Source organism: Nicotiana tabacum, chromosome 19 (genome assembly GCF_000715075.1).
Source record: "Nicotiana tabacum cultivar K326 chromosome 19, ASM71507v2, whole genome shotgun sequence".
Lineage (NCBI taxonomy): Eukaryota > Viridiplantae > Streptophyta > Magnoliopsida > Solanales > Solanaceae > Nicotiana > Nicotiana tabacum.
In genome coordinates, this window is record NC_134098.1 from 27,753,004 (window position 1) to 27,897,182 (window position 144,179).

Genomic DNA, 144,179 nt, shown 5'->3' on the forward strand with positions numbered 1-144,179 from the left:
TGCACGACAATCAATATTAGCATAACAAGTTGCCAACCAATCCATACCCATAATGACATCGAAGTCTAGCATAACCAATTCAACTAAATCAACAGAGGTTGGACGGTCATTAATTAACACTGTACAATCTCGATAGACATGATTAGCTACAATAGAGTCGCCAACTGGCGTAGACACCTCAACTGGCTGTGGCAACAACTCAGATCTCATGTCAAGCTTACCAGCAATAAATGGAGTAATATATGAAAATGTAGAGCCGGGATCCATCAATGCATAAATGGCATGAGAATGTATTGTCAATATACCTGTGACAACATCTGGGGATGCCTCTAAATCCTGTCGGCCTGTGAGTGCATAAAAGCGGTTCTGGCTACCACTAGAACCTGAGGTGTCTCCTCCACCTCTCCCCCTACCACGGCCCTGAGTAGACTATGGACCTGGTCGGGGAGCACGGACTGAGGGCGAAGAGGCTGTTGTGAATCCTGAAGGCTGAGCTGGTGTACCTCTGCCTAACCCCGGGCACCGGCTAATGTAATGTCCTGTCTGCCCACAATGAAAACATGCACTCGAACCCTGTCTACATTGCCCGGTGTGCAGCATACCACACTGAGTACATGGAGGAGTAAGCTGTCTCATCTGTGCAGAACGCTCCTGTCGATGACCCTCAGGCTGGCCTGAGCTCTGCCCCTGTCCTGACTGAATATAACGATCAAACCGCTAGCCCTGCATCTGTGGTGGGAAACCACCTACTGACCGAGGTGGATATCGATGGAGTGGGGGCCTAAAATCAACTCGTGGCTCCCTATAAGACCCCATAGTACGAGCCCTCTTACTCTGCTCCCTATCCTTGCGACTATCACGAATCCGACGGGAAAGGTCCTCTGTAGTCTGAGTGAAATCCTGTATGCAGGAAATATCTACATCATCCGATAGGGATGCAACCCTACAGTCTCTAATTAGATGATCCCCCAAACCATCCACATAATGATGAACTCTAGCCCTCTTGGTACGTACTATATCTGGTGCATACCTTGCCAAAGAATTAAACTTATGGCTATAATCCCTCACACTCATATCCCCCTGCTTTAGGCTAAGAAATTGGTCAAGACGGGCCTCCCGAACCTCCCGTGGCAAATAATGGGCTAAAAAAGCCTCAGAGAAGTCCTCCCACTCTGCTGGCGGAGCATCAGGTCCTCTAGATCTCTCTCATGCCTCATACCATAGGACGGCTACATCACGTAGTCGAAAAGAAGCCAACTCCACAGCCTCGGTGACGGAGGCATGCATCACCCTCAATACTCTATACATATGGTCTATAAAGTCCTGGGGATCCTCAGTGGAACTGGATCCTGTAAATAATGGAGGGGCCAAGTGAAGAAACTCTCGTACCGTCGAGCTTCCTATCCGATCTCTCCGGGCATCTGCTCCTGACTCTAGCTGTCGCTCATGAATAGAAACCATCCTAGTCAGCAACTGAACAGCCTCCCTCATCCCCTGCTCCCCAGTCTCTGATGGGGGAACAATAGGTGCTGGAGGTCCTGTGTCTCTAGCTGCCTCAGGTACCAATGGAACTGGTGAGGCTGGGGGTACTGCATCTCCCTGGGCTCCAACAAGTGCTGGGGAAGCTGAAACTAGGGGTACTGGAGACTCACTGTGAGCCTCTAAGGGAAATCTATCCCTCTGACCCGGTGGGGAACGACTGGTACCTTCTCCCGGATCCATACCTATCTCTCGTTGTGCCATCTCCTGAGCGTAGGTAGCCTGTTAGATAGGAAACACAAAGCACGATTTAGATTTCATATGTTCTTATAACTTCGCTCTATAGCACGATCTATTAATTGAAAGAAATGTAACCATTCCTAAATGCCTCATAGCCTCCTGATTATAAGTGTGGTGCACAACACACCCATAAGCAAGACTCTACTAGACACGGCTTGTGGACTCCTTGGGATACGACCTGCTCTGATACCAAGTTTGTCACGCCCCAAACTAGGGGAGGCACGACTGGCACTCGATACTGTATTCGATCGAGTTAGCCACTAAACATACTAGCTAACTAGACTGGGGGCCCAACAGATCGGGCAGCACAACATCTGAAATACTAAGCCTGGACCGTAAGGTTATGACATGAATAACAATAAGCCATATAAACATAGGTAGACAAGCCAAAATAATAAAATACTAGTTGGCTGACGAGGCCGCGACTGAAGACATACATGCCTACACACCTATATATACATGCCAAGCCTATGGGCTGGAGACTGAAAGCAGCGAAAAGAAACCCAGAATATTGTGTCCACAATAGCCTCTAAGAGTGTCATAAGCACTGTCGGGATAAGGCCCCAACTATACCCAAACTGTACAACAAAAGTAACCATCCTATGAAAGCTCCAGGAAGAGGTGGAGCTTACCAACTCACAGCTGAACCCCGAAATCCTAGCGGAGGGGTCGATCAGAGTCCCTACCTGGACCTGCACGCATGAAACAAAAATGCAGTGTCCCCAGGCAACGGGACATTAATACGAATAAAAATGTACTGGTATGTAAGGCAGAAAGTTGAATCATACATAGCTGATGTAAAAAGGTAATAAAGATACCACCTGACACTGAAACTCTGATAGCCTCCATGGCCGACATCCGACCTCATAGTAATAAAATATGCATGGTATGCTCGTGTAATCGTATGTCGTGAATACATATATATTGATGTAAATGCATTACATACCCAACCAAATGCTAGCAATGGCGGTCTCTCCCGGTAGCTAACCGGTATCATATTGCCAACCTGTGGCCATCTGTATAATATATATAGTCTTTCGGGCAAATAGGCCCCTTACCTCCGATTATAGCTCGAAGTCCATGCATAATATGTCATGTATGATATGAACTTTGAATGCACATAATAGGCCATAACAAGAACTTAGCCAACCTTGGCTCATTGGTACTCTTATTCTCATAATCTCATAATCACCTTCGTATCGCATACAAATGTCTCGTGGAACCTCATATCTTTTTTAATAAGTTTGAAAACTTAACTCGACTTTTAGAAAGATAACTTAACTCTGAATATGTTCATAAAAAGCTTAAGGTGCTTCACTTAGTCTTTATACCTGATTTCTTGATAATTAGTAAAAGAAAGTATTTCAAAAAAATAAAACGTTTTAGTAGTTTAAAAATAAAAATTATATTTGAGAATTTTGAAATCGACGTGTCACTTTAGAAATTTTAAAATACACTTTAACAAGGAAGAAGGACTGATCGCAAATACTAAATGCCTTTATTTTTAAGTCACACAACCCAAAGACGAATAAGAATTCATATATATGGATATATATTTAAGAAAGCCGACAAAATAACATATATAGATGTCGAATACCCTTTTTAACCGAACGAGTGGAATATCAACCTAAAAGCATCATGAAAATACTTCAGCTACGATACCAATGCCTTTCACAGAAGGTCTTTCTAGCAACAGAATAGTAAAATATCACATTTGGCGTCTTAGGAATTTCCCAAAATTCATGCTAAAAGGAAAGACGAAGCTTAGCCTTAACATACCTCTCCAACGAACGTTTGAATGCCTGTAGTTCCTTCACGAAAGTTGTTCCTTACGTCCTAAGCTTCGAAACCACTATATATATGCAGCTTATACGCACCTATAAATAGTTCATAAATGAGTTTAAATCGGTAGATTTGCCATATGACCCTAACTTGACGAAACGCCCGTAGAACTTTGTAAAAACGATCATAAAAGAGTCCCAAGATGATTACCTTGGCAAACCAAGTATAAATCCTGAAGAACCAGTAAGAATAACAATTTTCTATCTTCCAAAAATAGCTCCAAACACAGCTAATAGAAGGGGAAAACGATTGCAAAGCGTAGAGATTGCGCTTCTAGGCACGGAGGCAAACTTTAACCATAGAAATCGTTAAAAACGTACCTTAATCACTCAAGAACACCATGAAACCCTCTCTTAAGCTTTCTCACTGTTTTGGGACGAATATGAAATATTTTGGGGTCTTAAAAGTCGGATTTTCCGACTTATACCACTTGTTTGACCCGACCCGGTTCGCGACCCGATTTCAGCCCAGACAGTCCGCGGTAAAACAGTCTTAACGTTTTACTCCAATGTAGTTTTGATGTGCGATTTCTTTGGTTACAAACTAGACTCATATACCTTCGATTTGGTAGGTTGTGGGTCCCATAACTCTTTATATATTAGGAGAAATGATCTGATACATTTGACCCAAAGTTTAGAAAATTTATTAGAGAAAATTACAATAACTTTTACCGACCTTTATTTCGCAACTTGCTTGACTCCAAAACTTAACATGTGACCAGTGTGATATTATAATACCTCATAGCACATTATTCTTAGAATATTATACTCTCTTAGTCTTATCCCACAGGTGCAAGTTAACTTAAACCTTCCGAACGCGCGGGGTGCTACCCGAGCCATTTCTTTAACCATAAACCTTTGTTTAAGGGATTCCTTTGACTTAAAGCTTTAGTTTAGTTCCTTGATATTACCACACATTTTCAGTCTTATTCTCCCAATGTGCTATACCCAATCATATATACCTAATATAACCACGCCACGTTATGTATATTACGTAAGAGAAGAGAGAAACACCTGGGGTCTCACATAAACATTTGGGCCTGCTGAATCCCTAAGGAATTCAGGCCCAAACCAACTTTGCCGTATCTTTGGAAAATCCAGTCTTGCCATAGCCGCACCTCTCAGATTGTTGGGCCTACCTTATTGAGGCCCAATCTTTAGAGTCTAGTCTTCTCCCTTACTCCTTTCATTACTGCCTATTATTTCCATAGCTTAGTTTACTACCTTAATTATTTTCGCTTATTGCCTTCGCTATCTTATTGCATTTTTATTATCATGTATTAACACTCATATATTAGAATATGTGTTTTCTTTTATGCTCTAGTATTACATAAAACTTAGGCAAACCTTAATTAATATAAGATTTAAACGGAAATAACTAGTAATTGATTCTCCGCCTCCGTTTAATTTCAATCTGTTACACTCACTCTTCTTTAAGGTTTTGAAGCTCAGGCCTTTAATTAGAATGGCCGCCAGTTTTCAAAGAAAATTAGGAAAAGAATCACTGATTTTTTACCAACTGGGAATGAAATCAGATTTTTCATAAAAAAGGGAAATGACAGTAACGAACAGTCTCAAATGAATTTCCAAAGACTCGCTTCTTCCAATTTTTGAAAACCAAGGTACATTTAAGAATCATCTTTCTTAAGAACAACTCTTAAGATTACTCTAGCATCTATTCTTAAAAAATAATCACTTTTCCTAATTTTTTAATTCAAACTTTAAAATATAAACTACTTTCAAAAATTCTCAGAGCCTCCAATAACTCTTTTGTAATCCCATCCCCTTCTTAAGTCTTACACACGCATTTCCTTTAGTATATAACGAGCCCTACCTTAGTAATAATCAAATCATTGTGTAAATAACTATGTCCTTTAAAATTAGTCTAAATCTTATGGAGCTACCTCAAGTAGATTTTAAGGAGTGCCTAACACCTTCCCCTTAGAAGATCAAAAACCCTTACTCATAATCTCACCGGTTTGTAGACTTGTAATGGATATAACTTAGTAAATAAATAGATACCCTAGTATACCTTTAAATATTAGGTGGCTACTCTCTTTCATCAACAACAGAGAAATCACAAGTTGAATCCTGTCTTGACTAGTGCAAAATAGGGTGCAACAACATGGTGACTCCGCAAGGGAAACCCCTTAGGTCACCTTATCAGACTTAGACTAATTTGGCATCTAGATTTATTTGTACCTTACTTTGATTATAATTGAAATTGCAATTACATGCTTACATGCTTTATTTGCTCTTTATAATTATTTGCTCTTTATGATCACCGTGCTTATTGTTGCTACACCCTTGTCTGTTACTGCTTTATATACACCGTCATCACATATCTTCCAATCGAGTCTTGGACGTACACTATCACACACAATGGCACGCGAGGGTTGTCTTTTACACCCCTCCGAACCTTCTTTTCAAAACTATCTACTTTCAAAGAATGGCTTTGTCAGGTCAACTGACATAACTTCTCTCATCTTTCAGTCCATTTCAAAAGTAGGAAACATTCTACTCTAGTAAAATAGGTCATACTGCATAAATCTTAGGTGAGTTGGTCCCTGGCACCAACACACAATTAGGAAATCCACCCTGATGTCAACGGGTCATGCACCCAACGACATAATTTATGTGGAAAGACAAACAAACATGACAAGACACTTAAGGATCTGAAGCTAATACCTACCCAAATATTTTTATTTTACCCACCTCAGCAAATGGAAATCAACCAAAACATCCCTGAAATTAGCATGGTAATGGGAGCACCACATAAGCTGAAACAGTGGTGGAAGAATATTCATCGGGAACACGGAGACGAGGTTCAGACACACGTAGGGGCATTAACTGCATTGATAAACATCCGAGCAAACATGGAGCTCACTCGCCTGTTGATAGAATTTTGGGATCCAGCTAAGGTGGTGTTAAAATTTGCCGACTGTGAGCTGGTACCGTTATTGCAAGAAGTCATAAGTTTTACGGAGCTTCTGTTCAACAGAAGAAAGCCAGTATTGCTAGTTGCTATGTCCAGTTATCGGTTCTAAAGACGGCATTCAGGACTCGCTACGGTCACTATGAGTTCCTTGTGATGTCTTTTGGGCTGATCATTGCCCCAACAGTATTCATGCATCTAATGAACAGTATATTCCATCCATATCTTGATTCATTTGTTATAGTATTTATTGATGATATCCTGGTGTACTCACGTATCCAGGAGGAGCATGCACAACATCTGAGGATTGTACTACAGAGGTTGAGAGAGGAGAAACTTTATGCCAAGTTCTCCAAGTATAAGCTTTGGCTCAGTTTGGTGGCGGTCTTGGGGCATGTGGTGTCCAGTGAGGGGATCAAGGTGTATCCAAAGAAGATAAAGGCGGTTTAGAGTTGGCCCATACCGTCTTCATCTACTGAGATTCGGAGTTTTCTCAGCTTGGTCGGATATTATCGTCACTTCGTGGAGGGTTTCTCGTCCATTGCAACGCTTTTGACCAGGTTGACCCAGAAGGGTGCTCCATTCAGGTTGTCGGATGAGTGTGAGGAGAGATTTCAGAAGCTCAAGACTGCCTTGACCACAACTCCAGTTCTAGTTTTGCCTTCAGCAATGGGTTCATGTACAATATATTATGATGCTTCTCCGATTGGTATTGGGTGTGTCATGATGTAGGAGGGTAGAGTGATTGCTTATGCTTCACGCCATTTGAAGCCTCATGAGATGTCACGACTCCAAATTCCCTCCGTAGGATGTCGTGATGGCACCTAGTCTCTAAGACTAGGTAAGCCTATCAATGAAGAATAATAATAAATATCTGAAATAATTAAACTATAATTCAAACAATTTCAACTCCCAAAACCCGGTAGAAATAAGTCACAAGCTTCTAAGAATTTATCCTCGATGTCTCTATATAACAGAGTCTAAAGAAAATAAGGAAGCAACATAACAAGAATAGAAGTGGACTCCGGAGTCTGCGGGCGTTGGCAGATATACCTCGAAGTCTCCTCGTACAGCTAGTTTACTGATGCGTGGTCTGATAAGATGTACCTGGATCTGCACAAAAAGATGTGCAGAAGCATAGTATGAGTACACCACAGCGGTACCCAGTAAGTGCCAAGCCTAACCTCGGTAGAGTAGTGACGAGGTCAGGTCAGGCCCTACTAGAGAATAAATAATGGCATGGTAAAATGTTTAAATAAAATTATAAGATAAAATGACAATGAAAATGAATCAAGTAGTATGTCACATTTAATGACACCAAATAATTGCAAATAATATCTCGTGGAATCAAAACAGAATTTCCTTCAACTTTATGAAAATTACAACAATTAATCGAAGGCAACTATGGCCATAAATCAATATCAACAAGGGCACTACCGAGGTACCGCCTCGTAGTCCTAAATTATAAATAATTTCACAATATCAAATTTAATTATCTCACCGCGGGAGCCTTCACAATTTATTTTAAAGAAAATATTTTTTCCGAAATAGCATCCCGCGTTTTAGCCACCCTTATCACACCGCATGACTTCTAGTAGTCACCCCTACTAGCCACGCGTATCAAGCCACCCTTATCTCACCACATGCGTTTCAATACCCAGACCTTATACCACTGCATGCGTATTAATATCACAATATATCATAATTTGCACCTCAAGTGCCTAATATTTCAATTTTCCACAATAAATCAACAACAATATTTTTCAATAATAAAGAGCTCACGGCTCATGCCAGAATAATCCAACAATAATATTATTTCCACAATAAAGAGCTCTCGACCCATCACAATGAGTACCAAAAACAAATCTTACGAAAATATTCAAGAATAAATAATTCAGGAAAATAATATTTCAAATTTTTAATACGTTGTCTCAATATCAAATTTAAAAATGTCAAATAATTCATATTAATAATATTTAATTTAAAGAAAATCAACCTTCAAATAATGCACAGTATAAAAGAAACCAAGTTTCAATTAAACAGGTAAAACAATTAGCAAGAAAAGGTCAAACAAATTTAAAATATATATCACAGATTAATGATGAAGAATATAACAAGATAAAATAATTTAATAAATGCGCAACAATGATCTACACAATTTAAAAATATAATCTTTCACATTTAGCCTCTGTACACACTCGTCACCTTATGTACACGATTTTCAACACATTTCAATAATCACATTAATATCAATTCTAGGCCCACACAAGGTTAGACAAGTCACTTACCTCGACTTGCTCCAATTTAACCAAGTATTATGCTTTTTCCTCGATTTTTCGACTCCGATCGACTCGTATCTAGTCATAATTAATTCGATATAATCAACAAAATTTATAGGAATCAATTTCATAAGAAAATATTACACTTTTCAATAAAATCCGAAATTAGCTCAAAAATTGCCCGTGGGGCCCACGTCTCGGAATCCAGCAAAACTTACAAAATCCGAAATCTCATTCAATTACGAGTCCAACCATATCCAAAATGACTAAATTTCAATAACGATTTGACCCTCAAATCCTCAAATCTATCTAAGAGGGCTTTCAAATTTTTCAAACTTAAATCACCAATTAAATGTTAAAAACAGTGATGGATTCGGGTAATCTAACCAAGATTGAGTTAAGAACACTTACCCCAATGTTTTTCCTTGAAAATATATCAAAACTTCGCCTCTGCTCAAGCTCCAAGTTGTTAAAAATGGCGAATAGGACGAAGCCCCCCTGTTTTTATAACTTACGGATCTGTCCAGGCTGATCTCGATCGTGGAGTCCGATCCTGGACCTCGATCATGGGAGTCCTATCATGGCCCTCGACCCTGGGGCTCGATCACAACCATCGATCCTGGCTATCGATCATGGCTTCGATCTTTATAGCCTTCGATCACTGGCCTTGGTCATAGCCCTCGATCTTGGGGCTTCGATTAGTGGATCTCGAACCTGCCTTCGATCCTCGGCTCGATTTCTTTTTTTCAGGAAGTTCAATTTTGACTGCATTTCCAACAGAAAAATTGCAGCAGCTAAGTCCCACTTTTGATCCGTTAACCATCCGAAACTCACCTGAGGCCCTCGGGACCTCAACCCAATACACCAACAAGTCCTAAAATATCATACGAACTTATTTGAAACCTCAAATCACATCAAACAACGCTAAAATCACGAATCACATATAGATTCAAGCCTAATGAACTTTGAAACTTTCAATTTCTACAAATAACACCGGAACCTATCAAATCAAGTCCGATTGACCTTAAATTTTGTACGCAAGTCATAAATGACATAATGGAGCTATGAAAATTTTCAGAATCGGATTTCGACCCAGATATCAAAAAGTCAACCCCTCGGTCAAACTTCCCAAAAATTCAACTTTCGGCATTTCAAGTCTAATTCCACTACGGACTTCCAAATAAAATTCTGATCACGCTCCTAAGTCCAAAATCACCATACGGAGCTGTTGGAATCATCAAAATTCTATTCCGGGGTCATTTGCATATAATTCGACATCCGGTCACTATTTGAACTTAAACTTTAAATTTTTCATCAAAATTCCATATCTCGGGCTAGGGACCTCAGAATTTGATTCCGGGCATACGCCCAAGTCCCAATTCACGATACGGACCTACCGGAACTGTCAAAACATTGATCCGAGTCCGTTTGCTCAAAATGTTGACCAAAGTCAACTCAATTGTGTTTTAAACATCTAATTCACATTTTAATCCATTTTTTCACCTGAAAACTTTTCGGAAAATTTTTTACGGACTGCACACGCAAGTCGAGTAATGGTAAATAGTGTTTAGATCACATAATTAATCATTAAATTTAAAGATGACATTTTGGGTCATCACATTCTCCACCTCTAAAACAAATGTTCGTCCTCGAACGGAGTTAGAAAAAGTACCTGAGCTGGTGAATAAGTGTGGATAACAGCTGCGTATATCATGCTCGGCCTCCCAAGTTGCATCCTCGACCGGATGAGCCCTCCACTGAACCTTCACGGAAGCAATGTTCTTTGACCTCAACTTTCGTACCTGTCTATCTAAAATAGCCACTGGTTCCTCAACATAAGATAGATCATTGTCCAACTGAACCGAACTGAAGTCTAACACATGAGACGGATCACCGTGATATTTCCGAAGCATAGAAACATGGAATACCGGATGAACCGCAGAAAGGCTAGGTGGTAGTGCAAGTTTGTAAGCCACCTCTCCAACTCTCTCAAGAATCTCAAAAGGCCCAATATACCTAGGGCTCAACTTGCCCTTCTTCTCGAACCTCATCACACCCTTCATAGGCGAAACCCGGAGCAATACCCGCTCACCAACCATGAATGCAACATCACGAACCTTCCGATACGCATAACTCTTCTGTCTAGATTGGGCTGTACGAAGTCGATCTTGAATCATCTTAACCTTTTCCAAGGCATCCTGAACCAAGTCTATACCCAAGAGCCTAGCCTCGCCCGGTTCGAACCAACCCACTAGGGACCGGCACCACCTACCATAAAAGGCCTCATACGGAGCCATCTGAATGCTTGACTGGCAACTGTTGTTGTAAGCAAACTACGCAAGTGGTAAGAACTTATCCCAAGCACCCCCAAAATCTATCACACACGCACGAAGCATATCCTCCAGTATCTGAATAGTGCGTTCGGACTGCCCGTCCGTCTGAGGGTGAAATGTTGTACTCAACTCTACCCGAGTACCCAACTCACATTGTACTGCCCTCTAGAACCGTGATGTAAACTGCGTACCCCGGTCAGAGATGATAGATACCGGTATGCCGTGAAATCTGACAATCTCGCGAATATAGATTCGAGCCAACTGCTCGGAAGAGTAGGTAGTCATCATAGGATTGCAATGAGCTGACTTGGTCAATCTATCCACAATCACCCAAGCTGCATTGAACTTCCTCTGAGTCCGTGGGAGCCCAACAATGAAATCCATAGTGATCCTCTCCCATTTCCATTCTGGAATCTCTAACTTCTGAAGCAATCTACTCGGTCGTTGATACTCATATTTCACTTGTTGACAATTTAAACACCAAGCTACATACTCCACTATGTCTTTCTTCATCTTCCTCCACCAATAATGTTGCCTCAAGTCCTGCTACATCTTCGCAGCACCCGGATGTATGGAGTACCGTGAACTGTGAGCCTCTTGGAGAATCAATTCACGAAAACCATCTACATTAGGCACACATAGTCTGCCCTGCATCCGTAATACACCGTCATCTCCAATTGCGACTTTTTTGGCATTACCGTGCTGAACTGTATCCTTAAGGACAAGCAAATGGGGATCATCATACTGACGCTCCCTGATACGATCATAAAGAGAAGACTGAGAAACCACACAAGCCAAAACTCGACTCGGTTCAGAAACATCCAATCTGACAAACTGGTTGGCCAAGGCCTGAATATCCAAGGCCAAAGGCCTCTCTGCTACCGGTAAATATGCTAAGCTGCCCAAACTCTCCGCCTTACGACTCAAGGCATCGGCCACTACATTGGCCTTCCCAGGATGATAGAGAATGTTGATATCATAATCCTTAAGCAACTCCAACCATCTCCGTTGCCGCAAATTAAGATCCTTCTGTTTAAACAGATGTTGTAGACTTCGGTGATCGGTGTAGACCTCACAATGGACACCATACAAATAATGCCACAAAATTCTTCAAGGCACGAACAATAGCTGCTAACTCAAGGTCGTGGACCGAATTTTTTTGTTTTTTTTTTCTCATGTACCTTTAACTGTCTGGATGCATAGGCAATCACCCTACCGTCTTGCATCAACATCGCGCCAAGACCAATACGCGACGCGTCACAATACACAGTATAAGACCTTGAACATGTAAGTAATACCAACGCTTGTGTCGGAGTCAAAGTGATCTTGAGCTTCTGAAAGCTCAACTCACACTCGTCTGACCCTGTAAATGGGGCACCCTCTTGGATCAATTTGGTCTTAATAGTTGTTCATAATCAATTACAGAATTGTCATTTAACTTCATGTTAACAAAAATCTCGTTGCAAACCTTCACAATACCGATAACTAGATGCGAGGTATGAAGACCTCATAATTATTTACCCGAATTAACGAGTCACATTTAACGCCACCTAGTCGTGCACCTACCTCGTAGGTTAAAAATTAATAATTACAACACGAATTTGACAACTATGCACAGAGAATTTCATATAAGAATTTTCAAATAAGTCTAATAGGCATGACTCCATATTAGTACTATAGTACAAATTTAATTTCACAAGGGAGAACTTAAACACAAGAATTTTCCTCACAAGGATCTCGTCCTTATATAACTTCCACTGCAGCTCGTAGCCCGGTTTAAACATATCAATTTATATAAAAATGTGAGGATCTCGTCCTCAGTTCTGATTCACAAGTAACCAATTGAAAATTTCCATTTTCTCCTTTTAAATAATTTCGGTTACACCAAATCACAACACATAATGAACCCCTCATCGGTAGGGCATATAATTCACAATTTGCAATTAATTATTCGGAATTTACATAAAAATTTACTGAAATGAGTAACAGAAAGCCACATTTAGCCTCGCAACTCTTATTAGTGACCAACACGAAATGATAGGCATAGTTATCTCCATAAAATCACCCAACAGGGGTAAACACATAAGTAGATTATAGAATTATGAAGCTCACTCATAAGTGGAGCACAATAGGAGGACTCTTTTCGATATTGAGAACCGAATCAAGTTAAGGAAATTATTCCTTTATATTAAATCGAGGTCCTACCTGTAAAGACACCATCTGGTGTAGCGACCTCCGCCATATCGTAAAACAAATATATCAATAGTTGGGTCTCCACCTCTAGGACGCCTTCTACCCGTCTGTACTCCACACCTAACTAGTCGTGTGGGTGGTGTAGTAACCGTAATGGGGCATGTAGCCTGAGTGCTTTGATAAAATACGTCTCTCCCAAGTTTGGGACAATTTTCTCACGATGTGCCTAGTATCACCGTATTCATAACAACCCCTTTGCGGGTTAGGCTGCTCATATTGAGTCTGTGCCAGATAACTGGAATAACCATTGTAGGAACTCATGTCTGTGGTGCATTAAAAGAACTTACTGGAGCACCCCGAGTAAACCGATGTGCGGACTGGGCTGCCCGACTGCCCGAGCCCCCTCCATAATGATTTATACTTGCAGAGTAGAATCTACTAAATCCCCCAGAACCTCGAGACGTCTTGGTCTCCTTAGTTTCCTTTTTTCCTCACCCCGAACATATTCTAATATCTTGGTAATTTGTACAACTAGCAGAAATGAAGTATGACGGGCTAACTTATTGAACTTGATGGCATATTCTGACACCATCAATGGTGATCTGACGCAACCGTTCAAACCATATACGCCACGCATTACGGAGAGTCCGGGAAACAAACTCTTTCAAAAGCGTTTCTGAGAACTGAGCCAAGTGGGCGGTTTTCAATTGGTTAGTCTGCCCTCTTCATAGTCTTGCCATGAATACTGGTGGAGAATTATCTCTCCCAAGGCAAATTTCTTCTTTGTTATGCTGACTCAATACTGTTGAGCTGACCAATTTCTTAACATACTCTTCGATTCTTCTTTGGGGTAACCCTTACCCCTATTTATATACAACGATCACAAAAGTAGAGCTCCATACAGACAAATATTGTCACGAACCACATAGTCCAGACTCTCGTCAACAAGTGTACTTCCTCCGAAGCACCCCAAAATCCGCAACAGTGACGTCCACGCTGAGTAGACCTTCTACAAATTTAGAGTTGTTTCTATAACTCTTTTGGTATTGAAGTATAGGATTATTAAGGAGGCGGACATACCGCAAGTCCCAACCTTATCCTATACAAAATCTCATGTCTTAAACATGTGTAAATTTTAGGGAACCTTTCAGTACCACATATATACATTTCTTGCCAAAACTGATATAATACATGACCCCGCAATAAACCCATTGGTAGTGGACTCCCCCCACTCGGCGCGAAGTCATAGGTCACAACGTCCGATGATCCACAATAATAACCTTCACAGCTTGTATAAATCAACCAGACGCCACCGTCCGTTGCACCCCCACATGATTCACTAGGTGATCTCTCAATACGCCCGCATCTTCAGTCGGAACCACACGTTGAGGCAATGTTTGAGCATCTTTGGCCCCCTCATAGTCCATCTACGGCATCACGAACCATCGACGCATAACTAATACCGAGTGCGCAATGTCATACACGAGTGGATACAAAGGAATATAAGATATATGTTTCAAGCTAAGTCAATGCCGCACGATAAGGAGTCAAAGAAGTGAATATTTCCTAACAGTTCCATATATTCTCGAAGATAAGTACAGACGTCTCTGTACCGATCCGCAAGATTCTACTAAACCCGCTTGTGACTTATGACACCTATGAACCTAGAGCTCTGATACCAACTTGTCACGATCCCAAATTTCCTCCGTAGGATGTCGTGATGGCACCTAGTCTCTAAGACTAGGTAAGCCTATCAATGAAGAATAATAATAAATATCTGAAATAATTAAACTATAATTCAAACAATTTCAACTCCCAAAACCCGGTAGAAATAAGTCACAAGCTTCTAAGAATTTATCCTCGATGTCTCTATATAACAGAGTCTAAAGAAAATAAGGAAGCAACATAACAAGAATAGAAGTGGACTCCGGAGTCTGCGGGCGTTGGCAGATATACCTCGAAGTCTCCTCGTACAGCTAGTTTACTGATGCGTGGTCTGATAAGATGTACCTGGATCTGCACAAAAAGATGTGCAGAAGCATAGTATGAGTACACCACAGCGGTACCCAGTAAGTGCCAAGCCTAACCTCGGTAGAGTAGTGACGAGGTCAGGTCAGGCCCTACTAGAGAATAAATAATGGCATGGTAAAATGTTTAAATAAAATTATAAGATAAAATGACAATGAAAATGAATCAAGTAGTATGTCACATTTAATGACACCAAATAATTGCAAATAATATCTCGTGGAATCAAAACAGAATTTCCTTCAACTTTATGAAAATCACAACAATTAATCGAAGGCAACTATGACCATAAATCAATATCAACAAGGGCACTACAGAGGTACCGCCTCGTAGTCCCAAATTATAAATAATTTTACAATATCACATTTTCTTATCTCACCGCGGGAGCCTTCACAATTTATTTTAAAGAAAATATTTTTTCCGAAATAGCATCTCGCGTTTTAGCCACCCTTATCACACCGCATGACTTCTAGTAGTCACCCTTACTAGCCACGCGTATCAAGCCACCCTTATCTCACTGCATGCGTTTCAATACACAGACCTTATACCACCGCATGCGTATTAATATCACAATATATCATAATTTGTACCTCAAGTGCCTAATATTTTAATTTTCCACAATAAATCAACAATAATATTTTTCAATAATAAACAGCTCACGGCTCATGCCAGAATAATCCAACAATAATATTATTTCCACAATAAAGAGCTCACGGCTCCATCACAATGAGTACCAAAAAAAAATCTTACGAAAATATTCAAGAATAAATAATTCAAGAAAATAATATTTCAAATTTTTAATACATTGTCTCAAAAATCAAATTTAAAAATGTCAAATACTTCATATTAATAATATTTAATTTAAAGAAAATCAACCTTCAAATAATGCACAGTATAAAAGAAACCAAGTTTCAATTAAACAGGTAAAATAATTAGCAGAAAAAAGTCAAACAAATTTAAAATATATATCACAGATCAATGATGAATAATATAACAAGATAAAATAATTTAATAAATACGAAACAATGATCTACACAATTTAAAAATATAATCTTTCACATTTAGCCCGTGTACACACTCGTCACCTCGTGTACACGACTTTCAACACTTTTCAATAATCACATTAATATCAATTCTAGGGGAAATTTCCCCCACACAAGGTTAGACAAGTCACTTACCTCAACTTGCTCCAATTTAACCAAGTATTATGTTTTTTCCTCGATTTTTCGACTCCGATCGACTCGTATCTAGTCATAATTAATTCGATACACTCAACAAAAATTATAGTAATCAATTTTATAAGAAAATATTATATTTTTCAATAAAATCCGAAATTAGCTCAAAATTTGCCCGTGGGGCCCACATCTCGGAATCCGGCGAAAGTTACAAAATATGAACGCACATTCAACCACGAGTCTAACCATACCCAAAATGACTAAATTCCAATAACGATTTGACCCTCATAAACTCAAATCTATCCAAGAGGGCTTTCAAATTTTTCCTACTTAAATCACCAATTAAATGTTAAAAACAGTGATGGATTCGGGTAATCTAACCAAGATTGAGTTAAGAACACTTACCCCAATGTTTTTCCTTGAAAATATATCAAAAATTCGCCTCTGCTCAAGCTCCAAGTTGTTAAAATGGCGAATGGGACGAAGCCCCCCTATTTTTATAACTTACGGATCTGTCCAGGCTGACCTCGATCGTGGAGTCCGATCCTGGACCTCGATCATGGGAGTCCGATCATGGGGAGTACGATCATGGCTCTCGACCCTGGGGCTCGATCACAGCCGTCGATCCTGGCTATCGATCATGGCTTCGATCTTTATGGCCTTCGATCACTGGCCTTGGTCATAGCCCTCGATCCTGGGGCTTCGATCAGTGGCCTTCGATCATGGCTCTCGAGCCTGCTATAGATCATGGATCTCGAGCCTGCCTTCGATCCTCGGCTCAATTTTTTTTTTCCAGGAAGTTCGATTTTGACAGCATTTCCAACAGAAAAATTGTAGTAGCTTTTGGAGCAGCTAAGTCTCACTTTTGATCCGTTAACCATTCGAAACTCACCCGAGGCCCTCGGGACCTCAACCCAATATACCAACAAGTCCTAAAACATCATACGAACTTATTTGAAACCTTAAATCACATCAAACAACGCTAAAATCATGAATCACACATAGATTCAAGCCTAATAAACTTTGAAACTTTCAATTTCTACAAACAACACCGGAACCTACCAAATCAAGTCCGATTGACCTCAAATTTTGTACGCAAGTCATAAATGACATAACGGAGCTATGAAAATTTTCAGAATCAGATTTCGACCCCGATATCAAAAAGTCAACCCCTCGGTCAAACTTCCCAAAAATTCAACTTTCAGCATTTCAAGCCTAATTCCACTACGGACTTCCAAATAACATTCTGATCACGCTCCTAATTATAAAATCACCATACGGCGCTGTTGGAATCATCAAAATTCTATTCCGGGGTCATTTGCACATAATTCGACATCCGGTCACTATTTGAACTTAAACTTTAAATTTTTCATCAAAATTCCATATCTCGGGCTAGGGACCTCGGAATTTGATTCCGGACATACTCCCAAGTCCCAATTCACGATACAGACCTACCGAAACTGTCAAAATACTGATCCAAGTCCGTTTGCTCAAAATGTTGACAAAGTCAACTCAGTTGTGTTTTAAACATCTAATTCACATTTTAATCTATTTTTTCACCTGAAAACTTTCCGATTTTTTTTTACGGACTGCACATGCAAGTCGAGTAATGGTAAATAGTGCTTAGATCACATAATTAATTATTAAATTTAAAGATGACATTTTGGGTCATCACATGAGAAGAACTACCTCGTTCATGATTTGGAGTTGGCAGCCATCGTTCATGCATTGAAGATTTGGAGGCATTATCTCTACGGTGTGTCTTGTGAGGTATTTATGGATCATCAAAGTCTTCAGCACTTGTTCAAGCAAAAGGATATAAATTTGAGGTAGCAGAGATGGTTGGAGCTGCTAAAGGACTATGATATCACCATTTTGTATCATCTTGGTAAGGCCAATGTGGTGGCTGATGCCTTGAGTAGGAAGGAGGTGAGTATGGGTAACCTTGCAAACATTCTTGTTAGTGATAGACTGCTTGCATCAGATGTCCAGGCCTTGGCCAATCAGTTCATGAGGTTAGATGTTTTGGAGCCTAGTCGGGTTCTGGCTTATGTGATTTCTCGGTCTTCCTTAAATGATCGCATCAGAGAGTGTCAGTATGAAGGCCCCCATTTGCTTGTCCTTAAGGACACGGTTCAGCACAGTGATGCCAAGAAGGGTTCTATTGGGGATGATGGGGTGTTGCGGATGTAAGGTCATATTTGTGTGCCCAATATAGATAGATTACATGAGTTAATTCTTGAGGAGGCCCACAGTTCGCGATATTCCATTCATCCGGGTGCCGCGAAGATATATCAGGACTTGAGGCAGCACTATTGGTGGAGGAAGATGAAGAAAGACATCGTGGAGTTATAGCTCGGTGCTTGAATTTTCAGCAGGTGAAGTATGAGCATCAGAGGCCGGGCGGTTTGCTTCAGTGGCTTGAGATTCCGGAGTGCAAATGGGAGCATATAACCACAGACTTTGGCTCCCACGGACTTCGAGGAAGTTTGAAGTTATTTCGGTGATTGGGGATCAGTTGACCAAATCCGCGCATTTTATTCCAGTTGGGACTACCTATTCATCAGAGCGGGTTGCTGAGATCTATATCTGCGAGATTGTTTGCCTTCACGGTGTACCAGTGTCCATCATTTCAGATCGGGGCACGCAGTTCACATCACAGTTTTTGGAGAGCAGTGCAGCGAGAGTTAGGCACACGGGTTGAGTTGAGTACAACATTCCACCCTCAGACTGACGGACAATCCGAGCGCACCATTAAGATATTGGAGGATATGCTACATGCTTGCGTCATGGATTTCAGGGGGTTCTTGGGATCAGTTTCTGCTGCTTGTAGAGTTTGCCTACAACAACAACTACCAATCGATTATTCAGATGGCTCCGTATGAGGCCTTGTATGGGAGGCGGTGTCGGTCTCCAGTTGATTGGTTTGAGCCGGGTGAGGCTAGGCTATTGGGTATTGACTTGGTTCAGGATGCTTTGGACAAGGTTAAGTTGATTCAGGATCGGCTTCGCACTGCACAGTCTAGATAGAAGAGCTACGCCGGTCGGAAGGTTCGTGATGTTGCTTACATGGTGAGGAAGAAGTTATTGCTCAGAGTGTCGCCCATGAAGGGTGTTATGAGGTTCGGGAGGAAGGGAAGTTGAGCCCTCGGTATATTGGGCCTTTTGAGGTGCTTGAGAGGATTGGAGAGGTGGCTTACAAGCTTGCATTGCCACCTAGTCTATCGAGTGTTCATCCAGTGTTTTGTATTTCCATGCTCCGGAAGTATTTCGGTGACCCGTCTCATGTTTTGGATTTCAGCACGGTTCAGTTAGATGGGGATTTGACTTATGATGTGGAGTCGGTGGCCATTTTGGATCGACAGGTTCGAAAATTGAGGTCAAAGAACATAACTTTAGTGAAAGTATAGTGGAGAGGTCAGCCAGTCTAGTAGGCTACAATCTTTCTTATAATGGCCTATTTTACCGCAAGTATAACACATCCCCTTCTTATTATTAGAAGAATTTTCCTTTGGAGCAGCCTCAAACTTTCTCTTCTTTCTAGACTTATTTCCAGAATTGTTTGCCTTACTAGACTCAACATAATTCACCTTTGAACCAGTTTCTGCAGCATATTTATTTTTACATTTTCCGTGTCTCTTCTTCAATTTGAATATGCTTTGTCAAGTGGTCCACATTAAAGTCTTCGGAAGAATGTAATAATTTCTTACTATAGTCATTCCAAGTGGTTGATAGTTTTCCAAGTACAACAACCACTTCAAGAGATTCAGAAACATCGATTTAAAATCTTTGAGTTTAGAAATCTAGACAAGCAACTCATCAACCTGTTCCATAACAGATTTTCCATCTACTATTTGAAATTCAAAATAAATAATTCCAAGGAATCTGTCTGTTCCTTGTTTCGCAGTAGTATATTTATGTTCCAAGGCTTTCCATATTTCTTGTGGTGATTTGCGAGGACGAAACAAATTATATAAACGATCAGAAAGTGAGTTTAAAATAAAACCTCTACAACGCACCTCATCATTTTCACGTTTTTTGCGTGCCACTTTAATTTCGTCAGAATCTTGAGCAGCAGGTTCTGGTATTGCAGGAAGATCATAACTCAACATATATGCTCTTCCCAACTCCGTGAGAAATAACAACAATTTATCTTTCCAGCGGGTGAAATTCGAACCATCAAATCGATCCAGTTTTAACACTTCGAACACCTTATGAAACCAGAATCACTACCAGAAGCCTCCATTGTAGTATTGATTAAATTTTCTTAAGATTGTTAGAAAAATAACGGGATAAAATAATCTTGCTTCGATAGTCTAATCACCGTCCTTAAAAAATTTAAGCTTCCTACTTTGTCGCTGCAGGAATAATAGCAGAATTCTTCCAGGATTTTACAAAGCCTCTGAAATTCGAGTTTCAACAATTAACTCGAATTTTTTACAAGAACATAATATTTATGAGTTGAAAAATAAAATAAGTAGAAGAGAAAGAGATATAAATTTTCATATATTTTTTTCGTTTTGGAGGTGATATGGATATTATAATACCTCTAGGAGTCTGTTGGAGTTAACATGCTCATCTCTTCATAACAGACACCTTTTATAACTAATAGTCACCTATTTTGAATTTAAAAAAAAAAACTAGTAAAAAAATATTTTCCTGAAATTAATTTAAAAATGTTGTTAATTAATAAAATAATAGGTGACTGAAATAATAATTTCGGGCTACATAATTGGCCCAAAGCCCAATCTTAATTATTAATAATAATATAGTAAAATTCTAATTTCCCTCCAAAACATCCTTTAAAAAATTCAAACTATATAAGACAAAGAAGTGCTTTTAAACGCTTCTTCCTTTCTTTCTTTTTCCAATGAGGGTCAAAACAACCTCTTCTCAAATACTCCTATCAAACACTAATTAATCCAACACCCCTCTATTCGACCCTACCTCATCAGTCCTGTTAATAGCCAGTTTGGCCAAGTTTCTTCAAACCCAGAAGCATTTTTTTTCTTCAAAAACAATGTTTTTTTTCAAAAAAATATTTTTTTTTTCAAAGTTGAAATGTTTGGCCAAACTTTTGGAAGAAAAAAAGGAACTTTTGAGGAGAAGCAGAAGCAGTTTTGGAGAAGCAGAAAAAAGTAGCGTCTCTCCAAAAAGACTTTTTTTTAAAAACACTTTTGAGAAAATATACATTTAGAATCACTCTTTAAAAGCTTGGCCAAACACTAATTGCTGCTCAAAAGTGTTTTTCAAATTAGTTAGTCAAACATAAATTGTTTCTCACCAAAAATACTTTTGAGAAAATTATTTTAAATTATTTTTTTTTTTAAAAAATAAACTGATTTTAGAAACTTGGCCAAATAGGCTATAAGAGCCGTGGCGGTCCGGACATGAGCCAACCCAGCCCAATTGACAGGCTTAACTGGATGCTATTATTCTAAATAAATAATAATTCCTAAATTACGTAAAGTATAATTTGTCAGCCTACAAGCATCGAATTAATTGACATGTACTATGAGAGCCTTTATCCACTCCTTGTGTTGCACGTCAATCATTTTTCCCGCCGCCAAGAGGTCTGCTTTCTACGTGGCAGCTTCTTATTAGATGTCAGAAATGCCTTCGTGCATACAAGAAACGTGTAGTAGTTTCCCACAAATATTTCTCCTTCCCCTAATTTATCCCTAACCTTTCCCTTAATTCCATTCATATCCTCTTTCCCCCATCGAAAACCCACCCCCAAATACAACACCAATTTTCAGAATCTCTCTCATCTCTCTCTCTACATCTCTCTTCTTCCTAACCCACCCACCCCTCAGTCCTACCCCTATTACTCTTTCCCTTCGTTCGTGTGATCGGACGGTAGTTCTATCACCAAGCATGACCATGCTGAATTCTCAACCGTTGGATGTGAGTCTTTCTTTCTCCTACATTACTAACTCTCAATTTTCATTTTTTACTATCGTTATGTATGTGTTTGTTGGCCGTGAAAATATTAATTGCTGCTGGTATTTTGCTTGATTGCGTGTACATGATGGGGGAGGGGGGAGGGGGGAGGGAGAAGGCTGAGGGGTAAAGTGTAGGGGTGGGTGGTGTGTGATCCTTTTTGGTTTTGGTTGTGAAATTATGGGTTTTGGAGTGAATTGAATTGAACCACTGTGGATAGAGAAAAATGTAGGTTTTCTTTTCTTTAAAATAAATGAATTGAATACTGTAGGGCTCTTGAATCAGGGTAAGAGGGTTAGGGTTTTAAAGGATCATAGATTTTTGAATTCATTAATCATTATATGCTTTTGTGAGGTTTTTGATTTTCTTGTCCATATGTTTTTTTTTCTTGCTTTTTGTTTAATTATTTTAGCAGTTAATGAAATTCCAAAATGCAGCATCAAGAAGAGGAGGAGATGCTGGTGCCACGTGCAGACATGGTTGAAGGTCCTCAACCCTTAGTTGAAGGTCCTCAGCCCATGGAAGGTTGGGTCATCTTGACCATTTAGCTGTCTTGGTTTATCATTATGATTATTGTTTTGATAATGCAAGTTATTTCCTTCATTAATAAGCACCAATTCGGTGTAAAAAAATTAACTACAAGTAATTTTCGCCAAGTTTGAAGAACTGTCCACACACCATGGTTTCTTCTCCTTGTACCAAAAATACAACTGAAACAAAGAGCTTTCTTAATGCTTTCTGCACTGTTCTCACTAGTATAATATAATCTCCTTTTTAGTTTGCTCCATATACCGCAAAACGGACGAGGTGGCACCGTCTTCCATGCTACCTTCCTTTCATTTCCAATCCTCTCCAATCTCTAACTTGCGATTGCTTTCTCCACTGTCGTTGGCAACATCCACGACTATTTGTCATTGTCAATCAAGTTTTGATAGTTGTGAAGCCTACTTGCAATGCAAAAAGAGATGATTAGTATTTTCTCCCGATTCTTTGAATATGCAACACCAACTCACAACTATCCTCCTCTTTCTTGAGTTATATGCCGTTAAAATAGCATCTCACACAGAACGCTAAACAAACTAAGCTACTTTCTAGGAGATTTGGTGCTCCAAACTTTTTCCTACACATCTCTCTTATTGCCCCTTTTTGACAACTTCAGATATTTAAGATTTAATTATAAAAGGTTTTGCTCCCACCTCCTTGTATTATTTTAGCTCTGCCTGCATCCCTATTACAAAGAATATTATAGGTTTGAGTTGATCAGGGTTATGCTTAGAATTGCCATGTTTATATTGGTCAATGTGATTTTCAGTGACGCCGACTGAGAATGCTAGTGCAGTGGAGAATCAAGCCGTGGATGAGCCGCAGGCTTCGCGGTTTACTTGGACAATTGATAATTTCTCTCGGCTATCAGTGAAGAAGTTATATTCTGAGGTTTTCAGTGTTGGTAGTTATAAATGGTTAGTGAAAAATTATCACTTATCTGAGACTTCCCTTAAAAAAAGGGAAGTATATCAGTTATCTTGGTCGTTAAGTTTTGTAATAAAGTGTTATAATTGGTGTCCGTATGTCATTGGTTTTTTTCAGGAGAGTGCTAATATTTCCAAAAGGAAATAATGTGGATTGTTTGTCGATGTACTTAGATGTAGCAGATTCAGCTGCACTTCCATATGGGTGGAGTAGGTATGCCCAGTTCAGCTTAGCTGTTGTGAATCAAGTAAATCCCAAGTATACTGTGAAAAAAGGTATTATCTTGTGCAGTTCAAGTTTGAATTCCAGATCTATTTATGTTATTAATGTGGTATTTCAGTGTGCTTTGCTCTTCATTGCCGTTTTATATATTAGGAAGCCTTCTTGTTTGAAGCACTTACTGGGATTTATTTTGGAAGAAAGTATGAAATCTCACTTTTTAACTGTAACTCATTCTCAGTTGTACCTTTATGTTTGTATGCTATACGCCTATCTTAAACTTTCTTTAAAAAAAGGTTTCTTTATCATTTCTCGCATTTTCTTAGGGTTGTCAAAGGACATGTCTTTTAAGTATACCTTCATTTAGAGCTTATGGATATGATGCTTGGTGAAATTTACTATCTTTTTCTCATTGTCGAGGTTTTTTGTGTCATTTTATCATTGAATAAAGTTGGTTCCTTATCTCTCTCAGAGAATGTAAGTTTACATCTACTAATTCGATCATACTATGCTGCCCATTTTCTGTAGTATCTTGTCTGGAGACTACATATATTATGCTTTTGACGAGTAATGTTGGGGCCCAACGCACACGCAAGTATACGCGGTCGACAAGTAATAAAGTAGTAAGTAGAGTATCATTCCCACAAAGACTTATGACTAACCATTAACTAAATTAAACTCAAACTAATTATCTATTCAAGTGGTTTTACTCAAAGTGTGTTGGTGATTAATTAACTACAAAAGAAACTGTACAGCAATCAAGTAAACTAGAGATCGAATGAAGCACGTGGGCAACTTGGGATAAAAATCAATGAGAGAAGATATTCCAGGGTTATAGGCTAACTAACAATCCTGTATGCGTTCTCTGCTTAAACTGACTAATTGATTTATCTGGTTTGTTGATGTTACTCGTAAGAATCCGTCGAGTTCTTACTCGCCTATTCAAGTTAACCTAATGCCTATATGTCTATTAAATTAGGACTAACAAGAACACATTTATAATTCCTGTATATCAACCAAGCAAGACAATTAGGTATATGTCGATCCTAACCGCGAATCCATTCCCTGATGTCCAGGTTCAAGAACTTGCTCTATTTAATCCTATATGCAATTTAGAATTCTCATTTTCGAGTTCAACTCTAGAATCGTAGATAGTATTTCACGGTTAGCTACGCAACAAATAATTAAGTGCATGATTAAATAAACAAACCAATATGATAAAATCAAAATTGTCAATGCAAACTTCAAACATCAACATTCATGTAGCACTCGTAACCCAGAACATAAAGAACTAGCCACTCATAGTCATGCTAATCATCATAAAGAATGTTTGAAAGCATAAAACTACAAGTAGTAAGAGAAAGGAAGAAAAACTCTATGATTTTCGGCTCCTAAATTGCCCGACAACATTTCTCCTTTGCTAGGGTCACTTCCCTAAAAAATTGAGTTTAAAGACTATTTATATGTGTAGGAAAAGTCCTAGACGATTTTAACCGAGTCCAAGCAAAATAGGAACAACTTGGCCTCCGAAATGCCCGGGGCGCGCCACACGGATGGTAGCACTGAAATTGAGTGCTATGGTGACTGCTGGGCATTGGGGATAGCACTGGAATTCAGTGCTATAGTGGGTGCGAGGCACTGGCTATGTCACTGCTTTATTCTTTTCTCCACTCTTCTTCCAACCACTCCTACACAATCAAATAACATGATAAAGCTCAAGACTTCATAATGCACATTAACTATCACTATTATTACACAAGATGTGAGGCAATTATCATCGTATTTTTCACTTCTCTTGAGCCGAGGGTCTTTCGGAAGCAACCTCTCTATCGTCATAAGGTAGGGGTAAGGTCTGCGTACACTTTACCCTCCCCAGACCCCACTTGTGAGATTTCACTGGGCTTGTTGTTGTTATCAAGTAAACTTAGATACTTTCTTTAATTTTCCTACCTATCGAGGTATCTATTTCTGCTCAATATAAAAAATTACACGTCACAAATCAGCTTAATTTAGAAAAATTTATCATCCAATCAGCTTCGTCTCATCCAGAAACTGCATAAGAGCAAAATGATTAGCCGGAATACTCTTTATTCTCCATGGTCAAGAGAATCGACACAATTGAATAATTAAATCTGCTCAAACCATCTTTATTGTGACCTTTTATTTCGTTTTAAAAAATCTGTTCAGTATTACCATGATATCAAGTTCTCTATCTTGAATTTTCCTTGTTTCTCCATCTTTTTGTTCGGACTTGGTAGATGCTCCAGTGTTATGAAAGGCGAAAAGCGCAAAAAAGCTCTAAGGTCCGTTGGGGCTTTAAGCGCAAATAATGTGTGGGCTTTAATGAAGAAAGGCGCAAATGGAAAAAAAATACAAATATGTATGTGTAGTGAAGTCCAAGACTAATAGTTTTTTTTTTGATAAATAGTCCAAGACTAATAGTTATAAGTTTGAATAACAAATATATGGACAAAGAAATTGAAAAAGAATTACGATAGTGAAATATCAATTGTTTAGTGTCGCTTCTTTAGAATCACGCTCAATTGCAAGGAAAAGTATGCCTTAAAGCCTTGATGACAACGCTGAAGCACCCGCAAAGCGAGGCGAAGCGCTCAACATGTTTTGAGCCTCGCTTCAGGGCTTAAGCGCGCCTTTGACAACACTGAGATGCTCAACTCGTTTTTTGGGTAAATTAGTGCATAGACACAATAAAGAATATAGAGTTTTCTTGAGAAAGTACGACATAGTTTTATTAATGTAAAAGCACCAAGAGGGTGCCATATACAATATAAGAGTTTAAAATAGATTTCATCTATTTATAGAGTTAAAGAGTTTGTATTTATCAAAAAGAGTTAAAAAGTTACTCCCCCTGTCCTAATTTTTGTATCATATTTTCCTTTTTAGTCAATCCCAAAAATAATGCCATACTTCCTTATTTAGAAATAATTTCTTTAAAATTTCTACTTTACCCTTAATGAAATGATTTACAGCCACACAATATCTATGACTTATTTTAAACTACAAATTTCAGAAGTCTTCCTTTCTTTCATAAACTTTGTGCCGAATCAAACACCACATGATTAGGAATGAGGTTATTAGGGACAAGGTAGGAGTGGCATCTGTGGAGGACAAGTTGCGGGAATCGAGGCTGAGATGGTTCAGGCATGTGAAGAGAAGAGACATTGATGCTCCGGGTCTGAGGAAGGGAAGGGGTAGGCCTAAGATGTATTGGGGAGAGGTAATTAGGCAGGACATGTCATTGCTTCAGTTTACCGAGGACATGACCCACGATAGGAAGGTGTAGAGGTCGAGGATTAGGGTTGTAGGTTAACAGATAGTAGTGTGTTCCTCCTAGGCCATTCAGTAGTACTAGGACTATTTTTTGTAAATTTCCTATTTATGGTTCTTTATTATGCATGCTGTGGCATTCACGCCCGTTACCATGTTGCATTATTGCTAATATTCTCTACTACTTGGTTGCTTTATCTTCATTGTTCCTTGAGCCGAGGGTCTATCGGAAACATCCTCTCTATCTCTATGAGGTAGGGGTAAGGTCTGTGTACACATTACCCTCCCCATACCCCATTTATGGGATCAAACTGGGTTTGTTGTTGTTGTTGTTGTTCCCATCATTTAGTTAACACCAACAATTTAAAGGATGTATACAGTAATATTTTAGTTGAGTAATATTTTAGTTGATGAAGTGATCTGCTTTTGCCTTAAAAACATCTGGTGTTTCTCTCTCTCCATATGGTCCACGGGATGCACATATTATGGTTTCCCTGATGGCTTTTATTTCCTTTTTCAGCTTTTTAACTTCCCAAAGCTTTAGAAATATTGACATTTGAATGTGCGCATCACCCATTAAACTTACAAAATGTTCAAGAACATTTTGCAGAGTTCTGATATTATTCTGAAGTGCAGAAATAACTGATCTACATCTTCTGTTTCCATGTTGCACATGAAGCATCTGCTGCACAAATAAATCTCACTATTCATAAGATTCTGAGTTATACATGCTTCCTTTAAAACAATCCAACCAAAGCATGACACTCTAGGGGATGCATTACATTTCCAAATTTTCTCCAAGGCCATCCTTATTCCCAGTAATAAAGATATTTGTTTAAATCTCTGTGCGGATATAGTCAAGAGGAAGACTCTTTATAGAGAAGTACCACAAAGAAGTATGGAAAAAGTGATAGCTGGTGCATTAGCAGAGTTGGATCCCACATGGTCATGGATTGTGGAGATATATTAGTAGTCTACGGCATGGGTTTCAAATTAATAATTCTCTGAAAGTTGTGGATGAGCAGAAGAGTAGATTCTAGAAGGATATTTGGTTGGCCAAACTTTCTGAAGAATGATTATCCTGATATTGTTACATCGAAAGTTTATCCTAATGCTACTATTTATCAAAAACAAGTTCATCCTAATGCCCAAAAAAGAACAAGTTCATCCTAAAAATATGTTCATCCTAATGCGACTACAGCTCAGTGTAGGCTGGACAAGTTGGAGCATCTTCCTTAGAAGGAGTTTCCAAGATTGGGAGTTAAAGAGCTTGATTCAGGTTATCACAAAATTAAAGAATAGCAACTGGGTGATCAATGGAGAAGACTTAGAGATGGGCTCATGATCGAAAGGGGTTGTACTCCGTTAAATTGGGGTGTGGAATTCTTTCCCTAAATGGTGACAGAAGGATAGAACTCTGGCGATACTTTTTGAGTGTGGGGGTGGAATGTGCATCCTCTTCTTTTGCTACTGTAGGATCAACAAATTAGATTAGAGTGGAAAACAGAATTAAGAGGGAACAGTAACATTAGTTTAACCTTCTTCTGCCAGACCAAGGCCAAAGGTATTGCAAGTGTTTCTGTTTATTGCATAAAACTTGCAAAAATTTTGTGTTCTTAAATTAAAGATGTGATGCTTAATCTTGCTACATTAATTTGTGTTTTTTCTAAATAAATAAAGTACTTCCGCTGTCCTATTTTATGTGACACTCTTTCTTGTTTAGTCTGTCAAAAAAGAATTACATCTTTCTACATTTAGAAACAATTTTACTTTAAATTTTTTATTTTACCGTTGATGAGATGATATATAGCCATACGAAGTCTATGACTTGTTTAACACCACTTAAACTCCGTGCCCAATCAAACACCGTACATAAATTAGGACGGAGGGAGTAATAAGTTTATTGTTGTTGTGAGCAAGTGCTAATATACAAATGGCATTCCAAAATAATGGAGGACCTATAAAAAGATATAGTTCTCTACACAGTGACACCAATTATCTACACTAACAAGGACCTTGTCGGCTCACCAAGTATGCACCAAAAAGAAGAGACAACCACTAATACAAGAGATCATTTTTTCCGAATGCCCCTTTGTATTCTTCTATCTCCAATGTACCCACATAAGAGCTACAGGGGCTATGTTCCATGCTCGACATCTCCTTCTAGGTTTGGTTGTCCAGCTATGAGCTATGTATCGTATCCTGAATTATACTCCGCATTGACCACTATACTCTAAACAGGTTCAACATTGTCCACTAGAACTAATTTTAGACCTGGCCATCCACAATTCTCACTTAACTGTTAAAATCTTTTTTTTTTTCTCCTTCACATTTTCAACTATCCGAACCATCACTCTTCTTGCTAGCCACGAGAACATGCCTTTGCATCATGGGAATTCAAACTGAAAACTGTGGGAAACATAATCTGGTAACATTTGTTGCGATAGTTTTGTGTTAGCTCTCCAATATTTTGTATACCATGTGTGTACCAGTGTTTGCCCGCCGTCAAAAAGTTGTTATTTTGTCCAATATATAATGCACAATTAATACATATACACACACATTTATTTTTATTTATACTATACTAAAAGTGGGAAGGCCTTAAGTCAAAAGTTGAATTACAAAAATATGCTTCAAATTTTATTGATCTTTTTGGCCTTCACCAAAATAAAAATTACCTCATACTCAATGTTTAAGTTAATTAATATACATTAAAGCAAACTAAATCATACCAACATGACTTTTCGTAAATTTGAAGAATTGGCGGCTCAACAGTATTTGTGGCCTAAAGCCAACATTGATGAGAGGCGTTAAGCTTTATTTTAAAGAGGCCTTAAGCATTTTAAACAAAATCATATATATATACACGCACGCGCGCACACACTTAATTGGATTCTATTTTACTAGCATTTTGAGATGCAAAATTATTAATAACTTTTTATAATCGATTTCTCCTAATAATCTTTTTTAGGATTGTATTACAATTTAACTCTTTTCTTTTGGTTTTGAACAAATAGATTCATATTGTTTAGTTGACATATGTAAATTCCAATAAATGATTAAAAAGACTATATATAACTATCAACTATGAGGTAAAAATAACAAAAATAACAAATATGAGATAATAATAACATCTGAAGTTTAGAATAATAGAATTTAATTCAAAAAGAATTGATGACTTGATTCTAAAATATCTTATTGCTCCTTCAATAACTCGCAATGCTTGAAACGCGGGGAAAAAAAGAGTGGCGCAATATATTTTATCAATAGTACTCTTAAGCTATGATTTTTCTAAGAATAATACTACTAACTTATCATACAAGAATTCGGAAAAAGCAAGAAAGAGAATATAGAAGAGTATAAATGTTATGTGAGAGATTGACTCTTGGACAAACCAAGAAAGAGAGTGAAGATTATAAAAATATAATTTTGTACTACATATTTTCTGATGAAAAAAATAAAGGTAAGAAGTTGAATATAGTGATTTCACTTGTTAGATTTTTTATCCACCGAAAAAGTTTGGATAAGTGATTCACATTTACCAAACTTTTACTCAAATCTACTCCTTCCTTTTATAAAAATATCTACTTTTCTATTTAAAAGTACTCATTATTTTCCAAAAATATTAACCTATTAGCCTATGTTTGGTAAAAATGGCCCCCCCTCAAATTTGGGGGCCTCAAGCATATGCTTTAGTTGCTTGATCCTATTGCCAGCCCTGTAAAGATCAAATTCATCTACCAAATGCAACTTATAATGTATTTCCCATCCAGGTTTATCTTTTCGTTTCTCATTTTCAAAAACCACACTATATATCTTTCTGCAAAAATACTTGTTTTAGAGGTGTGAAATAAACCAGCTAAGTTGTCCGGCGTAAAAGTTTGAAGCACTTTAGATTTTCGTGTGATTGGTTGAAAAACTTGCCGCTTCATACTCTGTACCAAAAGTCACAATCATTTATTGCAAACCTATCTTCTTCTTAACTTTGAGATTGAATTGCCACTCCCATTTTTAACCAGCAGGGGCAAAACTACGTTAAGGGAGGGGGTGCAATTGACAATCCGCTTTGCAAAAAAATATTTCATTTTATATGTATAAAAATATACTGCAAAAAAAAGACAAAACTCCTTATGTATAGTAACTAATGAACATGCTTGACATCTACAATAGTTGTGGAGCAATGGTTGATCGGGTTCAAAATTTCCATAAAGTTGTGCTTTTTAATTTGTGCTGATTCATTTTTCCTCCCCTTTTCCCAATTATCAAGTTTCTTTTTTATACATATAAATTATTGATATTTACCTTGTTGAATTTTGAACTTTTGTTTATTTGAGAAAAATAAAAATTATAAGCCCGCGTATATGGTTTACTAATCCGTTACTGACCTATATATTTCCTTGGATAGATTATATAATAATGTATATATTTCCCGCCAGCAAAACTTTCTTTCTTCTATAGTTCTATTGCACTTTCTTAGTTGTATTTACTTTATAGCTCTCTTTTTGTTTTGTGTTACTTTAGTTTATTATTTATGCTCTTCGAATTTACTTTAGAATTTTTTAGTACGTTATAATTTAACAAATTTAAAGTAAAAAAACTAGAGTAATGTTTTTAAAGAAATATGTATCAAAATGCACTTTGTTTGCCAAAAAGGACTACTTTACATTTTTATAGTGGTTATAGATCATAATTTTAATTTTTAACGTAGTTTTCAGTTTTAGTATAGAAAATTAAAATTTGTACTTTGTGTTTTCTTAAATCAGGTTCTACTTTCTTAAGTTCACTTATTATTTTCTTATCTATTACTACTTCATGTGACTTTTGATAAAGTTCAACCTCTATAAATAATAGGGTAGACAATCACTAAAGTGACGATCTCAAGATATTTAACTGAACATACATCTGTGTTATGATTACGATAATATATGTTTAAAAGTTGTTATTATTATTTCTTTGTCATAATGCAAATTAGTTGACGTACATATAAAATACATGCATGAAATCATATAAAAATCACTTTCAAGTAATAGAATTATATGCATGGATGGTATTATTCGGAAAGATCATATCTCATACTTGAAAGTTGCTATGTCATTTGAGATTACAACAACAAGAACAACAACAACAACAACATAACTAGTGTGATCCCACAAGTGGGATTTGGTAAGGGTGGGGTGTACGCAAACCTTATCCCTATCTTGTGTGAAATAGAGAGGTTGTTTCCCATAGACCATCAACTCATTGATATAATATATAATACTCAGCAAGTTGTAGAGTTCTCAAAAGGGACGGGACTAAAGTCTCACAATAAGTAATTACTTACAGTGGCAACCAACCTTTTTAATACGTGATCCCAAAATCACATGTATCTAATTAAACTTTAATTATTTATTTTGTAGGTTTAGACAATATTCAATCATCTTGATCTTGACAAAAAAAGTCGTCATATGATGATCCATTGATCATTAAGAAAAGCTTCTATTTTATCTTTTCATGTATAGTTATTTATCAATTTTATTTTAATAATATTTAATATTATTTTACCAAAGCGTGTACTATATGACTCGGCATACACGTGCGTTTATATTATTTTACAAAAGCGTGTACTATTATATTCTTATTCAAAAGCGTGTACTATATGACTCCGCATACATGTGCAACGCACGTGCTGAGAAACTAATAATATATATATAAATATATATATATATATATATATACACACACACACATACATACACACACTTACATAACATATGGAGAACTTTGTGTGTGGACCTAACCTTTGAAGTAGAGAATTTCTGCTTCTTGATTCAAGATCTTATAAATTTGTAAACAATGCACTTTAAACGGAAATTTGCAAGAAAAAGGCTCTTGAGCATTTGACTGTATCCAAGCAATTGCATTGTCTAGTGAAACTTATGTCGGATTAGTGTTTACGATTTTGTATAAAAGATTGGCCTGATTGTGAGAATGCAAACCAAGAACATCCTGCTCATTTTGCTCTCGGGGAAGCCTAAAATGGCAGTTAATGTAGAATGATCGTGTCTTTTTCATCCTCATTTCATTTGGACTCTTTTTGGTTTGCAGAGACACAACACCAGTTTAACCAAAGAGAGAGTGACTGGGGCTTCACATCTTTCATGCTTCTAAGTGAGCTTTATGATACCAACAAGGGATATCTCGTAAATGATAGAGTTGTTATTGAAGCTGATGTTGCTGTACGTAAGGTCATTGATTACTGGACATATGACTCGAAGAAGGAGACTGGATATGTTGGGCTTAAAAATCAGGGAGCTACTTGTTACATGAACTCTCTCCTACAAACCCAATACCATATTCCCTACTTTAGAAAGGTTGGATTGTGTTTTAAGTTAGTTAGAAATTGTAGATTCTTGGCATTGGTTTTCTTGAATGAAGTGATTCTCACCCTGATTATAATTCATCAGGCTGTGTACCATATGCCGACTACAGAGAATGATATGCCTTCAGGGAGCATTCCATTAGCTCTGCAGAGTTTATTCTATAAGCTCCAGTACAGTGATACGAGTGTGGCGACAAAAGAATTAACAAAATCCTTTGGCTGGGACACTTATGATTCATTTATGCAGCATGATGTGCAAGAACTAAATAGAGTTTTGTGTGAAAAGCTTGAAGACAAGATGAAGGTATAATTCAAAAAATATGACTTGCTCATTCTCGACATCTTGTTAGATCTTCTAATAATTGCTTTGGTCAGGGCACGGTTGTGGAAGGGACAATTCAGAAGTTATTTGAGGGCCACCACATGAATTACATCGAATGTATTAATGTGGACTTTAAATCGACGAGAAAAGAGTCATTTTATGGTATCTATATATACTTGTGTTTTCTGTAGAATCATAACTGGCCTGTTCATAGACTTACCTTTACTCATTTTATGCACTTCTGCAGATCTTCAACTTGATGTCAAAGGCTGTCACGATGTTTATGCCTCTTTTGACAAGTATGTAGAAGTTGAACGTCTAGAAGGCGATAACAAGTACCATGCTGAAGAACATGGTTTGCAGGTCTTGTACTCCTACTATTAGCATTTAATTGCGCTTTATTTGGTGGGGATGTCCCTAGCTTTAATCTTAACTATGGTGACCATTTATTTTCTCCAGAAATACGGTATTGTAAAGTAGAAGCTTAAGGTGGTGGTTGGATACTTCAAATCCAAAACCCCTGAACTTGAGCTCGTGATTTATTAATAACCTTACACATGTGATATCTTTGTGAGAAAGCAATAGAACTTTCAATCTGCTAGACTGGATAGGCATAAAATTTTGGAGCCTGATTCCTCCCTTCCTTTTCCTTTCAGTCGTTTGGGGGATGGTGGGGGTGCAGTTGTACGGGGTATCACATGTAACTGAAGATTGCAAAATGCATGGGGAATAATATGTTTAGTCTAAGGGGAGACATCTTATTTGAGGGGACTGAGGTGGAGGCTAAGGTTGGGGGACTGAGGTGGAGGCTAAGGTTGGGTCTAAAATGCAATTGTGAAAGATATCACCAGTACGAGAAGGATTAGGGTGCCGATGTGTTGAACCTCTAAGAGCTTTCTGCATTTAATTCATAAGAAATTCAGAGACTAAGATGGAGTGTCTCAAAGGACTTCTTTAAGCCAGAAACTGTGTCGTATTTGTTGGCTTGTTTCTGTTACAAAAGTGGATTCTTGTTTTTATTTCAGGATGCTAAGAAGGGTGTACTGTTTATTGACTTTCCTCCAGTTCTCCAGCTTCAGTTAAAGCGGTTTGAATATGATTTCATGCGAGATACAATGGTTAAGGTTAGTACTTGCAAGTTTGTTGGCTTCTGATTCCTATTCTTTCTAGATGACTTTATACTTTTACTTTTTTCTATTGCCAGTTTGGTTAGGCTCATGGTGGTTTCGTATTTTCCCTACAGGGAATGGTGTCATTTCTTATTTTTTGCTTCAAGCATTTATAGTATGCTTCTTCAGGGACCGCACTTGGCTTGCTAATGAGAAAATGTAGAAAGAGAAAGCATTAAAAAATCAGAAATTACAAAGTAAGAAAATCAAGGTGGACAAGCGTCAGTCACAAAGGGTTTTTCTTGGGTTCATTATCTGTCAGAAGTCCAGAACCACAGTATTTACTTTTTCAATGTGATGTTTCCCTTTTCTCCCATCTGTGAGGTCCTATATTTGGAGGTCAGGGGGGCGGGGGTATTTTCGATGATAGAGTTTCTTATTTTTAGGACTACAGTTAGCTAATGTGGGTGCTGTTCTGTCTATGTTCATATATCTTTTCTACCAGTGAAAGGATATCACTGGAACTTTTACTATGAATATCTGTTATATGATGTCTTTCTAACTATCAAAAAATGTAATATGTAAGGTAATTTCACTATTACTCCTTGTTATATAATGTGTCGATTGACCCCTAATAGTTCTTGTGATTGACTATTACCTTTATGAAGCAACAACCCAGATGACACCTCTTACTAGTATGCAACTAATAATTTGCCATTTCTGTTTGAACTTCGGAAACTGAGAACTTTAGTTTTCACTGTTAAACATCATTCACTGTGAAATGTCCTATATTATGTGGATTCTTAATGTGCCTCGACATACCTGTGTTAGGTGGCTGCAACAAAGTATGGATACTTCATTCATATCCTTCAAAATAAAACATGCTTAAAATTGATTTATCTATGTCAGATACTTGTCCTCACTCTTTCTACATTTATTCCCATACTGGAGTCCATGTAATGCAGGAAATATCTTGCGTCTGAAACGTTGCTTAAGTATTCCCCTAATATAAATGAAAGAGTATTTAGTCTTGTAATTATGGTGTCCAGGTTCTATCTATGGCACCTTGATAATGTTTCCTTCTATGGCACACAGATAAATGACCGCTACGAATTTCCTCTGGAACTTGACCTTGATAGGGAGAATGGCAAATATTTATCTCCCGATGCAGACAGGAGTGTCCGAAACCTCTATACACTTCATAGGTAAACTTAACTCTCTCTCTCTCTCTCTCTCTCTCTCTCTAAGTTTACTCTCTCTTCCCATTGCATGTACACCCCAACAATGACTAACACGCAATGACAAATAAACAGTGTTCCCTTTGATTTTTTTACTTTTTGTGCATAACATAGTTGCTGCAAACATACCTGCAGTTTGATGTCTGAATTATTTGTGCTTTTAACCAAATAGGTATCATCTAAACATGCTTTTGGCTATAAAGCATTCATTATTTTAATAAATTACTCTATCCCATCTTGGTTGACACTATTCAATGTCCCACGAAGTTTAATATAATGATTTGACTTGTCTAATAGTGGGAGAAATTATTAAAAGTAATGGATTAAATGTTGGTTTTATTTTTGATATCGATGGTGTCTGAGCCAACTTGCATGCACCTACCTTGCTATCTCCCACTAGCACAAGTGCCGGGCAACTTTGCCCACCAAGGTTTAGGCAGATAAGAAGAAATCACTTAGTGTATTAATCTCTATTGGGATTTGAACCTTGGTCTCAAAGATTTGCACCCACTTCATTAATCACTCAAAGTTGTATGAAATTATACTATTAGTGAAATGGTGTCTAATGTTTTGGAACGTTTGGAAATGGAAATGTATCATATAAAATTGGATAAAGGGAGTATATGTTAATCTAGTAGTGTCTCAACCATACTGCTAGTTTTATGTTTAAGACATAACGATAAATGGTATCTCATTGTTCTGAGAGGTCGGATCTGCATTTGGTTTTGTATTATTTGGATTCGGTCTTCTTGGTTTTGTTAAATGTAATCTAATCCAAATTGAACTGGCTTAGTTCTGTTTTTCTCTTTATGGTTCGGTTTCTTATATTTCTCTCTTTACGGTTTGGTTTTTCTGCTTTTTTTGGGATTTAGAAAGTACAACTTTTCTATTTTTAAGTGCTATCATTATTAATGCTTATTTAGCTATGAGATTGAGTAAAATAATGTATAGCTCAAATTTTGAGCATACCACATCGATGTACTGAATGGATTTAGTAACTACAAACTAGATGGGGTCATAAACTTATTGTAATTTAAATGCTTTCTGGAAAAAGAGAAAATTTCATGAAACAACAAAATGTGGATTGTCTTAAGGAGTTTTTTGATGGAAGAGAGATACTTAAACAAATATTTTATCAAGCAAACTAATAAAATTTTATCTTATATTTTGAAAACCGCCCTTTTAATTTTCACTATGACCAAGAAACATAGGAAAATAAAACCATCAGGAAATCACTATGACCAAGAAATAATGGAAAATGAAACCACCATCCAGATGCTTAAGTTAAGCATTCCATATTTCACACTATCAAAAATGACAAACTATAGCAAACAAATAAAGAAAGATAGAATCTTAGTACTTAATACAAAATTACAAATAAATTAAGTAAGTATTATTTGAATATACATTTATATTAGTTTTTCTCTAAGTTCCATACTTCCGAGCCAACCATTAAGTAGCTCACAATTGCAGAAGTAAGGAAATGAGAAAAACAAAAAAAGACTGGAACTCAGAAAAAAATGTTCAGGTTTAAGCAAATTTATTAATCCTAACTCTGTAAGCATAAGATATTTAAATTCGATAGTTAGATAGTAGGTAAGTACTCTGTTTTTTTTCAGTTTTTATTTTGAGAAATCCGAAGCTATATGGAAAACCAAAAATCTTAAATTTATTAATCCAAACCACACCCAAAAACCATAATATTCTTTTTGGTCTGGTTTATCGGTTTAATCCAAATTAGTGCACACTCCTGTTGAGAGGTTTGGCTAACTCGTTAATAGATTGTTTATCACAATTTTGTTAAATGGATGTGGATGCTTCTCATATTCTGATGTTTTAGACATAATCTGTTGATAGATGCCAGGTACTCAAAATGTTGTTCTTTTCTCTTTAATGAAATGAGATAAACTACAGTTTCTAGCCACCATATTTTGTGCTTATGGACTTACCTAGATGAATCCGACCTTGGTTAGTATATGATAATGTTATGGTGGCATTAGTTTTATTTTTAGGCTAACTGCGCTTTCTGGCTCTTTTCTCTGTCTCAGTGTTTTGGTTCATAGTGGTGGGGTGCATGGTGGACATTATTATGCTTTCATCAGGCCGACGTTATCAGATCAATGGTATGCTTTCCTTCGTCTCTGTTTATATTTCTTTTAATCCCCCACTTAGACTCGCTGACAGGCACATAACCCCGTGACACGACTTTGCACATGCATTCAGAAATCATTGATGTATGTAATATTATATACTAAAAGAATGTTGAGCTCTAGGAGAATCCAAAAATACCTTCGTCACCTCTATTTCTAAGATTCTGTTGTTGTAACAGCTCACTTTCGTCTAGTTTAGTATGATTACAAGACACACCTCCTCTCCTGTTCATAGAAACTCAAACTGACACCATTTTACTAAAAAGGACCATTGATGGTTGCTAGAATATCAGAACGACAATTATATCCTTCCTTGATTACTTGTATTTGTTTTCTCCTTCTCCTTCTGTAGTGCAACCTTCACTTTTTTCTTCCAAATTCCTAACAAAATTGTATACTTAAATCTCTTTTTTTGTATTTCTCTCGTTGAAGAGCAAACACTTTTTAGCACTTCTCTCGAGTCAGAAATAAATAATTTTATATTCTGAATTCTATCTAAGGAAGACAGTCTGGAATTAGTTAAATTATACAGCAAGTAGAGAAATATTTCTTTATCATGATGTCTTGCTTCTGTTAGCTGGGTGGAAAGGCATTTTGAGAATTTTAAATTGGTATTTTCAGCACGTGTTCCTGTATATTATTACTTAATAAGAATATAATTGGAAACTATTTTTAAAGATAAATTAGGATTTTACACGGAATAATAACAAATTAAAGTTAAGGCTAATGTTATACCAAGAAGAATGATATTGATCAAGTGGGAGAAGGGAAGTTTTGGCAATATGTCATTAATTTCAACTGAAATCATATTTTCTTGGTCGACCTTTTACCAAGAAACAAGTGTAGTGGAGGTCTTTATAATGGAAGTTTTAAAAAATGGATGCTGCCGTGATATTTTAACATAAGATTTTGGCGGCTTAATATTCATAAACTAGAGGAGAGGTAGCCGTAAGGTAAAAAAGAGCTGAGTTGGTTTGGGTGGGGTGATGAGAAGAGGGGCTGCATCTACATGTATAGCTTTGTTGTGGGGTCAGATATCATGAAGAGACTGTTACTAGGTAGTTCTTATATGTGAAAAGGCACGCTTTTGTGGGTAAGACAATTAAGTCAATGTCATTTGAGTTTTCAGTAGACAGCTATATTTAGCCAATGCTGGTAAACTCTGTTCAATCTGATCTGTTGTTCTATGATAGGTACAAGTTTGATGATGAACGGGTGACAAAAGAAGACATGAAGAGGGCTTTAGAGGAACAGTATGGTGGTGAGGAGGAGGTATGTCTCAATGATTCTATAACTTTGTGTTTCTGTGTCCATACTTTGGTTTGGATTCACTTTTGCTTTTGTGCAACAGTTGCCACAGACAAATCCAGGTTTCAATAACGCTCCCTTTAAGTTTACAAAATACTCAAATGCTTACATGCTGGTTTACATACGTGAGAGCGACAAGGATAAAATAATATGTGATGTGGATGAGAAGGACATTGCAGAACATCTGAGAGTAAGTTTTAAGTTTTGCCTGGTCTAGAAATATATTGTCTACACCGTTTACTTGGTTTACATATATATAAATGCCTTTTTGATCATCTTAGATAAGGTTAAAGAAAGAACAAGAAGAGAAAGAGGACAAGAGAAGATACAAAGCGCAGGCCCACCTTTATACAATTATCAAGGTCATTTTGAGAAGTTAAATTTCTCATTAAAAATTGATCTGTCTCCTACGAAATGTTGTGTTGAATCCACTCGTGTTTGTAGGTTGCACGCGATGAGGATCTTAAGGAACAGATTGGAAGGGAGATATATTTTGATCTTGTGGATCATGACAAAGTTCATAGCTTTCGGATTCAGAAACAGATGCCTTTTAACCTTTTCAAGGTACTGATTACTTTCTGTTTGTCATTGCTAACTCAGGTGAAATGAAGCATTAGTAGTGTTTTGGAGAGCGAGAAGCGGAAAAAAGCGAGGAGGCCTCGCTTCACCGAAGCGAGAAGCGTGAAGCGAAGCGCGCGCTTTTTTCATGTGAAGCGCAATTTATACATAAATAAAAAAATATTAAATTGGCAAAGATAAATGACCAAGAACTCAATAAAAATAACATATTAAGCAAATGTTTCAATTCTTAAATTAAGAAGTAAATAATAGATACTAAAACTAGGTAGTCACTAATCCTCAAAAGTCATAACATATTAAGCAAATGCAAAACCAAATCACAAAAGGAGCAACATCCTATTCTTCAACAACCAAAAAAAACACCAGAATTGCTAAAACAGGGCAGAACAGGGAACAACAGAAAAACAGAGCAGAAGCATAGTGAACAGCAGAAATTAAAAAAAAAAATAGAGCACTTGCTTTTAATAGAAAACAGGGCAGAACAAAGAACTGAAAAAATTAGAAAAGAGAAGAGAAAGAGAAGAAAAGAGGAGAGGAGTCGAACAGTGAACAGCCGAAAGTTAAAAAAAAGACAGAGCTGAATCCTAAAATAGAAAACAAGGCAGGATAGAAAAGAAGAACTGAAAAAAATAGAAAGGAAGAAGAGAAAGAGAAGAAGGGAAAAGATGAGAGGAGTCGAACAGTAGCAGAGAAAATCAGAAGAGGAAGAGAAGAGAAGAAAGAGAAGGAGAAGGAGAAGGAGAAGAAGAGAAACTTACCTGAGAGGAGACAAGAACTCGAAGGCTTGCAGCAGTTGAGAGAAGAAGAGAGTCGTCGCAGTAGAGAAGCAGATGTGTTGGAAGAAATGTCTCAAGTGTATTTGCAATTTTTTTTTTTAAAACCCTAGGCAGCCGCTAGATCTCGCTTAAGCGAGCTTTTCTTTCTTTTTTCCATCGCCTCGCTTCTCGCTTTTTTGCCTGAAGCGTGCGCTTATTTACAGATGCTGCGCTTCAGGGCAGAAAAGCGTAGACCCCTCGCCTCGCCTCGCTTCTGTGCTTTAAGCGAGAAGCGCTCGCTTTTAATAACACTGAGCATTACATCCAGTGATTGACCTGGACCTCATCTATACCTTTTCTGCAAACATAAATGAAACAAGGATATATTTTCTTCATGATGTGTGAATTTCTTCATGATGTATCCTTCATGATGTGTGAATTTCTTCATTCTTCCAACTGACGGGAGATTTAAAGTGGTTGTAATGATAGAAATATGAGAGTTGAAAATTTAGTTTCAGTAAATTGGAACATATGTTTCTTTAAACCATTAGATTTCCATAAGCATAATTTGCTTAACCTAATTAATGAAGCTTGCATCAATGAAGCATTTCTCCTCCTCCTAGTTTCTGCTGGCTTAGGAAAACTGTACTAATTTCTCCTTCTGAACGCCTTACTCTTATTATGTTACTTTTGGCCATTTGTATTACTATTATATCTGTAAATATCTTATGTATGTTAAATTTTTGTTCCACTTCCCTTGAAATACGGATACCTAACCAAACTATTGGTTGTTGCAGGAGGAAGTTGCAAAGGAATTGGGTATACCTGTTCCATTTCAGCGTTTCTGGATTTGGGCAAAGCGGCAAAATCACACTTATCGGCCTAATCGTCCGTTGAGTCCACAGGAGGAACTACAAACAGTAAGTTCTAGTTTTAATACCATGTTAAGACAATGGAGCCAGCATTGGGTAAACTGGGGATGCAAATAGGTCTGGTTCTGATACCATGTTAATACAATGGAACTTGGATCTAACTCAATCCCAAATGTTAGCTCATGAGGCAAGGGTTGTCCAACACCATATAAGAAGACAACAACTTCCCTCAAACAATATTTGACACTCTAACATGCTCAGTGGAAATGCTTGTGTGATTTGTCACTTGGTGTCAGTTGTATGTTAGTATCTGCTGGTGAGAGTATAAGAGATTCATTTGGTTGCCCCGATGTTAAATTGACTACCTCCGGCAAGGCAATAAATTTTTTGGTCCTTTTTTGAGTTGGTGTGTTGTAAGGGAAATACATGTAATGATGTTGTATTGCCTTCTTGGTAAAGTATATTTAATTAAAACAGAGATCTCTAGCGACCTATTTTGAGTTATGTTAGAGTTTGCATTGATGTCGAAGCTTAAACTTTCCATCGAAGTGCTTCAGTTTTTTTGGTTGATAAGCTCGCTGTAAAGTTGCTTCATCTCGGAATTGACCTTGTGATTTGAGGGAAATAGATCTCGTGTAGGAAAAAACTTATTAAAGCTGTTAGGGTTAGTTTAGAAAGTAAGGTTTAGAACAACTCCGGAAAGCTTATTCTGCTTCATTTTAGTGATTTTTTTTTTTGAAAAGGTAAAGATTTATGAAATGAGTACCAAGATGGTAGCAGAAAGAAATACAAACTGATGGGAATATCCATGCAGTTAATTATAGCATTTTCTTATTAACTCCATAAAGTCCATGTAATGATCAATACCGTCTACCATACTACTATTACACCAAGGAAATAGATTATGCAAACACTTAATTTTTATTCTAAAGATATGATATTTCTGCCCATCAAAGCAAGCGCTATTTCACTCTAGCCAAATAGTCCAGAATATGCACAGAGGTATGGTTCTTCTGATGCTGCCAACTATTCATAGGGCCTGACATCCAAGAAATCCCACATATATTGAAAAAAAGCTCCCAGCACTGTCTAGCATATCTACAATGCAAAAGAAGGTGATTAGTAGTCTCCCGTTCTTCTTCACACAAATAGCATCTGCTACAAAGAACAAAGCCACTCTTCTGAAGATTATTTTGGGTAAGACAAGCTTCCCAAGCAGCAGTCCAACCAAAACACGCAGCCTTTACAGGAGCTTTATTCCTTCAAATCACTTTCCAAGGCCAATTAAGTTCCCAGTGACTTGCATTTTTCCTTAGCAAATTATAACAGCTTTTGACCGAGAACTTTCTGTCATTACTAGCATTCCATATTAATGAATCCTTCTTACTAAGATCAATGTGGGTAGAACTCAACTGAAGGAGCAACTGACAGAAGTTTTCTATCTCCCAGTCATTCAAATTCCTTCTGAAGTTTATCCGCCAGCCAGAATCTGAATAGAAATCAGCCATCGCTCCATCCCTATTATTGCAGCAGTTAAATAAAACAGGGAATTTATTTCTCAAACATTCCTCACCATTCCATAAATCAATCCAAAATTTAATCTTTCTTCCATTGCCCACCTCCAGGCTAGTAAACTACTTGAACTCCTCCCATAGTTTGCAAACCTCTTTCCAGATTCCCCTCTAGTATACATGCTACTGAAAGGGGGATTCCATCCTTGTCGACTACTATAAATAGATTCAATTATTTTAACCCAATCTGCTTCTTCATCCCTATGAAATCTCCACAACCACTTGAACATCGTACTTTTATTATGAAGTCTCAAGTTCCTGACCCCTAGACCTCCCTCCCTGATCACTGAGAACTGTCTGCCATTTGATTAAGTGAATCTTTTTATTTTCATTATTTCCATCCCATAGAAACTTATTCCTCGTGGAGTTCAACTTCTTTTCAATTGCAGTAGGCATAGGAAATAAAGACATTAAGTAGCAAGGCTTCCCATCCACAATATATTTATCAGAGTTAGTCTGCCTCCTAATGATAGATACTGCTTCTTCCATGGAGTCATTTTCTTAGCATGTGTATCCAAAATCCCTTGCCCAATACTTTGGTCATTTCTTCTCACACCGAGGGGGAATCTTAGATAAACTGTAGGGAGTTTATCCATCTGGCACCCTAGAATATTTTCTAGTTCTTCTATATTGTCATCAGCATTAAAGCTATAAATATTGCTCTTCCCCAGATTAATTTTCAACCCAGAAACTGCTTCAAAAGTCAGTAAAATTCCTCTGAGATATAAACATTGTTCCTTCCTCCATCCATAAAAAGGAAGGGGTTCACTAAACCAATATTTACTGGATTGTGCTTTCTTCCCTGCGGTGACGAAGAAAAATGTTTTGAGTCTCTTTCTCGTAGAGCTGCACTAGCATTTTCATGCATGTCACTTCGGTAGAATGAGAAATATTAAACGAAATAATAGGCAGGGGTAGATCTAGTGGAGGAGCTATGTTTTCATCTGAGCCCAATAGCTTTGGCCTAGATACCATATATATGTTAAAAGACCTACTAAATAAGTACAAATAATAGACTTTGAACCCAATAAATTAGATTGGATGTAGTAGAATTTCGAATATAAACTGAAAGTTCAAATCCTGGATCCGCTTATGATATTAGGAAATCGAAATTGTGGAAGAATTGTTAGGGCGGCTCTTTGATGTTAATATTCAATTTTCTGCAAAGTTCTCTAAGGTTATTCTATTTGTTTTATATCCTTGTGCAAATAATTTTTTTCGATAACTGTGGTGTTCGGGCAGCTTGCGTGCACCTCGACTAATTCCACGGGATTCCTGCTACCTTCCACTAGCAACAGGTACCAAGTAACTCTATCCACCAAGGGTTGGACATATGAGAATTAATCACCTAGTGTTTTTGACTCCGCTTGGATTTGACCAGGTTCTCAGCCCACTTCATTGACCACTAGGCCAGTATCATCAAAAGCGGAAAGCGCAAAAAAGCTATAATGTCTATTGGAGCGTTAAGCGCAAAGCGCAAATAAAGCGTGGGCTTTAATGATGATAGACACAAATGTGTAGTCCAAAACTAATATCTATAAGCATGAATACCAAATATAAGAAAAATTATTATAAAGTGAAATCAATTGTTTAGTGTCGCCTCTTCAGGATTACTCTCATTGGCAAGGAAAAGTATACCTTAGAGCCTTGATGACAACATTGAAGCGTCCCCTAAGCGAGGCGAAGCGCTTAACATGTTTTGAGCCTCGCTTCATAAGCGCGCCTTTGATAACACTGCACTAGGCCACACCCTTGGGTGCATCCTTGTCCAACTAATCATGAAGTAGTTATTGGAATACTATTTTCTGCAGGCTTGCCCATTCAGCTTTCTTGAGTTATTTAAGGATGTACTTTCATAACTCCTTGGCGTAACTATAATCCAATACTCTCAACTAGTTGAGAATTTATTGGAGGTGTGAGCGTTGTTTTCCCAATATATGTTTTAGACTAACTAGTAATATGTATTGATCCTTTACAAAAGTTTGATCCTCCCGCAGTGGTTTCATAGCTAGTTTTGGTTACTTATTTTCTTCTAACAACCTAATCAAAATCTTTGAAAAGTAAATTGCACCGGGCAGTCCTAAACATGCGAACTGTACATTATAATCAGAGTATCAAGTGAGTCTGATTATGTTGTTAGTCAGAATACAGGAATGTTTGCTAATTCTGTCTGATACTTTTAATTCGAAGGATTTTCTTTAATGTCAATCACTTGCTTCCTCTATTTCTAATTAATCAATTCCATTATATTGTTAAACAGTGACTAAGATTTTTGTTTGACTAAACTTGTGGATTTAAAAGCTAAATGAGTAGTATCACTTTCAATTTCAAATTTTATCTTTTAATACTCTTAGTGTCTTACTTTCCTTTTTAGTCTATTTCAAAAAGAATGCCTCTTTCCATATTTGGTAACTCTCTATTTCAATATTCTACATGACTTGTTTAAGACCACAAGAATTAAAGGGCATTTTGGTACATTACACACCTTTAGTTTAGACCACAAGATTCAAAAGTCTCCTTTATTTTCTTGAACTTCGTGCCTAATCAAACTAAGACACTTAAATTGAATCGGAGGGAGTAGAAAATATTTCAAAAACTTTATGGTTTGGAGGTAATATATTTTTGACTATCTGACTAGTCACTAGGTCAAACAAAGCAGACACAATGAGAATGGTAGGTACTAGGTAATAAAATATTTTTCAAGTATATAATTAAGTTTTTTAATAGTATAATTCTATGAAATACAGAGTTTATCTTGATCATGTAAATTAATGCTTATTCATATTTCTGATGATCTTTAAATTGTCTGGATCATGCAAATAATATTTTCACTTGTGTTGTGTAGAACGAATTTCAGTATATCCTTGTTTATCACCTAGTGATTCTTACTTTATACAAACATATCGATAATTGCATTGTTGAACTATATTCTTGTTAATGGTTCTATTTTCCTTACCAATTGTTTGCTTAATTGTTCTTCAATGCTTTTATGACAACCCTCACCATTTGCCTTTTTGAGCTTGATGCTCCAGTGCATTAAGAATTTGCCTTTATCTTTTCATTAATCTGTGAATATTATCATATAAGAGAACCGTTTGCACGTGCAGGTTGGGCAGTTAAGAGAAGTTTCTAACAAAACCAACACTGCGGAACTGAAGTTATTTTTGGAAGTGAACCATGGGCTGGTATCTGCTTAGATATCCTAAAGATTATATTTCCAATTGCTTAGTTTTAGTTCTCGCTGTTGACAGGTATTTTTTGAGTCTGCTATTTCTGACGACGTACATGGAAAAATATCAGGATCTGCTTCCTATTCCTCTACTTGAAAAAAGTAAAGATGATATACTCCTTTTCTTCAAACTTTATGATCCTGAGAAAGAAGAACTACGGTAAGTGTGTTTTTATTAGAGAATACATGCTACATATTTTCTTGTGGAGGTTTAGCAGCTCAGTTTCTTTTCAAATTTGGAATTCCAGTTATATTGGTAGGCTGTTTGTGAAGAGTTCCAGTAAGGCAACTGATATACTTGGAAAGCTGAATGAATTGGCTGGATTTTCTCCCGACCAAGAAATTGAGCTTTTTGAGGTGTGTTAATGCTGCCTTCTTTCTGTTATTGATGTCATGATGATTACATATCTAATGTTATTGATCCACTACAGGAAATAAAATTTGAACCTTCTGTCATGTGTGAACGCCTAGACAAGAAGGCTTCATTTCGATTTAGCCAGGTTTTTGTCCCATCCTGTCCCCCCCCCCCCAACCACACACACACACACACTCTTAACGCTAATTGTTTATCTTTCGTTGTTCAGATTAGCTTTACTGACTTTCCTATTTCTGACAGATTGAAGATGGAGACATTATTTGCTTTCAGAAGAAACCTTCTCCTGAAGTTGAAGAACAAGTCCGATACCCGGATGTTTCTTCATTTTTGGAATATGTGAAAAATCGCCAGGTGAATCGCAACTTTCGATTATGGCTCCCGTTCTCGCGACTGTACCTTTCTATTTTAGTTGGATATATCTTCTTCCATTTATGCTTTGGTTACGGGTGCCTGTGTGTTGAGGAGGGGAATACTAATGTTCAACGCTAATTTTCTCTGGATGCCTGTGTATGGTGCAGCAGGTTCTTTATAGTGTCTCCATTGTGGACATCAATTTTGATTGCTTATATTTGAAAAAAATTGATTACAGATTGTCCATTTTAGAGCTCTGGAGAAACCAAAGGAAGTTGATTTCTGTCTGGAGTTGTGAGTATATTTGATGTTTTCATGGCTTGCCGGCAGTAGTACAAAGCACTTGCTTCTAATGATTCATCCATCTTTCATGAATTTCAGAGCAAAAAGCAACACATATGATGTAGTAGTGGACAAAGTAGCTCAGCGTCTTGGAGTGGATGATCCTTCAAAAATTAGGCTGACTCCTCATAACTGCTACTCACAGCAACCAAAGCCCAACCCCATTAAGTATCGGTCTGTCGATCATCTGGTTGACATGCTTATCCACTACAATCAGGTTCGTATACATGGATTGACTTCAACAGGGAAGTGTATAGGTGCTTTTTGTATGCTTTAATTAACATGACAAAGTAGCACAGTATTTTGTTTCAATGATGCATGTGGCTATGGACTTACTCTGTTCAGATTTTCTTTTCTTGTTCTTTCTGATTTGTTATTTTTATTTACAGATCTCTGATATTCTGTATTATGAAGTTCTGGACATCCCTCTGCCAGAGCTGCAATGTCTGAAGACACTCAAGGTCGCCTTTCATCATTCCACAAAGGATGAGGTGCGTCTGAGATGATCAAGTTTGTTCTTTCTTCTTTAATTAGTGCTTTCTCTAATTGAGTTTTACATTGCTTTCAGATTGAAATTCTGAACATAAGATTGCCTAAGCAGAGTACTGTGGGTGATGTGCTTAATGAAATCAAATCAAAGGTAAGTACCGGGGTTTTACTATCTTGAATTCTGCATTGAATATATGAAAGGGATTAGCAGTTTCCTCCTCAGTTAAAAAAAAATCTTTCACAGAAGAGTGCCATCCCTTGGTAAAATCTTGTTGTCAGGTGGGAGGGTTTGTATCTGTCACCAATTACATTTCAGAAGATAATAGACATTTGTTGGCTACTTGTCTCGCTGTGTCCATGTTTTAGATCTTGGAAATCGTGTTCCAAATGTGTGATATAATAGGACGTTTTAATTTGTTTTCCCCCATGTTCTTTCAACTCATTGGTTGGGGTATGTTTTTCTTAATCACCCTCCTGGTTTACCCATAACTTAGGAGTTTAAAGCTGGATTCTTTATCCATGCACTTAGTCAATGGGGAGATACGATGACAGGTCCCAGGAAACCTTGCTTTTCTGATTTTCCTTTTTCAGCCAGATCAGGGGTAAGTTATTTTTTATTTTAAAAGTTATAGAGAAGTGCATAAAAGACGAGGAGCGTAGAGTGCTGATGGAGGAGGCATAGATTAGGCGGAGGTGGCAGTCATACTTCCATAAACTCTTGAATGATGGGAAGTTAGGCGCATAAGTGTGGGGGAAGTCAAGGGGGCGATGCGTAAGATGAGTAGGGGTAGAGCGACCAGGCCAGATGAGAACCCGGTAGAATTCTGGAAGAGCGCGGTAAGGCAGGCTTGAAATGACTCTCTAGGTTCAACGTCATTTTTAGGACAAAGAGGATGCCTGAAGAATGGAGGTGGAGTTGTACAAGAACAAGGGTGATATCCAGAATTGCAATAACTATAGGGGTATTAAGCTGCTAAGTCATACGATGGAAGTTGTGAGTGAGTGGTGAAAGGGCCGTGAGGAGGAGTGTGTTTATTTTCGAGAACCAATTCGGTTTCATGCCGGGTCGTTCGACTATGAAAGCCATTCACTTGGTGAGGAGACTGATGGAGCAGTATAGGACAATGAAGAAGGACTTGCATATGGTGTTCATTGACCTAGAGAAAGCATACGACAAAGTCCCGAGATAGGTTCTATGGAGGTGTTTAGAGGCTAAAGGTGTGCCTATAGCCTACATTAGAGTGATTAAGGACATGTATAATGGAGCTAAGATACGGGTGAGGACAGCGGGAGAAGACTCAGAACATTTCCTGGGTGTGATGGAGTTGCATCAGGGATTAACCCTTGCTCGTTTTTGTTTTGTTTGGCGATGGACGCATTAACGCGGCACATTCAAGGGGAGGTGTTGTGGTGTATGTTATTTGCGGATGATATAGTTCTGATTGACGAGACAAGAGGAGGTGTTGACGACAGACTGGAGTTTCGGAGACAGACTCTTAAGTCTAAAGGTTTCAAGCTGAGCAGGACCAAGACGAAGTATTTGGAGTGCAAGTTCAGCGAAGTTACCCAGGAAGCGGACATGGGTATGAGGCTTGATACACAAGTCATCCCCAGGAGAGACAGTTTCAAGTACCTTGGATCTATAATACAAGGTAACGGGGAGATTGATGAGGATATCACGCACCGTATCGGAGCAGGATGGATGAAGTGGAGGCTCGCTTCTGGTGTCTTGCAGGACCAAGACGAAGTATTTGGAGTGCAAGTTCAGCGAAGTTACCTAGGAAGCGGACATGGGTATGAGGCTTGATACACAAGTCATCCCCAGGAGAGACAGTTTCAAGTACCTTGGATCAGTGTTATTAAAAGCGAGCGCTTCTCGCTTAAAGCGCAGAGGCGAGGCGAGGGGTCTACGTTTTTCTGCCCTGAAGCGCAGCATCTGTAAATAAGCGCACGCTTCAGGCAAAAAAGCGAGAAGCGAGGCGATGGAAAAAAGAAAGAAAAGCTCGCTTAAGCGAGATCCAGTGGCTGCCTAGGGTTTAAAAAAAATAAATTGCAAATACACTTGAGACATTTCTTCCAACACATCTGCTTCTCTACTGCGACGACTCTCTTCTTCTCTCAACTGCTGCAAGCCTTCGAGTTCTTGTCTCCTCTCAGGTAAGTTTCTCTTCTTCTCCTTCTCCTTCTCCTTCTCTTTCTTCTCTTCTCTTCCTCTTCTGATTTTCTTTGCTACTGTTCGACTCCTCTCATCTTTTCCCTTCTTCTCTTTCTCTTCTTCCTTTCTATTTTTTTCAGTTCTTCTTTTCTATCCTGCCTTGTTTTCTATTTTAGGGTTCAGCTCTGTCTTTTTTTTAACTTTCGGCTGTTCACTGTTCGACTCCTCTCCTCTTTTCTTCTCTTTCTCTTCTCTTTTCTAATTTTTTCAGTTCTTTGTTCTGCCCTGTTTTCTATTAAAAGCGAGTGCTCTATTTTTTTTTTAAATTTCTGCTGTTCACTATGCTTCTGCTCTGTTTTTCTGTTGTTCCCTGTTCTGCCCTGTTTTAGCAATTCTGGTGTTTTTTTTGGTTGTTGAAGAATAGGATGTTGCTCCTTTTGTGATTTGGTTTTGCATTTGCTTAATATGTTATGACTTTTGAGGATTAGTGACTACCTAGTTTTAGTATCTATTATTTACTTCTTAATTTAAGAATTGAAACATTTGCTTAATATGTTATTTTTATTGAGTTCTTGGTCATTTATCTTTGCCCATTTAATATTTTTTTTTATTTATGTATTAAATTGCGCTTCACATGAAAAAAGTGCGCGCTTCGTTTCATGCTTCTCGCTTCGGTGAAGCGAGGCCTCCTCGCTTTTTTCCGCTTCTCGCTCTCCAAAACACTGCCTTGGATCTATAATACAAGGTAACGGGGAGATTGATGAGGATATCACGCACCGTATCGGAGCAGGATGGATGAAGTGGAGGCTCGCTTCTGGTGTCTTGTGTGATAAGAATGTGCCGCTGAAACTTAAAGGTAAGTTCTACAAGGTAGTAGTTAGACTGACTATGTTGTATGGAGCAGAGTGTTGGCCTGTCAAGAACTCTCATGTTCAGGAGATGACAGTAGTTGAGATGAGGATGTTAAGGTGGATGTGTGGGCATACCAGGTTAGATAAGATTAGGAATGAAGTTATTCGGGATAAGGTGGGAGTGGCCCCAGTGGAGGATAAGATGCGGGAGGCGAGATTGAGATGGTTCGGGTATGTTAAGAGGAGAAGTATAGAAGCCCCAGCTAGAAGGTGTGAGAGGTTAGCCCTGGTGGGTATCAGGAGGGATAGAGGTAGGCCTAAGAAGTCTTGGGGATAGGTGATTAGGCGGGACATAGCGTAACTGGAGCTGACTGAGGACATGGCCCTAGATAGGAGGGTATGGAGGTCGAAAATTAGGGTAGAAGGTTAGTAGGTTTTCGAGCGTTTCTCTTTGTCTTACTCGGTTCGCTAGCGTTAGTGTTAATATGATATCCTTTTATTAATAGATTGCTATTACTACCTAGAGTTTAACTGCTTTTTTGTCTTCGGTCTTTTTTATCTTCTTGTTGTTGTTCCTACTTGTTGCCATTACTTTTCTTTTTATCCTTTTTCCAGCCGTGGGTCTATCTGAAACCACCTCTCTTCTTCCAGGGTAGGGATAAGGCTGTGTACATCTTACCCTCTCCAGACCCCACTTGTGGAAAATCACTGGATTTTTTGTTGTTGTTGTTGTTATTGTAATAGTTATAGAGAAGACACTACGATTAAGAAGAGGAATATTTTTAAGAAATAGTTACTTTTTGTGATGTTGCCCCAGGGCTTTGGTTCAATGGCCAAGGCAGTAGAGCACGGGGTGTGTGGTAGTCGCACATCACGAGGTAAAAACCTGGCTGTTGCTTTAAGTATGGTATTTTAGGTGGAGAAGGGTAGAGGAATGGTATTTTAGGTGGAGAAGGGTAGAGGAGGGATACCCATTATCTCAGAGTCTTGATGCTGAAACGAGGATTTCTCTGTGGTAAAAGAAATTATTGTCCGTAATATTGAGAATCTTTGAAACTGACAGTATCAGCATGTAATCCTTTTTGATTCTGCTGCAAATGCTCTTCCAAGGTTGTTGGATACCCGTTTAATCAGAATAATCCTATTATTAAATTCTGATCAGTAATCAGGTAGTCGATTATCATTTTTGGTTTTCCGTATTAATAATACTCATTTTTGCTATGTGGTAATTCCTGTAACATGGAATAACAATATTGCCTGCATAAGAGTATGTGTTAATAACAAAAGATGTCTCAATATTATTACTTGTTTAGTTCCATCTGTTGTTATGTCTTATTTGTTTGCAGTATTGATTCAAATTATTATAAGATGTTTAAATACAATTTTAATCTTTACTAGATGAATAATATTGATTTTATTTATCTCATATTTTAGCATATCTTACCTTAAAATTGCTGAAAATGTTTTATATTTGAGATAATTAACATTAATGATAGTAAATTTTGTATTTATTCTTAAATTATATTTAGCTAATAATTTTTAATCAATTTTACAAGAGTACCTTAGCAAAAAGGATCACTTTTAGAAGAGTAATGTTTTAGTTATATTTATTTAATCATTTATACTATGATTTAGTATCCCCTCATCTTAAAGTTCGTCCTATGGTGGTCTTTATTTGAGATGATTAAAAGATAGGTAATTAAAATATATTTTGATTTTTAATTATATTAGACAATTTTTCAATCAGAATAACTGAAATATTAATTTGATAAAGTATGTAAGCAGGTCAAGAGTATTATTGGAGAACCTTTTTTTTTTTTATCTTACTTAAAAATAAAACATGATTTTTGACTATACACCGTGTATCCAAATTTTATTATGATTAACCAACAATAATCCAGTGATTTATTTGTTAATCGGAGTATAACCTGTCTGGGAACAAGATGACTCCTTAATCTATTCAGGTTATTTTTAAACCGCATTTAGAAAGTACAGTCTTGTCTATCTCCTATTCTTTTCAAGATTTTACAGTGTTCAATTTTTTTTCCTCTCGATGAGTTGTTCAAATATATATCTATCCTATACAAGACTATTGTCTGCTTTGATTCCCCTTCTTTCTCAGTTTGATTGGGGGATATTTCTTCTGAACGGTCTACTTGACCTTCTCTTTGAGTGGGATTGGCTCTGCTCAAATTACTTTTGAGAATGAAGATTACAAACTATAATTTAGTCATAAAACTGCAAATGTTTGCATTCATCTGTTAGACCACTGGAAAAAGCGATAATTTTAGGGGGAGAGAGTATTCTGATTATCTTGTTTAGCAACCATTGCTTGATCAATGTTCAGTCTAATCTAGAGATGGTCTCTTGTTGGTTATTTGGTCGAGAGGACATCTCTACCTCCTCCTTTTGCATGAGTTCTACCTGCCCAGTGTTGTGAAGAGCGTGAAGCGAGGAAAAGCGACAAGCCCCTTTTTGCTTAAAGCGAGAAGCGAAGCGCTCGCTTTTTTGAAGTGAAGCGGAATTTTAAAAAAAAAAATATTAAAATAAATACTGCATAGACAACACATGTAACTGTAAGCAAATGTTCAATACTTCAATGTAAAAACTAAAGTGTAGCATCAATTAAAGCACAAAATGAGCATCCTATTCTTCTACAAGATTGTCAAATTCTTATATTCCACTATCATTATTATATTGCTCGTCATCTTGTTCAACTTCTTCTTCTTCATCAACTACGAAAAAGGGCAGTATAACTGAAACGAAAAAATGGGCAGCATTTCAGCATTTTTATCACTGAAACAGTGCAAGAAAATGAAGAAGAAGAAGAGGAGACGAATGAGAAGGAAGAACTGAAGGGGAAAAAAATATTTCGCCAGCATTTCGCTGCTATTTGGACACTGAAACAGTGAAAGAAAAAGGAGGAGGTTGAGGAGAAATCACATACCCGGGACCAAACTTGATGATCTTGAAGTTGAAAAGTGTAGAAAACTTGAACCCTAGGTTGCCTCTGTTGCTGCTGGCTCGATGGTAAGAGAAGCGCCGGATGCTTCGCCTCGCTTAGCTTCTCGCTTTAAGCGACGAAGCGCTCGCTTTTTACAACACTGTACCTGCCTATGGACTTAGTTCCCATCTAGAAACGAAAGTGGAAAAGAATCATTCAGAAATTTACTTATAGTATGAGATTAAATCTATCATCCATCCATTTTATGCATGCAATTGGTTAGGGGCAATTCTGACATCTAGTTATTGCATGTGAAATAATTACTAACTGTTGCTGCTGAAACAGGTTGACTTGTCTCGTCAAGATGCAGAACTTAGATTACTTGAAGTCTTCTATCACAAGATCTATAAGGTTAGGATTCTGGGACAAGTACAATCCTTCTGTATTAATTCTACTTTATGCTTAAATTTTAGTTCTGCACGTTTAATAGCATAGGTGATCTTTCAAAGAATGTTTAAACTTTAATCTTTGTGTGTGTCTGCGCATCTCACCCTTGCTATTGTTGATGTGCAGATCTTTCCACTCACTGAAAAAATTGAGAATATAAATGACCAGTACTGGACACTGCGGGCAGAGGAGGTGAGTTCTCTTGGTTTTATATGCTTGCTTTTCTCTCTCCCTCGTATCCTCATCTGTTTTTTCTTAAAAAAGAAGAAAAAACCTCCTTAAAATGGCGGGAGTTTTGGAAAGTTATGCAGAGAAATTAAGTTTCTCCCTCCCTCCAACTCCACAAGCCCCCAAACTTTCAATATAGGGAATCTAGGACCCATCCTATAACTCAATTCAGTGCTTTCCCCCATGTCAGCTTTAATTGTTGAACGTGCGTTCACAAAAGTAAAGTAGTTCGGAAATTAACTTTTTATGTTGTAATTTTTCTCATACACCCACCTTTATTGCAATTGAGAGCTTCTGGGGCATATAATGATGATACTGTTCAGCACTTATAATCGTTCTTTACTTGCTAACCATAGCGTTGTTTGTTACTAGATACCAGAAGAAGAGAAAAATCTTGGTCCCCATGATCGTTTAATTCATGTTTACCATTTCACGAAAGAGACTCCACAGAATCAAATGGTATTTTACTTTTCGTCTATGTTTACTGTCTTTTTGTCCCTTTTTGTCCCTTTTGTCTTTTTGTTTTTTTGAGCCGAGGGTCTTTCGGAAACAGCCTCTCTACTCCTTTGGGGTAGGGGTAAGGTCTGCGTACACACTACTCTCCCCAGACCCCATTAGTGGGATTTTACTGGGTTGTTGTTGTTGTTGTTGTCTATGTTTACTGTATCAATACTGAATTCTGCTGCATTAGCAATAGATATTACTAATTGGATTGGTTTTCAACAGCAAGTGCAGAATTTCGGGGAACCTTTCTTTCTGGTTATCCATGAAGGTGAAACGTTAGCTGAGATTAAAGTGCGCATTCAAAAGAAATTGCAGGTTCCAGATGAGGAGTTCTCTAAGGTACATTGCTCAGGCAGCAAAATGTTTTGCAGTCAAGTATACATGCTTGACACCCATGCTTCGTGCTTCTAGCCGTTGCTGTTAACTGTTAAGAGTCTTATGACTGACTGTGTGCTCTTTTTGTGACTAGTGGAAGTTTGCATTTTTGTCATTGGGGCGCCCAGATTACCTTCAGGACTCTGACATTGTATCCAGTCGTTTCCAGGTTAAAGTTCATTTTTGGTTTCCTTCTTCCCCTAGAAATTGATCGCAAGTTTTTACGGGTTCAATTAGGTTTCTGTTTTCATTGTTTCTTCTTCCTGCCCAAACCGAAAATGCTTAAATATTCCCGCGTGCAGAGAAGAGATGTTTATGGTGCTTGGGAACAGTATCTTGGGTTGGAGCATGCAGATAATACACCTAAGAGAGCTTACTCAGTTAGCCAGGTAAACTTTCTATTACTTAAAGCTGACTTGTGATCTCTAATAACTGGAGAGCACTTCTATGTCAGCAGTATAAATGGCACCTAAGTAACTGATTAGGAGACGGACAATAAAAAACCAAAAAATAAATAAATAAAAAAACAACAAACTCATGTGCCTTAGATTTAGCCTTCGCTAAAGAGAGGTAAATCTTTAACTCGAGAAAAATGCGTTCGTTGTATGGGAACTTCGTTGTTGGTATCTCATAAAAATATTTCTGCAGATGTTGAGTCTAACAGGCACCTATGCTTGTCAAAAGTCAAAATCAGTTCATTCAGAAACTCCCCGTCCCAACATTTTTTCTTAGATGAGTAACTCCCCATCCCAACTTTTTCATCCTAATTACGTGAATAAGAGTAAATAATGCAAAAAGATGAATGACAATGTGTGACATGCTTCCATCTTTGATGGAAAATGAGGAACCAAAAGAAAACCAGTAGTTATTCACTTATAATGCAAAATCCAGAAGTGAAAAAAAGCCAAAATGTTGAATTGCAACATAATCTGCTACTCGTGTTTTTTTTCTTTTCCTTTTTAACATTTTAACAAGTTACTCTCTTTTCTAGAATGAAACTAGTTTCTTTTCCCCTGGATTTCGTGGAGATTTAGGTATAGAGATTAAATACATATTTGTACTAGACCTAGATTGCGGAATATTTGAATACTAGTAGGAATATGAAAGGTGAATAGTTTATGAAACAATATGGTGACATTAAAATGGAAGTGCTCATGTATGCATGTTCAAGCTTTTCGGAGAGGAATTTTGTCATATAGAGAAAGGGTTTAGTGATCAGGGCCTATTTAGGTTTACTATGAGATAAGAATTCAGTTGACAGCAGGGGCGGATCTATGTATGCGGTTGGGGGTGACACGCCACCCGGTCGCTCGGATAAAATCTTATATATATGCTAGTATATTCCTAAAAAATCCTACATAGACAACGAGTGGCACCCCTGGTCACAAAATGACTGTAGGTGCCACGGCTGAAGTGCTAAAATTCCATATGCAAGACTCAAGATCGACTCTTTGGATTATGATGGTCCTAGTTGTTCCTTTGTTACCTTTCCTTTCTTTTCTTTATGCTCCTTTTCTTAATTTCTTTTCTTTTCTTCATCTTTGTTTTCACTTTTTTTTGTACAATGCCATTTTTATTATTAAAATAGCACGGGCTAGTCAGTTTTCGGATTGATCATTCAAAAATAGCCGGCGTTTGCCAAGTCATTGAAAAATAGCCACTATTTTACTGCAACAGAAACCAATCCAGCATAATATACTGGAGTTCGGTGCACATATGTATGAACTTCCAGTATATTATGCTGGACCGGTATACTTTGATGGCTCCAGTATAATATACTGGAGTTCCAGTATATTATGCTGGAGTATTTTCCGGATTTTGAACAGTGTTTTCGTTCAGATTTATCTTTACATGAAAAGTGGCTAAATTTCGATGACTTTTAAAACTGTGACTATTTTTGAATGACCACTTGTAAATCTGGCTATTTTTGAATTTCTCCCATTTTTATTGCTTATTTAAATTGTGCTTCCTTGGTTTTTTTCTCGATCTTCAATTTTTATTTAGCTCTAATTTTAATCATTCTCTTTTTATCCATCTGATGTTATTTTATTAATTTCAGAAAATATTTAGAGTGATGCATCAAAGACATAATATTAACCAGCTACATGTAGATTGAAGGGGCGTATCCCATATTCATTTATGCATAAAAGATCTTAATTAATTCAAAATGGATCGAAACGAACCGAATTAATCTAAAGCGGATCGAGTTGACTGAATGTACATCCTAATTCAATCTCCTTCACTAGTGGTCGATTTGCATTAATATAGTGGCACCCGTAGCTATCATATTCGGAATCCGCCTCTGTTTGACAGCCTTCATCAAGTATTAGACAAGGATTCAGTGTGTGTAATCTCCAAAAAGAAAAAAAGAAAAAGTATTCATGTTTAATCTTCAATTATAATTGCAGAACCGACACACCTTTGAAAAGCCTGTCAAGATATACAACTGAAAGGTCTTGTAATTCACTGCCCGTGCAATGGAGCTAGCGAATGACCCTCTCATTATAGAAGGGACACATAAAAGTTTTGAGATCTGTGGAAGGCAGAGAAGTGGCATCAAGTTCATTCAGTTACATAAAGGGTACTTGCCGCCGCTGTTTTCTCAAGGTGATTTCTTCAGTTTAGGCTATTATTCTTCCTTTGATTTGGTTGGGGAAGCGAATGTTGTACTCGCTCCTTTCTTTGTGGTTAGGATGTGGCTTTAGTTATCGTCGTCAATCTTCAGAGTTATTGCTCTATTCAGGGCTGGGGGGGGGGGGGGGGGGGGAAATCTTTTTTCTTTTCACGTCTTTTGCATTATTTCATCTGCATAGAAGATTTTGAAGGGAATGTATAGTTGATAGTCCGGCACATTCTAGATTTGTGATATCTGTTAATCCTTTTCTCCCGTCCCCTCTTCCAGCTGTATGTAATATTGTGTCAATTGGCAATGGGTTGTAAAATTTTGTCTTTTTATAGTAGTAATATATAGTTAAATATTTGTTTCTTGGTTTCCTTTGTTTTGTTCGTCTCTGTTTTGTCATCTTTGAAAGCACGAGTGCCTCTTTGTCCGTAAGTTGCATAAAGACGTTTGTATGCTGCAGCTGACTTGGTGAATGATGCTCTTTTCTAACATGTATTTCTTTTATCTTTTTTCTTTCTTTTTTGGAGCGCCGTTAATCCAGAATTGGGATTTACCCAAAAAAAAAGAAGGAACAATCCATAATTAGGAGATTTTCAATGTATCTCTGAGGCAAATATTATGACAATTGGTCATGATGACCTGTTTAAATAGTCAACTATGACTGGTTGCATGACTTGTGATTTTCTTTTAGATATAGATGGTTCAAAATAATGGCAACTTGTTGCTTGATTGTTACAGCTGAAGTAGCTGTGTTGAGTAAATTGCTGTTGCGGCAAACTACTTTTTCACTCTTCGGTAATATACATTCCTATAGACTTCTCCAAGAGTTAGGTTTCAGAAGAAAAAAAGAGAGTCAATTTGAGGGTGGAGTAAATATACCTGGAAGATGTACTATTTTCTTTATCCTCTCTTCTTCAAGTCCACTCAAAATACTGCTGTAGACGTCAGGAAAATGAGATGCGGTTAATTTCAGGGTAACTTTCATCTTCGATAAAGGTATTTCTGACCTAAGCCGCACCCTTATTGATGGGATTGGACTTGACAAGGCGGACCCAAAATTTGAGCATAACGGGAGAAAGAGGGGAAAAAAAAAAAAAAAACGAGAGCAAAATGCAAAATGCTGATGTTGGGTCTGTCTTGGTCTTGGGTCAGCAATTCACGGAAAGTAGCTTATTCTCCGTGCTAAACCATCCAGCTTTCATGTTTAAGGGACAAAGAAAATATATAATGGGATATATATATATATATATATATATATATATATATATATATATATATATGGTATTTGTCGAGGCTAACAGGTTCCGGTGACCCCTCTATCACCAACATAGATCCACCGCTGGGGCTCGGCCTCCAAATTGTATGTGGTACAAGTTTTTGCCTCATATAGCTCGAACCAAAAACCGGGAAAGTTTAGAAGAAATGGAAAAACCTAACAGATCGGGAGCACCCGATCTGGTTGTCAAGAAAATGGAATGCAGTTAGTTTCATTAATGCCTATGCATACAATGGTAACTTTCATCTTCGGTAAAAGCCTTTCTAAATTACTTTGTCGTGGGGGAGAGTGAGCACTTTCAAAATTCGGATAAACTCTAGTGAATTGCAGGAGATAAAAGCATCACACATCAAGTTCATTAACTAAATTGATAATACTTTCGTTTATTTGATATTTAGTAAATGATATGGAGCCTGGAGGTGTCAGTGGTTAGTGAAGCAATTTTCCCTCAATTCTTTAATATGCATAGCAGTTCTTCCACAGAGAGTCCACAGGAAAATTAAACCCTACGGACACGAATACGGAAAGGACTTGTACCAAATATACTGGTGGATAACAGCCTGAGAGTGGAGTTAATGTGTTGTACACCTCACTTCATTGTATTTTACGTCAAAAGAGACTCTATAATCATCAACAATCTAAAGGACAATAGGAACAAAAAAATGATTCTTTAAAAGCTTTTATGACATGAACTATCTACATATTCTACAACAGAGAGAAGGGGGAGGAAGCACTTCCTTTACTTTTTACCTTATTGCACAATGCACATCCTATACTTACAACAACTTCTTATACTTAAACTTGCATCAACTCCTTGGTTGGCTTCACAATAAGCATAGGGCATTTCGCATGGTGGGCACAGTAGTCGCTTACGCTTCCCAGAAACGCCCTGCAACATAGAAAAAATTTATCTTTATCATGAGCTCTCGAAATGGATAGTTGGTTGTAAGAGTTTGAAATTTTTGTCAAAAGTTTTTTTTTGTTCTTTAACGAGAGAAAGTTTGCTTCTTGAATGTAACGACCCGGCCAGTTGTTTTATGTATTAAGACCCCATTCCCCTATTTTATGCTTGCCGTATGTTTGTTTGATGTTTGATGACTTGCGGGGATAATTTGTTTAGTTTTGGGAAGGCTCAGAAGTGAATTGGAACACTTTGTCGCATTTTGGAAGCTTAAGTTGTAAGAGTTGACCTAGGTTTGACTTTTGAGTAGACGACCTCAGATTGGTGATTCGATGGTTCTAATAGGTTCGTATGGTGATTAGAGACGTATGTTCAGATTCGAATTTGGAAGTTCCTAGAAGGTTTTGGCTCTGTTTGCCGAAAGTTGGCAATTTGAAGGATTGAAAAGTTCATATGTTTGACCGGAAGTTGACTTTGGTGTCATCAGATTCCGACTGTTGTTTCGTGACCTTGGATTGGTTCAGTTAGTCGATTGGAATTTGTGTGCAAAGTTCTGTTGAAATCCGAAATGTTTAGGCATGGTTCGGACTTCAGACGCATTTAGCGAAGTTGGAATGTTTAAAAGTTAAAAGATGAATAATCTTCGATTCTTGGATTTGTTGTTATTTGTGATGTTTTGAGTCTTTGGATAAGTTTGAATTGGGTATGGGATCTTGTTGGTATGGTTGGACGAGATCGTGAAAGGCTCGTATGTGTCTAGGGACGGTTTCAGACCATTTGGGAGTGGTTTAGCATTGTTGGCACTGGTGCACATCACACCTACTATTAAGGTGTGTTGCGATGAATTTGTGTGCACATGCGCTTGGGCTTTAATCCTGTGGTTGGCCGCATTTGCGAGGCGGCTGCGCTGATGTGGAGTCGCAAAAGCAGAGTTGGTCGCGCACCTGCGATGCCGCAGAAGCGGGAGGTGAGTCATAGGTGCGAGGGCAGGCTGACGGGAAGCAGCTCGTAGAAGCGAGATTTTGGCCGCAAATGCGACCTTACAGATGCAAGGATTTTAGTCGCAGATGCGAGATTGCCTGTCAAACTACATATTTTGAGGGTTTGCTCATTTTTCATTATTTTAAGTTTTGGAGCACAGAAAGAGACGATTTTGAAGGAGATTTTTATTACTACTTTGAGGTTAAATACTTTATTCTTGAATTTGATTATATATCTTGATTCCCATAGATTCATAAACTTAGAACATGGAATTTTAAAAAGAAATTTAAAATTTTTGTCTACACTTTAAAAGAATGTATTTTAGGGATTTTAGGGTTAATTTGGACTCGATTTTGTAATCTAATCATATATTTGAATTCGTGGGTCCGGGTTGAATTTTGTTTGACTTTTGGAGGATTTGATAAAGGATTGAAGCTTTGTTGTTTGGAATTGATTTCTATAGCATTATTTGACGTTATTGAATTATATTTGACTAAACTCGAGTCGTTTAAAGTTAAATTTGGACGGAAGGCAGTTGTTGATTGTGTAAAGCTCACCGGACGAAGGTAGGACGAAGGTAAGTCTCTTGTCTATCCTTATAAGGGGAAATTTTCCCATAGGTGATCTATTTGCTACTTCACTTGATTTAGGAGCCACGTATATGCGAGGTGACGAGCACATATGCCTAGCTAGGTTATGATCGTATCAAGTATGCCTTGTTTGGATTGTGTAAATTACTTATCCTTATTTTTTTGATTCTATGACTATGTGATAACTCGTAATTATGACTTAAAAACATGCTTAAGGTTATGACTTATTGAATTGGGTATAGAGAATTATTTTGCCATATTGAGCTTTATTATTAATCTGTAGCTATACACTTGCCTTAATTGCTTTATGATTTGGTGGTTATATGACTTAATTTACTCATGTTAAATAATAAAATTAAGACTTATGCTCGTTGAACTAGCTCATTGAGTCGTCTTGATAAATTGAATCACATGATTAGCCATAGCCATGTGAACTTTTATCTGCATCCTTATTGTTATGTCCGATGCTCTTTTATTAATATTATTTCACACACATATGCATGAGTTGGAGAGTTGATTATTGTGAAAAGTTAAGAATTTTGGCACTACGGACTATAAACGGATATTGATTTTGACTATTGATCATTGATTGTAAAGTGATCAACGCTTGGATATGGATCTATCCCTCAGAAGTTAGGTGATTACTCATGTTATTTTGGGCTCTATGAGCGTAGGCACCCAAAATTTTAGTGCTTGGTTTGGACACGTGGCATGTGTGGGGCGCATGAGTTTTGTGCTGTGAGGTGTTGAGAAAGGATCCTGAGCATGATATGACTCATGTAGTAACTTTTATATCGCTATTGGTTGATATACATCATGTTTCTACGTGAGAATTGAAGTATTTGATATCTGATTCGATCTCTTTATCTGCAAAGTATGTCTAATTTTACATGTATGGTATTTCTAGCTTTTGTGCATATTTGGTGATATCATGCTTTATTCCGTATCTTATTTATGTTTTCACCTGATTAATAGACTGTTAGTAAGTGTTTATGTTGACCGCTCCACTATTTCTTCGAGGTTAGACTTGATACTTACTGAGTACTGCAATTTTCTATTCATACTACACTTTCGCACATTTTGTGCAGGATCTAAGGCAGGTATTAGAGGTACCCACTTGGCTGAGTAGGAGTTTAGTGTGGAGACTTTGTGGTGAACTATTTTACTTGATCCGTTTGTTGTCCTCTTTCCCTTATTTTCTCTCCCTATCTATGTATTTTCGTTCTAGACAAGTGTTGTTATTCAGTTGAGGTTGTTTACTCTTATTAGATGCTCATCGTGATGTGACACCGAATTTTGGATGTTGTTAGACAGATATGACCCTGTCTTGAATTTTGTATTTATGATATTGATCTTTGAGGCATATTCCGAATTGTTATTTATATCATGAATATATTTAAGACTTAATAATTTGTTTCTATTATTGTTGTTGTGTGTTAGCATGCCTAGGGAGCAAGTAGGCACCGTCACGATCTTTGATTGAATTTTGGGTTGTGAAATTGAATTTGGGATCTCCAACTAAAATCACTCAAGTATTTGTGTACTCTATGCATCTTAACAAGTCACCTTTTACCTCATGTTTAAATCAGACATAGCAAAAAGTATCATAATGTTATTTGGCCAAAGTAAAAAAATGTATATGAACACGCATTTTGTCTGGAATATTTATTTTGTGAAGAGAGAGAAGCCATTTAGAAACTTACAAAAACCTAAATCTCGAATAAAATGAATCATTAATCTCAACCATACACTCCCAACTTGATTCGTTTATACGTTATCTCCGCATAAATTGAAAATTAGCAACAATAAATTACTTTGTAGAGATTCATAATATGGCAGTACCTCCGCATATAAACAAGTACTAGCTTATTTGAGATTGAGCTTTTTATGGATTAGATAAATATTCATTTTGCATGAATCATAACACAAACTCATATCAATAGTTTCCTTCATATATTGCATCATATGCTTGATGTCGTTTCAGATTTTGGATGCAGAATTATATCATGCTAGTAGATTAACAGAAAATGCTATATTAGACCTTGTATCAATAGCATGATATATAAGTGTACAAATTGCACATAGATAATATGGTACTTTATGACTAAGGAGTTCCTCGTTTTCTTCTTGAGGTCAAAGTGGATCCTTGTTCACTTCAAGTGATCGAACAATCATTGAAGTACTTACTGGATGAGTTTTATCCATGTGAAATCGTTTTAAGACATTTTTTGTAGGCAGATAAATGGATAAAAATCTTATATGTTAAATGTTAAATTGGTTTGAAACATAAACAAGAAGTATAACAATTTCTGATGTTGTTCTCTTTCTAAAATTACATAGACAAATAGCATCATTTATGTACCCTTCCTTCAGAAGTATAACTAAGATTATATTACATGCGCCCTGATTATTTTAAATCGTACAAAGATCTGTAATTTGATCGAATGCATTTCTTGAGATATTGAACTATTTGCTTTAAGCATTTTAAATTCTTCAGGAATTTTCATTACCAATTGAGCTATAGAGGCAGGTTGTAATCGCATCGATCAAATGTATGTCAACGCTTTCACGTACAATTAAACTGATGCGATATCAAAATGTTATTGCATCCATAACGGATGAATATATTTCTTCATAGTCAACGTTGAGTCTCTGCAAGTGAAACAAGACGTGCCTTATATCTTACACTTTTGTTTTTCTTATTCCTTTTCCCCACAAAGATCCATTTATGGCCAATTGATTTTACATTATTAGGTGTTTTGACTATTGGTCCCAAAACTACATGTTTAGCAAGTGAAGTCAACTCTAGTTAAATTGGCTCTTGTCATTTTGGCTAGTCACATCTTTGTTGACATCTTCAACAAATTGAGATTCAAAATTCTCATTATCTTGAATAATGTTAAGCACAATATTATATGCAAAAATATTATCTACAACTATTTCAAATCGGTTCAAATTTATTTCATCACCACTACAACTTAGTAATAACTCCCCACTAATTTGAGTCTCAGGTTTACTTATTTCTTCATAGCAGATAGCTCTTCTGCATCATTAACCCGAATTGGAACATTCTCTGAAGAAGCTTACAAGTAACTTTGCAACAACTTCCTGAAGTAACTTATATGTAACTTATAAGTAACTATGTAAGCAGCTTCTTATAGAAGCTAAAAAGCTTACAACTAGCTTTGCAAGCAGCTTCAAGGTAATAAATAGCTCTACAAATAGCTTTTTGAAGTAGTTTACAAGCAAAGCTTCTGGTGTATAAATAGAGAGCTAAATCTATTTAGTTTGTGCTTCAATTTAAAGTGAAATAATATGTTCGTCTTGCCCTATACTTTTCAATGATTTACTTCTTCGTAATTTTATTTTAAACATGCTATCAACACGAGTATCTGCCATCTTGAACAAATACTTCGACAAAATGTAAGATATGCATTTTTTTCTTTTTACATCATGATAGTTCTGACTAAATTTGAATTCGTAACCCTAGACATTTCAGGCAAAAATTATTTGTCATGAGTATGAAATTATTAAATTCATTTTGATGCTATGGGTTTTGGAGACACCATCAAAAATAAAAATCAGGCATCAAATCAAAATCATGCTTAATATTCCTAGTCACCACGTTGACGGAGGTTTAAAAGTAGAATATCTTATTGTAAAAGATCCACTTATGTTATGAAATATTGAAAGAAAGGTATGACCCGAGAAGATAGTTGTTCTTTCACAAGCACGCTATGATTAGAACCATTTATGGCGGCAAGATTTTAAATCAATTAGCAATTATAATCTAGCTATAATTAAAATTATTTCTCAATTCAATTATATGAAAAAAAATATCATTGATATGATATGCTAGAGAAAATATTCCCTACTTTTTATGTCTCGAGTATGCTTCTGCGGCAGCAATATCAAGAGCTGAGATTCAAAACATATTCTAAACTAATTTCACATCCTCTCATAACTTAATAATATAATAAAATATTAATGAAAATAATGAAAGTCGATCTACTAATTCTATTTCATTCCGTAAAGTAATGAGATGAAATTACACTAATCTAAACGTGAAAAGGGTCGTGGTACCAATCGTGATCGAGAAAAAAATTCTTATCATAATGGTAAGTACAAATACTTTTCACCACCAGCAATAAAAAAAAGAAAGCATAAAACGGTGCAAACAAAAATTAAAAAGTATATCATATCGTTTAGAAGGAAAAGGACGATCACGTACATTTTTGTACATCAAAGCACGTGATTGGGTTTTATGAAGTAAAGAAGAGAAAATAATGCTCAAACAAATTTTATTTCTGAAAATTTTGTTGACTTCATGTACTTAGTCGTAGCAGATTTCTTTGAACACTTCAAAAAAAAAAATAGATCATATATATGATGGATCTGTAGCTGAAAACTTAAATATATTGATGTTAGCTTCTGTTGTTTGATCTAACTAATATGACCATGACTCCTGTATGTATACGGTCAAAACCGAGTTTGCCCTTCGTGTGATTAGTCAAGATTGGAGCATGACGGTCCAAGTATCGTCGTTATAATATCGAGCTATGATGTGAAGTTGGGTTATCGAGCTCGAGATCCAGAGACCGATCGAGTTCGAGTCAAGGTCGAGCTCGAGATCCAGAGACCGATCAATACTGAGCTCAAGTCAAGATCGAGCTCGAGTCAAGGTCGAGCTCGAGACCCAGAGACCGACCAATAACGAGTCCGACCAAAATCAAGATCGAGCCAAGAGACAAAGAGCCGTTCTAGCCGCACTAGGGAAGAGAATCTCGGCGGAAATCAAGGAAAAGCTAATTAACTATTCTATCATGGGATCCCCACTATGTATTTTTAATTGTATCCAAAGTAGGATTCCTCCACTATAAAAGAGTGACTATCATTTGTGTAAGAGGACAGATTGGAGATATACATTCATACACTCTCACATTCCAGAGATTATTGAGATTTACACACACATAGTAAATATTATATCTTTTTTTGGGCTTTGGACATTGGTTCATCTTGTTCATTTATAAATCATTCTCTACCCAATTTGGGTTTGTATTCATTCCTTTTTTACAGTCAATATTCGATATATTTCTATTTATTTTTCTAATTTGTACCAAGTTATATCACGTATCCTTAGAATTACGTATAAATTCAATTCTATCCTTTTTTCGGGTAAATAGTTTGGCGCGTACCGTGGGGCTAAGGATAACAGTGATTATTTGGTACGAATCTCTACAAAACACACCATTTTACACTTACTCTTGGAAGTGTCTTTGATTTCAAGTTAAAAACGACGAACTCTCAATTAATGGCCCTACCTATCGTCAACGAAGCTGGCCTTCAAGATGAGAACAAAAACCTGGCGACCAGGGATGAAAGGCCACCCGTTGATCCCGTTGGAGCTCGGATCGTAGATCTAATTGACGTTAATTCACATGTGGCCATCGAGGCAAACCAACTTTCCGACCCCGAAAATAACATTTATGGTGGAACTCGATCTGTAGTTCGAAATACCCAAAATGCTGAAGAAGACGAGATCATCCTTCGTATGATTTTCGAAATGTTGCAAGCTCAACAGGTAGCGATAGCTCAGTTGTAGAGCCAAACCCAGGCACCGAGCAGGGCCGAGCCCGGTCCACCCCGAGAAGTCACCCACGAAACAGGGCCAGCCGTAGTAAGATCAAATAAACAAGAATCGGGGACTAATCCCGAAGTTATTAAGATGTTATAGGAACTGACAAAACGAATTGAGTCAGGAGAAAAGAGGATTGAAGCAAACGACAAAAAAGTAGAAACTTATAACTCCAGGGTTGATCAGATCCCGGGAGCACCACCGGTATTGAAGGGCTTGGATTCTAAAAAATTCGTACAAAAGCCTTTCCCCCCGAGCGCGGCTCCTAAATCGATCCCCAAGAAGTTTCGCATGCCCAAAATTCCTAAATATAATGGAACGACCGACCCCAACGAATATGTGACCTCTTACACATGTGCCATTAAAGGGAACAATCTAGAAGACGACGAGATCGAATCCATACTATTGAAGAAGTTCGGGGAAACCCTATCAAATGAGGCAATGATATGGTATCATAATTTACCGCCTAACTCTATCGATTCTTTTTCTATGCTTGCAAATTCTTTCGTAAAAGCACACGCTGGAGCCATAAAGGTCGAGACCAGGAAGTCGGACCTTTTCAAGGTAAGGCAAAAAGATAACAAGATGCTAAGAGAGTTCGTATCTCGTTTCCAAATTGAACGAATGGATCTACCACCAGTCACGGACGATTAGGCTGTACAAGCTTTCACTCAAGGACTGAACGAACGAAGCTCGATAGCTTCACGACAATTGAAGTAGAATTTGATCGAGTACCCGGCTGTTACCTGGGCCGATGTGCACAACCAATATCAATCGAAGATCAGAGTTGAAGATGACCAGTTGGGTTCTGGGTCCATTATTAAAAGGGACATCGACCGAGAACCAAGGTCGAACAACGACCGATATCGGCCGTATAACGGAGATAGTATGGGTAGACCTACACGCAACTCCGTACGAGGCGAAAGGAGAAGTGATCGAGGCCAAGGGTCTCAGGGGCTGATGAACAGAAATGGGTTCGACAGGAATACTGAACCTACGGAAGCACCACGGTTATCAGAATATAACTTCAACATCGATGCATCCGCCATCGTGTCGGCTATCGAACGCATCAAAGATACTAAGTGGCCTCGACCTCTGCAGTCCGATCCAGCCCAGAGAAATCCCAATCAAATGTGCAAGTATCATGGCATCCATGGTCACAGAACGAAGACTGCAGGCAGTTGAGAGAGGAGGCGGCCCGTTTATTCAATGAAGGGCACCTTCGAGAATTTTTAAGTGACCGGGCCAAAAGCCATTTCAAAAGCAGAGATTTCAATAGACAAAACGAACAAGAAGAGACACAACACATCATCCACATGATCATCGGAAGGATCGATGTCCCCCAGGGGCCGGTGCTTAAACGCACTAAGATGTCTATTGTAAGAGAGAAGCGATCTCGGACTCAGGATTACACACCTAAAGGAACCTTGTCCTTTAGTGACGAAGACACGGAAGGAATCATGCAACCCCATAACGATGCACTGGTAATATCTGTATTTATGAATAAAACTCAAGTTAAGCGTGTGTTAATTGATCCAGGCAGTTCGGCCAACATCATTCGATCAATGGTCGTAGAGCAACTCGGTCTACAGAACCAGGTCGTGCCCGCTGCCCTGGTACTGAACGGATTTAATATGGCATGTGAAACTACTAAGGGCGAGATAATCTTGCCAGTAAACGTGGCCGAGATCATCCAAGAAACGAAGTTCCACATAATCGAGGGCGATATGAGATATAACGCTCTGTTCGGGAGGCCATGGATCCACAACATGAGAGTAGTTCCCTCGACCCTTCACCAGGTTATGAAATTCCCAACATCGGAGGGAATCAAAATGGTCTACAGCAACCAGCTGCAAAAGAAATGTTTGTCGTTGTTGAAGTTATTCCTATATTTTCACTATCATCGACAAAGGGATCAGATTCGAAGGAGGAACGGGATACTAAATAGCAATCACAAACGTCAGCCTCGACCCAACTAAAGAATCAGAAGACTGACGAAGATGATGACTATGGGGTCCCTCGATCCTTTTTGGTCCCCAATGATTCCGACGCTACCCAATCAACAGTCGAAGAACTGGAGAAAATCACGCTAATCGAACATCTTCCCGAGCGAAAGGTATACCTGGGCACGGGGTTAGATCCCGAGCTCAGGAAAATGCTTATTCAATTTCTTATAGCTAACATAAACTGTTTCGCTTGGTCCTATCTTGACATGACAGGGACCCCACCGAAAATAACCACTCATAGACTGAGCTTGGATCCGAAATTCCATCCGGTAAAGCAAAGAAGAAGGCCTCAATCCGAGGTCAAACATGCCTTCATCAAGGACTAGGTAACCAAACTTATTAAAATAAGATCCATTAGAGAAGTAAAATACCCCGAATGGCTAGCAAATGTGGTGGTAGTCCTTAAGAAGGGAAACAAACTTAGAATGTGTATAGATTATAAAGACCTGAACTAAGCATGCCCTAAGGATTCCTTTCCTTTGCCTAGCATCGATCGTATGATCGATGCCACGGCCGGCCACGAGACTCTCAGTTTTCTCGATGCCTACTCTGGGTACAACCAGATACAGATAAACCCGGAGAATTAGGAAAAGACCTTGTTTATCACTAAGTACGATACCTACTGTTATAACGTAATGCCATTCGGTCTAAATAATGTTGGTGCAACTTATCAACGCCTAGTAAATCGAATGTTCGAAAAACAAATAGGAAAATCAATGGAAGTTTATACTGATGACATGTTAGTTAAGTCCCTGCGAGTAGAGGACCATTTAAAGCATTTGCAGGAAACTTTCAACGTACTAAAGAAGTACAATATGAAGCTCAACCCCGAAAAATGTGCATTCGGGGTTGGCTCGGGCAAGTTTCTTGGTTTCATGGTGTCCAACCGAGGAATCGAGATCAACCCCGATAAAATCAAAGCTATCGAGGACATCACGGTAGTAGATAATGTAAAGGCTGTGCAAAGGTTAACGGGGAGGATAGCCGCCCTGGGACGATTCATTCGAGATCCTCAGATAGGAGCCACCAATTTTTCTCACTGCTTAAGAAGAAAAGCAACTTTGCATGGACTTCGGAATGCCAATAGGCTTTGGAAGAACTAAAGCGGTATTTATCGAGCCCGCCGCTGCTTCATACCATGAAAATGGACGAGCAACTTTACCTGTACTTAGCTGTCTCGGAGATAGCGGTAAGTTGAGTTCTGGTTCGAGAAGAACGAGGTACGCAATTCCCTATTTATTATGTCAGTCGGACCTTAGGCGAGGCCGAAACTAAATATCCACACTTAAAAAGATTAGTGTTTGCTTTAATAAGTGCCTCTAGGAAACTAAAATCATATTTCCAATGTCATCTGATACATGTTGTGACAACTTATCCTCTTCGAAACATTTTGTACAAATCTGAGCTTTCGGGTCAATTGGCCAAATGGGCCATAGAAATCGGTGGATACGATATCGAGTATCGACCCCGAACCGCTATCAAATCTCAAATCTTGGCGGACTTCGTGGCTGACTTTTCACTGGCCCTCGTACCCGAGATTATAAAAGAGCTACTGATAAAATCGGGTACCTCTTTGGGAGTCTGGACCCTTTTCACGGACGGTGCCTCGAACGCGAAGGGGTCCGAATTAGGCATTGTACTAAAATCAACCATAGGTAATGTAGTTAGACAGTCTATCAGAACTACAAAATTGACTAACAATGAGGCCGAGTATGAGGCCATGATTACAGGTCTCGAACTAGCTAGAAGCTTGGGAGCGGAGGTTGTAGAGGCTAAGTGTGATTCCCTCCTCATGGTAAATCAAGTTAACGGGACTTTTGAAGTCCGAGAAAATCGAATGCAGAGGTACTTGGATAAATTACAGGTGACTCTACATCAATTTAAAGAATGGACTTTGCAACATGTACCCCGAGAACAGAACAGCGAGGTCGACGCTCTTGCAAACTTAGGTTCATCGGTCGAAGATGACGAACTCAACTCGGGGAATGTCGTACAACTCATAAGATCGGTGATCGAAAAAGGTCACGCCGAGATAAACTCCACAAGTCTAACTTGGGATTGGAGAAACAAATATATAGAGTACTTCTAGAACGAGAAGCTTCCATCAGATCAAAAGGAATCGAGAGCTTTGCGCATAAAGGCAACACATTTCACCCTGTCCGAAGACGGAACGCTGTTTAGAAGGACGTTCGATGGACCATTGGCAATATGTTTGGGACCAGAAGATACCGATTACATCTTACGGGAAATTCACGAGGGCACTTGTGGAAACCATTCCGGTGCCGATTCGCTGGTCCACAAAGTAATCAGAGCAAGGTATTATTGGACCGATATGGGAAAAGATGCGGGGGAGTTCGTTCGAAAATTTGACAAATGCCAAAGACATGCGCCCATGATTCATCAACCCGGGAAGCTACTCCACCCGGTCCTATCTCCATGGCCTTTCATAAAATGGGGAATGGACATCGTCGTCCCCCTCCCATCGGTCCCAGCTAAAGCTCAGTTTATTTTGTTTATGACTGATTATTTCTCTAAATGGGTTGAAGCACAGGCTTTCAAGAAATTCAGAGAAAAAGAAGTGATAGACTTCATTTGGGACCACATCATATGTCGATTCGGGATGCCAGCCGAGATTGTATGTGATAATGGAAAACAATTCATTGGCAGAAAAATAACTAAATTTCTCGAGGATCACAAGATCAAAAGGATCCTATCAACACCATATCATCCCAGCGGGAACGGACAAGCTGAATCGACCAACAAAACCATTATCCAAAATCTTAAGAAGAGATTGACCGACGCCAAAGGAAAATGGAGAGAAATACTACCCGAGGTCCTATGGGCATATCGCACAACACCGAAATCCAGTACCGAAGCAACGTCATTCTCGTTGGTTTATGGCATCGAAGCTCTGATCCCGGTTGAGGTCGAAGAACCTAGCATCAGGTTTTGATATGCAACAAAGGATTCAAATAATGAGACCATGAACACGAGCCTAGAATTATTGGATGAAAGACGAGAGGCCGCTCTCGTCCGATTGGCTTCCCAAAAGCAGCGGATCGAAAGATACTACAATCGAAGAACCAATTTTTGACATTTTAAAATCGGGGACTTGGTGCTAAGGAAAGTCACCCTCAACACCTGAAATCCGAATGAAGGGAAACTGGGTCCAAACTGGGAAGGACCATATCTGGTTCTCGAAATGTCGGAAAAGGATCCTACAAGCTCGGTGTGATAAACGGAAAACAACTACCGAGCAATTGGAACGTATCGAACCTAAAACGATACTACTGCTAAGGTACAACCCTTCCATGTTCATTTGTATTTCGAAATTAACCATTGCAGGTGTTTCGACCAGAAACAGGGATGAATTCTTCAACTCGAAGCCTTCAGGTCTGAAAGCACGTGTTGCACTCTTTTTTCCTTAGACCGGTTTTGTCCCAAATGGGTTTTTCGGCAAGGTTTTTAGTGAGACAACCATTGATCGTGCTAACTTAGAACAATTCAACAGTATCTGATGCCTCTTTATAATCAACCTCGAATACTGGGGGGCATTGACATCGAATATATCAAGTTCGATGCAAGAAATTTACTTCATGGCAACAGGGTCTCGATAGGAAAAATTGTAAGGGCCAAATGGTCAAACAAACCATGCCCGCGTAGTTTGCTCGAGCCCTGGCCAAACACTCACTCGACCATAAAGCCTAAGGGCTACATTAAATCGAGTTCGAGCAAACACTCACTCGACCATAAATCCTAAAGGCTACATTGCTTCGAGTTCGAGCAAACCCTCACTCGACCATTAAGCCTAAGGACTACATTGCTTCGAGTTCGAGCAAACACTCACTCGAGCACAAAGCCTAAGGGCTAAATTGCTTCGAGTTCGAGTAAACACTTACTCGACCTTTAAGCTTAAGGGCTACTCTTACTTCGAGTTCGAGCAAACCCTCACTCGACCATAAAGCCTAAGGGCTGTTTTTTACTTCGAGTTCGAGCAAACACTCACTCGACCATAAAAGACTAAGGGCTATTTCATTTCGAGTTCAAGCAAACACTCACTCGACCATTAAGCCTAAGGGCTACTCTTACTTCGATTTCGAACAAACATTCACTCAACCATAAAGCCTAAGGGTTATTTTTATTTCGAGTTCGAGCAAACACTCACTTGACCATAAAAGCCTAAGGGTCGTTTTTCACTTCGAGTTCGAGAAATCATTCTCATTCAACCACAAAGCCCAAGGGCCACATTGATACAAGTTCGAACTATTTTAAATAGAAAATTAAGTATATGAGGTTTCCATCTTTTACTATCTTTCCCTAACAATTTACAATATATTACAAATAATTTAATTAAATAAAGAATACAACTTCACTTTATGTATTGTGACTTCTGTGTATGGTCGATTATGATCTATGAGAAGTTCAAAGTTGGTTTGGGAGAATAATCATCAATTCAAAAGATTTAAGTTTGAACAGTTAACCAAGTCTAGACTTTTCAAGAATGCATGTCCAATTGTCCACATTGGTTGTTTGACAACTTTTGTTGATTTCTCACTAAGTGTTAACAACCGATGGCAATCGGCACGTACTGAGAATAGCCCCATGCGCACGGCACCTTGCGGCGCTACTTGCACGAGGCCTCGCCGTTCCGTTGCCAAGAACCGGGGACTACGTGTCAAGCTTAAAAATCTGCTTCAAGTTTGAGCAAATCATTTCATTTGACAATATCAAGCCTAAGGGCCACCTCAGTTTGAGTTCGAACATTTACTCGGGGACTACCTATAAGAAACGGTAGAGTGTAGTACTTACTATCGGTCCTTACTATCTTAATCTTGGACCTTCGAATAATTATTCAATGCTAAGGCACTTTTGACCTTTGTATAAGTTAACAAAAAGGCAAAAGATTCAGAAGCCATAAAAGGGAAAAGTTTTATATATATAAATCTTTTACAAAGTCAACTCGGCCTGAAGGAAGTTCTTTACAAAGGCCGAAAGCAACCTCAATAGAAATAACAAAAACTACCTAACATCCTAAATTGCTTGGTCTTCATCGGAGGCCGCGTCCTCAGGATCTTCCCCACCTTCAGATTCGCTCGAGCTATCGGAGTCTTCCTCAGGGAAGGCCAGCCTTCGAGCCCTGTTTTCCTCCGCCTTGGAAATTTCAATCTCGGCCTCAACATCAAAGCCCTGAGCACTGACCTCCTCGAGAGATTCCCTCCGAGCCTGCCATTTAGCATCTTCGACCATGCTCTTGGCCTTGGTCTGGTTGACCTCAACATCGATCCTGAACTGGGCCACTTTAGCATAAGCTCTTTTATTAGCCTCATGATGCAACACCGAAGCCTATATACATGACAAAAAAATGTTAGAACTATCTACAATTCTAAGTATAAAAGAAACAGCAGAGATGCCATAGGAGTTACACGATTCAGAGCATGCTGGGCCTCGTTGAAAAGGCAGGCGGGTCCTACCTCATTCATCGCTGATTTATCCTATTCTGTCACCAAGGACCGAAGGAAACTAGCAACCCCCACGGGGGGGGAGGGGAGGGGGGAGAGAAAATTCGGGTATCCTCCAGGATGGAGGGCACTACATTCCGCCTACGATCGGGATCAACACTCAGGGCAGGCAATCGGTCCACCAGTTTTAGAACTGATGAAGACCCGCCAGAGCCCGACCATGATGCTTTCTTTGGTATCGGTAATCCACCAAACCCGATAACCTCATCCGAGGCAGCTGACTCGATCCCATCCAGAAAACCGTGGATATCGGTCGGCTCCTGAATGCCCTCGTAGGATCGACCTTCTAACATGCTGGCCTCACGGATCATAGCATCCGAAATCTGAGGGGATCTGCTAATATCAACTATTCCGAGCTCATCCCTCGAGATATCTTCTACTGGCCGAGAAATCCTACTCTCGGTATCTCCTTCAATCACCTCAGCTCGAGACGGAATAGTCTCGGATTTTTTTTGTTCTGGGATTATGGCTAGGGTTCCTTTATTTAATTCCGCTGATTCGGAAGATTGTTGTATCACAACATTAGCCCGTACACAGGCTATTTTCTCTTCTCCTTCTTCGGACTCGTCCCTTAATCGGCGGATCGATTCCGAAGGCATGGCACCAGAGCCCCCCTTTGGCTTGCGAGATTTCTTAGCCGGTTTTTTCTTTTCCGAGACCGGAGAACTTGGTGCGTCTTTTTTCTTCTTTTCTTTAACCTGGTTCGGGGCAGGAACCTCTTCATCACCAGATGGAGGGCTCATGACAACATCCTTCTCGAGCCCTACAAAGGGAAAATGGGGGATAAGTAACTAAAGATGAACAAATGACAAACAAATTAAGAAGAGAGACTTACCATGACTACGAGCCTCCCATAGACCCTTTGATAATTCCACCCAAGCACGCTCAGAGTACGGTCTCTGCAACACCAGACCTTCAACCCATTGTTTAAGACCCGGAATCGGTTCCGGCATCCGAACCACGACTGTGACAAGAAAGGAAAAATGGATCAAGAAAATGAAAGACAGTCACAACATTAAAACGAACGAAGGGAAATAAGCACTCACGGTTCATATTCTATTTTTCAGGAAATGGCATGTCATCGGCAGGGATCAGGTCCGAGGTTTTGACTCGAACAAAACGGCCCATCCAACCTCGGTCACGAGTCTCGTCTATACTCGAGAACGTCGCTTTGGTGGCTCGGCGAGCAAGCTTGATTAACCCTCCTCGATAAAGTCGGGGACTATAAAAGCGCACAAGGTGACCGAGGTGAAAAGACACCCCTCGATTTTGCTCGAGAAAAATCGGAGAAGAATCACTATTCTCCAAAAAGAAGGATGGATCTGGCTGAGGGTCACGTCGTATCTCTTGCAAAAGGCGATGATGAAAAGGTCTAAGGGACCCAACGTGAAAGGATAAGTGTAAACACTTAGAAACCCTTCCACGTGAGTAGTAATTGATTCATCAGGCGTTGGTACTACCACGTGCTTATCATCCCAGTTGCATTCTTGTTTGACTTTCTCGAGAATTTTTTCGGTGATTATACACTGGTACCTCGACATCGGCTCACATCGGCCCGGTACCGAAGATGGTTTTTCAACTTTAAAGTCACCGACAGTTGAACACCCTATCGGAACGAATTCCTCAGGGCGAGGCTCCGTCGCATCCTCACCGCCGGCGGGTCGTGATGAAGAAGCGGCCTCTTTTTGCGGAACAGTTTTAGACGTTTTGGCCATCTAAATTTCTGTGAACAAAATAGAGGGGAGATTGAAGTATTTGATGTTTTGAGAAGAACAAGAAACTTGGAAATAGGAAGTTTTGGGAGAAGGCGAAGGATTGTGAAGATTGGAATGAAAAGGGCTTAAAAGTTTGAAATGATGAAGAAGGGGGATATTTATAGATGTCACATTAACGATTCAAAATTGGCAGTGGCCGACCATCGACTGACGCGCATTTAATGCCTTGGTAACTGGACCGACAGGACATTTGTCACATACGTCACGATCGGACTCGACGCAGACGTCAGTATGTATCTAGTTAGAGATTGAAAAATCATATCGTTCCTCGTCACCTTCTTTCTGAGAAACGAGGGGACTAACTGTATACGGTCAAAACCGAGTTTGCCCTTTGTGTGATTAGTCAAGATTGGAGCATGACGGTCCGAGTGTCGTCGTTATAATATCGAGCTATGATGTGAAGTTGGGTTATTGAGCTTGAGATCCACAGACCGATCGAGCTCGAGTCAAGGTCGAGCTCGAGATCCAGAGACCGATCAATACCGAGCTCAAGTCAAGATCGAGCTCGAGTCAAGGTCGAGCTTGAGACCCAGAGACCGACCAATACCGAGTCCGACCAAAATCAAGATCGAGCCAAGAGACAAAGAGCCGTTGTAGCCGCACTAGGGAAGATGATCTCAGCGAAAATCAAGGAATAGCTAATTAACTATTCTATCATGGATCCCCAATATTTATTTTTAATTGTATCCAAAGTACGATTCATCCACTATATAAAGAGTGGTTATCATTTGTGTAAGAGGACAGATTGAAGATATACATTCATATACTCTCGCATTCCAAAGATTATTGAGATTTACACACATATAGTAAATATTATCCTTTTTTGGGTTTTGAACATTGGTTCATCTTGTTCATTTATAAATCATTCTCTACCCAATTTGGGTTTGTATTCATTCCTTTTTTACAGTCAATATTCGATATATTTCTACTTATTTTTTCAATTTGTACCAAGTTATATCACGTATCCTTAGAACTACATATAAATTTAACTCTTTCCGTTTTTCGGGTAAATACTGTAAATATAGTACAAGTCATATTTTATTTTAGTAATGACATTTACTATAATATTTACTTTATCTATGTCGTTTCATTTTAAAGAATATATGGATCGTTTTTAAGTTTTGTTTAGTCAAACATAAATCACGAAGACATTTATTTAGTTGATAATGGAAAACACACATGTTATATGTAAAGGTTAGAAATACTTTTCTTATTTCTTAATAGGAAAGACAAACGTCACCACAATTTCTGTAATACAAATTTATTGAAGATTCCAAAGAGCCAATATATTTTTGCCTTATAGAACCAAACTTATCATAGACTATGATGCATTATTCTCTTCTGTCTTGAAAAAAAAACTTATTAAATTTTAAATATAACTGCCAAAATAGTAATCAAGTTGAGAGAATAAATGAAATAAATGTTGAATATCTCTATAATACTAAGAATATCTTCGGTCAGAAATATGTTTCAGAAAAAGTTATCAACTTTGTCTGCTGACTTAAATTGTACATAAATTAGCACAATGATGTACACTTTGTCATAAACTAGATACTAACCAATTCAAATACATTTGTACATTGAAATTAATATGGACAACCATTAAACAACCTGAAGAATCTTACAAGTTATTAATTTTATTGTGCTGGTTCTCGCCAAGACAAGTTGATCACTAGACCACTCCAACGAAAATTGAAATTCTTAAAACATATACATGGGAATATATATATATATATATATATATATATATATATATATATATATATATATATATATGGATCTTCCCTGCAGTGGATTGTAAGATATGTTATGATCCTAATAGATGCATCTTTTAGACCAGTTTTAAATTTCAGTGGAGGTAAAAAATAACTAGGTGACATATTTTTATTTGTCAAAATCTTGGCGGGCAGAAACACTCGATACCTATGTTGGTCGGAGACAACACCTTCCATTTAAAATTAGTCGAAGTTTGCCCAAATTGACACGAGCACCACATCATAAGAAAATTAAATGCATATTCAAGATGATCTCATGTGTGCCATCATCGCAACTTGGCGTTTGCGAAACCGTTAGCACATATAGTTCGATTAGGGGCCCAAATTTTGAATTATCCCATTAAGGGTATTCCCCTTGATAACGTTGGAGAATTCTCATCTCAAGCTTTTGATGATTATTTTCTATTAGTTGGGATAAAATTTAAACATCATGCGGTTCCTGTTCATAGTAAAAAATACCTTATAGAGTCATTTATCAAACACTTCCAACTAATGTTAAGACCCCTACTTATAATCATGTTGTTTTATATGCAACATCACTTGTTGATTGCATACCAACAAATTATCATAAATTCTCCTGACACAATTTATTTTTCGTCATGAACCAAATATTTCTCATCCATGAATTCTTGAATATGCTTATATGTGCAAGAAAAACCATCACAACACATTAAGACGTGCTCCACATTAATTTTGTTTTTGAATTTTTTATTTGCATTGCTTCATGATTTCGTCATTTTTCACTACTGGTGGTGAAAGGTATTCTTCGGTGCTTAACGACCATCTTGATAAGAATTTCTTTCTCGATCACAACTGGTACATACCACCCTTTTTCATGCTTAGATTAACGTAATATCATCTCATTCACTTTAAGGAATAAAATAGAATCAGTAAATCGACTTTCATGATTTTCATTAATATTTCATTATGAAGTTTCGCCATGAAAGATGTGAAATTAGTTTATAATATTTTCTGAATCTCAACTCTCGATATTGCGGCTACAGGAGCATTATTGAAGCATGAAAAGTGGAGAATATTTTCTCCAACGTATCGTACCAATGACATTTTGTCCATATAATTTCAATTCTGAAATAATTCTAAATATATTAGAATTATACTCACTAATTGATATAAAATCTTGTTGGCGTAGATGGACCCAATCACAACGTACTTACGAAAGAATGACTATCTTCTCCGGCCATATCTTTCTTTTAGGCATTCCACAATATAAGTGGTTCCTTCACAATTAGATATCCTATTTTTAAACCTCCGTCAAGGTGGGAACCAGGAATATCATTGCTTTGGAATATTTTTGATTTGATATATGATTTTTATCTTTGATGAGGTCTCCAACACACATATCATTAATATGAATTTCAAAATCTAATATCCATGACAAATAACTTTTACCTGAAATATCCAGAGTTAAGCATTCAAGTTTAGTCAGATTTTCACGATGTACAAAGAAGAAAATTCATGTCTTAAATTTTTTCGAAGTATTTGTCCAAGATGACATAGTCGTATTTATAACAGTAGTGAATTCTAAGTCTTTGGATGTTCAAATGATGAACAAAATTTTGAACTTCAAAAATGTAAAGCAAACTATTCTAAACGTGTTTAGCAACAGAACCTTAGTGATAAAATCGAAGTGGCCGGCTTTACGGGAAAAGAAAATTATCCATACGAGTGAAAATAAATTTCGGTACAAAATTTATTTAATTATAGACTAAGACACAACATAATATTTCTCTGTGTACTCTACATTCGAAGCATTAGGTCTAAATGCCATCCCATTTAACAAGTAGGAAATTACAAAACCCATTTGCAAGTTTTGTAGAACTAGGGAAAAACACTAAGCTATAAAATACAAAATATTTAACTAGTTTAACAACCCATTTAATCTTATTTAAAATAAAAGACCTTATTCATTATAAACCACTCGAAATAAATTTTTACTTTTTGGCCGCCTCTATCTTTCTCTTTTTCTCTTCATCTATACATTTTCGGCTTCTCTTTCTCTTTTCTCTTTCTACAACCTTTCTCTCTTTCTATTCTACTTTTCTTTCTTCTCTTTTGTTATGTCCATTTGGATTCTATTTTTTGTGGGTTTCTTATTCTGTTAACTTTTTAAGCAAAAATTTCTCTTTATTTTCTTTGGAGTGGTTGCTTTGGTACCTATCCACTACTGTCTTTGTACAATATAATTGAAATGTTTGTTGAGGTACTTTCATTATTTTCCTTCTATTTTGCTGGGTTTGACACAAACTCTGCTTCTCTTCTTCTGGGTTACTGTCATTAGATTATAATCTCTGCATACTCGATTGTAATCGATGTCTAACCCGTGTATAATATACAAACACTAATTATATATCGATTATACAGAGTATATATGAAGATTTACTTCAACTATACACTAAAAACTAGTACTATATTTTTAGTATTTTAAGTGTATAACTAGTATATTCTTCATCTCTTCCTCTTTGGATCTTATTTTTAGTAGTTGAATTTTAGGGCCTTTCGTGGCAAAAGCACTGGTGCTAGGGTAAAGAGAAGGATTGATGGTGTTGGAGGATAAAAGGTGGGTGTTTCCATGGGATTAGAGTTTTTAGAATTGTTGTTGAGCTGAAGGTTTGCGTAAAAGAAATAGCTACTGGGTTTCGAATCTACATTTAGTTGACATTTAAATCAGGGAAAATGGTCAAATATACCCCTCTACTTTAGTATATTGGTCATATCTATCTTCCGTTATATTATCGGGTCATATCTATCATTACCGTTAGTCAAGCTTTTTAAAAATATCCTCCACCCAATAGAAGTCACCAAATTAATAAAATAATTATTTTTAAAAAAATTCATTAACCCATAACCCATTAAACCTATCATTTAAAAATACAGAACCTAAATTTCTGAGACGTCTTAACACATTTTATTTATTTAAAGAGAGACCGAGAATGATGGTGAAAGTAGCATTAGTAAGAACTTAAATTTTTGGTTATTAGTTATTCATGGTGGCATTAGGATGTCATGTTATCACTTTCGTTTTTATTTTTGTGTGGTTATAATATGACATCCTTTGTCTAATGTAATGCACACTTGACAGTTTGTTTGTATGTTGGTAACAACTGATATATACTTTAATACTACTATTATTTGATTAATATATGAAGCTAGTGTACTTATGTTGTTAAGTAGCTTTTCAACTTGTTGGTGTACTTTCTTTCATTCTTGATGATTCCTTAGACTGTAGCTTGATATTAAATTGAATATTCTCTAATTATTTTCTAATTTTTGTTCATTATAAGTTCAGTTGTTACTAAGTATTATGAGTATCTCATCCCATAGCTTAGAATCTAACTTTGGTATTTAAGGCGTGATTTGACGATAATTACTTGTTGCCCAAATGCTTAAAGCAGAATAAAAAAATCATGGTGTGTGAATACTCATCAACAAAGGCTTACCGTTGGAGGAAGAAATACTTTGGTAACACTGCCTTAAGAATTCAGAACTGTTAACCTAATAAGATGCTATAAACATTCAAGTCATGGTGGAAAGAAAATCATGATGAATACTCGGTACTGTTCGACATGGTGAAAAAAAATAAAGAGAGAAACTAGAAGAAAAAAAAAGAAATTAGAAAAGTTAGAATATAATAAACATACAATAAGGATACTAAAAGAATTGGGACTCAATATATTAATGAATATATGGTTGTCAGTATTTTTATGTCTTTCACTTCTTGAGTTCAATAAGTGACTACGAAGGAGATGACTAATATATGATCAGGAAGAAGTTTAGTAAATGAATGGGGTTTAACGTGTTATTATTGGGTTAAAAAAATAAGTATTTTTTTAATTTGATGGATTTCCATTAGGTGGAGGGTATTTTTAAAAAGTTTGGCTAACGGTTAGAGTAGATATGTCCCGATACTATAAACGAAGGGTAAATGTGAACAATATACCAAAGTAGATGGGTATATTTGACCCTTTTCCCTTTAAATTAATGATGTGATTAAATATTAACTGCTAAAATCGAATTGAAATTTGGAAGTTCCGGGCCGGGAACTCAATTGCTAAGATTTCTGTTGTTCGGTTGAACACGCGAGTATTTTGAGTTAATAAATACTTACGGCGAGGTAGCAGTAATAAATATAAACCAACCAGCTAATTCTGTTTTTTTCCCCAACAAAAAAGCATTATCGGAAAATATATTATGATATCACCTTTTTATTTGGCCCAGTCCACGGCTACCAACTGCAAGAAGATCGATGTTCATTTTTTCTGTCGCTTCACACAGCATGTTCTTTGGATCACCCTCAAGAATTAGAGTTTCTGCTTTGACCTAAACACGAAATATATAAATTTACTAAACAAAATGAATCAAAATTGTGAAAAAGGAACAAAAAGGGAACCTTCCAACAAATTGTGGATGCAGATATTGTTTACCAGTAAAACGGTACAGTTGAATTTATACGTGATTTCTAGACAAACGAATTAATTCGATCCTGAAATAACAAGATAATTGAAGAAATATATAACACTTAGCCTTGATAGGAACACAAAATGACAGAAATAAAGACTCTGGTAGTGAAGCCTCCGGACGCAATAGTAATAAGAACAGAAAATAAGAAGATAAAATTGATTAGAGCTTTGAGTAGATTGTAGTATTAGTTTGCCAGAAAATTCGTCCTCTTACAATGATAACAGAGCTCACTATTTATAGCTACGTCTAGGAAAGGAGGTCCTAGGATCGTGCCCTTCTTTAATGTCAATTATGAGGGCCATTGATGAAAATGTAACGGTGAGTATAAATGCCAAATTCCTTATAACGGGCAACGTACTTAATGTTGTGGAATATTCTCCATTAAATACTATCGGACGAAGAGTATTTATTGCATCCCTATGAGCGTTATTATTTCCGGTGGCAGACGGATCCGTTGCCTTCGGTTTTGGCTATCCCACGTCTTAGGTTCCACGTGTCCCTCTTTTGGGCGGCCACGTAGCATAGCATATTTTACCCTATACAGATAGTCCCCTTACTTTCCGGTGACATAACTTTAGGTCACCGGAAAGTTAGTAGAAACACTCTTTTGGCGGGAATTACTATGATCCCCTCTGAAGGCTTCTGATGGTTGATTAAACGCACGTCTCTCTGCATTTAATGCCCCGAACACGCGTCATCCCATGATTCAGCACAGCTTTTGCCGATTATCGAGGTAATCATGGACATGAATTTAGCCGCCAAAATTTTTACTTATACGCATCAACCTTCTCCCCTTATACTCCATAATCTTCCAAGTTTTCTAAAGCCTTTCTTGTTGTTAATAAACCTTTCTTTAACTCCCTTCAAACAAAAAAGTTTTTCTTTCATCCAAATGGCTTCTTCTTCAAAGAACGTTAGCTCTTCAAAAGGCAAGAACAAAGCCGAGGATGCTGCTCCTCCAACGGTGGATTCCATCATTCCTAGAAGTCTTGTTACAACAAAAGACTTCGAAGAGATATTCCCTTCGGCTCTCCCTCGCTCATGGGCTATTGGCAGATCATTCTTCCATCCGTTCTTCCAGTGTTCCAGTTGTGAAGGAAGACTGCCGCTGCCATGATTTGAATATTTTTGCTCCTGATCAATCAAAGCGAGTGACCCTTCCCAAAGAGAGTTTTACATATTTTTACACGTATCCATTTACTTTGGGTGTGTTCTCTTTGAGTGGAGAGCTTGACTCTGTTATTGCGGAGTTCTGCCTCCGTTATCAGGTATGTTTGGCACAAGTAAGTCCTTCTGTGTGGAGGAAGATTGCCTGTCTTCGGCGCTTGTGCCAAGAGACGGGAGAGGATTTATCTTTAGCTCATGTGATGAGTCTTTATTACCCCAAAATCTTCCATAGGGGAATGATAAATTTCAGCAAACGTGGCCACCATGCTCTGTTATCTAGCATGGATGATGACAACGACCGTGGGTGGATGGAACGGTTTATTGCAGTTGCCACCAACGACATCATTCCGGCAACGGCTTCATCCTTTCCGAAAGCATGGAACCGCACTCGTAAGCTCCTTGTTTAATATTTCTTTTATAAGGTACTTTTCTATACCCGTATTAATCCTCCATCTTTTGCCTGTTTCAGCAACTCGATGGGTCCCATCGACAGTTTAAGTCTTGGACCAGTGGGTCCATAAGATCTTGGATGCCACTACACATGAAACCCGCACGTGGAAAGAACTGGCCCTTAAATATGGGTGGAAGGCCAAAAACCATGGTAACTCAAACTCACCTTGTTTCAGTTTTTTATGTGAAGGAATTGATTGACCCCTTCTATCTTTTCTATGAAATCAGGTCTACCCGCGGGTTCTGTTGTTGTCCCCGAGGAAGACGTTTTGGCCGATCCTGCTGACGCGGCGAGGATGCTTCAGGAGGCGCTTACTCGAACAGGTGTCTCCGGGCCTGCTTCGGGTACAAGTGTTTTTTTACGGAGCCCCCGGCCGGAGGACAAACAACTAAAAAGAAGACGCTCCTCCGTGGCCAGGGAAAAGAATAAGAGGGCGAAGACCGTTGCCCCCGAGTCATCTTCGGTAGTTGTGGTGACTAGCCCTCCTCCCCGGCCGGTCATAGACACTGTGATGATCGACGATGATGGAGAAGCTAGTGATGGGGGAACTTCTCTACATAGAAGGCGACGATCCTTATCAACTCAACAGAATGCTTAACCTGTCGATTTAGTTACACCATCCGAGGACGATGTCTCGGTGCTCTGGGGGGAATATGATATGGTGGAAAATGCTAATTCCCGCTTCCATGTCCCAGTCTCCGCACCCGGTATTTTGGGGCCGAGTACCGGGTCCCTTCCGTCCTCGGCTGATGAGCAACTAACAACTAGCACTGCGTTTGCTGTAGCTGCTTCTCACTCTTCAACTCCATCAGCTTCATCTCCATCTTCACCAACACCAGCAACTGCTACATCATTTCCACCTTCATCCACTCTTCCACCAGCAACTGCTACATCATCTCCACCTGTCGCACCTGACCACGAAGAAGGTGTTCCTTTTACCCAGTCCCCAGTTCATGGGAATTTGGGGCAAAATTATGCTGCCCCTTCTGAAGATCCACAAAGGAGGAAGAATGTTACTCTTTCGGTCTCTACTGGATGCAACTTGCTATCTCGGCCGGTGGAGCTTGCTAATTATCTGAAGCCTTTGGCTTCAGAGAAAGATTGGGAAAATATTCAGGCATTCTCGGGAGAGTGTTTGTTGAACAACGCCATGCACAACGCCACAACGGTACATTCCTTTCTTCATTTGTTATTTCTTCTATTTTTGCCTGAACATCCTGAGTTTTGCCTTTCTTGCTTTGTAGGTCAACTTTCTTTCTTCCGAGGGCCTTCAGAGGTTGATTCGTGAAAAGGAAGAAATTACCTCCGCACGAGATCAGCTTTTGGTAGAGCGAGAGCAAAGTGTCGCTCGCCTCTCAGAACTGGAAGCCAAAGCCACTGAGGCTGTTGTATCGGAGGCTCGTTTACAGCAAAGCGAGCAAGAAGTGGATACCCTTAGCCAAGAGATTGCCCCGCTGAGGGTTCAATTTGAAGAGGCGAAGGCCAAAATGTTGAGCCATTGGCGGATCTATCCACTTCCCCTGGGGGCGCGGACACTTCTCTTCCTCCGGGTTCTAGAGATGCTACAGTTTAGCTTTTCTTTTCTTTTTCCAATTCTTGTATATGTGACATTTTGGCATGTTGTTGTAAATAAAAACATCTTTTTGCTCAAGTATTGTTTGAGTCTTTCTTTCGTTTGAACATTTATGTAAGTTTTAATCTTTGCATTCTCTTCTTTTTGCTTAAGAGTTTTGCGCAAGTTTTACTGTTTGCGTCTTATTATGTGAAGCCTTGGGTGTATTTTTCCCGAAATCATTATGATTCCGGGCATGAGTTCTTCCGAAATCAACCCTTTAACGTGAGGGTTTTTATAAGAGAGGGCCCTCTTATGTTTACGATGCTCTTGAAGAGGACGCCTCATGTTCATTACGGCACTAGCATTTAAAGTACTTGTTTAACTTTCAAATGACAAAGTTAATTCATCGTTCAGACAAGAAACAAGATAAAAACAAAAGGACTTCGTTTTATTCCTTCTATTTTCAAAAAGTACATAAGCATTTGTTATGCTAAAAAAAGAAATTGCCATTACTTGTGGCTAACTTGTACAACTTGTTTCTACGGGGCTGGTCGCGCAGTCCCCGGTCCCGATGATACAACTATGTTTCCGGTTTTTGCTTCCCGGTTGATGTGGCAGTCATTGTGTTTGTATCCTCATGTTGTCCCCCCCCCCCCAGTGTTCAAATGCGAAGAATGCGAATTGGAACACTGGAAGCCTTGTACCTTCGAGGATCCAACTAATGAATTGCTAGATAATCCTTAACTCGGTAACACACTTTACTTCCCCTCAGGAATTCATGCTATCGAGCGAAGGACTATATAACAACCCTCTAGTGGTTTGAACAGTCGGGTAACCTTTGCTCGATAGCAAACTTAGCTTCCCGGTGGGAATTTTGCTATAGAGCAAAAGATTATCTAACCATCCTAGAGTGGATCTTTGCTTGTGTGCCTTGCTATTAAAGGTCTTATTGCTGCTGTTGAAGCTTTCTTCGTAGTATGCTTTCTGTTGCTGCCTCGTTAAAAACCTTGCCAGAAAAATCCAACTGGGATAAAAACTGGACGAAGGGAAAAATAGTGCAGCACATACTTTCAGTTCAGGTGATGTTCATCAGCAATAATATCTTTTAAGGTGAGCCACGTTCCAATTGCTGGGCAACTTTTCTCCATCTTGGTTTTCTAATTCATATGAGCCTTTCCCGGTGATAGCTGAAACCCGGTAGAGGCCTTCCCATGTTGGACCTCGCTTCCCTGCGTTGAGCTCCCGGGTGCTTTGAGTTACTTTCCTTAAGACCAAGTCTCCTACTTTGAAATAACGGAGGTTGGCTCTTCGATTATAATACCGCTCCATTCTCTGCTTTTGGGTTGCCACTCTTAGATGCGCCAAGTCCCTGCGCTCATCGAGTAGCTCAAGTTGACTAACATTGCTTCATTATTTGATTTTTCATCTGCTTGGAAATATCTCAAGGTGGGTTCCCCTACTTCCACCGAGATTAAAGATTCTGCCCCGTACACAAGGGAAAAGGGAGTTTCTCCTATGCTCGATTTGGCCGTTGTTCGGTATGCCCATAAAACTCTAGGTAATTCCTCGGGCTAATTACCTTTAGCCGCTTCTAACCTTTTCTTGAGGTTTTGTATAATCACTTTGTTCGTTGACTCCGCTTGACCATTTACACTCGGATGGTAGGGTGAAGATGTGATCCTCTTTATTTTTAAATCTTCGAGGAACTTTGTGATTTTTGCACCGATAAATTGTGGCCCATTATCGTATGCTATCTCTTTTGGTATTCCGAACCTGCAAATTATATTTTCACACAAGAAATCCACCACTTCGTGCTCGCCGATCTTCTGATAAGGACCTACTTCTACCCACTTAGAAAAAAAAATAGTGAGTCAAAATCAAAAGAAATCTTACCTTTTGGGGGGCTAGCGGCAATGGCCCGATGATTTCCATCCCCCATTTTGTGAACGGCCACGGGGACAGAACGGAATGCAACGGTTTTTGCCGGTTGATGTACCAATGGTGCGTAGCGTTGGCATTTATCACACTTTCGTACGAAGTCTTTGGCATCTTGTTCCATGCGGGGCCAATAATATCATGCCCTTACCAATTTCAGCACTAAGGAATCTGCGCCCGAATGATTGCAGCATATTTCTTCGTGGACTTCTAGCATAACATAGTTAGCTTCGGATGCCCCCAAGCATCGGGTCAGCGGCCTTGGAAAGATTTTCTATACAGTTGGCCTCTCTGAAGCTATATCGCGCTGCTTTGGCGCGCAGCGCCCGTGACTCTTTGGAGTCTTCGGGCAACTTCCCATGCTCGAGATAATCGATGATTTCATTCCTCCAGTCCCAGACCAAATTAGTTGCATTTACCTCATAGTAGTTGTCTGTATCCAAGTCTGAGTTCATCAAATGTACTACCGTCCTGGACTCCGATCCCTTTATTTTTGTCGATGATCCAAGGTTAGCCAATGCGTCCGATTGTGCATTATCTTCCCTCGAGATATGAGTAATCGACCACTCCCGAAATCGCGCCAACAAAGCCTGGACCTTTACAACATATTGTTGCATGCGCTCCTCTTTGGTTTCGAAGATCCCGTAAACCTGATTTACCACCAACTGTGAGTCGCATTTGATTTCGATAACCTCGAAATCAAGTCCCCGGTCCAGTTCGAGCCCTTCATTCAAAGCCTCCTACTCTGCTTCATTGTTAGTTAAAAAGACCGTTCTAATGTCTTGCCTTAGGGTTTTCCCCGAAGGCGTGATTAATAAAATACCAAGCCCGAACCCTTTTACGTTGGAAACTCCGTCCGTAAATAAGGTCCAAACCCCCGATGTCGATTCTGACACCATTACTGCCTTTATGGTTGCCAGAGGCAGTAATCAAGGACTGAAATCGGCCACAAAGTCAGCCAAGACTTGTGACTTAATTGCAGTCCTTGGTTTATATTCTATGTCGAACTCACTCATTTCAACGGCTCATTTGGCCAATCTACCCGAGAGCTCGGGTTTGTGAAGGATGTTCCGCAAAGGGAAAGTGGTCACCACGGCTATCGGGTGACATTGGAAGTAGGGTCTCAGCTTCTGAGCGGCAACTACGAGAGCTAAGGCCAGTTTCTCCAAATGAGGGTAGCGAGTTTCTGCCCCCGTTAAAATTTTACAAACGTAATAAATGAGAGATTGCGTACCTTCGTCCTCACGGACTAAAACTGCACTTATTGTGACTTCCGAGACCGCGAGGTAGACTAACAGCGTTTCACGTTCTTTTGGTTTCGAAAGCAACGGAGGGCTTGACAAGTACTTTTTCAAATCTCTCAAAGCCTGCTAGCACACCGGGGTCCATTCAAAATTATTTTTCTTTTTGAGCAGTGCGAAGAAATGATGACATTTTTCTGATGACCAGGAAATGAACCTGCTCAAAGCTTCCAATCTCCCCGTGAGCCTTTGGACTTCCTTCACGCTTGACAGTTGGTCTGGGATCTCTTCGATGGGCTTGATCTTATCGGGGTTTACCTCAATTCCCCTTTGCGATACCAGAAAACCCAGAAACTTACCAGAGCTAACCCCGAACGTGCATTTCTTGGGGTTAAGTTTCATATTATGCTTCCTTAGGATGTCAAAAGTTTCTTGCAGATGTTTAAGATGATCACCTGTATTTAAAGACTTAACGAGCATATCATCTATATAAACTTTCATAGTTTTTCCTATTTGTTTTTCAAACATCTTATTCACGAGCCGTTGGTAAGTGGCCCCGGCATTTTCCAACCCGAAGGGCATCACATTATACCAATATGTACCGAAATTCCTTATGAACGAAGTCTTTTCCTGATCCCCCGGGTTCATATTAATTTGATTGTACCCGGAATAAGCATCGAGGAAACTCATTAACTCGTGCCCGGCCGTAGCATCAATCATTTGATCGATGTTTGGTAGTGGGAACGAGTATTTAGGGCACGCCATATTCAAATTTTTATAATCTACACACGTGCAAAATTTATTGTTCTTCTTAGGAACTACTACATTAGCTAGCCAGTCTGGATACTTTACCTCTCGGATCAAACCGATATTAAGTAAGCGAGTTACCTCTTCCTTGACGAATTTATTCCTGGCTTCGGCAATTGGGCGTTTCTTTTGTCTTACCGGAGACACGTTTGGATCCAAACTTAACTTGTGTACGGCTACCTCCGTCGGGATACCTGAGCTCGGGATGCAGTCCTGTCCCCAAGTGGAATTTCCTTTCTAAGAATTCTTCGAACAATGCAACTTGCTCAAGCTCTTCCGCTGTGGATTTCGTTGCATCTGTCTCTTCTGGAACCTGGAAATATCTCGGCACCTGATAAAATTACGACGTTTCTGCCCCCAGGCTAACTTCATCTAGTTTGGGAGCGGGCGCCGGTTCCTATAATTGCTATGCCGCGTGTTCCTTTCCTTTGCTACTGGAGATCGAAATTACATTCATCTCCCTTGCTGTCGGTTGGTCACCCTTTATTTGTTTAACTCCATCAGGCGTTGGAAACTTCAGCAATTGATGATATGTTGATGGCACAGCTTTCATTTCGTGCAACCACGGCCTTCCCAGAATAATGTTATATCCCATATCACCATCTACCACTTCGAAAAGAGTTGTTTTCATTACTCATTCGGCATTTGTGGGTAACAAAATCTCTCATCAGGTTGTCACGCTCGAGAGGTTGAATCCAACGAGGAGTTTTGTGGCTGGAATGATGCTTCCGGTGAGTTTAGCTTGCTCCAATACTCTCCATTGTATGATATTGCCCAAACTTTCTGGATCCACTAGAACACGTTTAATATTAAAATCTAGCACATTTAAAGACATTACCAGTGCGTCGTTGTGCGGCAGCAGCAATCTCCGTGAAAGTGATAGTCTTCGGCGACTTGCCGGAGCCTTTTGCTATGGGTTATTGATACTTTTATCTTTTTTGCTGCCGAAAAAGGTGACCCCGTTGATCTCGTTCCCCCGAAGATCATGTTGATAGTTTGGCGCGGGGGATCTTCTCCTACTTTCGAGGGTTCCGCGTTGTCCCGGTTACGACCATACTTGTTCTTAGCTCGGTCACTCAAGAATTCTCTAAGATGACCATTCTTCAACAGTGTTGCCACTTCTTCCCGGAGGTATCTGCAGTCCCCTATCCGGTGGCCATTCGTCCCGTGGTATTCACACCACAAGTTGGGATCCCTCTGGCTGGGATCAGATCTCATTGGTATCGGTAACCGTGCTTTTTTTTGATGTTTCTCATGGTTGACACCAACTCCACTATACTGACGTTGAAATTGTATTCTGACAGCTTGGGGTAGGAAGGATCCCGCGCCCCTGGCTCTTCTTTATCCTGCAATGATCTATTGTTCCGACCACGATCAGTCCTTCTGTCGATGGCAAACCTGTCTGCCGAACGGAAGCCTCTACTGCGGCCTTCGGTCCGTTCGTAAGGAAAGAACTGGCCCCTCGAAGACCGTCTGTCCGTGTCGAAATCGTCTTTTGATTTTTCTCTGTTCTTTTCCCGTCCTTTTGTCGATGATGGAAATCCAACCTGATCATCTTCGATCTTTATCTTTGATTCGTACCGGTTGTGGACATCCGCCCAAGTCGTTGCTTGAAACTCAAGCAGGCTTTCCTTCAATTTCCGGGAAGCTTCTGAACTTCTCGGATTTAGTCCTTTGGTGAATGCTTCAGCCGCCTATTCATTCGGGACAGCCGGGAGCAACATTCTCTCCTTTTGGAATCGGGTAACGAACTCTCGTAGCACTCGGACTCTCCTTGCGCAATCCTGAATATGTCGGCCTTTCGGGCCTGTACTTTTCTGGCCCCGGCATGAGCCTTGATGAAAAAGTCTATGAGCATCTCAAAGGAGTCTATGGAATGCTCGGGTAACAGTGAATAACACGTCAAGGCTCCCCTCGTGAGAGTCTCTCCAAATTTCTTTAGCAAAACAGATTCAATTTCGTGAGGAGCTAAATCATTTACCTTCACCGTCGTTGTATAGGTGGTAATATGCTCTTGAGGGTCTGAATTTCCGTCATACTTTTGCACATCAGGCATTTTAAACCGCTTTGGGATTAATTTTGGTGTCGCACTTGGCTTGTATGGAAATTGAGTATACTTCTTTGAGTCCGGACCTTTCAGCACCGGCGGTGCGCCCGTGATTTAGTCCATGCGGGCGTTCACTTCCCTCATAAACCGTAAGAGTTCATTCTTGAAGGGATCGTTTTTATTATTGGGGTCAGATCTGCTCTCCCCAGCCCCATCGGAGCCAACTTCGCCCCTCGGGGTGTTGTTGTCGACCCTCTGCGTTGTTTGATTCGCGGGAGTGCCGAGAGGGACCAGATCTCGTCTATTTGCATTATTCGAAGCCCCCGACAGCGTCTGCTTCAACTCCGTCATATCCTTATCATGTCGCGTGAGGTGGCCTAGAATGATCGCCTGTTGTTCTTGTAGGACCCTTACCGTGTCAACGACATGTTCCTCCTCAGGCATCATCGGGAGTTGTCTCCCGGACATGTCGAGGGTATTACCTGTCATGCACCGGCGTGGCATCATTCTCCTCGTTGTTGGTGTCACTGTTTGAGATCTCGAATTGAGGTTGATCCCCTCGAACCTCGGGATTGTGCGTGTTGTTAACACCGTTATCTGCCATTTCTTATGATTTCTTCTAAGACAACATAATCAAAGCACGTTAGTAAAAAGGGCAAGGATCAACTTAATTTCACGACTGTCTAGTCCCCATGGTGGGCGCCAAACTGTTTACCCGTAAAACGATACAGTTGAATTTATACGTGATTTTTAGACAAGTGAATTAATTCGATCCTAAAATAACAAGATAATTGAAGAAATATATAACACTTAGCCTTGATAGGAAGACGAAATGAAAGAAATAAAGACTCTGGTAGTGAAGCCTCCGGACGTAATAGTAATAAGAACAGAAAATAAGAAGATAAAATTGATTAGAGCTTTGAGTAGATTGTAGTATTAGTTTGCCAGAAAATTCGTCCTCTTACAATGATAACAGAGCTCACTATTTATAGCTACGTCTAGGAAAGGAGGTCCTAGGATCGTGCCCTTCTTTAATGTCAATTATGAGGGTCATTGATGAAGATGTAACGGTGAACATAAATGTCAAATTCCTTATATCGGGCAACGTACTTAATGTTGTGGAATATTCTTCATTAAATGCTACCGGACGAAGAGTATTTATTGCATCCCTATGAGCGTTATTTTTTCCGGTGACAGACGGGTCCGTTGCCTACGGTTTTGGCTATCCCCTGTCTTAGGTTCCACGTGTCCCTCTTTTGGGCGGCCACATAACATAGTATATTTTACCCTATACAGACATGTGGTAGCCTAATATGGGTCATAACTCATACGTGAAATGTCATATATATATATATACACATACATACTCTTTTCACCTGTGTTTGTCAAATTTTATTGAATAAAACTTTTTCTAAATTAAAAAATGCCATAATAACTAATGAAAATTTACAAGATAGATTAGAGAAACCAACCATTTTGTCTTTGCACATTTCAGAGGCACGCGCCAGTATTCGTGCTGCCTCTTGCGCTTGCGCCCGAGTTGCTGATTCTATCACTATGCCCAAAGACAAAAATACATCAAGAAGTTAGGAAGCCTACAATCGTCGTTTCATTCATGGCATGAAGCAACTTGCAGTATGGATCCAGCTTGTCAAATACGTTCGGAAAAAAACTCATTTGATTATTTTTCTATCGAGAAACCTACGCTCGAAAATTTAAATATTGTTTGTTAACGAATCTGTCTCTTTGTTATTTTCTCGAAATTAAAATAGCTAATCGTGGGTTTGAAGAAAGGGAGTACAGACCATGAGTACCAGGGTAGGCGTATTGAGGGAATGGCTCCATCACATGTACAAGACTGAGCTTTGTAGAAGGCTCCTTCTCCTCCTCCGTTGTATGAGATGGCTGCCTGAGGAAATAATCAAGGATCCATTTTAGAGCGTTGAAGCTCTCTTCACTATTGTCAATCGCCACTAGCACTCTCATCTTCTTCTTGTTTCTTAATTTTGGTTCGAGTGCATCAGTTTCTTTGGATATTGATTGACAACCTCTTGAAGTTATCTTGTAAGCTATTTTGGAATTTACCTTTAGGGTTTGCACTAGAGTGTTCTACGACTTCAAGGCTACCACTCCTGTTCACTCCGTTTGTTCCGAAAATATTACGCCTTCCATTCCATTTTATATGATTCAGGACCGATACTATCGTTGATAGTAAAGACGAAAATAAATTTTTATTGTTATATCAGGTAACATGATATATTTTCAAGCTTATAAATTTCATATTTTTTAGAGGCTTGCATGTAGATATTTGATGGTAATTTAATAGTAATATTTTTTATATTAACATATATAAAACTTAATAAATTCAAATTTAATTTATGAATCAAGAGTTTCTTTTATTTATTAACTAGATGAAGATTGCCCGTGCGGCTATAGCACGGACCAACATATTAAGCATTATGTTTTTTTTTTCTAAGTGTTCTGCTGCCAATAGAATAGTATTCCATCTTTTTTTTTTATAGGATGTCCATGAAGGGACAAAATAGTGTTCCATCTGACAGATAAAAAATTTGGCTATCATAGGCAGTACGCTTTTCGATATATCATACAAAATGATAAAGGGTACAATACCTACAAAAGAGAACATAAAAGAATCTACAATATTATTGTTATTCAGTCAACCATAAGTAACAATTACAACCACTTATTATTATCAAGAGTAAGCAGACAAAAACTTTTGTATTTATTAGTGGGGAATCGGGGACAAGAAAACACACTTAAGAATTTATCCCTGTAATCACAAAGTGTTCATGTGACTTTATTTGTTACTTAATATTTTTCGTTTTCTGTTATAACCATCCAAATATGAGGAATGGTTCAATGTAACTTTCTATAATTGAATAAAAACACGGTTATTCATCACAATTATATTAACGAGTGAAAAACTAACAACTAAAATCTTTCTTATTTACAATGTAGTATATACATTGATATGTAGGCCAGGGATTTGGTATCAACAATGTGTTGGGGCGAATGAGAACGTACATGATGAAATCTTCTACTACAGATTACTCCAAAAATATCAAGATCTTTTATTTCTCTGTGCATATACACTTACCAGCTTCATAATTAACTCAAATATTTTTAGCAGATTACCTCTTCAGTCTGGAGACGGCCCAGTGTTTGACGAAACAGAAATCTTCTAGGTCCTGCGGGAAGAGGTCGTTTAGTTCAACACAGAGGATAGCTTCATATTAGTTACCAAACAATGTGTCATTATTTTAACTAATTGTCACCACCCAATTTCCCCTCCGTTGGGTATCGTGATGACACCTAATCTTAGGGACTAGGTAAGCCTAACATTTACTGAATAACAACAATAATAAATAACATCTAACAACTTTTGAAATAGAAATCTCTATAAAATTTACAATTCCCAAAACCGGTAATACAAGTCATAAACTCTACAGATTACAATTTCCTTTTTTATTTCTTTAATAACACTTTTAGGCTCCAAAGAGGATAATTAAAGAAGAGTAACTGGCTCAAAGGGTTTACAAAAGGGTTAATGGTGTTTGGGTAGCGAGAATGAAAGCCTTCATCATCCCAACCGGAGAATATTAATATTTTATGGAGGATCAAACATAGTACCTTTTGACTGCCCATGCATTGATAGTTGCTCCCTTTTGCAGTACTCTCGTTACAATGTATGGACTAATTTGGAGCCAACTTTCCTTTAGTTTCTTCTTGAGGTGGGATGATACGTCTCAGAATGAATTGTCCTATTTCAAATTTCTTGGACCGCACCTTCTTGTTGTAGACACAAGCCATTCTTTGTTGGTACAACCGCCCGTGGCAAACTGCGACCAATCATTTTCATCAATCAGTATCAATTGTTCCAATCGGTTCTTGACCCAATCTTTATCCTTAATTTCGGCTTCAACAATGATCTGAAGAGAGGAAATCTCAACTTCGTTCCAATTTTTTATTTATTTTCTTACAAGCCTTGTCTTCAAAACATTCTGTTTCTTGATTCATTATTTCGGGGTCTGACAGCATTTTAGGATCTGGCATGAAGTCCGCAAGCATGTCATATTATTAAAATCTGCATTAACAGAACTTAAAAGAGAAAAAGAAAAAGTTACAAAATTAAGAAAAGAGACATTCTTGGACAATGAAATATTAATTTCATTTGATTTTTTTTTTTGAATTTTAAAGATAGAAGGGTTTACATCGGAAAGTAAGACAATAAAGTAAAACATTCGGATCACACCCTGAGATAATCTGAACGCAGAAAAGATAGCAAGTCTGGCTACCGAAACTCCCGTCTGATGGGGAACTTTCAGGCTTGGCGACCGTTTTTCGACTTTTCTTCTATCTCGGCAATGGCTGCAATGACCTTCAGTGCCGGATCAAATTCATCATCTCTCCAATTTCTGTTTATCAAACCCTCTGAACCACTCAGAACGACCTGTGATGTGGCCTTAAAGGCAACATGACTCAAGATTCGGCCCGTTTTTAAACTATTTTCTACCATCTTCCCAATTTTGATAGCCTCAGTGAACGATCTACCCATAGTAGACATCATGTTCTGGAAGTAGTCCGCCTCTTGGGCCTGTAGGAAAACCGTAACCATTTCTGCTTCGTCCATTGGAGGATTTACCATGGCGGCTTGCTCGCGACATTTGACAGCATATTCACAGAAACTTTCTGCGATTTTCGTTTTCAAATTGGACAAAGCTTTCTCTTTTTGGTTTTTTTTTGAATTTTTTTCTTTGTTATTTTTGTCACTCCTTTATTTCTTTTTCTGTCTTCTCTCTTTTTTTTCACTCGATTTATTTAATGGCTATGATCGAATCCGATGAGGATTGCCTACGTATCATGACGTCGCATGAATCAGATCTTGCGTAGTTCGGGAATACCAGAAACAAAGTAAATAAGCTAACTCTTTTTCTAATTTATTCATCAATCTTTTTTTTTTTAAAAATCGTAACACAAAAGCTCCTTATAAGGAAAATATTTTGGATTTAGAATTTTCTCTTTTTTTTTTATTCGAAATTTTCAAAAGAAAGACTTCTAAACAAGAAAGAAAATATTTTTGGATTTTTAATTTTTTATTTATTTATTTTTTGATAATTTTTTAAAGAAAGAAAATATTATTTTTTTTGAATTTTGATTTTTTTTAGACTTATAAAAAAAAACTTATTTTTGGATTTTGATTTAATTTTGTTTTTCAAATGAGAGACTTCTAAAAAGAAAGAAAATATATTTTGGCTTTAAAATCTTTTTCTTTTATTTGAGATTTTCGAAGTAAAGACTTCTAAAGAAGGAATTAAAGGAAAATATTTTTGAATTTTTGAAAATTTGGGTCCGGAACCGATAAGGTTTGTCTACGTATCTCACATCCGGTGAGAATCAGACCCGCGTAGTTCGGTCAATATTTCAGGAATGGGATGACACTTTTATTTTTGGGAAAAATTCAATCTTATTTTGTATTAATCGTTTTGGGGTAAAATTTTGACAGGGTTTTTGGATTTTCAAATAGTGAGATTTTTTAAAAACCGGGTAAATTTTCTCTCTCCTATTTTCTTTCTTCTAGTTTTCTCTCAATTCTTATTTTTATGTTTTAGAAGCCGGTCAACATGCACAAACCGAATCAAACATAATGTATGGTCTTGTAATTATCAGGTACACCTGTCCTAGACGGACTCAACCCCCATATTGAGTCCCCAAAGTTAAATGCACGTGATGCAAATAAACGTTCCTACTAGGGATTCGGCATGATGACATGTTATTCTAGGTTTAAAATCTTGGGGGGAGTGTTTTAGACCTGGCTTACCCAAGCGGATAGCTTGAGCCGAGGTGGGGGCAACGTACCGGGAGCACGAAAGTCTACCCGGCCTAGTTACTGATCCAGTCTTGTTCTATTTGGTATGACCTCTAACAGAAAAGTGGGCCACGCGCACGTGTGCACCATAAATTCAGAAGTCTGAGAAGGGAGACGTAAGAAGGCAGTTTATACAGTTCAAATAATATCAATCCGGTAAATGAGAGGTAATTATCACAATATGCCCACAAACAGAGTAATATCAACAATCAAGAAAGCCAAGTATAGATCACAGTACAAGCTCGAATTCTGAACCCTAAACCAGAGATTCTAGGTTCTTGTCCTCAGCAGAGTCGCTAGAGCTGTCACACCTCCTTTTTACCCCCCAAAAGATATGTATTATGGATTCTTATGGGTTAAAGAGTTTTTTCAATTAAAGTGACAAATTTGAGTAGGGATTATTTTATTTATAGAGTCGCCACTTGGATTTGATTTTTTGGGTGTTCCAAGTCACCATTTATTTGAATCCCTGGTCAAAGGAAGGTTTGACTCTATTATTATTGGTCTACAAAAATAAAGTCTGGGTAAGAAATTCTGTTGACCGGAAAGAAGGTGTAAGGCATTCCCCGAGTCCCGTGGTTCTAGCTCGGTCGCTTTATTGACTATATTTGGCTTATATTATTTTTGGATAACCTGTGTTTTATTGGTTCTCATATTTTACCTATGTCCGCTTTTATTGCTTGATTAGGTTTATGAAAATTATCTTGAAATTAGTCACGCGTACGTGTACTCATTTTTGTTTGGCGTCAAGAATCATATCACGCGTACGTGTACACAATCAATAACACATTTATTAATATTCGAAGTTGATTGGTCAAGTCTCATGAACGCGCACTTGTATTATTTTCCTAAACTAATTTGAAATTATTGTAAGACCAAGAGTTTATGGATAGGAAATTATTTGAAAGTCGGGAAATATATTAGTTATTTAAAGTATTGCGAAGTCATTCACACTTAGAAATATTTACAACTTACTATTCTATCTTTGAAATTAGGAGACATTTATCCATTATGGAAGAATGAACTAATTATTAGTCTAGTGACAAAATTATTCGGCCTGACAGATTTATACTCAATCCAACCCATGTCTAATTCTTTCTTTCCTATTAAATGTGGTAACTCGTTTCTGGTTCACTTACTTGAACTCCAACGCATGGCCCATTAATATGGCAAGATCTTCATTCTTAATTCTAAATAGCAAATCTCATTAAGATGAAATCCTATTCAAATAATCTGTTGACAAATTGCTTGAAACATGTAAAAAGAAACTACAATATGATAATGTGTATAAATAAAATATCACATAAGATTATCACATGAACCTCTATAAGAACATCACACAAAATAATGAAATAATTAACAAAGGGAGGATAAGCAATGAACCTTTAAGCAAAAAATTTTCTTCACAACTTGATTAATGCCAAAATAATTCTGAGCCGAGCAAGTACACCAAACCAAGGGGAAATCGGCAGATGAGCAGAAAATCTAGCGACGAACCTTCTAAAATTCGAGCCTGGACCGAAACTCGATGGTACCTCGTGAGGCTGCTGGTTTTTGGCGTGAGAGAGATGACTATCAATGAAGCTTCATAAGGTGTTTTTAGGCTTGAATTTGAGGCATTTTTGGGTCTTAAACAGGGTGATGAATTGCTTGAATTTTCGAAAGAAAGAGCAAGAAAAGAATGAAAGGAGTATAAATTCCCTTAGCGCAGAAAAATAAATTTATTTTTTCTCTCCATTCTCTCCTCTATTTTTTCCTTTTTTTTTTCTCCTTCTCCCCCTTTTATCCTCACATTCCTCTTCTATTTATAGGAAAAAAATTCAGAATTTTTTAGATTTATTTTTTTATTAAAAAGAATTCTCACTTCCCATTTTTCTTCTTTTTTTAAAATAAAATAATTTCCCACTTTCCTTTACTTTTATTTTTAATTTATTATTTTTTAATTTATTATATTTAAATTTTCACTTTTTTTTACTTTTCTTTTTTTATTTCCCACTTATTTTACTTTACCTTTTTTTTTAAATTTTCAGCTACCTTTACTTTATTTTTTAATTCCAACTTTCTTTTACTTTTTATTTTTTAAATTTCCACATTCTTTTACTTTTATTTTTAAAATTTTTCACTTTCTTTTACTTTTTTATTAAAAATTTCACCTACTTTTACTTTTACTTTTTAATTCTATTTTTTTAATTTTTCTATTATTTTATTCCCATCCGAAAATTAAAAAAAATTAATTTTTTCGGTTTTTTAAATTATTTTATTTTAAAATAAAGATAAAAAATAAAAAAATTACTAATAGTAATAATTGACCTTTTAAATTATTTTTAATTTTTACCCTATATAAAAAAAAGTGTAACAAAGCTAAAAAATATATAGTAAATTTCTAAAAATATTTACATAGTAGAAGGTGAAAATAATTCAAGTATAATCAAAAATTAGGTATTCACAAGTATTACAAAGTTAATAGTACCCTTGCCAATATTTTGTAATTGGCTTGAAATAGAAAGTTATATCACATGAAAAACCCACGTGTAGTCCACAACTGCTGGACTCTTTGGCACCAAGCTCAAGTTATAACGTGGAAAAACTCACACTTTTCAGCCGATGTGGGACAAGATGATATTCTAACTATTACTTCTGTTCCCATGGAGTATTTATTTACTACTAATTTATCCTTTTTATTATTTTTTTTAAGAGCGCATCAAATAAAGATTTCATAAATTAAAAAAACAAAAATTCAAGTAAAAACAAGTGAATAAAATTATGATTATATTTTTAATTTAAATATATTCTTAGTTATTTTTTCTAAAATTTTATTTATAATCCTGAAATAACACATTAAATTTTTAATATAAAAAATATACGAACTAACAAGAATTAAACATATCGTACATTGATTAAGCAATTGATAAGAATTTTTTTGTTAATTCCAACAACGTATGCAAGACTACGTTATTTCAATAATGTTAGAAATTAATCAAGAGTTGATGTTAGAAAATAGAATCATAAGATCACTTGACACTTAAGTTTCAATACCTTTTTTTACAAACTAATATCACTTAAGCAACATACTATAATTAAATTTCATCATTCTAATTATACAGGGACGAAGATAATATATATATATATATATATATATATATATATATAGAAATTAAACTTAAATTGTTCACTTATACGCAATTTAGTATATTTTTTTATGATATTAACTTTATTACATCCTTTATATCAATCATTTCATCGTAATTCTTAATATAACTAGAATTATGATAATTATTTTTTATGAATTTGTTCAAAAAATAATAACCAGTTATATTATGCTCAATAACTTGTAATATTCAATCCAGCATATATGATATAATTAGTTAGAGAGTTAATTTTACATATCATGTTTTTGTAACGTTTAAAAAAATATAACTTTTAAATTAAAAATTATTTTTTCTTGTATTAATATTTTTAAAGTGTATTGAAAGAATTTCAAAGTTAAATAAGTGGCTATAAAATTTTCAGATAAATTTTCAAGTTAGTATATATCCAACTAAATCAACATTTATAAAATTTCCATCTAAATTTCAAGAACAAATCCCCAATTAAAACCATATCAATGAAATACCCAGATAAATTCACAAAAATAAGTTTTTAGCCAAACTCACACAAATAATCTTCAATTAATTTCTTAGGTAATAGATTTTCTAGGTAAATTCCAAAAACATATTTCCAGCTAAACTTGCAATAATAAAATTGTCAAGTAAATTTTTAAGAAATAATTCAAGCTAATATTGTAGCAACAAAGTTTCTAGGTAATTTTCTAACTAATAAAATACCCATATTGTTACACCTCATGTTTTCGTACGTAAAAGTATGCCATAAGCAAATTGGTGAAAGCTCGAAAATGAGATGTTACGTCCCGCATTTTTGTACGTTAAAGTTTCGTCGTAAGTTCGGGAATGAGATTATTTTGGGATTATAAGTATTATGATATTTCAAACAGAGATAAGTAAATTCGTGAAGGTGAGAGGGTAAGCAAATCGAAGAAAATAAATTTCGTCGAAGTTTGGCATTTTGGATAAAATACGACCCGAGCTAAAATACCCGGTATTTATGGACTAGTACCATACAAGGTACCACATGACCATGATAGTAAGGTGTAAAACGTGTATTAAAAGTGAGTGATATTTTAAGTAATTTGAGATAATTTTTAATTATGTGAATAATTAGGTAATTATTAGTTAACGAAAAATTAATAAATTAATCAAGTGATTAGTGGATAATTAATTCAAATAATTGGGATAACAATTACATCTCCCATGTGGCAGCAAACCCATCCAAAAATGGTGACCCATTAGTCACTATATTGTGTGGCAAGTCTTAAGAATGTTTGTCTTTTCCATTTAATAAAGGAAAGACACATATAACATGAGTCATATCCATTCTTAAGAGACATAAGTCACAAATCCATTCTGTTATGCATTCAAAACGTAATGTTTGTATGTTACAAACATAAGTCTCAAACGTAAGTCATATGCAAGATAGGATCTTTATCTTTCAAATAATGTGAGCTTGCATAAATAAATAACGTGAGCTTTCAAGAATTCAGTAACGTGATCTTTCATGGATCTTCAAGAATTCAAAAACGTAAGATTTAATACGAAGTTATACTACGTAATAGCAACGAAATTTGTGATTTTAAGGGAGTAAGAATAGCATGCATATTTTTCTCTACTTCGATCTGTCGTTACGTGTATGTCGCAAAAGATATGTGTTGGAAGGATTGTCAAGACAATCGACTCAGATATGTTAAGGCTATCCCTTCTTTCTTTTGGCATGGTCCAAATGATACAAATGAAACGTGCAAAATACGCAACTTCCATAAGTGACTCTATTCATAGAAATATTAGGGGTGTCTATATTCTTGATTCCCCATGTGAATTATTATTATATCTTCTGTTCATGGGTCTCAGAAAAATACGTATTTGATAAAATTTATCCGACAGACATATTATTTTTATGACATTCCGAGAAAATTTTATTAACGTATTTCTTAAGGCATATTATTTTATGACATTCCGAGAAAATATTATTAACGTATTTCTTATGCATTTTATGCATTTATACATATACATTGACCCATGACCAGATGACGTTATATACGCACCACCACCTGATCAGCTGGTATACGTTGATGATTTGCCCACAGTGGCTGAAATGATATGATGGGATACCCTCAGAGGCTTGATGATGCTATGAACGCATATACCTATGCATGGTATCACATTTATACGCATATGCATGACATTATAAAAATGAAATGACTCACAGAGCTATGCACACGTACATGTCGAGTCTTTTACTCCATGTTTCTCTCATGTCTATTATTTACTGAGTTTCATTCCTTACATACTCGGTACATTATTTGTACTGACGTCCCCTTTGCTTGGGGACGCTGCGTTTCATGCCCGCAGGTCTCGATCGACAGGTCGAGAGTCCTCCAAGTAGGCGATCAGCTCATCAGAAGATATTGATGCACTCCATTTGCTCCGGAGTTGCTTGTTTGGTCAGTATGATTTAGATGTGTATGGTTTGATATGGCGGGGCTCTGTCCCGACCTTTATGATAATTATGTACTCTTAGAGGCTCGTAGACATATGTCGTGTACGTGAAAGATTGTACGGTCTTGTCGGCCTATGTTTTGAGTTTATAAATGATGATGTTGGCCTATTAGGCCCGTATGTCACGTGTATATGATGATGTAATAAGAAAGATATGTTACGTTGGTACTCGGTTGAGTAAGGTACCGGGTGCCCGTCGCGACTCATCGGTTTGGGTCGTGACACATGTAAATCCTCAAGAATAATTCCCAGCTAAAATTGCAGCGATGAAATCTCCAAGTTAGTCCCTAGGTAATAAATTCTTCAGGTAAATCCCCAAGAAATAATCCCCAACTAATATATCACAACAAAATTCTCAGGTAATCTCCTAGGTAATAACATCCCCAGGTAAATCCCCAAGAAATAATCCCCAGCTAAAATCGCAACAACAAATTTCCAGGTAATTCCCTAGGTAATATAATTCTCATGTAAATCCCCAAGAAATAATCCCTAACTAAATCCGCAAGTAACATTACCTAGGGAAGTTCCTACGAAATCACAAAGGAACTAATTTTTTTTATATTTTTCATTATTTACCTGCAAAATTACCCACGGAAATGATATTTGGGGATTATTTTCCCAAATAAATCTCCAGGTAATATTTTGGCGCTAAATGGCGCCAAATACATTTGCGGATTTACCTGGAAAAATCGAATTGGCAGGTAAATATTTTAGAATCTAGGAATTATTAGATTTTCGCATCGAAAATTTGCAGGAATTATCAGTGGAAAAAATTCTCAGATAAAATTCCCATGTAATTTAAGGTTTTCTTGTAGTGTTTTATCAAACGGAAAATATTCAAAAGCTAAAACGCCGTAATAAGGTAACCAATTTTATACATTATTTTGCTAATTTTAGCTTATAAAAGATATTGTAAATATTCCTTTATTTCCACCCCCAAAACCTTTTAGTTTCACCAAGTCCTAAGAAGTTAGGGGTACGTAGTAGCCATCAAATTGTCTCAAGTAAATCCAAGGGGAGCGTAAATAGATGAAATTTCATACTCAAAAATTGCTTGTGATCATCTACTAATGGCACGTAATTATTATCATTTATTTTTCATATTATGTGTGTTAGTTTGACTAGACATAATTATTTAAGAATACATTTTCTTTTGAATTTTATGATTTTAACTTAAAAGGTATAACATACTAAAAATATTCTTTTAAATCTTATAATTTTAGGGATGCCATATCATTTTTATAAAAAAAGTTTCAAAAAGGATAACAATGAAAATATTGGTATTAAAACGAATTATTAAATATAGAGAGACAATCTTTTTAAAATAAATTACAAAGAAAAATAAACACACAAATTGAAACGGCTGAAATAAAACGTATTCTCTCTTTTTCATTTAGTTAGGCGCTACTTTCTTGCTAATTATTTTTAAAAATATTTTTACATTTAAAAGAAATTTAACTTTGTAATATAATTTTAAAACTAAAAAAGACGTAATTTAAAACCCTCCCTAGACCCTATTACATAGAAGTATATTGGGTATATTGTTGTTATAAAAGACTTAATTTAAAACGAGAAATTAATTTTGTTTTTCCACCGAAACGGAGGGAGCAATACGGTGCGCGACAAAACCGAAAAAGACAAAAAGATCTACAAGGGGTATGTCAGCGTGAGACGACAAGTTGGGTTTACCGCAAGTGAGGATAAGAATTAAGAAGTTAGTCCACCGGAAAACAATGGTAGCATTTGACAGGTTTGAAGCTAACGTGGGGAGTTTTTGCTTCCTCACTACTGCATGTCGAGTTGGCGTTTTCCTTATTACTACTACTTTTTGCATGTCCGAATGGCTACTACTTGCGTGCATGGCAGCCACGTCTCTTCCTCAAAGTTATTGCTTTTTTTTTTGTTTTCAATGAATACATATCTTAAGAGGTCGTTTGTAGGGTGGATAAGAATAATGATGAATATGATGTATTAAAGTATTAGTTATGCTGATATATTTTTTATCAATTATTTGATTTGATGTATTAAAATATTACGCAATTTTTAAAAAAATTATTTATTTATAAAAATACATAATCAGTCCATCACTTTATCTATTTTAAAAGAAATATATATTGGAGAATATTTTTATATAAAAAATATTTTTAAAAAATTATTTGATTTGTCTACATATATTAAAGTATAGAACTGAATATTTATTTATAAAAAAAAAATATGCTAAATATTTATTTATTTATTAGGTATATAATTTTATTTTTTACTTTTTAGGATTAATTTAAACTTGCATTAATATAATATCATATTTTAAAAATAATATCATATTTTAATCAAACATAAATTTTGAAGGACAATTTTATCTTTAACTAAGATAATGCATGCATTAAACTCATTGCATTGTTAATGCCATAGTTTCCTATGCATTAGTTATGCATAAGATAATATCAAATATGGTGTATAACTAATGTTTGTATAACTAATGCATAAGTTCAAAAAGTATATTAAACAAAGTATTATTAATATACAAAGCTAATACATGCATTATTTTATCTAATACATCTTACCAAAGCATTAAACTCATTACATTGTTAATACCATGGTTTCCTATGCATTAGTTATGCATAAGATAATATCAAATATGGTGTATAACTAATGTTTGTATAACTAATGCATAAGTTCAAAAAGTATATTAAATAAAGTATTATTAATATACAAAGCTAATACATATATTATTTTATCTAATGCATCTTATCAAACCCAATCTGCTATCCGAAAGAAAAGGGAATGGCTCGACTATCCCATCTAGCCAAGCCAAAAAAATAGATTAGATATAAATTTGATAAAATGAGTTAGAAAAAAAAAATTACTTAGGTTGACCCCTAAGTTCTTAAAAAATTGAGCCTGTGTATGGACTGTTAACTCAACCGGAGATGTTTGAAAAATTGAATTGGATGTTAATAGAAAACACTGGAAGGTCCAGACAAAATAACGAGTAAAAGACGCTCTAAAGTACTTCCTTATGTGTTTTTTTTTTTTTTTTTTTTTTAAATTTCTTTCAAAATAATTAATTTATATAGTATTTAATAACTCTTTAACTCTAATATTACACATGACATTAAAAAGACGATAATAAAGATATTTTGATATATGACACATAATTTTAATTTATGACCTCTAAACAAAGATAGAAGTAGCATTAGTGCAGGATGGATTTCCTCCCATATAGTTCTGGCTGAACTAAAAATCTTCCTTACTTTTGTTTTTTTAAATCCGTGTTCAATTAAATTAAGATTATAAATTAAAACGGAAAGAGTAGTATTTATTGATAAAATACCTATTTTTCGAGTTTAAGAAACTTGATATCTTATTTTAACGCTCAAATTTGGAAAGCATCTTAATTAAACCAAGGGATTGATCGAGCAACATATTTGTTACAGAAATCCCACTTAAAAGTTGCCGATGAGTAATTAGTCGACTTAAATTGGATTTAGTTTCTTTGACCTCCGGCCTAACCACGTACGTGTATAATTTTTTTTATTGAATTTTTCTCACAAAATTAAATACTTAGAAAGGCATGATAAGCTCAAAAAACAGTAATTTAATTATGTCTTCAAACAATATTTTTAATATTGTAACCATATACTTAAACCTAAATCTGACGAAAATATGCAACAAAGTTTATTTTAAATGTAAATATATGAAATGTCCATATGCATAACTTCTTACTTTTATACCCTCATTTCAGTTTTATGCGAACCTTTTTAGAGTGTCAAGAGTTAAACTAATTGATTTTTAGATAAATATGAACATAGAATTTTATAATTTTAAAAAATAAAATTTATATATTTAAAAATAATATTCAAATATTATAAGTTATAATAATTAATAATTTAAAATAAAAATATTTATAAAAAGTATGATAAAAATTAACTTTGTTTGACTCCCGTAAAAAATAGTAAGTAGGTTCCTGTAAAGGAATACGGAACGAGTAATTATTTGTACTACTCCTGCATTGTTATTATTTCCTGGACCCTGGTATTGAGTGTTTTTGTGTTTTTCTATTTAAGCCAACCAAGCATTTTACGCTCGAACTCGGGACAAAGTTGTCTCAAAGCAGGATATATAAAAGCTACCAAAAAGAAGAATACATAAAAGCTACCAAAGAGAAAAGAAAAGACCAACCGAACGAGAGAGAGAGACAGACGGTAAAATGGACGCAACAGCGGCAGTGACAAGTGCAGCTCCGGCAAGTGTGACGGAGGAGCAGCCACCGCACATGGCAGCAGCGGGGGAGACGAAGAGGAAGATGATAATGGTGGCTATGGACGAGAGCGAAGAGAGTTTCTATGCTCTCAATTGGGCATTGGATCACTTGCTCAACAATTCTGAAGAAGAAACCACTATTATCACTTTGATTAATGTCCAACCTCCTTTTAGCCCCTTGGTTTATCCTGCTGGACCAGGTATTCTCTATTTAATTTGTCTCATAATTCTATATTTATACATGTCCCAAAATGGTGGCTTATTTGGACAGAAAAACACCACACTTCTCTAACAAAATAATTAGTACCTGAAAAAGGATACTGCTAAAGAGAAAATATTCCTCTTTCCTCAAAAGAAAAAACAAATATGAAAGTGGGACGGAGACGATACTTGCGCTCGTACATTATTCATATGCTCTAAGAGGGCGCTTGGGTAAGTTTAAAAGCAGGTAAGATTATCTTTTAAATTTTTTTTATTTTTTTTTGGATTTTCTTATATTTAATAAACAATAAACAGCAGAGGTGCTTTTAATCCTTTTCAGCTAATTAAAATGTGACATTCCAACCTCTCCTTTTGAATTGGTATGTTTGACCAAGCATGAGAGTTGATATAACTATCTATGATGTGATGAAAGTTGAGTTTTGGCGAGGTCCAGATTGAAGATTCTGTCTAACACAATATATAGTGCTGCGATCTGCTAAAGAAAGACATAAAAAGGAATCCGTGAATTCTAGTCATCCCAAGCATTCTCTGTCTATGCCAAAGAGTCTCAATGTAAGGAGCCACTACTCCTCTCCCTTTAATTTGCTACCTCCTAGATGGTCTTATGGTCACTTTTTATTCTACTTGTTGCAAGGTTTGTTTGGATGTCTTCTCATAAAGTCAACCTCAACCCACTCAATATCTGAAGAGGATAGGCTTTTGGCCGTCGCAAAAACATCGAATTGTAGACTTGTGATCTCAGCATGAAGGGTTTTGGAAAAACAAATAATTGTGATAAGAAAACTATCACGGCAAAGGAGGACGTAGCATGCCATTGAGTGGGATTGGTACAGTAGTATAATCGCGAACGCATGACCGTATCCAAGTCTTACGTATGACTTCAGTAGTAGGGGGCTAGGCCAGCTTCAATTTTTCCGCTACCTTTGAGACCCAACCTGGCGATATGTCCATTTGTGTTGCCAAGAGTTTCGTGCATGGGCGGATTGTAAAGGGGAAGATAACATTAGTGCGTGAGACCCAAACAAATGGGTTCATTAGAATTAGTAACTTTGGCTCCTTGTATATCTGTTAAAAATGATTTCCAAGTACTTAATAAGTTAAATGATCAGTTGTGGTAGAAGTGAACCAAATCTTGGATTCGTGTCTAGTTTCGTGTGTGTATTAGAAAGGGTTTTGCTGAGGTCTCAAAGAGGTGGATTGAATTGCTTGTGCATAAGTTATGTTCATGCTTATACCAGAATTCTAGACTACCGGTATCTTCATCAAATAATAAGAATCACTTATGTAAGGAGAGAAGTTAACTTGCTCCAGCTGAATGTTACCCGTGAAATTCACATCAGTCTCTTCCTCCGCGTGGATTTTAGTCAATCCTTAATTTTCCTGTAGCACATTAGCTCTACGTGTGCTAACAGAAGATTTAATTGGCCATGATCTTTAATTACAAAAAGGATAAAAAATTAATTGAATTAAATATCTGTATCAATCAGCTAAAGTCGAAGAATCCAATTTGAAATTATGACGAAGAATATTTAAGGTATTTAATTGGCCATGATCTTTAATTACAAAAAGGATAAAAAGTTAATTGAATTAAATATCTGTATCAATCAGCTAAAGTCGAAGAATCCAATTTGAAATTATGAGGAAGAATATTTAAGGTATTTATTAAGCATAACTTCATTTATTATAGCAACAGATTGGAGACATATATATCATTAATCTCCCCCTCCCTTTAATTGAATTAAATTGAAAATGAGTTTCCTGTTTTGATAATTTTCTGCATGATCCGATCCATGCTTCATTTAATGGGAATTTGGGTACCTCAATCTGATCGTTACCCAATGATACTAACTCTGTTTATGTTCATAGTTGTTTTTGCAGCACCTACTATGGTAGAAGCCGTGAAAAAAGCACAACAAGAGAATGCAACTACAATACTGTCTCGGGCATTCCATATGTGCACACAAAAGAGGGTATCTTTAACGATTTCCTTGTCATTCTTAATTTCTTACTTAATTTTTTATAGGTTATTTATGTACATAAAAAAATAAACGAATTAGTCTGAACCAATATTTTGTAGAAAGCAAAATAAGTTGGAGGATGAGTCTAGTCTTTGAAACTAAAATTGTTTGAGGATGGGTCTAGCTAACTCATATTTTTGGAGATCGTTTGCTTTGCAGTATAAGAAAATGTAGCTCCTCAAAAACAAAAATAAAATAAAATAAAAAATTATACAACATTTGGTTTCAAGTGTGGAACTCTTCATTATTATTACACTGTATTATTACCATTTATTAGATTTCATTTTAAGATTGTATACTTAACACTGTCCTAACTTGTACGAGAATTCATGTATATTTTATGACGGTTAGATGTAGAATTGGAATAGATGTGTTAATGTATCATCATGAAGCTAGTTCTTCATGTTGCTAATCACAATTTGGGTATTATAAGCCATGTCTTATTATATTATAACGATTTGCTATATTGTTATTACTGTGTGGAAGATATATAAATATTTAATTTGTACACGTAGTTTGTGAATCATCACCTAATATGAATTGCACACTTATTGAGGAAATGCCATATATGCAATTCAAACGCAACCCTAGTGACCACAAAACACAATTGATTTGATAAGATAATAAACATATATACCAAATGTAATATATAGACCAAGCAATATCTGCTTATAATGACGTACAATTCATGGAGTAACAGAAAACACAAGCTATATATCAGGTAAAAATATTGACTAGTATTTAGCATTAATTTTTGCCCGTATTTGTTGATGGATGAGGATTTGGAAATATTTTATGCCATATAAATTGGCTGGTTTGAAATTTGAGTTGTTCTAGTTGGTATTTCTGTGACTCATCTTTAAATTAACCTTTGATTAAGTAAACACTTATGCTTGTTTCAGGTGAAGGCGGAGACTCTGATCCTTGAAGGGGACCCAAAAGATAAGATATGTCAAGCCGCTGATGAGTTGCACGTTGACCTTCTAGTGATGGGTAGCAGAGGGCTTGGCAAAATCAAAAGGTAATTTTTCTTTTTCCAAATAATAAATTATATTGTGAGACAAATAGCAGTGGCAGCACATAATTGAATATGCAGTTTCACTTGATTAGATATAGAGCGCTGCCTTTTACTGTCCGAAAGTCCTTGTCCAGTACGAAGAACAAATAAGGAAGACACAGAAAACGCAGGATATATATGTAGATTAATTCTTATTATTTACGAGGTGATTCTAAAGATACTTATATTATATAGCTTGACAAAATTTTAAATGAGGCAGACCCTGATACTAATGAAACATTCTTATTTCGTGATGTTTAAGTAAAAGGGTTGTATTCTTTTTGAATTGAACTGTGTAAGGTTAAACCTTTTACACAGTGCTTAAACTTGGCTTGCAGGGCTTTTCTGGGAAGTGTGAGTGACTATTGCGCTCATCATGTGCATTGCCCCATTCTCATTGTGAAGCCACCCAAGGCACCACACAAGTAGCTAATTAAGGATATATTGTATATAATGCATCAAGTCTTTTATTAGTTAAACAATGTTTTGTTGTGTTTGAATTACTTGTTCCACTTTAGTCCATGAAAATGTGTGTGAAATTTGAGACTCTAAAGTGATGTAACTAATGGTAAGAAATTGGTATTGCAGACATGATCACATTATTGTCTAATTAACGAAAATATGTGTTCTCTTTATTCATGGATGAGTTTGGGTAGAAGAAAATCTAATAGGCTTGTTCGGCCGGGTTCACTTAGTTGAGCACCGGTTGCGCTCTCCGAGTTCGGGGCATGATAGTTAGTTTTTGACACAGCTGATATTCAATCTACATTAGCTGAGCTCTCTACCCTACTCTAGTTCTAAGGCCGGTGCCCATGCCTACAAGCCTACTTTCTTCTTTGCGAGTCTCCCATACATTGGCGAGTCTCAACAACTGGATGCAGGGTTACTTCAAAGCTGTCTAAGATATATTGTATTGTTATAGGGAAGTCATCCACAAAGGCACCGCAGGATTCTACTGAGCTTGATGAGAAGCTGCCCAAGATTCTAGAAAACCAGAAGTTGATCATGGACACTCTGGCACAACATGGTTTAGTTATTGAGGACTTGACCAAAGAAGTGAAGAAGATGAGAAAGTCCCAAGCTAGCAAAAAGTTAGTGGATAATCTTAGGAGAGAGGTGACTTGGCTAGCTACAACTGGGGATTTACCATTTGATATACTGCTTGACCCAGACCAGTACGCCCCAGGTCCATCTGCACAGGTTGCACCACCTGGCTAGTCTTATGAGCCATGCCTTGTTGCCGACACTGCTGGCAGCGATGTATGCCACTCCCGCCACTCCCAGATATGATGATGATGATATACAGTTGGCTGAGCCAACATGATTTGATGTTGCTGGTGACAATGAGATGTCCAAGGATACTTAGGGAGTTCCTTCGCCCTCTCACTTTTCACTCTTGGTTTGTTAAGCATTAGGGACAATGCTTACTTTTATTCCGAGGGGGTGGAGTTTATTTGATACATTTGACACATTTGGATACATTTGAAATGTAATAATTGGATAATTTTATTTCTTTTTAGTTTATCTATCTTTAGTTAGTTATTGTTTTCATTAACTTCTTTAGTTGTTTACTTTGATTTTGGTTTTGTTAGTAGCTTGTTTTGATGTTAGTAGTTTTCATGTTCTTCGTAGTAGTATGGATAATAAACATTTGGTTTTCTTAATGCCACGCTTCTTTCCAATGGTTGTCTTTTGTGTGAACCGGGTGACTCTTCCCGAGGATTGATGGTGTGACAACTTTCTTAAGGGAATGACTCCGTTTTTGTGTTTAGGTAATAATAATAGTAGGAGTAATGAATAAAATCTCTAATCAAGTCATTCTCTAAAAAGAGTTATTCATGCTTCATTTGGCACCAACATACTTAACTATGTGCTTATGGTTTGAAATAAAGTTTTTGAAAAAACAAATAGTTCTAGTTAGTGACTTTGAGACTATATCCAATTTTATGATCTAGTTGCATGAGGGGTGAGGTGATTTTTCATTGCTAGTCCAAGTATTTGTGTGAATGGTCTAGAAATTGCTCCAAATGTGCTTCAAGGCGAAATCCTAAGTTTGATTGGTTTGTAAGATTATTGTAGGTTTTCCTTGGTCTGTTCGAGCCTTCTCTTTCCAAACAATGCTTGTTATTCCTTGTCAACCCCTTTGAGCCTTTAGCCTTTCTTAATTGGTAGCCACACTACAAGCCTTTACCCATTTTGTTGTAATCCTTTCTTGGTACCCGGACCTTCCTTAACACTCTTATGAACTAAGTGGCGTAAGGCATAAGTTTGGGGGGAGAGTTGAGGAATTTGAAAGAGGTATCAAGGCACCAAAAAGAGAAAATAAATGATCTCTATGAAAAGAGAAGGCAAGAAAAGAAAAGAACAAAAAAAAATACGAAAAAGAGAATAAAAAGGAAGTTGAAATAAAAAAGAGACAACTATCTCTAGTATGAGCATCAAGGGAGAAAAAGAATGAAATGAACAAGAAAGAGTGATGTCAAGTCTCTCTTGCCCCCATGAAAATGGAAATGCCTCTAATAGTTAGTAAATGTGAGCCAAGAAATGAAAATGTGGAGTGCTTAAGGAAGGGTGTAACCACTTATCACATATGGTATCCTACCCCAATCCAAAAGCCTTCATTACAACCCGAAAGAAGTTCTACTTGATTTCGAACTGAGTAAACTTACATTAGTGGTGATCTACATGAGGGGCAAGCCTGTGGTACTTAAAGCCTTACTTGTGACATTCTTTTGTGAGAGAAGAGTGAACCTTTCATTGATCTATAAATTGAGCACGAACTCTTGAAGTAAGCTTGGCAAATGGAAGGTAGAGGAAGAATAAATTGGAGTACACCATGATCTACATGTTAGAGGAAGAGTCCTTGATGAGTTAAGTAAATTCTTGAAGCTCAAATGTCACATTAGAACTATATGTGCATAATATGTGATTTGTCACCTTGTTTAAAATGCATGAGTATTGTGGATAATTCTTAGTCCTAACTGAGTATGAATGCCTTATAATTGACTCTTTGAAATGAACTTTCACTTTGAGGAGGTGGGAAATAATCTATTTGCTTGAGGGCAAGCAAAGACTTAAGTTTAGGGGAGTTGATAAGTTATGGATTTTAACCATTTATTAATACCTTCTTGATTTAGTTTTAGTCCGAAAGTGTTGATTTTTGTTCCCAAAACTAATGAAATTGTGCAAAAAGCAGGAAGGATGGAGAATTGGACCTCAACGAAGAAATCTAACTCAAAAAGGAGTGTTCCGGCCCATAAGGCAAGAAGGAGTGCAACATGCCAAAAGTGCGATCCGCAGAAGAAAGTGCAGACCGCAAAATTACCTCTACGTTCGCAGATCTGGTGACTGAAGCTCAGAGGATGATTATAAAACTACGGACCACACACAATTTGTGTGGCCGCAAAATATGGTTGCACTGACAAGAATTCAAAAGGTTTAGAGACTGTGCAAAACGACCAAGTGTGAAGCCTTGCCAAAAGTGCAGCCACAGAAGGAAACGTGTTGCCGCAGAAGCTGAAGTGTAGCCGTAGACCAAATTGTGTAGCTGCAGAAATTCCCCACTTGCAGAGCGGAAAGTGTGGACAACACTTGGAATTGTGTGCGGCCACTGAACCTCCCAAAGGGCATTTTTGTCAGTGAATTTCGGGCCACTTTAAATAGACGAGAAACACTTTTAGGGCAAGTTTTATAGGTTTTTGTGTTGTAGCCGTTATAGTTTACTACTTTTGGTAATTTGTCACCATTTTGGGTGAATAAACATTAGTTTTATCAATTTAATCTTGTATTATGGCTTTAATTAGTTCTTCTTCTTTGTTTTCTTCAATTTCTATTACGAGTAGCTAGATTTTTTCTAGGGTTGTGACCCAACCCTAATATGTAAACCTTATGAGTAATTAATCTAATGCTTGTTTATGATTGGGTGTTTATTATTTTGCCTTGTTCATGCATTATTTCTAGAATTAATGGTTGCAAATATTGATTCATGCCTATTTGACTTGGTTCTTACTTGAGAAAGAGGAACTTAGTCTAGGAAACTTTGGCTAACAAGAAATTGGGCTAGTTAAGGTTTTGGCTAGCCTAATTAAAGGATTTGAACCAGTGAAAGGGAAAACCCAACTTGAGCTCATATCAACTATTTGAATTGATACCCAATTGGGCTTGAGAAAGCCAATTTGGGCAAAATCACTCAATAACCGAGAGGTATTGAGTGGATAATTTAGAGTTGAGAGTTATAATATACCCCGATCACTAAAACAAGTATTAACGTAATTTACCCATTATCCTATCACCTAGGTGAAGGTTACATCCTTAGGCCTTTTTCCCATTTGATAAAAACAACCAAAATAATTACTCGTTTTCTAGTCTCTTTCCTTTTAGTTGATCATTGCTAGTATTAATTCTTAGAAGTAGGAAAAAAATCCTTTGTTTGGAAGAGTAATTGAGCTATTTCACCTACATTCATCAAGTGTATGCATTAATACTCACATTTAACTCCCTGTCGAAATCGATCCCGACTCTTGTTCGGTACTATTCTTCCAACGACCGTTTCCTCTCACTATTGAGTGTGGATTGGGCGAGGATCAATGGTAACATGCTTAATATCACAATCTGTCTGGCGTGATCACAGGCTCAATATCACAATCCGCCTAGCGTTGTCACATGCTCAATATCACAATCCACCTGGCGTGGTCGCATGCTCAATATCATAAATTGCACGGCGTGGTCACGTGCTACCTGTCCAAACCATATCACACAGAAAGTAAATATGCAAGAAAACATGTATATGATCAATGAATATATGGAATTTCATACTCCGGGACTAGTATAAGTGACAAGCTAAGGTGTATGCATGTGCAAACTGTACTATCATACCTCAAATCAGGCAATTGCATCACAAAAGTAGCAATTATCATGTTCAATTAGGAGATTAACCTATATGTAACCTCATACATGATTCAAATAGCTCACAACATGACTACAAATATAAGACACGTCACAGCATAAAGCTTAGCAATCAATTAAAGACATAGCATAGCCTAAGCACTACCCTGAGCATGAATAAGACCCCGGTGCACGCACATAGGCTCAATAAAAGTCACAGGAAACGATTCCAAATAATAAAGCTTCGATCTTTAACTAAAATCAAAAAGTCAACTCAAAAGTCAACCCCGGGCCCGCACCTTGAAACCCTACCAAACTCACAAATTTCGAACACACATTCCGATACGAGTCAAAATATATGTGTTTCATCAAAATCCGACCTCAAATCGATCCTCAAATCATTAATGTATACTTTAGATAGGATTTTACTAGAAATGCTAAAATCAAAGTTGGAATCATGAATAATGAGCAAATCCGAATAAAAAACACTTACCTCGAACCAAATCGTGAAAATCCCCTCCAAAATTGCCCATATCCGAGCTCTTTAACTCAAATTATGTTAAAATGACTAAATCCCTCGAAAATAGAGTACTTGTGGTTTGCCAGGCATACCATTCGCGATCGCGGGACCAACTTCGCGATCGCGAAGCACAACCAAACACTGCCTCATAAAATCCTTTCGCAAACACGAGCCACTGGTCATGAACGCGATGCACTCCACTGATGAGCCTACGCGAACACGGTCCTCCACCCGTGATTGCAAAGTCTAAAAGCTTGACGCCCCAACCAACATCTCCTTCTACGCGAACGCATCCTCCTCAACATGATCACGAAGACCATTGCGTCCCCAAGCTTCGCGAACACGATCACTCCTTCGCTAACGCGATGAACAAACTCGCATGCCATCACAAATACTCTCCACGAACGCGACTGCTTTACCGCGATCGTGATGAATAAAAAACCAGACATAAGAAATAGCAATTCAACGCATGGTGAAATGGTCTGAAACCCATCTGAAACATACCCGAGGGCTCGGGACCCCGCCCAATCACACCAACCAATCCCAAAATATAACACTAATTTACTCGAGGCCTCAAATAAAATAAAATAATATCAAAACCACGAATCACACCACAATTCAAGCCTGAGGAACTAAAACAAATTTCCAATTTCAAAACTTACGCAGAACAAGCCTAAACGACTCGGAATGACCTCAAATTTTGCATGCAAGTTCCGAATGAAATAATTGACCTATTCTAACTCCCAGAAGCAAAATTCATACCCGATATCATCAAAGTCAACTCTCGGTCAAACCTATCAACCTTCCAACTTTTCCAACTTTAGCCAAATAGAACCAAATCAACCTAGGGATCTCCAAATCCAAATTCGAACATACGCCTAAGTCCAAAATCACTATATGAAACTATTAGAACAATCAAAACACCACTCTGGTGTCGTCTACACAAAATACAAACTTCGATAAACTCTTATAACTCAAGTTTCCAACCTTGGGACTAAGTGTTCCAATTCACTCTAAAACTATTCATGATTTAGAGTTAATAATGGTATTCTCGTACTTTCGCATAGTAGCATGATCGATGCAGTAAGTTGTGTGGAATTGAGATTGAATGAACAAGGCTGTTGTTCAGTTTTGGTAGGAATGGTCATGAGTTCTAGACAACATGGGGATTTCAGATGTTTGAGAATGTTAGCACTATCTTATATTGCTTGAGTAGGGTGTGCGTTGTGGAAGGCGCATTGTGTTTTGATATATGGATTCTTGGCTAGTACTACGAAGATTGTGTTGATGGTAACTGATGATGTTCAGGTTTTTCTACATACACAGGAGACCTATGGGAGTGTTTCTCAAGAGGTGATTGTGCATGCACAACATATAAGTCATTTAAGAGGAAGAGTGGGAGATCATGTATGGAGTTTCCGGTACGCTTGAGGTTTAAAGACTGGATGTTCTCAGAGGCAGACTATTATTTTGGCTGCGGACTGTGAAAGTGTTTTAAGGGTTAGACTGCTGATTGTCTGTGTCATGGATAGGATCACTATGGACTTTAGGAAGGTTTTACCTATTTCAGAATGGTTGGGATCGGTTTGAGCACCTATTGGCAGCCCTAATGTGAATGTTTATTCTACACTGTTGGATTTGTTTACTCAATGCAACTTTTTCTATGGATGTATCCTCAGGTAGAATGTATCATATTCTTGCCCTGATCTATTTCATGTATTACCCTTTTATGCTAAGATGGGCTGTGAGGCTACTTGACTATTGACACACATGTTATGGTTTTGTTTAGGCCTCGTGGTGTTATATGAGCGAGATGGCTCTTAAGATGTTGATTTTCTTATTGCGCCTTAGTCATTCTTACCGTCTCCATAGCGTGTTATGCTATTTTTCTCCCCGTGCTTATGTTTATGCAACTTACGTACTTGTTGTTTCTACACCTGTGTTTGGTAAGTATGGGAATTATGGCTCAATAGGTATCTCCATGTGTATTGTTATGTTTGGATTATGTTGCACGCTGCAACGGTATGATGATGGATCGGATTGCACGCCGCATCAGTGTTATGCTTGGATACAATTCCTGGTGTGTACTTTGTGTGTTTTGTTGTAAATAGGGGAAACATGGCTAAAATACTCAAAACGGCCGGCCTAGTCTTTACATTCTCCCCCTATTAAACAAACGTTCGTCCTCGAACGAGTCAAGAATCATACCTGAAGTCTCAAAATAGTGAGGATATCTACTCTGCATCTCTTGCTCAGTCTACCAGGTAGCCTCCTCGACCGGATGGCCTCTCCAGTTAACCTTTATCATTGTTATATTCTTCGACCTCAAATTTTGAACTTGCCGAACCAAAATAGCTACCGGCTCCACATCATAAGTCAAATCCTCATCCAACTGCACCGTGTTGAAGTCCAAAACATGTGATGGATCTCTATGATACTTCCAGAGCACGGAGACATGAAACACTAGGTGAACTCCTGAAAGACTAGGTGGAAAGGAAAGTCTATAGGCCACCTCTCCAACTCTCTCAAGCACCTCAAAAGGACCAATATACCAAGGGCTCAACTCCCCCTTCCTTCCGAAACTCATCACACCCTTCATGGGCGAAACTCTGAGTAAAACCTTCTCACTCACCATATATGCAACATCACGAGCCTTCCTGTTAGCATAACTCTTCTTCCTGGACTGTGTTGTATGAAGCCGCTCCTAAATCATCTTCACCTTCTCCAAAGTATCTCGGACCAAATCAGTGTCCAACAACCTAGCCTCCCCAGGCTCAAACCAACCAATCGGAGAACGACATCGAATCCCATATAAGGTCTCATAAGGAGCCATATAGATACTCGACTGATAGTTGTTGTTGTTGTAGGAAAACTCTGCTAACAGAAGAAACTGATCCCATATTCCCCCAAAATCAATGACACATGCATGTAACATGTCCTCCAAAATCTGAATAGTGCGCTTGGACTGCCCGTCCATTTAGGGATGAAAGGCCGTACTCAGCTCGACCTGCGTGCCCAACTCACATTGCACTGCTCTTAAAAAATACAATGTAAACTGCGTGCCTCGATCCGAGATAATATACACGGGCATACCATGAAGGCAAACAATTTCCCGGATATAAATCCGAGCCAACTGCTCTGAAGAGTATGTAGTCATGACTAGAATGAAGTGTGCAGACTTGGTTAGTATGTCCACAATGATCCACACTTCATCAAATCTCCTCAAGCTCTGTGGAAGCCCATCAACAAAATCCATAGTGATATACTCCCACTTCCACTTCTAAATATCAAGCCTATGAAGCAAACCACCGGCTCTCTGATGCTCATACTTCACCTACTGACAATTCAAACACCAAGAACATACTAAAAAATATCCTTCTTCATCCTTTGCCACCAATAGTGTTTCCTCAAATCATGGTACATCTTTACAGCCCCTGGATGATTGGAATACCGCGAAGTATGGCCGCCTCAAGAATCAAATCCCCCAACCCATCCATATTTGGAACATAGATCCGATCTTGTAGCCTCAATACCCCATCATCACCAATAGTAACCTCCTTAGAATCATCGTGATGTGTCATGTCCGTTGAAACAAACAAGTGGGATTCATCATACTGACGCGCCTTGATGTGCTCAAACAAGGACGACCAAGAAAGAACCCAAGCGAGAACTTTGCTGGACTCCAAAATGTCAAAACTCATGAACCGATTGGCCAAAGCATGAACATCCAATGCTAACGGTCTCTCTCCAACTTGAATATAAGCAAGACTCCCCATGCTTTCAGCCTTCATACTCAAAGCATCGCCCACCACATTAGCCTTCCCAGGATGATAAAGAATTGTGATATCATAGTCCTTTAGTAACTTTAACCAGCTCTGTTGCCTCAAGTTCAGATCATTTTGCTTGAATAAGTGCTGGAGACTCTTGTGATCCGTGAACACCTCACAAGACACGTCGTAAAGATAATGCCACCAAATCTTCAGTGCATAAACAATGGCTGCTAACTCTAAATCGTGTACTCGGTAGTTCTTCTCGTGGGGCTTCAACTGACGTGAAGAATAAGCAATCACTCTACCCTCCTACATCAACACACATTCAATGCCAATCCGTGAAATATCACAATAGAATGTATAAGAACCAATCACGATGGTAAAACCAGGACTGGAGTTGTAGTCAAAGAAGTCTTGAGCTTCAGAAATCTCTCCTCACACTCATCAGACCACCTGAATGGGGATCCTTTCTGCATCAACCTAGTCAATGCGGCTGCTATAGATAAATACCACTCCATAAAACGACGATAATACTCAGCCAACCCAAGGAAACTCTGGATCTTAGTAGAAGAATACGGTCTAGGCCAACTCTGAACTGCCTCAATTTTCTTCGGATCACCAAGAATGCAACTAAGTCTAACCAAAACTTGCACTTGGAAAATTTAGCACATAGCTTCTTCTCCGTCAAATTCTAGAGCACGATCCTCAAGTGTTGCTCGTGATCCTCCTAGCTGTGAGAACAACAAAAACAACAACAACAACAATAACATACCCAGTATATTCCCATACTTGGGGTCTGGGAGGGTACTGTGTACGCACACCTTACCCCTACCTATGAAAGACGCTATTGATCAAGATAGAGCTGAAAGACTTTATTGATCAGGTGCATAAAAGCTGTTAGGGCATTGGTCAGCCCAAAAGACATCACCAAAAAATCATAGTGATCATAACGGGTCTTGAAAGTCGTCTTCAGAATATCTTAAGCCCGGATCATCAACTGATGGTACCCCGATCTTAGATCAATATTCGAGAATACCATAGATCCCTGAAGCTGATCAAACAAATCATCAATTCACGATAGTGGGTACTTGTTCTTGATAGTAACTTTGTTCAGGTGCCTTTAGTCAATGCACATCCTCATAGAACCATCTTTCTTCTTCACAAATAGTACCGGTGCACCCTAAGGTGACATGGTAGGCCTGATGAAACCCTTATCAAGCACGTCTTGTAACTGTTCCTTCAAATCCTTCAACTCTACTAGTGCCATGCGATATGGTGAAGTAGAGATGGGCTAAGTGCCCGACACCAAGTCAATACCAAAATCAATATCCTTGTCGAGTGGAATTCCCGATAAGTCTGTAGGAAACACATATGGGAACTTCCTCACTACTGGAACTTACTCAATAGTAGGAGTATCAGCACTAACATCTCCCACGAAGTCCAAATACGCCAAATACCCCTTTTCAACCATTTGTTATGTCTTCAACTATGAAATCACTCTATTGGAAACATGATCCAGGGAGCCTCTCCACTCCATCCTCGGCAACCCCCGCATAGCCAATGTCACGGTCTTAGCGTGACAATCAAGAGTAGTGTGATATGGTGACAACCAATCCATGCCCAAAATCACATCAAAATCTACCATGCTGAGCAATAAGAAATCAGCTCTAGTCTCATAAACCCTAATGGTCACAACACAAGATCAATATACACTGTCCACCACAATAGAATCACCCACCACTGTAGATACATGAACAAGCATATCTAAAGAATCATGAGGCATATCCATATAACGAGCAAAATACGATGACATATAAGAGTAAGTTGAACCAGGAGCAAATAACACTGAAGCATCCCTGTGGCACACTAAAACAATACCCATGATCGTGGCGTTGGAAGCAACTTCCTTGGGCCTGGCGGAAAATGCATAGCATCGGGCCTGATCGCTACCTGAACAACCTCCCACTCTAGCGTGACCTCAAACTGACTGAGCCCCACCCATAGCTAGTTGTGCAGATGGTGTAACTGTTGGTGCTAAAATCGTAGGCTGCCAGCTCTATGGTGGAACGCTACTCAGAAGTCTGGGGAAATCCTTCTTGAGATGACCCAAGTCTCCACATTCGAAGCAACCCCTACTGTAAGGCTACTGATCCTGATAACCCGAAGAACTGCCTGTGGAACCATCAGCAGATGGAGCACGGTAAGATCTCTATGCTGGCAGCGCACTGAATGTTGGCTAAACTAGGTGACCATTGTATGAACTATGGCTAACTGATGAACCACGAGGAATATGACGAGCTACTTGAGTAGGCCTAAAAGGATGACCTCTACTGTAATGTGGCTGGCCTCCAGATGAGGCACTAATAAAACCACATGAACCACGAGGCCTCTTGGCCTCCCGCTCCTCACGCTCAAGCCTGTGAACATACTCCAAACGTCTAGCAATCTCAACCACCTGGTTAATCCTAGCATCCGTGTCGGCTTCTCGAGCCAAACTGTAACGTAGGCCATATTGGAGGCCATCAATGAACCTCCTGATCTTCTCCCTCTCAGTGGGAACCAACCATATTGCATGATAGGCCAAATCTGCAAATCTCATGTTGTACTAGGTCACAGTCATACCCTCTTGATGTAGCTGCTCAAACTCCCTACGCAGCTCCTCTCTGCGAGTCTGTGGGACAAACTTCTCTAAGAAGAGAACTGAGAACTCATGTCATGTAAGTGGTGCTGCACTAGCTGGCCTGCCTGACTCATAAGCCGGCCACCACTAGTAGGCTGCCCCTGTCAGGTGAAAAGTAGTAAAGGTATCTCTACTGATGTCCACAATACCCGCTATCTGAAGAATCATATGACACTAGTCTAGAAACTGTGAGCATTTTGTGACTCTCCTCCACTGAACTCGGGTGGGTCAAGCCTCTTAAATCGCTCCAACCTCTTATATTCCTCGTTGATGTAGCAAGTGCAGCTGGTACCATACCCACCTGAGCCAAACTTGTGCACATGCTATAGATCTAAGCAAAAACTCTGTGAACATGACTGCTTTGCTGCGATCGTGATGAAGAAAAAACTAGACATCAGAAACAACAATTCAACACATGGTGAAATGGTCCGAAACCCATCCAAAACACACTTGAGGCTCATGGGACCCCGTCCAATCACACCAACCAATCACAAAACATAATACGGACATATTCGAGGCCTAAAATTAAAAAAACCAACATAATAACCATGGATCGCACCTCAATTCAAGCCCAAGGAACTAAACAAAATTTCCAAATTCAAAACTTATACCGAACAAGCATAAACAACTCGTAATGGCCTAAAATTTTGCATGCAAGTTCCAAAGGAAATAGTGGACCTATTCTAACTCCCAGAACTAAAATTCAAACCCGATATCATCAAAGTCAACTCTCAGTCAAACCTATCAACCTTGCAAACCTTTAACTTTTTCAACTTTCGCCAAATAGAACCAAATCAACCTAGGGACCTCCAAATCAAAATTCGGACATAAGCCTAACTCCAAAATCACCATACGAAGCTATTGGAACCATCAAAATACTATTCTGGGATCGTCTATACAAAAAGAAAACTCTGGTCAACTCTTATAACTTAAGCTTCGAACCTTGGGACTAAGTGTCCCAATTCACTCCAAAACTTCCCCAAAACCAAACCAACCACCCCAGAAAGTCACGTAACCTCAAATACATATAATTAATGCATAAAATAGGGGGAACTGGTCTAAAGTACTTAAAATGACCGGCCGGATCGTTATAACTTTGTCAAATAAGATGATCAAAAACATATATCAATGGATCAAAACTGCATATAAAGTTGGTGTGCAGCAAGAAATATTTATTGAAATACTTCCACATGAGTCTACAATGTCTATGCATGATAAAAGTTCAAATTTTACAACAATCTGACACCCTACAAATATCTAACAAACCCGCTAACAAGTCCTATGCATGTGTGAAGTACATCAAATAACATATGAAAATGATACGCATGAATATAGAATGTAAAAATTCTTTAATAGGTATAGAGAATTCACTTAAACAATAAAAAACTTTAACTTTTAAGCTCGAAGTCATCAACCGGTATGTAACGACCCGATCGGTCCTTTTGAGCATTTGCATTCCGTTCAGCTATTTGAAGTCTTGAGTAGCTTCATATGCTGTATTATGATTTATGTCAATCAGCGACTTTGGTTTTCAGGTGATTCAGAATTGATTTGGAAGAATGATTCTCAAATAAGAAGCTTTAAGTTGGAAGAGTTGACCAAGTTTGAGTTTTGAGTATTGACCTCGGATCAGAGTTTTGATAAATTTGTTAGGTTAGGATAGTGATTTTGGACTTGGTCGTATGCCCGGATAGGCATTTGGATATTTCTAGAAGCTTTCGTAACTATTTGGCAAAAGTTGGAAATTTGAAGGTTTTGAATGTTCATAAGTTTGACCAAGAGTTGACTTTGATGTTATCGGTTCGTATTGTGGTTCTAGAGGTTTTAATAGCTTCGTTATGTCATTTGGATCCTATGTGCAAAATTTTAGGTCATTCCAGATTGATTTGATATGGTTCGACATGAGTTTTGGAAGTTTGAAAGTTCAAAAGTTCATTAAGTTTGATTTGAGGTGCAATTTGTTGTTTCGATATTGTTACATGTAATTTGAGGCCTCGAGTAGGTCCATGTTATGTTTTGGACCTTGTTGGCATGTTTGGACGGGGTTCCGAGGGGCTCGGGTGAGTTTCGACTCATTTTATCACTACTTTGTTTTGCTGATTTCTGGTGTTTGAGTTCTTTATCATGATCGCTTGCAAGAGACCGTGATCACGTAGAGTATTATGGGAGCTGGGTGATTTACTTCATCGCGTTCGCAACTTGGTGACCGCGTGTGCGTAGGTTGTGAGGATTGGCCTCCGCGGTCGCAGTGTATTAACGCGTTTGCATAGAATCACGAAGGTGAGCTGACAGCTGGTGGATCCATAATCGCATTGGCGTATGTTATATCGCGTTCGTGGAGCTTTCGTATGTTTAGGCGTCGCCTTTGCATGGTCTTTATCGCGAACGCTAATGCTATTTTTGGGCAGTAGAGTTTGTTCTTCGCGATTGTGAAGGATGTCCCGCAATCGCGATGGGTATGTATGTTCAGTGAATTATAAGTACTCTATTTAGGATGGTTTCAGACATTTTAGCATATTTTGAGCTATGCAGCTCAGATTGAGGTAATGATTGAGGCAATTTTCACCACATGGAATGGGATAAGTGTTTTCTACTCGATTTTGATTATATTTCATGAATCTATCTTCGTTTTGGCATTTGATTAATGATTTCAAAAGAGAAATTGAGAGTTTTTGTCTAAATTTTCCTAAAGTGAATTCTTGAGTTTTGAATATTGATTCGGAGTCAGATTTGAGTGAAATTAGTATGGTTGGAGTCGTAATTGAATGGGTTGTCGAATTTTGTGAGTTTGTTGGGTTCCGAGGTGCGGGCCCGGGTTTGACTTTTTGGTTTACTTTGGGATTTTGATTAAAGATTCAACTTTTATTGATTGGGATTGTTTCCTTCGGCATTATTTGATGTTTTTGAGTTGCTTTTGGTTAGTTTCGAGTCATTTGGAGGTTGTTACGCGCGAGATGGTATTTCTTGAGTATTGTTTGACTTGCTCAGTATTGGATTCGGCTTGTTCGAGATAAGTAAGATATCGAAACTTGGATTTGGGGGTATTTAACCCTGCGGACTATGTTATACGAGATGCATTAAGGTGATAGCGTGTGGGCGTGCACCGGGGGAATCATGATGCTAGTTGACTATTTGATTGTGACCGGACTTGTTTGGTTGTTATATCTTGTTACCTAAATGTTCTCCCCACTTGTTTCATTATATGAGCTGTGAATCATGTTAGAAATTGTGTTTAGGCTATATGCATACTCTGTTGGGACCCACTGAGGTCATCTCTGTTGTTGAGTTATTTGCTTAAATTACAATTACATACTCGGTCATATTCATTCATTTGCATATTATATCCCAGTCTCTGTTATCATTTGTTGTTGCATTATGTTATCATTGTTTGGGCTGATTGGCATGAGATTTATGAGCCCAATAGACTGGAGAGATTGTTTCTGAGTTGGGGCCTGAGGGCCGAGTTGTGAGTGATATTTATGGGATCGGGCTGCACGTTGTAGCAGTTGTTTATGGAATTGGGCTATACGCCGCAACAAGATTTATTGACTCATTATGGGATCGGGTTACACACTGCAGCATGCCATATTAGCTTATATTAGTACTTGGGCAGGATCTGCCCCTCCGGAGTCTGACATACCAGCAGTGAGCGCATGTACCATACAATGTCGAGTGATTGAGTGTGCCAAGTGATTGAGTGTGATGAGTGCGAGTGTGAGACAGTGAGATTGAGTACTATGAGAGTATGAGTACATGAGTTTATCACTGTGATGTGTTACATTTGACATGCATACTTGGCATGTAGGCATATAGATGCATTTCCTCATGCTATAATGTATTGTGACATTCATGACTTGACATACATATTGACATGTAGGCATATAGATGTATTTTCCTCATGCTATCTGATAATAAAATATCTCATCGGTTGTTGAAAGGTTTTGGGAAAAAACATAGTTTCCTGATATACTCACATTTTAGTAATTTCGGTGAATGATGAAAATCATGCATGTTTTCCATAACTGTGAACGAGCTGAACATAATATCTTTGAGTTATTACTTGCACTGTTTTTATCATATTGTTATGAGTTGTTCTTGGCCTTTGGTGTTGGACTCTGATCTTCTCTCGAGCTTGTCACTGCTTTCAACCTAAGGTTAGGTTTGTTACTTATTGAGTACATGGGGTCATTTCTTAGTCATATTACGCTTCTGCACCTTGCGTGCATATTTTGGAGCTGATGTTGCTGTTATGGCGGGAGCTGGCATTGAAGATGTATCTGCGTTCCTGCTATAGCTGCCTCTTGTTCTTGGTAGCTTTAGATTTATATATCTGTTTATGTATATTTCGAACGGATGATGTATTTATTTCATATTTCATCATTTATTTTTCTCAATAAATCTCATTTGAATTGGATTGTTGTTAATTGACTTACCTAGCGGGGTTGGGTTAGGTGCTATCACGACTAGTTGGATTTTGGGTCATGACACGGTATTACAATCAAATAAAAAAATTCGTTGGTCCCAAAACTTGTGCGTATGCCACCAAGAGAGAAATAGAGGGATGAATCCTTATCCATACACAAAATATGGACATGAATAGCACCCACCAATATGAACGTGAAATAATCATGCCCAAAATTGATACCTCAACAGGAATATGTGAAGACATGCCCAAAAATGATACCTCAACAGGAACGTGTGAAGATATGTCCAAAACTGATACCTCAACAAGAACATGTAAAGATATTCCCAAAAAGTGATACCTCAACAGGAACATATGGAGATATTCTCAAAAACTGATATCTTAATAGGAACATGCAAAGACGTGCCAAAAAACTCATACATCAATAGTAACATGTGAAGACATGCCAAAAATTGATACATCAACAGGAATTTGTGGACATATGCCCGAGAAATAATACCTCAACAAAAACATGTGGAGACATTTACGAAAACATGCAAAAAGTTAATACCTCAACAGGAACATGTGGAGACATGCCCAAACAGCTCAATGGCTCACAAAAGTCTCAAATAAGTACATGATAATATATATATATATATATATATATATATATATATATATATATATATATATATTCTCTTTATTCATGAATGAGTTTGGGTAGAAGGAAATCTAATAGGCTTACTCGGCCGGGTATTCTACCAAGGTCGTGATGACACCTAGCTCAATCAGCTAGCAAAGCAACATACATAAACAAACATAATAAGGCAACATAAATGATGTTCAACTGACATAATATAGATAAAAGCAAAATTAAGTCTAAAATCACCTTGCCCCGAGAATCGATAGTACAAAGTCATGAGCTACTAGATAGAATACAAATATAAAGTACTATTTAAAACAAGAAAATAGTAAAACAGATAGGAAGGGCCTCCATAAGCTATGAATCCTAGTACAACATCTCACCAAGAAATCTCTAAGTCACGCTCCTAGACACCATCCTGAACGCCGCTAGGACCAATGCTAGGATATGCAAAGAAAATATACATAAGTATAGTATGAGTATAAAAGGTAACTTGTACTCAATCAGTATCAAGTCTAACCCCAACGAAGTATTGAAGAGGTTTTTGACAAAAGATACTCACTTTTCATAACATGTTCAGTTTATAAGAATGAACAAAAGTAGAGAAATAACCAGTAACAACATATAAAAATAACACAGTCAAAGCAGGACATAATGGACATACTTTCTAGATAAAATGATCAAAAGCATAATTAAAGGTACTGAATCAACATATAAAGATGATATGCACTAGTTAGTATTTATATATATGCTTCTACATGAGTCTACAATGTCTATGCATGATAAAGACTCAAACTTTACAACAACCAACACTCCAGTGTACCAACAATCCCCGTATCGAACCAAATGTACGCCACCAAGAGATAAACATGAGAGGATGAATCTAGGAGCAAGGATCAGTATCCACATGTAGAATATGAACGTGACCAACATGCCCAACGCACAGACAACTCACGTGCCATAATCATCTAAATTCGCATGGACAATTCACGTGCCATAATAGTCTCAACCCGCATGGATAACTCACATGCCACAACCTCAGTCTATATAAGATAATCATATGCAGGGATGTATGCATTTGTACAAGAGACAAGAATATCTATATGTTGCATATGGACAAAAGAAATAAGCATGTAGGGGTGTATGCATGTGCAGCGTATGACTACGGCTACAACATGTAATCCAAAATACAATTAGTCCATCATGTCCAAATAAAATATCCAAATCCTAGACATGACGCATGAAAAAAAATACTCAAATAGTCATGCAAAGAAATAAATCAAATTACAAGTAAAACGTGAATCAACAAGGCATAAGGAAGCCTAAAATATACCCCAAAATATGGTTTAACCTTGGTGTTCGCATATACGCTCATCACCTTGCATATATGTCATCTCCAAATACGTAGCATGTTGCACATAATTCCACTTCAGAAAATATTGCCTCAAGTCAAGGTTAGCCAGGATACTTACCTTATCCGAAGTAGGCTTTAACCTTCCAAACTAACTCTTCCTATATCCTCTACCTCCAAATGCCTCAAATCTAGCCAAACAATACTCAACAAGATCAAATAAAGCTATATGAATCAACTCTAAAGGATAAAGCTTCGATCTTTAACAAAATTCTCAAAAGTCAACCCCGGGCCCACATGGTCAAAACTCGAGACTACAATGAATGAAGCGGTGTGGGGCCTATAAAATTATAAATAAGCTATTTATTTTCCGTCCTTTTGAATAAAAAAACCTTCGAAATAATGGTAGAAGAGTAGTCGATCTGATCTCTCATGCGGGCGGATAGAAATGGCTATAGATGAGGTAGGCGAGGGTAGCTTGCCGGCAAAAGGCATGTATGGTGGTCTTTTGTTTGATGATAACGGGAAGGGCAATTGACTGCCACCTTTTTTGGCCTATTGGATATTGGGTGGGGGCAACTAGAGAAAGACAGCACAGGGCAAAGCAAAGGGCAGAGCTTCAAATGACTTGTTAGGGGTGTCGAAGAGCCAAGAAAAAAGTCACTTGAAGCTCCTCTCCTTAGAATCAAATGGCTTTCAGCTCCTCTGGCGGTCCCTAGCCGAGCGGTCCTCTCCTGCACAAGCAAGCAGATTAGCTCCCTCATTCACTTATTGTACCAGTAGGCATGGGCGAACAAGGTCTCCTATTTAGCAGAAAGACGGATATTCCTTGCTCATTATCAGACAATCACTTATTCACAAATTTCGTGTGGGGAAAATAGTTTTCATTTTCCATCTCATGGAAAACCCTTTTCGCTCCTCTTAGCCTTATCCCCCTCTAGGGGTATTTTAGTGATAGGTTCTATTAGAATTGGACGATCCTATTTGGTCAAATATCTAGCGACAAACTCCTACGTTTCTTTTATTACGGTATTTCTGAACAAGTTCCTGGATAACAAGCCTAAAGGTTTTCTTCTTGATGAGATCGATATTGATGATAGTGATAATCTTGATGCTAGTGACGATCTTGATGCTAGTGACGATATCGATCGTGAGCTTGAGACAGAGCTGGAACTGCTAACTAGGATGAATGGGTTAACTATGGATAAGATGCCGGAAATAGATCGATTTTATCTTGTTATACCATAATCTTATGAGTCTAAATATGTGTATTAATTTTCAAATCTGGGTTCAAATCAGTATTCAAAACCCCAAAATATACTTTCTTAACTTTCAAGTAAAAAAAGTCCTCTTTTCCTCTTTTAGATTCCTTGATTTAGAGCCAAAATCGATGATAGTTCCAAGTATTAATCATAGATCTAGGTTATGATTCCTTACCCTAATGATTTAGATGAAATTTCCTTCAAAATCTCCCAAGTACATGTTGTGTAGCTCCCAAAATGATAAACTAAAGTCTATGTAAGAAATGGGTTTTAATAGAAGAATGCTGACATTTCAGTAAAGTGCCCACTGATTGGTGCCGAAGGGCAGGTGATGCCTCAAACCTCTTAGGAACACCTAAAAACTCAACCGAGCCCCCTCGGGACGCGTCCAATCATCCTAACTAGTCCATACACCATGTACGAACTTGTCCAAAGGCTCAAAACGCGTACTGAAGCATCACAACTAAGAATCAAGATCCAAACTAAATTATGAACTCTCTTAAGTTCTTTAAGTTCAAACTTTGACATGATACGTCTGAATCACACCCGATCCTCCCGAGTGCCGAAATGAACATAAGTACTATATAATCATATGAACCTACCATAACCTTCAAATCACCAATTTGAGATTGCGTACCTAAAAGTTTGAGTTTTGGTCAACTCTCTTAACATACGGCCTCTAGGTAGGAACTATGTGTTCCAAATCAATTCGAAACCTCTTGGGACCCCAACAACCCATACCACATGTCATAAAATACCAAATAAACACACGGAAAGTCTTAAATAGGAAATTATGATTCTAGAACTCAAAACAACCAGTTGGATTGTTACATTCTCCACTTCTTAAATAAACGTTCATCCTCAAACAAGTTTAGAAATATACCTCGACTGTCAAAAAGTGTTGGTATCTGCTCCATATATCTAACTCCGTCTCCTAAGTAGACTCCTCACACGATTGACATTTCTTAAGAACTTCACCGAAAAGATCTCCTTTGTCGTCAGCTTCCAGACCCGTCTATAAAAAATTACCACTAGTTCTTCTTTTTAGGCCAAATTCTCATCTAAGTGCATTATGCTTAAGTGAAAAACATGTGATATCTTCATGATACTTCCGAAGCATAGAAATATGAAATACTGAATGTAGCCCCGATAGGCTAGGAGGCAAAGCAAGCATATAAGCTACCTTACCAACTCTCTCCAACACCTCAGACGGGCCAATGAACCTCGAACTCAACTTGCTTTTCTTTCCAACCATCATCACACCTTTCATGGGTGAAACTTTCAAAAGTACCTTCTCATCCTCAATAAAATCCAAGTCACAAACATTTTTGTCAGCATAAATAATTTGCCTACCCTGAGCTATTCGGAGTCACTCATGAATCAACTTCACCTTCTTCAATGCATCTTGCATCATATTCGTACCGAACAACCTAGCATCATCAGGCATAAACCAACCAACATAAGAATGACATCGTCTACCATACAAAGTCTCATATAGATCCATCTGAATGCTAGACTGCTAACTGTTGTCGTAAGCAAACTCTGCCAAAGGGAACATTTGTATTAGTTTCCAAAATTATTGTCACGACCCAAACTGGAGGGTCATGACTAGCACCCGCTCTATGTTTGCCGAGCACTAACGTACATTTTATCTAACCTTTCTTATTATCTTTAAGGGCCAACGAGATCAACATAAATGGAAGACATGAATCATGAACAACCAACAATGACAGATAATGACATGAACATACGTAACATGGGCCGACAAGGCTATCATGAAGCTATATATAAGGTACGAGCTGCCATGCTGCCATGAGAGACTATACAACAAAAATCAGCCGACAAGGCAATCCAAACTATACATGAGTCAACACCTATCTATGAGCCTCTAAAGGAACATAAGTGCTATAACATTGCCGTAACAGGGCCCCGATATACCCATAATATCTATAACAAAAGTGCATACCAAGACCACGGCAAGTCTGGAGAAGGGATCTCGCCAATAACCGTAGAACTGGGCAGCCTACTATGGTGGGGGAGTTCGCCTACCTGTCTATCAGGACTTGCAGCACCACATGCAACGTCCACAAATAAAAGGGACACCAGTACGAATAAAGTACTTAGTATGTAAGGCAGGAAAGCATAAATAAGAAGAGTAATGTAGACAGGGACAAAAAATATACAACTTGTAACATCTTAGTACCTCTGAGGGCTACTGACATGAAATGTATGATACATATGTATAAATACATAAACCTTTAAAACATTCGCCTCTATGGTCATCATGCCTCTGTGGTCATAATCATCATCATATCATACCCGGCCATAATAGGCTCGGTAAAAACATACCCGGCCATCATAAAGCTCGGTAGAGTCGTACCCGGCCACGTAGAGCTCGGTAAAACCCAATTGATAAGTGGTTGCAAAATAGGTGCCATACTCGGCCTACTATAGCGCGGCTCGATAGAGTAAAATAGATACATAAATATTATGCGTTCTGGACTCATTGGAATCACATTTTGAACCTTTTGGAGTGACGTAAAGTCGGTATCCTCCGTACACGTTATTAGGACTAACTCTTCATCAAGAATATGATAAGAATCAGGAAGTACCAACAACATTGATAATATAAGAATAAGAGAAGTAACATAAACATCAATCGTTCCATAAGAAGGGAAACAATGTAAGTACTGCTAGCTTCTAAGAGTGGAATATCTTTAGAAGCTCGTTCATTACATTATGTAAAATCGGAGTCATGCAAAAGAAGGAAAGGGATAGCCTCACATACCTTGTATATACTGCCCAACCTCAAGTAATGAAATTGTCACAACTCCTTAGTCTACAATAAGAGAAATGATACTATCATTATCGTTTAAGCATCGTAACTATTATACATCGACCGCAACCTATTTTACGATGAAACGGACAGCACCTCCCCTATTTATATGACTTCCCACAAGTTAAAAAAATCACGAAACAGCCCAAATATAATCAATAATAATCATATTAAGCCTCCCAAAATAGTCCAACAACCAACAACATTACTAACAAGCCTTTAGATAGATAACTCACTAGTTCTAACTTCAACGACTTAGTCACAACTTGGATAATCTTAAATAAATGTAGATTAAGAGGTTCCCTATCTTTAAACAGATATAACTACTCCAATTTGACCTTAATTCACCACGAAATACCCTTCCAATGCTGCCACAAGAACAAGGAAGCAAAACTAGCAATCAATTAGGACTTTTTGGCACTAGAATCACTTTAGAAGACTTGAAATCGCCTAGGGTTGATATTAAAAACTTGAGGGTGTATTTTACAGAACATAAACCACTTAAAACAACCTCCCACACGATTTGGAACAATACAAAAATCGGCAACAACAAGAAGAACAAGAAACTTACTAGCGCCACGGGATTCCCGACATTTGATTTGTGTTGTTTGCCCTTTGTTTAGGTATTGGATCATGAGAGAACCTTGAGAGAGTGTTTTTAGGTGTTTAGGATCTGAAGAGAATGAAACATAAAGAGTTAAAACGGGTTTAAGGGGTCTGATATATATCAATATATCTCAACCGCCTATATGGGCCCCATAGAGAGCTGCTTGCGCAGTCTCGCAAAAATACGGATATCTCTCTACTCCGATATCGTATCGATTAACGGTTTAATGCGTTGGAAACTAGACTCACAGATATTTAATTTGGTTGGAAGATCATCCCATAATTCAAAGTAAATTAGGAGAAAATCTTAGTAACATTTAACCTACACTTTAAGTAAAATTATGAACGTAAGTTGCGACAACCTTTGTCCACTTTTGCTTTATAACTCATTTGACTTCAAGACTTATGATACGAATATTATATAATTCAAATACCTTAAAACAAGACCTCTTGAGAATATTAAGCACCTCTAGTTTTAGCCGAAAATACGGGTTACAACATCCTTGATTCGTTTAACTTCTAATACTTGTTAACCACTCTTATACACCCTTATATCGTTTTCGACTAATAGGATTAACTTCTTATCATCTCAAAGATAATCGCTTCTTGGATTTACGTCGACTAACTTACAGCGTGATCTAACATACACGAATATGGGTTGTAACACCCTCTCCCCCTTAGGAACATTCATCCTCGAATGTAAGGGTTTATGGGGAGTCTAACTCATAAGCAACCTATCCAAAAAAATGGACACTAGCCAAACTTTCAAGAAGTTAAATCCAACCTATGGCCTCACATGGCTATACAAAGCATTATGAATATGTATATTATCTGCATGACACCATTTTGTATTTAAGGAAGAGTATTCTCAAGATATTTCTTACCTCATCGAGTCGTTTCAGCTTCCATTGCGTCATGTTTCCCCCGGCATCCTCATTATCTTCAATATGGAATAGGTAAGGGTATTTAGACTTCAACTCCTCTTCTTATTCCCATGTCATTTCTTCTATATTCTTGTTACTCCACAATACTTTGACCAAAGCTACATCCTTTTTTCTCAGCTTGCGGACTTGTCGATCGAATATAGCCACTGGCTTTTCTTCATATGATAGATCCTCTGCAACTTATACATATTTGGTAGGGAAGACCCGAGAAGGGTCTCCAATACATTTCCTCAACATAGATACATAGAATACCAAATGGACAAATTCTAATTCGGATGGCAATTCTAACTCATAAGCAATCTATCCGATTCGTTGAAGAATCTTGTACAGCCCGATATACCGCGGACTCAACTTACCTTTCTTCCCAAAATGCATAACACCCTTCATTGGTAAGATCCTCAGGAAAACCCAATCACCAACCTCAAACTCCAAATCACGACGTAGGACATCAGAATAAGACTTTTGCCTGTTTTGCACCGTCCTCAGTCGTTCTTGTATAACTTTCACCTTCTCAATGGCTTGATGAATCAACTTTGGCCCATATAATTCTGTTTCACCAACTTCGAACCATCCAACTAGTGATTTAAATCTCCTCCCATGCAGTGCCTCGTACGGGGACATTTTAATACTTGAATGGTAGCTATTATTGTAGGAGAATTCTATGAGTGGAATATGGTCATCCCAATTCCCCTTGAAATCTAGAACACATGTTCGTAGCATATCTTCAAATGTATGAATGGTACGTTCAGCCTGTCCGTCAGTCTGCGGATGGAATGCAATGCTAAGATTCACTTGTGTGCCTAAACCCTTCTGAAAAGACCCCCAAACGTTAGCCGTAAATTGAGCTCCTCAGTCTGATATAATAGATACCGGCATACCATGAAACCTAACAATCTCCTTGATATACAACTTCGCATAATCTTCAGCCGTGTAAGTTGTCTTAACTGGCTGAAAATGGGCATATTTTGTAAGTCGATCAACTATCACCCAAATTGAGTCAAACTTATGATAAGAGCGAGGTAATCCCATAATGAAGTCCATTTGATCACCTCCCATTTCCATGTCAGAATCTCTATATTATGAATCAATCTACCGGGTTTCTAATGCTCGATCTTTACTTGTTGACAATTAGGACACCGGGCTACAAATTCTGCAATAGACTTCTTCATGTTATCCCACCAATACTGCTCCATAACGTCATGATACATCTTTGTCGAGCCGGGATGGATGGAATATCGGGACTGATGAATCTCAATCATAATCTTCTCTCGCAACCCTGCCATACTAGGCACACATAATCGGCCCTGGTGTCTCAGTGCCCCATCTCCTCCTATCTCAAAACCCGTAATCTTACACTGCTGAATGCCCTTTCTCAATCGTACTAAGGTAGGATCTTCATATTGTCGTGCTTTTACCTCGGCTACCAAAGATGATTCTGTTGTATTATGTACAGTAACACCTCCATCATCAGAATCTAACAATATGATTCTCATATTGGCTAGCTGATAAAGCTCTTTAGTCAACCCTTGTCTACCTTCCTCAACATGTACTAAGCTTCGAATTGACATACGACTGAGAGTGTCTGCCACAACATTGGCTTTACCGGGATGGTACAATATCTCGACATCGTAGTCTTTCCGTAATTCAATCCACTACGTTTCCTCAAATTCAAATCCTTCTTCTTGAAGATGTATTGTAAGCTCTTGTGATCTGTGTAGATGTCAACATGGATTTCATATAAGTAGTGCCGCTATATCTTCAAAGCATATATTACTGTAGCCAATTCCAAATCATGAGTCAGGTAATTCATTTCATGTTTCTTCAATTGTCTTGATGCATAATCAATCACCTTCCCACGTTGCATCCATACGCACCCCAAACCTATACCTTAGGCATCACAATATATCATATAACCTTCTGTTCCTTCTGGGAGAGTGTGCACTGGCGTGGATGATAATTGATTCTTTAGCTCCTGAAAATTACGTTCACAAGCATCAAACCACTACAACTTAGTAGCTTTCTATGTTAACTTAGTAAATGCTGCTGATATAGAGGAAAGCCCCTCTACAAACTGCCTATAATATCCTTCCATCCCCAGGAAGCTGCGGACTTCTGACGGTGTTGTAGGTCTCGTCCAATTCTTCACTGCATCGATCTTCTGAGTGTCGACACTAATACCCTCGTTAGATATCACATGGCCAAGGAATGCTACTGAGTTCAGCCAGAATTCATATTTGGAGAGCTTAGCATATAATTTACTATCCTGAAGGGTCTGTAATACAATCCTCAAGTGGCCCGCATATTCTGCCTCCGAACGAGAATACACCAGAATGCCATCAATGAATACGATCACGAACACATCAAGATAGGGCATGAATACACTATTCATGAGATCCATAAAAGCTGTTGGGGCATTTGTTAGCCCGAACGACATCACCAAGAACTCAAAGTTCCCATATCTGGTTCGGAAGGCCATCTTCGGAACTTCTCCTTAAACCTCACCTAATGATACCCTAAACGTAAGTCAATCTTGGAGAAATACTTGGCACCTTGGAGTTGGTCAAATAAGTCTTCAATCCTTGGAAGTGGATACTTGTTCTTTATAGTAACCTTATTAAACTGACGATAATCTATACACATCCTTAATGACCCATCTTTCTTCCGCACGAACAAGACTGGCGCACCCCAAGGTGAAGTGCTAGGCCTAATGAAGCCCTTATCCAGCAAGTCCTTCAACTGCGCCATCAACTCTCGCAACTCTGTCGGGGCCATCCTGTATGGAGGGATAGAGATTGGTTGAGTGTCAGGCAACACATCAATGCTAAACTCAATCTCCCTTTCAGGAGGAAGGCCTGGGAGTTCATATGGGAAAACGTCTGGAAATTCATTGACCACGGGGATTAATTGTATAGTAGGCGGCTTCGCCTCCGCATACCTAACGCGAACGAGATGATAAGTGTAACATTTTAAGATCATCTTCCTTGCCTTAAGATAGGAAATAAACCTACCTTTCGACATAGCAATGTTCCCCTTCCATTCAATGACGGGTTCACCAAGAAACTGAAACCTAACCATCTTCGCATGACAATCAACATTTGCACCAGTCCATTCCCATTATCACATCGAAATCAACCATTTCTAACTCAAATAGATTCGTCGAGGTTTGATGACTACAAATCATCACTATGCAACCTCTATATACCCTTCTAGCAATCACAGAATCTCCTATCGGAGTGGATACCACAAGTGGTTTACTTATCAATTCAGGTTCAATGCCAAACTTATTAGCCACAAAGGGTGTAACGTATGATAATGTAGATCCCGGATCAATCAGCGCATATACATCATAAGAAAACACAGACAATATACCTGTAACAACACCTGGAGACAACTCAAGATCCTGTCGACCTACTAGAAGCTGTGAACTATGTCCTTGACCAGAATAGGTAAATCGATCATACAGGTGGCGCCGAGATCCTCGAAGACTGGGGCCTAATACTACCTATGAATTCATCAGAATACCCTGCAAATCTCGCCCTCTTTTGCTGGCCCCTATCTTGCTCCCTATCTTCCCTCTGCTGGCGCTTACGATCCTCTAGGGTCTGGGCATAAGCCTGAATACGGGAAATATCCAAGCCGTCCACCAAGGAGGCTGTCGTGCACTCATTTATCAGATGTGGTCCCAATTCGTTCACGAACAAATGCACCCTATCACTCATCTCGGCCACCATATGGGGAGCATACCTTGCTAAAGAATCGAACTGCATACTGTACTCTCGCACACTCATATTACCTTGTCGAAGGTTAAAGAACTTATCAGCTCTAGATCGTCGTATCTCAACTGGCATGTAGTGACGAAGAAAGGCCTCAGAAAATTCCCTCCACACAACTAGAGGAGCGTTCAGACCCCTGGATCTCTCCCAACTATCATACCAGAAAACTGTTAAATCCTGTAACCGATTAGAAACCAACTCTACTACCTCAGTATCACTAGTATGCATAACCCGCAGTGTACAATGAACCTGATCAATAAAAGTCTACGGGTCCTCCTTGGGGTCTGATCCGGTAAAGATTGGAGGGTCTAGATTAATAAAATCACAAACTCTCGCACTAACCAATTTATCAGCAGCACCGGTATTCTGCCTCTGAGCCTGACCAGCTACCAAGCTTGTCAACAACTGCATCACACTCCGCATATCCTGGTCTGTAGTGCTAGACAGAGGAACTGGAGGTGCTGGGTCCCTCCTAATATCCTCTGGAGGAGACGAAGTAGATGAGGTATGAGATGTCATCTCACTTTGAGCCTAACCTTCGCATTTTCTGGTCTACTAATTGCTTGCTTCATAGTCGAAGGCATCGCTGAAAGAAAATAAGGTGAATATTAGAGATGAACACTTACGACTAAACTCTACGCACAATCTAGATTGAGGAAAAAGGTAACAACCCTAGATGTCATGTAGCCTCCCGATTATAAATGTGGCGCGCTACACATCCATAATCAAGACTCTACTAGACACGGCTCATAGACAATCCCTAGGATAGACTTGCTCTGATACCAAGTTTGTCACGACCCAAACTGGAGGGCCATGACTAGCACCCGACCATACTTGCCGAGCACCAACGTACATTTTATCTAACCTTCTTTATTATCTTTTAGGGCTGACGAGATCAATATAAATGGTAGACATGGATCATGGACAACCAACAATAAAATATGATGGCATGAACATACATAACATGGGATGACCAGACAATCAAGAAACTATATATAAGGTACGAGCTGCCATGCTGCCATGAGAGACTATACAACAAAAATCAAACGATAAGGAAATCCAAGCTATACATGAGTTGACACCTATCTATGAGCCTCTAAAGGAACATTAGTGCTGCAACATTACCAGAACAGGGCCCCAACATACCCATAATATCTATAACAAAAGTGCATATCAAGACCACGGCAAGTCTGGAGAAGGGATCTCGACAATAACCACTGAACTGGGCAGCCTACTATGGTGGGGGAGCTTCGCCTACCTATTTATTAGGACCTGTAGCACGACATGCAACGTCCACAAATAAAAGGGACGTCAGTACGAATAAAGTACTGAGTATGTAAGGCAGGAAAACATAAGTAAGAACAGTAATGTAAACAGGGATAGGGAATATACAACCTGTAACATCTGAGTAGCTCTGAGGGATACTGACATGAAATGCATGATACATATATATATATACATAAAATTTTAAAAATGTATTCCTTTGTGGGCATCATCATCATCAAATCGTACCCGGCCATAATAGGCTCTATAAAAACATACCCGGCCATCATTAGGCTCGGTAGAATCGTACCCGGCCACCTGGAGCTCTGTAAAACCTAACTGATCAATGGTTGCACAATAGATGTTGTACACAGCCGACTATAGCGTGGCTCGGTAGTGTAAAATAGATACATATATATGATGCTTGCTGGACTCATTGGAATCACATTTTGAACCTTTCGGAGTGACGTAAGGTCGGTATCCTCCGTACACTTTATTAGGACTAACTCTTCATCAAGAATCTTATAAGAATCAGGAAGTACCAATAACATTCATAACATAAGAATAAGATAAGTTATATCAATATCAATCATTCCATAAGAAGAGAAACAATGTAAGTACTGCTAGCTTCTAAGAGTGGAATATCTTTGGAAGCACGTTCATTACATTATGTACAATCGGAGTCATGAAAAAGAAGGAAAGGGATAGCCTCACATACCTTGTTTATACTGTCCAATCTCAAGTTCTGCAAATTTCACGACTCCTTAGTCTATAATAAGATAAATGATACTATCATTATCGTTTAAGCGTCGTAACTATTATACATCGACCGCAATCTATTCTACGATGAAACGGACAGCGCCTTCCCTATTTATATGACTTCCCGCAAGTTAAAACAATCATGAAACATCTCAAACAATATCAATAATAATCATATTAAGCCTCCCGAAATAGTCCACCAACCAACATCATTACTAACAAGCCTTTCGATAGATAACTCACAAGTTCTAGCTTCAACGACTTAGCCGCAACATGGATAATCTTAAATACATGTAGAGTAAGAGGCTCCCTACCTTTAAACAGTTAGAACAAATCCAATTTTACCTTAATTCACCACGAAATATCCTTCCAATGCTGCCACAAGAACGAGGAAGCGAAACTAGCAATCAATTAGGGTTTTTCGGCGCTAGAATCACTTTCGAAGACTTGAAATCACCTAGGATTGATAATAAAAACTTGAGAGAGTATTTGACAGAAAATAAACCACTTAAAACAACCTCCACACGAGCTGGAATAATACAAAAATCAGCATCAACAAGAAGAACAAGAAACTTACTAGCGCCACGGGATTTCCGACACTTGGATTTATGTTGTTTACCCTTCGTTTGTGTCTTGGATCATGAGAGAACCTTGAGAGAGTGTTTTTAGGTGTCTAGGGTCTGAAGAGAATGAAAAATAATGAGTTAAAACGGAATTAAGGGGTCTGATATATATCAATATATCTCAACCGCCTATGTGGGACCCATAGAGAATTGTTTGCGCAGTCTCGCAAATATGCGAATATCTCCCTACTTCGACATCGTATCGCCGAACAGTTTAATGTGTTGCAAACTAGACTCATAGAGTTTAAATGTGGTAGGTAGATCACCCCATAATTGTAAGTAAATTAGGATAAAATCTTAGTAACATTTTACAAACGTAAGTTGCGACAACTTTTGTCGACTTTTGTTTCATAACTCGTTTGATTTCAAGACTTATGATACGGATATTATATGATTTAAATACCTTAAAACACGACCTCTTGAGAATATTAAACACCTCGAGTTTTACCCAAAAATACGGGTTCCCACATCCTTGATTCGTTTAACTTCTAATACTTGTTAACCACTCTTATACACCATTGTAACGTTTAAGATCAATAAGATTAACTTCTTATCATCTCAAAGATAACATCTTCTCAGATTTACGTCAACTAACTTACGGCGTGATCTAACGTATGCGAATATGGGTTGTAACACAAAGTCAATCTCTCAACATGCCCTTAAGAATTTGAATAGTTTGCTTGGACTGATCATCAGTATGTGGGTGATAATTAGTGCTAAGCTTAATATGTGCACCCAATTTCTGCTGTAGTACTCTTCAAAAGTGAGGTGAAAACTAATTATCCAAGTCTGAAACGATAAAAATAGGCAGCCCATGCAAACGAACTATCTCCTGGATATAAATGTAGGCCAACATCTCCGAAAAATAAGTGGAGACAATGGTATGAAATGTGCAGACTTGGCCAACCTATAAACAATGACCCAAATAGCATCAACTTCCATAGAGTACGTGGTAAGCTTACCATGAAGTCCATCGTGATATGCTCCCACTCTACTCTGGTATCACTATATTCTAAGTCAAATCACCTGGTTTATGATACTTATACTTGACTTGTTGGCAATTCAAACGCCGTGAAATATGCCAATAATGTCCTTCTTCATCCTCCACAATCAACAATTTTGCTTCAAGTTACGAACATCTTCATAGCACTTGGGTGAATAGAATACCGCTAACTATGAGCCTCCTCAATTATCAATTCTCTCAACCCATCAATATTAGGACCACAAAATCGACCCTAGAGCTTCATGACACCATCATCTCTAACGGCCACCTTCTTGGCACCACTTCTGTGCACCATGTCCTTAAGCACTAGCAAGTGGGATCATCATACTAGCGAGCTTTAATGCACTAAACAAGGATGGTTGTGCAACAACACAAGCAAAACCACTACTAGTCTCAGAAATATCCAATCTCACAAAATCTATTTGCCAAGGCCGCACATCCATAGCCAAAGGACTCTCCTATATTGGAATGAATGTCAAATTGTTCATACTCTCTACCTTTCTACTCAAGGCATCTACTACCGCGTTTGCCTTGCCCGAATTACTAAAATAGTGATATCCAAGTCCGGTTGTGCTAATTCTTGTTCTGAAAGCTTCATCTTATTGGGTTCAAACTACTCATCCTTTAAACTATGCCATATTCAACAAAAATCCTAAACAATATGGTTATGCACGATACTAGTAATTACCAAAATATGTCAAATTTGTAGAAAGATAACTTATCACCCAATGACTCCCCGAGTTTACGGTATTCCTTATCATCTCATCTTGAAGAATCTGTATACCCTGTTCAAACTATCCGTCAAGTACATGCTAAGCAAACCAACTCAACCCAGTCCACGTATCAAAAAACACCCGGCATAGTACCATAATCATACTATGGATTTCCACTCTTATCAAATCTGATAGAAACAAATATCTCGTGCAACAGTGAACCTTCCAGATGACATATCCATACGACACCTTTAGTTCTATAAGAAAATCTAACCCTTCATAGATCACACGATCT

General features: G+C 37.9%; 3 protein-coding genes across 8 annotated transcripts; 2 read left to right on the plus strand and 1 right to left on the minus strand.

The window, feature by feature from the left end:
- Positions 1 to 22,243: 22,243 nt before the first annotated feature.
- LOC107769508 (ubiquitin C-terminal hydrolase 12) lies at positions 22,244 to 59,030 on the plus strand. 2 transcript variants are annotated; one of them, XM_075239789.1, is made up of 32 exons: positions 22,244 to 22,467; positions 22,941 to 23,028; positions 23,816 to 23,963; positions 24,091 to 24,248; positions 33,568 to 33,833; positions 33,927 to 34,145; positions 34,217 to 34,325; positions 34,411 to 34,526; positions 35,189 to 35,287; positions 36,368 to 36,477; positions 38,559 to 38,633; positions 39,854 to 39,932; positions 40,012 to 40,158; positions 40,250 to 40,330; positions 40,413 to 40,532; positions 42,100 to 42,222; positions 46,853 to 46,930; positions 47,046 to 47,134; positions 47,223 to 47,331; positions 47,406 to 47,474; positions 47,591 to 47,701; positions 47,940 to 47,995; positions 48,083 to 48,260; positions 48,433 to 48,534; positions 48,612 to 48,683; positions 54,828 to 54,893; positions 55,056 to 55,121; positions 55,530 to 55,616; positions 55,884 to 56,000; positions 56,131 to 56,205; positions 56,339 to 56,425; positions 58,445 to 59,030. In XM_075239789.1, the coding sequence occupies exons 1-32, from the start codon at positions 22,438 to 22,440 to the stop codon at positions 58,484 to 58,486; spliced, it is 3,372 nt and encodes a 1,123-aa protein (XP_075095890.1). In that variant the 5' UTR covers positions 22,244 to 22,437; the 3' UTR covers positions 58,487 to 59,030. The 2 variants fall into 2 exon arrangements, with proteins under 2 accessions (XP_075095890.1, XP_075095891.1); XM_075239790.1 differs by lacking the exons at positions 22,244 to 22,467; positions 22,941 to 23,028; positions 23,816 to 23,963; positions 24,091 to 24,248 and adding an exon at positions 28,682 to 29,044.
- A 1,556-nt stretch (positions 59,031 to 60,586) lies between these two features.
- On the minus strand, positions 60,587 to 94,982 carry LOC142173874 (uncharacterized). Of its 4 annotated transcripts, XM_075239793.1 has the most exons (5): positions 94,885 to 94,974; positions 94,605 to 94,708; positions 94,272 to 94,354; positions 83,337 to 83,455; positions 75,034 to 75,391 (listed from the first exon to the last, which is right to left on the minus strand). In XM_075239793.1, exons 2-5 carry the CDS (start codon positions 94,642 to 94,644, stop codon positions 75,049 to 75,051), a joined length of 585 nt encoding a protein of 194 aa, XP_075095894.1. In that variant the 5' UTR covers positions 94,645 to 94,708; positions 94,885 to 94,974; the 3' UTR covers positions 75,034 to 75,048. The 4 variants fall into 4 exon arrangements, with proteins under 4 accessions (XP_075095895.1, XP_075095894.1, XP_075095893.1 ...); XM_075239794.1 differs by lacking the exon at positions 75,034 to 75,391 and adding an exon at positions 60,587 to 60,824 and having other exon boundaries at positions 94,605 to 94,963; XM_075239792.1 differs by having other exon boundaries at positions 94,614 to 94,982.
- A 13,389-nt stretch (positions 94,983 to 108,371) lies between these two features.
- On the plus strand, positions 108,372 to 113,407 carry LOC107769507 (uncharacterized). Of its 2 annotated transcripts, none has more exons than XM_016588729.2 (4): positions 108,372 to 108,755; positions 110,644 to 110,747; positions 111,698 to 111,816; positions 112,775 to 113,407. In XM_016588729.2, the coding sequence occupies exons 1-4, from the start codon at positions 108,503 to 108,505 to the stop codon at positions 112,809 to 112,811; spliced, it is 513 nt and encodes a 170-aa protein (XP_016444215.1). In that variant the 5' UTR covers positions 108,372 to 108,502; the 3' UTR covers positions 112,812 to 113,407. The 2 variants fall into 2 exon arrangements, with proteins under 2 accessions (XP_016444215.1, XP_016444214.1); XM_016588728.2 differs by lacking the exon at positions 112,775 to 113,407 and adding an exon at positions 112,191 to 112,443.
- The last annotated feature ends 30,772 nt before the right edge of the window (positions 113,408 to 144,179 follow it).

Coding starts and splice junctions, on each gene's coding strand:
- LOC107769507 (XM_016588728.2), top strand. CDS start 108,503: ATGGACGCAACAGCGGCAGTGACAAGTGCAGCTCCGGCAAGTGTGACG. Junction 108,756..110,643: donor GGTTTATCCTGCTGGACCAG/GTATTCTCTATT, acceptor TTATGTTCATAG/TTGTTTTTGCAGCACCTACT. Junction 111,817..112,190: donor GGGCTTGGCAAAATCAAAAG/GTAATTTTTCTT, acceptor CTTGGCTTGCAG/GGCTTTTCTGGGAAGTGTGA.
- LOC142173874 (XM_075239791.1), bottom strand. CDS start 94,785: ATGAGAGTGCTAGTGGCGATTGACAATAGTGAAGAGAGCTTCAACGCT. Junction 83,456..94,271: donor AAATGTGCAAAGACAAAATG/GTTGGTTTCTCT, acceptor TTTCGTGTTTAG/GTCAAAGCAGAAACTCTAAT. Junction 75,392..83,336: donor GGACTGGGCCAAATAAAAAG/GTGATATCATAA, acceptor TCATGTATATAG/GCTTCGGTGTTGCATCATGA.
- LOC107769508 (XM_075239789.1), top strand. CDS start 22,438: ATGACCATGCTGAATTCTCAACCGTTGGAT. Junction 46,931..47,045: donor TGGAAGTGAACCATGGGCTG/GTATCTGCTTAG, acceptor GAAAAATATCAG/GATCTGCTTCCTATTCCTCT. Junction 47,996..48,082: donor GTTGATTTCTGTCTGGAGTT/GTGAGTATATTT, acceptor CATGAATTTCAG/AGCAAAAAGCAACACATATG.